The sequence below is a fragment of the Fringilla coelebs genome (genome assembly GCF_963513975.1).
Source record: "Fringilla coelebs genome assembly, chromosome: 11".
In the NCBI taxonomy this organism is placed as follows: Eukaryota; Metazoa; Chordata; class Aves; order Passeriformes; family Fringillidae; genus Fringilla; species Fringilla coelebs.
In genome coordinates, this window is record NC_140037.1 from 8,841,121 (window position 1) to 8,983,018 (window position 141,898).

The window sequence follows — 141,898 nt, forward strand, 5'->3', positions numbered from 1 at the left end:
TAGGGCAAGAATTCCTCTCCTAATTGAATCAGACTGTAATTAGCTGCATTTCCAGTAGGTTGTTTGTGTGCAATCACACCTTTGCAGGTGTTTGCTGGTCCAGGTTATTTTACCAGGCTAAATGCTGCTTTACAGTTCAGTAGCCCATCCAGGGTGACTGTGGTTTATAAATGCTTTCTAAACCAGCAACAGCTGACCTGTAAAAAAACAACACAGCTGTTCATTCCTCCCCCATTCTTACCTTTTCATTGATCCCTGTTTTCTTTCAGCTCAGAGATGTGTGCTCATCCCTGGATGTGCACAGATGGCTCCAGAGGGTGGCATTGCAGCTGTACTTTCCTATTTACACATCATTGTGGAAGCTCCAGGGTGTGCTGGACACTGGTTCTGTACTGCAGAGCCCTCCCTGCTTTTGAGAGCACAAATGGATCCTCCAGGGCAGGAGGTCACAGTCTTCCCTCCCTTTTCCCCAGCCAGTATTTTATGCCCTTTTTTGCCCCTAATTTGGCTTCTTAACCGTTTGGGGAGGAGCAGCAGTGCAGAGGCACAAGGGAATTGTGGTGTGAATTGGGAATGGGCCCAGGGAGAGGGTGAGTCCAAACCAACACCTGGGAGTGATGGGGCAGGGAGCCTGCCCTGGGAAAAACATCCTTGGCTGAGAAGATCTGGGAATGGGGCAGGGCAGAGAAGATCCCAGCTCAGCTGCTGAGCCCTGGAGCCCTTTCTACCACCCCTCACCCAGAGGCACCTGCAGCAGGAGCAGGGCCTCTCCAGCAGCTCTCCACTGAGGGTGCACCTCCCACCAGACACGGGGGAAGAGCTTTGCTCCCACTGCTGGGGCTGCATTGAGCATCTGGGAGAGGCAGGAAAGGAAGAGGGGCTGGCCTGGCCACTCACACTTAGAAGTGTTCACAGTAATCAGAAATGAAGGTAATTGGAAGAGGGCTGAAGCTCATTAGAGGATTGGGCAGGGGTTTTGTCAAGTAGTGCACTGTAACTAGAGGAGGAAATTCCACAGTGACCCCCGTGCTGAGTCAAGTGTGGCCCCAAGCAGGTATTGCAAGTCCCACAGGTGCTCCCACGTGCTGGTACCATTCAGAGATGCTGCACTGATCGACTCTAACAATGTGTAATGTTTTTCCCTTAGGGTTAAAAACCCTAAGGGTAAACAAATGACCCTCCTTTTGGAGGCAAGGGATATAAATAAACACTGAAGGTCAAGGTGTACCCAAGGATTCTTGAAGGAAAGAGACACCTTTGACAAGATGATAACTTTACCTGCTTCACAGCAGATGCTTCAGTGCCATGAATCCTGCTGTGACAGCCTGAGGAAAGCAGAGAACAGCAGTTCTTGTGTGCTGCCAAGCATCATTAGCAACAACGGGCGTATCTAAGACAGCTCCATCAATGGAGAAAAAATGTTGAGAAAATTATAATTACATTCCTTTAAAGCCCCTCTTCCAGTAGCCTCACAGCACAACCTGTGCTCTTCTGCTTAGCTAAGACAGCTAATTACCCAGAGCTGCAGCCAGAAGCACAGACATGTTTCTCTAGAGCACAAGCAGCTTACAGTCTAATTTTCCAGAAGTGTCTTAGGGCAGATTAGTTTCATGCCTGTTGCAGGCAGCTTTAGCAGGACATCTTGGGAGAGAAAAGAACCAGCTCCTACATTTCCCAACTGGACAGGACCATTTTCAATGTTCTGCTATTTTCTGGGTCAGGACTTTGCTAACATCCTGGTTGGCAGAGCAACTTGTCCTTAGCCAGGAAAACGGGTGGTTACAGCTTTAACAGAGCCAGTTCCTTCTCCAAGCCACCCTCTTTCTCTTCACATGGTGTTTTTCTTCTAGAGGTTGTTCTGCCTTACAGGAGTGACAGGGTTTATTTGAGAAGATAACCCCGTGTTCCTCTCCCCCCTGGAGCCTGAATGTTTTGCTGTCACAGCAGATGGAGGTGACACAGGAGCTCAGGACAGGCCATGGGAGGGGTGTCTGCAGCCCCACACGGGCTGGGCAGAGCAGCCTGCTAGAACTGGGCCAGCAGCAACAGACAATATTTCTGTTCTGCTTCGTCTCTGACTCCAAATCTGTCAGCATGCAAGCAAAGTTTGATTTTTGAGAGTGGTAATTCTAGCATCAGGTCTGCTTAGCAACTGCTTCATCTTCCGGTGTTTTGTGGACAACCACCACCACCAGGGTGTTGATCTGATCAGTTAAAGGAGTTTCTAAATGGTTTTGAATTTGTCCAGTGAACTTCATAGACTCAACAGTCAGCAAACTGTATGCCTATGGTCAGTTGGTACAATATCCTCGTTCTCCTGAAATCACAATTTGTTTCCCTTGTGTGCAGCTTGAAAGTAAAAAAGAAATTTAGTATTTAAAAACCAAGCCCCTTCACCCTTCCTTCAGCTCAGCTAAATGACAAAGCAGATTCAGGCACAAAAGTACTGTGACACTCCTTTAACCACATTTGTCTCTCAGTGAACACTTCTTTCCTTCGCCTTTGAAGGTACTAAAAATTATACCAGTTGTCTTTACAACTTTTCTTCTCTCTGATATTTAAACAGCCTGTTACAACTGTAAAAAGAAGCTCTATATTAGCTGGATTATGTATTTACTTTGTTGTCTTTATATCCAATACAAGAACAATTATGTAGCAGCCCATAGATCCTATTACTTGTAAAGCAACCTCCCCAGAATTGAAGCCATGATCCAGAATACATTATGGTGTTGTGTCATCAGGCCAGACTTAACCTGGGTTAAAGCAACCCAACCAAAAGCACTTTTCAGTGGTTGAGTTGAGCTCTAAATAAGCCCACTTCCTTTCTTTTATTTTCTATTTTTTTTTTAGGTTTCCTTTTTCCACTAGACAAGTTCTCAGGCATCCCCTTTTATACTAAAAAAGGCTATTTTTTTCCCCCTAAACCATGTCAACACTCCAGTTTGCCATAAAGAGACCACATCAAGTGTTGCTTACACCAGCACCAAAAAAACCAGATCTGGTACACAATGAAGGACTTTACAAGAAGGTCTCAAAGACAAGAGTTCTTTGCAACTCTCTGTTTATTAAAAATATATGTCTCCTTGGAAGAAACACTGTTAACCAACTACTGTTGTCATGATTGATTCAGTACTGTCAGCTATGCCATGGAGTACATCATCTTTTTCTCCACGTGACTCGATAGAGGGAGACAGGCTATTAGGAAAAAACAGAAAAAAGAAAAAAGACAAAAAAAGATAGGAATGTGTGACTAGCACCTTAAGGACTTTTGTTTCACTTACTCCACTTCTTAAGGGACCGACATTTATAGCAGCTGGAGCAGGCCCAGCGGGGCAGGGGCCGGATGCCCAGCAGGAATCCATTGCCAAAGTTCTGTGTGCTCCTTTAGGGTCGGTCCCAGCGACAGCAGAATCCTTCTGCCCTCCACTGTGCTCACAGCTGTGGCTCCTGCAGAGCCCCATCCTGACCCCAGAGCTGCCTGGTGCCTGCAAGGCTCCTTGGGATGCAGGATGGGCAAAGGAGGCTCCTCGCCAGGCAGCACAGGGACAGTGTCACAGCAGCTGTGGCTCAGCTGGCAGCCTGTGTGCCAGGCACTGACTGACACACTGAGAGCCATCACCCTGGGGAGAGGGACCACAGCTTGTCCCTGCCAAACAGAGGCAGGAGGAGACTTACCTGGGCATGCTTGGACAGCGACCTCCTGTGCTGTGGGGTGGCACTGTGTGAGAACAGCATCCACCGGCTCTTGATAAGGTGGAAGCACTCGGAGCTGAACTCTGAGTACCCAGCACACACTCCTCAAAGGCCACGTGAGTGTCCCCAGCTCCACACAAGGGTCTGGAGCCACACTCAAGCACAGAAGCCAAAGTGTCCTCAAAGACAGACATGTCTCAGCTTAGGGCCAAGTGTCTTGGTGTCTCTCCTGAAAAATGCCCGTGCTCAGGGCATGGGGCAGCTCTGCACCCTCTGCCCCTCAGCTGCCAGCTGGGGCACCACTTCAGGGCTTTGGGGTGGCTTGGGGGAGGCAGCAGAACCCAGCTCCAGCCACAGATTCACACAGAGATGGCAGAGACACAGCCAGGCAAGGTGGCCACGCAGTCACCTCTGCTGGAGGGAGGGCCCCTCCCGGGAGAGCCAGCCCTGGCACCTGCACACAGCAGGGCCGGGAACTCGGCAGGGAGCAGGGAACAGAGAAGGGTTTAATTCTGTCACTGATCTAGAAAATGCGAGTGTCCATCCAAGGCACAGCTGGGGGCTTTTCCTGCCAGTGGCTAATGCAGAAGGGAATGCCAGTGTGCTGCCACAAGCCAGAATGGGTCATTCCACCTGCACCCACAGGTACAGGGCCAGTCCAACATCCCAGGATTTTCACAGCAACACAGGACAGTGAGTACATTTGTTCCATGTGGCCAGTAAAGTATTTCTTAACTAAACACCACAGATCTAGATTCTATTTACAATAGAGCCAGCTTAAAAAATAAGTTAAAAAACTGGATTTTATACCCATTCAGTTCATCATTGACAAGAGAAAAATGGAATAATAATAATAATAATAATAATAATAATAATAATAATAATAGTAGTTAAAAAAGCCAACACAACAACACAATATGGTTTTGGTTTAAAATCAGCTTAAAAAAATAGAACCAAAAGGAAACCTCTCATGCAAACACATAAGGTGGTGTGTAAAACAATGTGCAATTTAATATGTAGCATCATCCATTCTCTTGCTCCGCAGCCTCCTGCTCAGTCTCTGTCTCCCAGCCTCTCGCAGGCCAGCTGCTGCTCCTTGCTCTGGTCCCTCCTGCACAGGCAGTACCAGTCTCTGGCCTGTCTCAGACCCAGGGGGGCTGCAGGGAACTGGCCTGGATGGGAGAAGTTTCCAAAGCACCTGGTACCGTTTTGAGCTCTTCCTGCCCAAGTGGACTCCCTACGCCGAGTGCTTGGGACAGAGGAACTGAAAGAACCTTGCAATAATACAACACCTTTCCAGAGAGGTCCCTCAGATTTCCTAGTCCACATACATATATATATATAATATATATATAATATCTCTCCTCTATATTATATATAAATTACATATACAGATAAATAAAATGCTTTCTGCTGCCCATCTGTCGCACTGTTCAGAGCTGCTAGATGGTCACACTTGGAAAAATGCCCCTGGAGCTCTGATACCAGCTCATGTGTTCAGAGTCCATTGTTTCACTTGTTTTCTTACATTAGTCCTTAGCCACCTCCTCCCATCTTGATTCTTTGTTTAGTTAATAATAATAATAATAATATAATAATAATAATAATAAAAAAACGACCTTGAATGGGTTCTTGTCTGTCTCTACTGGAGCAGTGGGAAGGTCCATGCAGGAATGGTGGGAACAGTCACGTGATGAATGATATGAGTTCATCCCAACAAAAGAAACAGGACTAGAAAACTCAATTTTGCGACGATCTAAAAAAGGGAGCAGGAATAGTTTTCATATCCCTCCCCCTCGGGGCAGAGGGCTCGGATGGGTGGGACTTCAGAGATCTTCTGCTCACAGGGAAGCAGGTGGGAGACATCTTCAGAGCTTCTCTGGGGACGGGACCCAGATGTAGTGCCCGGACTGGTCCTCAATGATCTGTTTGATTTTGCTGTAAATTTCTTCAAGAGAGTCTCCTTGTACGATGGCTGGAAGAGGAGAGAACAAGCAAGACCCTGAGCCCCAGGCAGCAGTGCCACGAGTTAGGGAGAGCCCTCCTGCTGCCCCAGAGGGCCGGAGGACACAGCCTGCAGGGACTGAACCAGGCGGTGTCACAGGAGCTGCCCTGGGCCCAGTGACACAGAGGGTTAAAGCAGCACCTCGGTGGGGATTAGCCAGTGCTGATCCCAGCTGGCAGAGCTCCTGGCTGTGTGCAGGGCTGGCTGGGCTCTCCACACCAGGCTGCTAATCAGCTTTGCAGGCTGTGTCAGGCACTGGCACTGCCACTGACCAGAGCCAGGGAAGGCAGGGCTGGGGCAGCTTGAGGTGCCAGCTTTGTCCCTTCCCTCTCGTTTTCCCTCTGGCTGGCTGCTGAGGGCTCCTCCTGTTTGCCTCCTGCGCTGCAGGGTGCGAACACAGAGCTCTCAGGCTGGGAAAGGCTCCCAGCAGCACCCCCTGTCCTGTCCTGAACTCCACTGTGCTGCTTACATCACAGCAAGATGCTCAAGAAGGGCCAAAGCTTTCTGGTAATCCAGCCTGCCTCTGTAAGCCAGCCAGGACCATCCTCCAGCATCTCTGCTCTCTCATTCTAAGTTGTTGGCACAGAACCTGTGGCAGTGACCATCTCTCTGCCCACTACCCAGTTCTTTCAACACATTTCAGCCAACAGCATTCCTTTTTCACAGGTCAACATCAAACTTGCCCTCCAAGTGCACAGTGGCATGTTGAGGGCTTGCAAAACTGTGGCTTGTCTTCCTGGAAAAACAGCCAGCAACTCTGGAGCCCAGGATAGGAGGTCTGGGGAAGGCTCATCGTGTTTGTACCCCATTATTTGGCCAGCTGAAATAAATTTTTGGAAAACATCCTGCTTGGGGTTTTTCCCAGTAGCTGTTAGGTGGGTAATGCACAGTTTGGCAACATTATCATTCCTCAGCTTCAGAAGAAACAGCTATTGCACTGGAAAAAGGATGGAAGACCAGTTCCTCTGCCTCTTCACCTGCCTGTGGTTTTCCAGAATTAATCATGTTACAAACAGTAGTTCCTTAATGCACAAGGATGCCTGTGACATGAGCAGTTCATCTCAGCAGGCACAAAGTGTCAGCAACCCCTGACTGGCTCTTGAGCAAAGACTACTTAGGAAGCAAGCCAAACTTCCAGTCTTTTTGGGTAGATGTTTCGTAATAACTCAGGACTGTCTCCACCATTTAGGTCACTAATTTTTTATCTTTCCTCCTTAGAAACTTCTCTTTTCTCTTTTTGAAAATGCTCCCCTTTTCTCCCATGCAGGGAGTTTATTTCCCGTAGACTTGTAGCACTCTGAAACCCTGTGCTTACCCTGCTCGGGGATTTTTAGATTTTTATTATTGTTGAAGTTGGCGATAAGCTTTCACAAACTCAGAAAATCCTGCCTGACAACTTGTCTCCTCCTCTATGACTGGTTCACTCCTATCCACTGATCTTGGAGCAGTCCCCTTGCAGAGCCCTCCTGGCAAAGTGCCATTTCTTTCCTGCTTTGATGAAGCTGGACGTTTTCCCATGACCCTGCAGTAGGACAGTGCTGGTAGAGAGGTCACAGCTGCTGGATGGAAAAATGAAGTAAATCAGATACAACCCTGCTCAGAACACTCACCTGTAAAATATTCTCCAAACTCTTGCTCCAGTTTCATGGCTTTGTCAAAGACCTTGTTGGCCTGTTCATACGTCTGTCTCCGGTTCATTTCCCTGCCACACACAAAAAATAAGAAACTTTTTAGTTCTTTTTCTTAGCAATGAACAGAAGCAAAAATAGCTCATAGAGCCAGGGTGCCTGGGAATCCTCTGCTCACAGGAATGGAAGCTGTGCAGAACCCAGCTCCCAAAGGCAGCTCCCTTCCCCACAGACTCCAGGCTGCCTTGGCACTTCATCTCAACTTCCACCAGTTCCTCCCACTGCCACCTACCCCACCCCCTGCACCACAGCATGGAAGGGAATTCAAACTCCGACAATCCCTTAAACTTGTGAGACTGCTGCTGCTTGCCTAGGGTCTCTCATCTTCATAAAACATAGAAATAAGCAATTTGACCCCTTCTGACTTGAGAAGGGCTTTTCCCAGGCCCCTTGGTGCCAGCAGAATTTCTTCTGATCTCAGGGTCACTCTCAAGCTGTTGACTCTCCTCACAGATAATGCTCTCTGCTGCTGCTGCTCAGAAGAGTTGCAAGCTCAGCTCTCACATTCTTTCCAGCCTGCTCTACCCAGGGCCAGGAGCAGCAGGACAAGCAGCTGGAGAGGCAAAGAACACGGTGCTGCACTTACATGAGGGCTTCGATGGATTTAGGTTTGATGAAAATGGCAATGGGATAAAGTTGTGCTTGTCGCAACCTCTTGATAGCATTGCCAGACACATCCAGGATGCAGTGCTTCCCCTGGAAAGGAGACAAGCAGGATCAGACCTACCCACACAGTCTACTCTGTGTGGGAAACAGCTTGCTCATACAGATGTGCTTGAAAAGGGAGGAGCCACAGAAACGAGCCTCACTCCTGAGACACAAGCCAGCTCCCAATGGCCTCACATTCCTGCTTGCTCAGGGCAGGACAGCAACAAGGCTAAGGGACTGAGCCTTTGTCTGGGCATGTGAAACTATTTACAAGCCCTGGGTAGCTCCAGGACTCCTCCAGAGGAATGCTGCTGCTTTGAGGGCACCCAGGTATCTCCATCCTGTGAGCTCCTGAGCACAAGGGTGCCAGGCTTTTGGGTGGAGTTTGGATGACAGAGGTACCACGCCGAGGTAGAGTAACACATCTGAGAAAAGCAGCCACGTGGCTTGGCAGGACTCTGGAGGGAGGAGAGGATCATGCTGTGTTTGCTTAATTTGGTTACAGCCCTTCACTAACACCAGGGGGAAGGAGGGGAGCTGCTGACCATGTGTGGGTTCGGGCTGGATGTGTCCCAGCGCCAGGAATGGCACCTGGCACTCACCCGCTCTGCCACCGCCCGCACGGACTGGATGCTGGTGCCATAGAGATTGTCATTGAACTGCCCAGCCTCTATGAACTTGTTGTCCTGGATGTCTTTCTCCATCTGCTCCCGGGACACCACAAAGTGGTAGTCCTGGCCGTCCACCTCGTTCTCGCGCCGAGGCCTTGTGGTGTCTGGAGGAGAGTGGGAAGCGAGAGTGAGCCCAGAGTGACACCACAAACCAGGAGGGACAAACCCACCTGTGCTGCCAGCCCCCTCCCCACGCCATGGACAAGACCCTGCAAGGAGCAGAGCCACCCCTCTCCCCTCCCTCCAGCAAGGGCCCTGAGCTGGGACTTACGGGGCACGCAGGAACCAAACTTGTGTGGGAATTCAGAGATGAGGTCGTCATTAATTCTGTCCTTTGTTGGGCCCAGGATGATCACTGGCCTCGCATAGTGAACTGCAAACAAGAGCCACAACTTGAGCCCCACCTGTGCTGCAGGCAGCTGACCCTACTGCCACTTACAGCATCGACCTGCCCTCTCCCTGGTGGCAGTGGGTGCTCTTGCTCCCATGGGCACCCAAAGTTGCTTCCTCTGTTGGAGTTTATCTCCTCCTGGTCACGGTCAACATGTCCTTCCCATCTGACCCAAACCAACTGCATGGCCCCAGGGAAGGTTCTGCAGGTCTCCAGGGTCGTGGATCAGCAAAGCTGCTCCCTTGCTTGGGCAGGAGCCAGGCAACCAGGACAGCTGGGAGAGGATGTCAGGGAGCTGGGGGAGTGATGGGAGCCTAAGGGTCAGATCCAGCTCCTGGCAAGGCCAGACCACTGAGGCTGGGACTATTCAGCCTGCAAAAGGATCTGCAGGGTAGAGCATCTCGAGCAGGGTTAAAGGCTGCAGGCTGTGGCTGGGGATGGGCTGCTCTGCTCTGCAGCAGGGACCCCGTCTGAGGCAGGAAGGGATAATCTTGTCCTCAGCTAAGGACCAAAGCTCAGCTCAGTTTTAGCTCTGGATCTCTCCCTTGGCCTTGCAGCCCACAGCACAAATCTTTTCTGACTAAAACTGGGCAGTGGAGGCCGTGCACACCTGGCTCCCCTGCTGCATGCAACACACAGGACTCTTCTTGCATCCATGCACTGCCCTGCTGCTGTGGCAGGAGGGGAGGGCACACAGGACGCCCTGGCTGTGCTGGGGACACAGGTGGCCTCACTGGAGAGGGCACGGGGCAGTTCAGCTCAGGACTTACTTTCTTGCCGCGTCACTGGCTCGTACGACAGGATGGTGTCCTCTTGTCCTTCTGCAACAGAGCCAGGGGGATGGAGGTGAGCACTTGCAGCAGCTCTCCAGCCCCTCTGCAGCTCTGAGGAGCTGGCTCCTGCCCCTTCAGCCTCCCACAGCTCTGGGGACACTCCAGGCTGTCCCCTTCACTCCACCCACGGATGTGAAGCATGACGGGCATGCAGCTATGTGCCCTCGAGCCACTTTAATTATTCATGTCCCAGCTCTGGGTCAAGCCTCCTCTTTCCCTCCCCCACCGCTGCAGGCTCCCAGCCCACTGGGATGTTGTGTCCTCCCTGCAGGTATTTAGAGGACCTTCTGGGGACAAAGGGAGCATCTACTGCAGCTGGATCCCACACTCTTGTACAGGCTTGGGCTCCAGGAGCCATCTATGCTACAGGCCTGGCCTCTGGCCATTGCTGCCTGAGGATGGGGGATCACCATGGACTGGGAACCCACCACTCTGCCCTGGAGCAGAGCTGTGCAGCCAGGAGAGAGCAGTGAAGCAGGCAGGCTCATTCCTGCTGCCAGCCCTGGCTCCGAGGAGGGAGCTGGCCGCAGCATCTCAGTGTCACCAGCAGGAAGGACCAGCCTCCGAACAGAACCACCACTGGGACAAGACAGGATGGACGTGCCCAGACATGCACACTCACACAGGGACACACACACACAGGTACAGGGGGTGGGAGAGCAGGTGCACACACACTTACTGGAACTGCTCTCGCTGTCACTGGTGTTTGATGTCACGCCCTCTGCAAAGCAACCAGAGAGATCCCCTTCAGAAGGAGGCTGGGCAGGAGGCACGGGGGCACCCAGCTGTCACCCAGCACTACTGGCCAAGGGCAGGACAGCGCTGGCTCCCCAAAAACCTGCAGCCCAGCACCCACTGGGACGAGTCTGTGCCACGTGGGCAAGGGCGGCATCGTTCACCCTTGGCTGGGAGCCCGGGGACATGCAGGGGATGCCTCCAGGAGACGACAGAGGCCAGGAGGGCCTGCCTGGCAGGTGTGAAGGCTTCCCAGGCCGAGGGAAGGTGGAGTGCACAGGGGGTGCTGGCAGGGGAGCAGGCGCAGCATGCACACAGCGGGCAGGGGGAGCACGGCTGTGCTGGCACAGGGATGGGGACAGGGAATCCACTACCTCTGGGGATGGGGCTGGGACGCACAGAGACAAGACAGTGACAGAATGGGACAGAGTTTGGGGCTTTGCTTGCTCAGGCTGATCCTAGTGCTGCGACCACCCCACAGAGGCTTGCTGGCCGCCGCCTGCCCCAGTCAGGCTCTGCACTGGCTGGGGGTGCGGAGCTTGGCAGGGAACTCATGGCCCAGCTGAGAAGCCCATGGGGCTCCTCTTATTATTCTGCATATGTGGTTACCCAGAGAAAGGTGGGAACACCTCAAAATGTTGTCACCCTCCCCGTTCAGAGCAGGCCCACCATGGTCACCTCCCACCCACACTGGAAGTGGCTCTGAGTGCTAAAGCACCAACCAACCCAGAGAGAGCAGGAAGAAGAGGATGAGGAGGTGCGGCAGGCACTTAGGGCATGGCCAACACCCCCAGGCAAGCTCCCCCACCCCGTCCCACGTGCAGCAGTGGCACCTCAAGCCCCGCAGCCTCTGGCAGGGGAGCAGCACCCGAACCCGGGCTCCTCCTGCCCTGCAGCCAGGGAAGCACAGCTGCCCCGGCCAGAGCCCAGCCAGCCACGCCCCAGGCACCGCCAGCCACAGAGAGGGAACAATGTGCATCGGAATTCAACTTACTCAGGTTCTTTGCTCCATAATAATCGTCACTTAACCCAGGGAAGTCCTGATTTCACAGACAGCAAGAAGGGGGAGAGGGGGAGAGAAGACAGTGCAGGAAAGGGGAGTCAGAGGGATGGGGGAGACAGAGCCAGACCAGCATTAGTGACAGGAGTGCAGAACGGCCCAGAGCTGCAACTGCAAGTGAGGTTAAATATCTTCAGAGCTGACACCATCAGCCCGCTGCCAACATCTTGCCTTGTCTGGCTGGACCCCCTCCGCCCCCCAAGCTCACCCTCTCTGCCAAAGAGCCCCCAGGAGCCACCCTGGGCCTGGGGAGGGCAGGGCAGCCACAGCAGCACCAGCTGGCAGCAAGCAGTTGCAGCCCTGAGCTGCTGGCACAGGGGCTGAAGTGTTTCTCCTCGTGGAGTGTACTGGCAGGGCACAGTGGCTCCGTGCCTCCCCAGCACAGCCTGGCCACTCTGGGGCCAGGCACAGCACACAGTCCTGTAACACCTGGCAGGAGGACACGTTTTTCCCCAGCTGTGTGTGTCAGCTGCCCCACACCACAATGCTTGCACAGGCTGTGGAAACGTGAGGCAGAGACCTCCCCACTGAAAGCTGGGATGGACAGGGGCAGAGCACAGGGAGGGAGCTGGCTGTGTGTCTGTGACACAGGCAGGTAGAGAGTGGCCTGCCCCATCCCCATGCTGTGTCATCTCACTGCAGGGCAGCCAAAAGCAAGGCCCAGGTTCAGCACGGATCTCACTGGAGCCCAGCCATGTGCAGGCACTTCTAGAGACAGGCAGACACACAGACAACCTTCAGCACAGCCAGAGGCTTGTGCTGTCTGCTAAAATCACTGGAAGCTGGCACCAGCCTGCCATGGGCAGCACAGGGATGCAGGGAGCCCTTGGAGCAGCCCAGCAGTAACTCCTGGCTCTGTATGACACCCAGGACAGCCCCAGAGGGGAGGGGATGTGCTTGCTGTGCTGGCACTGGGACACAGACACAGCTCTGCCTTGCACACTGCCCCTTTCCAGAGGTGTGGGCAGTGCCAGCTGGATGCTTGCCCAAGGAGTGGATGCAGCCCAGCACTCAGAGGAGGGCTGGGTTTGGTGAGCAGCTCCAGCGCTGCCCACATCAGGATTTAGGGCAGCAAGATAAACACCCTGCCTTTACTGGGAGTCCCAGGGTGGTGAGAGCTGTGGACCCCCAACATCTGTAGCCAACTACCAAAGATGTGCCTCTGTTGTGGGTGAGCAGCAGGGTCACGGCTTCCCTGTGTCCACAGGGCTTAACCTGCTGGAAGAGCTCTCCAGCAGGAATGTGAAGCTCTAAGTCACTTCTAGGGAAGATGGGGCTGGGACTTCCCCAGGCCCTGAGCCCTGGCAGGGAGAGGAGAAGCTCTGCAGAAGGCAGCCAGCCCCTCACTTGGAGGGAAGCAGGCAGAGGGAGGGAGCAGAGCCTGCAGCAAAGGGGGGAGAGCAGGGGGAGGCAGAGCAGGGAGTTGGGTGGGTGTAAAGTTGGATGAAAAGATGAAGACATTGAACATGAGAGAAAGGAAGAGAGTGCCAGACTGCAGCTGTTGCTTTCATTTCAAGCTCCAGTTTCTCCCTAGCTGCTGGCATGACTGTGGAGCACAGACCTGAATACAGGCAGGTGCCAGGACCCCTGGCTATGGAAATGAGCTGAATCTCTTCCCTCAGGGCAGGGAAGCTGAGGGGTGCAGGCTTGCCCTCTCTGGCCAGCTGCTACTTACGTTCCTGTCCGCTGCTCTCCTGGGCCAGGTTCTCTTTGCTCTTGTAAAATGGGAACTTTCGAGAGAGGCGAAAACTCTTTTTACGTTTCGTTTTGATCGACTGAAGAACACGGAGGTGGAAGGAGGACAGAAAAAACAATGGTGTTTAACACACGTGGGGAAAATTAAAATGGAGAGACAATGAGGAGCTGTGTCAGGGCAGTCACCCTCAAATGAAATCATGGAGATTACGTGAGAACTGTAATGCAGGAAAAAAATTAGCCATGGAGAAAAACATGTGGTAGGGATGCTGGGAAGCTGATGGGGCAGTCAGTAGCTCTGCAGGGGTAGCCAGGCTGTTCTTCCTCTCTTGTTGGCCTGTTAGGCACTGCTTGTGAGGTGTGAGGGCAGCTACCTTGAGGCAGCTCCAAGCCATGAGCTCTGCCACCCCATCACTCCAAACATGGGTCCTTCCCAGTGCTTTCACACCATCCTGGGCTGCTCTGCTCAATCACTGCATATTCACAGAGTGTTTGTGCCAAGCAGATGTGGGCCTGGGGCAAATCCAGTCACACAGCTCTTTGCCTTGGGATTGGTTTGAGCTGCTCCACAAGGAGCTTTTGCTGCTGGGACTCATCCTGCCCTCACTAGTTACCAGTTCCAGGTGCCCCACTGAGCCCCAGATCAGCACTTACCCTGTTGGACTCAATCATGCCAGTCCTGGCGTGGAACTTCACTGTTTTCAACCGTGCTCTCTCTTTCTTTTCCACCCTGATCAGGAGAGAAAGAGATGCTAGTCCCATGCATGTGTGCCCTCCACACTGCCCACGTGGCTCCTCAGGCAGCCAAAGGCACCCTTGGGTGGTGGCCCCATGGGCAAATGGAAGCTCCTTCCAAGGGAGGGTCAGATGTGGAGCTGCATGCCAAGGCTCTGGCCCAGGCCAGTGTCTGCAGCAGCAGGAGAGGAGCCAAGCCAGCCTTCCCAACAGGGATGGAGGACAGACTCAAGGCTGGCTTTGCAGACCTGAAGACAGCAGCAGCAGCTCCTCTGCTCTCTGTGACTTCCCACCTCACAGTGGGACCTGGCTACAGAGCTGGGCAGTCTGACAGAGGACACAAGGAGCAGCCCTTGCTGCTGTGACTCTGCCCTCACACAGAGACCCAGACTGGCTGACACCAACTCCCCACACCCACAGGGACCAGAGAGGGGGCTGACCATTCCCCTCTTCACCTAGAGTCTCCCCCAGCTTTGGAGAACCTGCCTAGGGAGACCTGCACACAGCCCCAGCTTGCAACCAAGCTGCCCTGCAGGCTGCACAGGGTCAGGTGGACTGGGACCACAAGGAGATCCCAGCCTGAGCAGGGCCCCGAGGGCTGCAGGGCTTGCAGAGCCTGGGGAAATCCTGGGCTCACCAAGTGTGACAGCTCCTGCTGAGGGACACTCACCTCTTCTTGCTGGGGATGACCCCGATCTGCTCGCTCTCGCCGTGGGCTGTGACGAGCCTGGCCTGCCACCACTCGTCATCGGAGGCGTTGATGACGTGCAGGATGTCCCCGTAGGAGAAGCTGAGCCCCTGGCTGGGCAAGCAGCTGTCCCTGGTCCGGTCATAGTCAAACAGGGCCCTGAAGAGGAGCAGAGAGCAGCAAGGCCCTCTCTGAGCATGGCCAGGCAGCGAGGGCAGCAGCAGTGCCACCCTCCTGGGGCACTGCCACCTTCACACCTTATAAAGTTTAACCCAAGCCCTGCCAAGGTGCTGCCAGCCACCTGCACACCCCTCAGCTGGCAGGCTCAGCACAAACCCTGAGGAGTGCAATGCAGGAACAAGAGTGACTGAGAGAGAGACTCGACTGAGAGAACTCACTGCTGACTTCAGCTGCAGGATGCACACGAGCCACATCGAAAGTGTCTGTGGTTAGTGAGCAGGCCAGGCCCACAGTAGCAGCCTGAGGAAGGGCTGCTCTCCACCATCCCTGTGGCTGTGGGGCCAGGGAATGGGATGGGGAACATCAGACCCCACTGCTGGCAGGTGGTTGCACAGGCAGAGACCACCACATCACTGAGCACAGCCTTTATTTATGTACAGAACCTGTGAATGAGGAATACATCTCAGAGTATATATATCTGCTTCCACAACTGATCCTTTTCATAGCCCTAAACACCTCCCCTGAGAACAGTTTATTGAGTTTAAAATTATCTTCAAAATGAAACTAACCAGCGATAGAAAAGACTTTGTTTTTTTACTAGAGGAGCTCTAATGCTTTTCCTGCACTCCTATATCACACATAGCACCGCAGCCTGTACCCATAAGATGCTCTCAGAGGCTTCACCTGCAACTTGTTCTACTAATGTCAGATCACACAAACTGTGTCTGCTTTGATGCATCAACTTGCAAAAAGACAAAGAAAGGAACAAGTCACTAAAAGTACTGGCAGCAAAACCTCTGTATTTGCTCCTGGGGACACTGGCCCCCAGTCCAGCATGAGCCCAGGCACTGCAAACACTGGTTTGCTGCTGGTTTAATTGTGGCCCTGATAAACCTTCTGCAAGCAGGCGAGACATTCTCTGTTCTGCTCATTACCCCCTTTCACTGTGGGGACTCCAAAGGGGGTCTAAAAGCACACTGTAAGTGGAAGGGCTGTGGGATAACTTGGCATGTCCCTGTGGAGCAGCAGAGCCTGGAGGGCACTTCTGCAGGGGAGTGCTGGGCTATGAAACCTTTCAGGGCACTTGGGGCTGGGTCTTGAATGGGAAAAAGAAGGGCTGCCCCATGGGGAGGGCTCTTTGGGACAAGACCCAATGTGTCCTATGCATCCAGATACCTTCAGCCACCAGATCTGTTCTCCTTGCCCAGCTTGCTCAGGGCTGGGCTAGCTCCTGTGCTGCAGGGCAGCGTGGCTGGAGCTGGCAGCAGAGCACCCAAAGGGTGCTTTGGCCGGAGGTAATCAAGCCTTGCAGGCAGCTCCAGGCCAGAAGATAAGGCTGCATGTGGTTGACAGGCCGCTGTGAGGTCAGTGCCACTGGCCAAGGCCCTGGGGAACTGGTCAGGCAGGTTCCCAAAGGCAGGCAGGCTGTGAGGAGCCCTGCCCACTCTGCGCAGCCTGGCCTGCAGAGCCCATGCTCCTCCCTGCCCACTCCATGCAGCCTGCCCTGCAGAGTGCACAGGGACCGTGCTCCTCCAGCAGCAGCCACCAGCACCCCAGGACAGGCAGAGCAAGATCTCTGCAGGGGCAGGGCACCTGCAGAGCCAGCACAGGAGGCCCTGGCACCCCAAGGCACAGTGCTCCAGGACACTGGCCCCTGGCTGTGCTGGCATGCAGCACTCCCGTGGCTCGGTGCCCCTCGGGGCGCAGGGGCAGACGGCAGCTCTGCTCTGTCCCCAGGCCAGCTCCCGGCACTGACAGCCAGGAGAGCAGATGGCTTGGCTGGAGGGCAGGGAAGCAGTGCCAAGGACTCCCATGGCTTCCTCCTGGTGCCCAGGCACAATGCCTGCCTGACCTCCATCCCCACCCAGCACGGCCCCAGCGCTGGCAGACTTTGCCCTGCGGCAGTGCAGGGAGGTGACAGGCAGGATGTGAACCTGCCTTGCCCCTGCCTGTGCTGCACGAAGCTCCAGCACCCCCAAATCAGCTCCAGCAGGCACTGGGGGGTGCCCAGCTCCAGCCCTGCCACAGCACAAAGGCTGCAATGCAGCCACACAGGGCTGACTCAAGCAGCTGGGTAGCAAGTCCTGTAATTGATGTCCTGTCCACAGCACAGCAGCTCAGCTGGTTTCGGGAAAACTGTGCTTGAAACTACCCCGCCCAGAAGGGCTGGGGCAGCCTGGGCACCCGGCAGCTCTTCCAAGCACGTCTGCAGGGTGTGTGTCAAACAGAGTGCTGTGATGGGCCAAACTGGGGAAGAGCTCTCCCCTGGGATCACCCTCTCAGCAAGGCACAGCCCAGCTCCACCTGGGTATGTGTGAGGGACACAGTGCTGTGGAGGCCTCCAAAGCCCCACGGGGGGATGCACCAAGAATTAAGAAATGCTACGAGTAGCGTGGAGGCAACAGGCAGTTCTCTGGTACACAGGAGTTCTCTGGTACACAGGAATACTTTGATACATGAGCACCTTTCTAGGCAGAAAACAGGCTCAACTGAAGCTGGACCCAGCCTAAACCCTCCTCCACACGTGAGGGTGTCCACAGGACAGCAGGGGAGTGAGGGCAGGACTAACAAGATGATGTTTATTCAACACTGCACCCAGCTTGTCGCACACTCCCAGGAAGCTCTGAGATGCTAAATCAAGCAAGATGCCTGCAGAGACTTGTGGGAAGGTGTGAACTGCAGAAACCCAGAGCTGCAGCTCTCCCCTCCTGCCATACCAGGCTTGCAACATATCCACCATGCCTGAAGTCCCCCTGCATGGAGCAGCCATGCAGTGGGAGATGCAGGCTGAGGCTCATGCAGCCTTGGCCTTTGCCATCCTTCTCACAGGGAAGGAGAAGAAGCCTCCCTTGCTCCTGCCAGCCTCACCTGCAACAGGCTGCGCAGGGTGAGGATTTACAGGATTATTTTAATTACCAAGTTAAAATTACTCATTAGCGCTCATCCCACTGGCGCTGTGGCAGGCAGGAGGTGGCAGGAGGCAGGCAGGGATTGTCCTGTCCACACAAGACTTGCAGCACTTTGAGCTGCATGGCTGTTTAACCCCTGCCTGCCTGTCCTGCACCTGGCTCCAGACCAAAAGTGCTCTGAGGGCTCAGAGCAATAATCCTCCTAAGAGCTCATCTCCCATCCAGCCAGATCCTGCCACAGGAACGGCAGGACGAGACAAGGAGAAGCCTGTTAGCTGGTTCGAGGAGAGTGCCCTGAAAGCTGCCACGAGCTGCCTGGGGCAGAAGCAGAGCTGGATGCCCACCATTTCCCTGTTTTCCTCAGTGTGTTGGGCTGGCCAGCAGCCACCCAGGCTCTGCAGAGACCACTGCTTTCCAAACTGGAGCAGTCCTTGGGAGAGGCATGCGAGCACCCCGCCTCGACAAGCCAGCGCACAAGCCCCGCTCTCCCTGCAGCGGCACCCTTCAGGCTTTGTGACGCATCCACGGCACTCACCCCCCTGGCCCCCGACACACCGAGCTCCGAGGCACCGCAGAGCCCAGGCGGAGCTGTGACCACCCCCTGCCGATGTGCCCGTCCCTGCCGGGAGCGGGCGGGGCCTTACCGGACATAGAGCGATCTCTTCTCGCTGGTGCGGAGCGAGCCCGAGCCCGAGCTCATGCTGCTGTTCATCATCTGCTCCCGCAGGTCGTGGATCTTGGACTCGAAGCGGCTGTACTCTGCGGGGACAGGGCTGCTCAGTGCAGGCACAGCTGACCCCGGGCTCATCCCCACAAGGCATCTTGTCCACCAGCCTGTCTCTGCACACAAAGCTGAAGAGGTCACAGAACTCTGCAGGGGTCCAGGCAGCGCACCTGGAGCAGGCAGGGCTCCAGCTGCTCCCAACCCCACCACAGCTTCCCACACAGCAGCTCAGGCAACGGCTGCTGTGACCTCCGCTGCTGCTGTGCTGCAGCTCCTTGAGGGAATGGCTGGGCAGGACTTGGCAAGCTGCTGACCTACAGAGCAGTTCAAAACATGGAGAGAGGAGAGCAAGAGCCCCTCCAGGAGACCACTGCCCAGCAGCTGGAGCAGTGAGACACAACCACAGCCACTGGGGGAGTCCCCAGCTACCGCTCTGCTGGCAGCAATGACCTTCTCCTCAGCAGGAACGGGGAAAGGGAGGCAAAACACAAAGTCCCTGCCCTCGGAAGGGGAGCAGGGAGGAGGAATTCACCTTTTGCTTCTACATCCCAGCGGCAGAGACGTGCAGGAAGAGCTGGGGAACCCTCCAGAAGACACCAGCACCTTCCTGCCAGGTGGCAGGGCAGGAGCAGGCGCCAGCCCGGCACCGGCGCGGCAGCAGCCCGACCTTCAGCCCTCAGCCGGGTGTAAAGGTCGGGCTGACACGCAGGGGTGGAGGCACCGGGCCTCCCTACCCAGGGCTGAATGAGGAAAGTGCAACTGCAGCTCCAGGAAAGCTGCTGGCACGGCCACAGCCCACACTGCCAGACCTTGCCTCACATCCCTCATTTTGTTCCTTGGGCACGTCCTACAATAACAGGTGAGAGAGGACCAGGCTCATCTGTGCTGTAAGACTTGCCTAGGAAGTCTTGTCCACGACCCAGTGGTTTAGATGTGGCTTGGGCTTTAATTTTGGGGAGGGAGCATGGCAGCTCAGCTGTCAAGGCAAGTGCTGGCTGCAGAGCAGGGCCACAGCTGTGCTGGGTCTGTGGAGCCACCTCACATGGGGAGAGCAGCAATATTGCTCAGAAATGCTCTGTGGGCTTTGTTTGGGAGCCAGCCCCTCTCCCATGGACTGTCAGTGCAGACAAAAGCAGGGCTGGGGTTAGGGGATGATGCAGCTGCAGCTCAGCATTTCCTGACTCTCCAGCCCTACAGCCTGGGTATCCCCCTGCTACACCCACTTGCCAGATACATTTTTACTTAAGGATTGGGAAAGAAAAGGCAATACACACAAAAACTGCCAAATGGCACACAAACTCCATGCAAAGCCCCTTCTCCTGCCATGCAACATCCAGAGTTGCTGCAACACCAGCCAGGGTCAGTTGCTTCATGTGGAAACCATGAGAGCCCCTGGCTGCCCCATGCCAAGGGGCACCCACTGCCTCACCTGCCTTCCTGCTGGCAGAGGGAAACACAGATGCAGCGAGGCATGGACAGCGCTTATTTCACAAGAAGACTGAATTCTGCCACCAAAGCAGCACCAGGGTTTTACTGTGCTCCCAGCAGAGGGAAGTGAGCTTCATCCCACTCCACATCTCTTGACCCACACAGCTCATTCTGCCCTACAATACCCATAAGCTCTTGAATCCCAGAGGAGGATCTGTCAGAAGTGGGAACAGCTGCTTTTTAAACCCTCTTTGGTACAGAAGGGCTGTTTTTCCCCAGAAAGCACCACTACAGCCCTTGTCCCCAGCCGGGTCATGGCAAACCCTGCTGGGGCACAGACTCCCTGCACACCCCACAGTGAGGGGACCACTGCTGCTACACAGACTCCCCCTGCAACACTCTTCTCCACAACAAGTGTGGAGGATGCACTGCCTGGGATTGGGCAGGAAACACAAGGCAAAAGGAGATTTCTCCACCCAGCATCAGGGTGGGGGTGTTGGAAGGGCAACCTGTGGGTGCCACTGCCCTGCCAGAAATGGCATGTGCATCCCCTGGCAAGCAGCCCAAAGTTCTCAAATGCCCCCATTTCAGCTGGGGCACTCCATGTAAAGGGCCTTTCCTAGTTTTGCTGGAGTGGCCACACTGCTTGGAGGGGTGGGCAAAGCCCACTAACATGACAAGAAGCACAAACCAGGCTGGCAGCAGCAAACTGAAGGACACAGGGGCTGCTCTGGCTTTAACCCTCAGAGAGCAAACACAGTCCTGCCCTAGGAAGTGTCTGCAAGGAGCCCCCAACCCACATTTGCTCCAGCTGAGGGAGGACAGAGAGTGGAGGAGCAGCCAGCCCCAAAACAAACCCACTGCCTCCCTTCCAGAGCAAGGGAGACAAGGTTACCCCAGGATGGAGCACAGGGTACTACCAGCTGCCATGGGCACCCTTTAAATGCACATTGGAACAGTCTGAAACAATTACTAGCAGATCACCCCCAGCAAGGAGCGCTCCTGCCTTTGCTCCCTAACTTAGGGCCACCTTGGCTCTGCACCTTGGCTCTGGAAGACCTCCTGTGCAGCTGAAACTCTCCCAGGGTGCAGCAGGGAGGTGAGCCAGGGCTGATTCCCACAATGCTCAACACGTTCAGGACATGCTTATCAACGCTGCAAAGTATGTAACAGGTGAGCTGGCACCTCTTGCCCTGAGTGCCATGGCACTGTGCGCCAGGATGTTTGCTCTTCTCACTCAACAGCTCGATAAAAACACCCCTGCACCCTCCCACTGCTTTTCCCTTTCCAGGGTGTGGGTGTTCCTAGAGCTGGGCCTGATTCTGTCCCCTGGGGTGAGCTCCATGCTGAGTGGAATCCTGAAAGTGCACATGCTACAGACCACTACCAACAGGCAGGGATCACCTGCCTGCCCCAAGGATCCCAGAAGCAGCACACGTGTGTGACACACCTGCAAACACACCCAGCAGAACCAACAAAGCCCTGGGTCTGCAGCTGGGCACCAGGAGACAGCACAAAGGAAAGACGCTGGCAGACAGGGGAAAGCAACTCCTGAGTACACACAAAGCCCTGTATCCAAACACTTCTGCCAGGCCAGGCCAACAGCAGAGCCCAGAAATGCTCAGTCACAGGTTTCAGCCCAGCCACTTGCAAAAACTACTGACAGCTTTTAGCACCCTGACCCCAGACACCTTCTCTCTGCACAGACCTAGGAAAGCAGAAGGAAGCACAGCCACAGGGAAAACTCAGAAGCTTTTATAACTCATTGCACACCCCTGGAACTCCCCTTTGAACAGACTGACTCAGAGAAAGGCCATAATGTGACTTCTTGTATTTTCAGGTGAGGAATTCAAAGCTTTGGTGCATGGAGTGTGAGGAGGGGGAATTGCTAAATCCAAGTGCTGGTGATAGCAGCAGGCAAAGGTCAGGGGGGGAAGTGCTCAGAGGGAACAGACCTCACAAAAACTCTGAGGAACCATCACTCCCCCTCCTCAACAGCAGGCAGCAGTGGTCAAAGGTGCTGGTGCTCAGAAGAAAGGTTAGAAAGGGGAGCTGCTGTCCTGCCTTTCTTGGTTTGGTCTTTGCTTCTTTTCCCTCCTGTGTCTGGCAGGACAAAACAGGGAGGGCCCCTCATCCCCTGAGACCTGCACAAACAGCCTCTCTGCCCCCCTGGAGCCCCAGCGAGGTCAGGCACCGAGCACACTGTGCTCATCCAGCAGCCCAAGGCAAGCCCTGCCCATGCTCAGGTACGAGAGACCGGTGCCATCCTCCACCTCTGCTAGCGGAGAAGAACTTCTCAAATCCCCTTTCCACCAGCATCTCCTCCTTTGGCATCCTACAATCCAGCTCTCCTTGTCTTCCCACATGACAAACATTTGAGAGCACACGGCCCATTGAGTGGGCCCATCCTCACCCACACTGGGGGCTCACACCCACCAGGGACATCTTTCTCCATGATATTTCTCCCAGCCTTTCAAGCCTCTGGAGCTCTGAGGGCAACTTCCAAGTTACAACAGCCTGTACTCCACAGCCACAACACTGCCTCCCAGGATGGCAGCAGCCCCTGTGCTGGGTGCTGCTGCCCACACGTGCCAGGAACCATCATGGATGTGGAAAGTCACCAGCTACAACACACTGACATTTCCGCCTCGGTCTAAGGGGGTTTCAAAACATTTTGTCCAGTTTGACATTTAAGAATCACTCTTGGTTGGTGTCTTTGCCAAATCTCAAGTGGCAAAGGGAGCCAGAAATACGAGAACATTAAGCGCTTCCTGGAAAGAAAGAAAGAAAGAAAGAAAAAGCCAAAACAAACAAACCCCACACCCACAGCAGAGCCCTGAGCAGCACCAATGACTCCGCACCCCAAAGGCTCTGCCGTGGGATGGAGGAACAGCGGACACCGGGACCAGCGGGACCTCGCCCAGCGATGCCACAGGAGGCACGCGATGAAGGGCATGCCTAGGGGGGTCATCGGCCTCCTTGGAGGGGACTAGAGCAGCTGGTGGGGAAAGCCGGTGGGGCCCAGGGGAGACGCGTTTTCCAGCGGACGGGAACGGCGGCATCCCGGCACGTGCACGGTGCGGCCCCGGGCACGGCCGCGGCCCCGGGATGAGCCCGGCCCCCGCGGGCCGCCGGGAACCCTCCCAGCGCTCGCCCTCCCAGCCCACGGGCCAGGCTCCAGCGCTACCGCCCAGCGAAGCTCTGTGCGGGCAGCTGCCCGCTCCCTGCCCGCTGCCCCCGGCGGCACCGCCAGCCCCGGCCGCTGCCAGGGAATCGGAACCCAGCGCTAACGAAAGGCTGGGGCGGCGCCGCAGGTGGGATGCTCAGAGAGGGGACGAGCCCCATTTCAGCAGCGACGCCCCGGTTCCAGCCCCGCCCGCAGCGGGGTCGCCCTCCGGGACCTCTGAGGTCTCCCGACCACGGGGTCCCTCCCGCAAGGCCCGTGGGACCCCACGGAGCCGGGCCTCGCGGCGACGCCCTCCAGCAAGCAGAGCTCTTCCCCCTCCCCCGAAGACGACCCCGGCCCGTGGAGCCCCCCGCGGCCCCGCTGCCGGTGGGGTCCCGGCGGGGCTGCCCGGCGCTCACCTGCAGGCGGGGCGGCCGCGGCCCCGCACCCGCCCGGCCCGCACACAAAGCCGCGCAGGCACGACCGGCGGGACGGCGCGGCCCCGCCCCCCTCCGCGCCGGCCAATCGGCACCCGCCCCGCCCTCGGGCCACGCCCCCAGCGGCGCCGCGCCCGCAGCCCCCCGCCCCGGCCTCCCGACCGCGCGCCGGCCATGCCCCGCCCCACATCTGCATATCACAACCACCTCATCTGCATAGCCACACCCCTCATCTGCATGTCCCGCTCCCGACCGCGATCTCCCGTGGCCGTACCTTCGGGCCGGTACTGCGCGATGATGGTCACCGTCTGCCCCGCCCGCTTCAGCGCCGCCGCCGCCTGCTCGTGAGTAGCGTTGCGAAGGTTCACGCCGTTCACCTGCCGGGACAGAGCGGCCCCGCTGAACCAGACCCATGGGGCACGAACCTCGGGGGTCTGCCCTGCGCCTCGGCCCCGCTGCCCAGCCCCTGTACCGGTACCCACGGCACTCGCGGTACTCTCAGAACCGCATCACTCTGCCACTGCACCCCCAGTACCACGCCCGATACCGGCACTTCCAGCACCGGCATCCCCGGTACCTGCCCCCGGCCAGCCCCCCCCGCCGCAGGCACCTCGGGGCTGTGCCAGCGCACCGGCACCCGAGATGAATCCCCCAGAACCGTGCCCACCCGGGTCTTGGGATGCCATGGAGGGGCAGTGGGTGCCCCACAACTCACCGAAAGGATACGGTCCCCCCTCCGCAGCTCCCCGCTGAGGTCAGCAGGGCCTCCAGCCAGGATGAAGGACACAAAGATCCCCTCGCCATCTTCCCCCCCAACAATGTTGAAGCCCAGGCCGGTGGAGCCTTTGTGCAGGATGATTTTCCGGGGCTCCCTGGAAGGACACATAGGGAACAGGGAGACATCAAGGTGAGGAGCAGCAGAGCTGGTGACAGGCTCTCCTGTGCCCAGGCCTCGTGGCACATTGGTGGGGCTGGAGTCACCCGAGTGCAGCTGGTGTGACTCAGCCCTCAGCACTGTGGAGACTGATAAAGAGTCTGAAGAGGTGGCAGGTGGAGTGACATGAGACACAGCATGGACAGAGACAGAGCATCCACTGTGAAATGACACACAGAAACACTGAAATGCATGGTGGCCTCAGATGCCATGAGCCAGGAGGGTGGGATCAAACCCCTCCACAGCACGGTAAGTGTGCCTACAGCCCCATGCACCCCTCCAGTGCCACAGACCCTGCACAGCTCAACAGAAGTCCTTCGTTTTTTGATGACTTAATTCTATCCCAGCTCAAACAAAAGGCAGGCAAAAGCAGAAAGACAGCCTGGCATCACAAAACTCCTGTGTCAGTTCTTGTCTGGGAGAAAAAACCAATGCGAGGGGAACCATGGCAGCTCCCAGCTCAAGCTCTGACTGAAATAAGGAATAAATGATGCCAGACAATTAGCACAGGCTGATGGTGATTGTCAGCTAACATGATATTGGAGAGCATCAGAGCATCCACTGTGGCTGGATCCTGGGCACTTCCTTGGGTACCACAAGGACCAAAGGCCTTAGATGGAGCTCAGCAGCCTGATCAACCACTCACCTGCCAGGTATCAGAAGGAAATCTCTGGGCTGTGTTAGGAGAGATGCTGGAGCCCAGGCATGGCACTGAGTGAGGCACCCTAAAATGCTGGCAGACTTGTGCTGAGAGAACCCTGGGGCACTGGGGTGGGGGGCTGGAACACACCAGAACCAGGAAATCAGGAAAACCATGGAGATGCTCAGTCAAAAGATGCTCAACCCCAAGTCCTCAAGATGTTACCAGCGCTTGGCTTAGGGACAGTTGTGAGGGGGCAGGGAGGGCTGCAGCCATCAGTCCCAATGCAGCAAAGCTGTGCCTAGGGCTAGAGTTCTCTCAGGGGAAGAAATAGGTCAGGTTTCTGGGTCTGCAAACCCTGCCTCCAACCAGGAGATGAACTTGCTCTGCCCACTGGGTTTTGCTGCTGCCCAAGCAGCGTGCAGGAAGCACATCCTCAACTCAGCATCCTCAGCACCTGTGAGGACCAGACTGTTTGGTGGAAGGTAAAGTGACCCTACAAGAATGAAGGGAGGAAATGAAGCCCCAGCCAGGTACATCAAGGTTTCAGTCCTGACGTACACTCTTGGCTTCCATCCTCCTCACAGGAGGCGTGACACAGATCCTCCAGGCAGATCCCATGCTGAATGTCAGTGTTAACACTGGGACCTCGGCACAGGGCTGCTGAGGGGACCCTGTGGGGCTGTGCTGGGTTTGGGTTGCTGTGGTGGAAAACATATTCTTTGGTTCCCAGCCCTAGTGCTGCAGGACATGAGGGTCACTGGAGCCACATCCACATCTAAGCAGCATCTGTGCCTGTGGGAGGGGGAGACGCTGGATACTGGGCCTCTGCTTTTCCTGAGGAATGGCTGGCAAGAGCCTCATGAGAGACGGCTTCTTTTTCAGGGCAGCTGCTGCCTTTCCCCACACCAGTGAGTTGCATTTGGACCACACTGGTCCCAGTGCACAATCTTGGTACCAGCAGACCTGCAGCAATGGAGCTGTCCTGGGAGGTCAGCAATGCACAGGAGGCTTTCAGCACTGTCCTGGGAAGCACGAGCCAAGTGCTGAGCCCCCCGCAGGCTGTGGATCTGCTGGGTAGCAGGGGGCTGTGTCTGGGCGCACTGGCCCAGTTGTGCCAGCCTGTCCGCAGTGGGGCCTTCCACAAGGCAGCACCATCCTCTAGTGGCCACCAGCACGTGCTGCATCAGGGCCACCTCTGAGCCATCGCTGTGCCACTGTCACTGCCAAGCCACCACTGAAGCACTGCCAAGCCATCGCTGTGCCACTGTCACTGGCAAGCCACTGCTGAGCCACTGCTGAGTCATCACTGTGCCATGGCCACTGCCAAGCCACCACTGAACCACTGCCGAGCTATTGCTGTGCCATTGTCACTGCCAAGCCACTGCTGAGCCACTGGAGAGCCCTGATCATACCACTGTCACTGCCAAGCCACAACGAAGCCACTGCTGGGCCATCACCATGGCACTGCCACTGCCAAGCCATTGCTGAGCCCTCACTGTGCCATTGCCACTGGCTAAGCCTAAGCTGGGTTGCTCGTTCTGCTCTCTAATCCACAAATGGCACATGCAAGAAGGGACACCCTGTTGCGACCAGGGTCTCTGGTGTGTTTGCCAAATATTGTGACTCAGCCCCTTCTGTAGTGCACTGTAATGGCAGACAGCACTGCTCCTGCCTATGGCATCATCCCCCTGTGCCCTGACAGCACAGAAGTTGCTACACCTGCTGAGGATGCAGTGCCAGAAACAGGCTCCAGAACTGGCACTGTTGGTGCCAAGACCAGTGGGAGAGGTGGGTGAGGGTGGGAGACAGTGCTGCACAGGTCATGGTGTGCAGGGACACCCAGCTGTGGCTGAGCACCAGGAGGTGAGAAAGCCCCATGACAAAGATGAGTGCAGACACTCTCCAGGAGGATGGCAGACCTGGCAGCAGATAGCAAGTCAGGGTCTCCCACTCCATCATCCACCACTCAGCTGCAGAATAGGAGAATCCTGCACAAAGCTACTGCATCTTCCACTGTAGGCACACTCCCAAAACTAGCCTGCAAACTTGCTCCAAACAGCAGAGCCAGCCCTAAGCCTAAGTCGAGTGCTGGTCCTTATTAATCAGCCTAAGCCCTACAGTCCTGGCCCTGGGGATAGCACATTCAGAGCTCTGGCCCCAAGGCTGTGACAAGAAGAGGGGAAGCTGTAAGAATCAGCTAGTAGAACAGGACTTTCCAGGTCTCTCTTTCCCACCCCAGCTTGAAGCTTTGGAGAAGTTTTATACTGCATTTAGGCTCAGAGCAATGTTTATTTCCTGGCTTCAGGAAACAAACCTGTTCATGCAGCATAAAAGATTCTGCTGGGGCAAAGGGGGCTGTGCCAGTGCCGCGCAGGAGGCTGTCAGACCAGGGGCTGGCAGTCATGGGAATTACACCTAAGTGCAGGTGGTTTGGGCTGCCAGTCTCAGGGAACATGGGAGGGACCCCACTTGTTTGCAAGGCTGTGCTCCCCCTGGCCCTTCACCCCTGTCACAGCTCCACCTGGGGACATCCTGGCCACCTGTGGCACTGCTGGATGGCACTATCAGGGCAGGGAACACCTTGTATTGCAGCTATTGTGAAATAAGCAAGAAAATGAAGCTGAAATGCAGTTGTAAAACTTGTGAAAGAGTAGGAGCGGGAATGGAGAGGGAGTGAATGCAGCAAAGCAGAGATTGACGCAGCAGGGCTGGTCTCAGGGGGTGAGCACAGAGCTCATTATGGGGAACGTGATCAGGCATTGCACCATGCACCTCCAAATGGCCTTTTGAGGCTCTGCACTGGCAGTGGGGATGACATCAAGCCACCAGAGGGAAAGTGAGGGAATGAGAAGGAGCCTGATAGGGATGCTCCTGCCTGGTGCTCACCTGGTGAAGTCATCGTCTCCGATCATGTGCCGAGGGATAGGCGAGTACCGCGACGGAGTCACCTGGGGAGGGATGGGATAGGCAGGCTTGCTCTCAACGCTGCCCAGGTAGCCCAGACTGGAGTTATGGCTTATGTGGTTGTCAGCCAAGGCTGAGAAGGCTGCAGGGGAGGAGAAGGTTATCAGGAGCAGAAATGCATACACAATGAGGACACGGAGACCAGCCCAGCCCTGCTCCCCAGCCCAGCACGCTGAGGTGTCCCCAGCCAGGGCCAGCGGCGTACGTACTGCTGGCGTAGTCGGGGGGCGCGTACATGTCGTTGAGGTGGATGTTGCCAGGCTTGGCCACCTTCAGGTACACCATGTCAGAGGTGTTCTTCAGGGCGGCCACTGCCTCCTCGTGCCGCACGTCCTGCAGGTTTGTGTTGTTCACCTGACAGAGGGAAAGGGCTGGGTGACACGGCTGAGCAGGAGGGCAAGGAGCAGGGCAGCCCTGCAGGAGTGGTTTTCCATAGGGGAGGTGCCACAGCAGCTCCAGAGGCATTGGCCCACCTGCCTGCAGCCATTACTGTGCCTGCCCTCCCACAGCAACATCCCAGCAGGAGCCCCAGGGAAGAGGGATGAAGCTGCTGACAGGATGGGTGCTGGGGTTCAGGATCAACACTGCATTGCAGTGGAACCTGTTCAGCTTCTCCTCACAGCTGACTGTGGCCACGGGGCTTACCGCAAGGAGCCGGTCCCCGATCTGCAGGCGCCCATCCTTCTGGGCAGCACCTCCCTCGATGATCTTGGTGATGTAGATGCTGTTGTCCCCAGGGATGTGCTGGTTCCCGATGCCCCCTGCAATGCTGAACCCCAGGCCTGAGGGAGAGTGAGAATTCAGGTGAGGGACAGGCAGATAGACAGACAGACAGAGACCACAGCCCCTGTGCCTCACTGGGCTTCACACCCTGGCCAAACCCAGCAGGCAATAGGCCACCCCAGCCTGGCCACTGCGCACAGCACAGTGGGTCTGTCCCATACCCCATGTCCCACAGCCTTCCCCACTGCTCAGCCACCCTGCAGCATCCTGCACTGCGGCAGTGCCACCCTGCATCCCACATCCCCATGAGGCTGCCCTGCATCTCATGACATCTCACACTGAGGGTCACCCTACACTGTCCTGTGGGGCAGGGGGGCACCCTGGCCAAGCAAGCAGGGGGAGGGGCTCACCTTTGGGGCCCTTCATGAGGTTAACCTCCATGATGGTCTCTGGCGGGGGCTGCCGGCGGCGCACCACGAGCCGCACCACGGGGCCTGCTTCCTTCAGGGCCTCCACAGCTTTGCTGTGCACCACCTCAGAGACGTCCACGTCGTTCACCCGCAGCACGCAGTCGTTCACCCTGTGGGCACAGGATGGCCCTGAGCATCCCTAGGGAATGACCACCCATGCCACCCTCCTCTGGTCACCCTCTGCTACCCTCCCCCAGCCACCAAATGAGAGTTGCTCAAGCTGGCAGATCACGCCCTGCTGGGGTGAGAAAGGGGTCCCTCCCAAAGCAGGGGAGAGTGGAGCTGGTCCCTATAGTGCAACCCTGATGGAGAGGGGAGATGAGAAGGAAGGCTGGATCCCTGCCCTGGGCAGGATGGGAGCAGGAGCCTGATACAGGGAGGGGAGGACGGGTGGCTACAGACAGGAGGCTAGTGGTGAGCGATGGTGGACAACCCTGTCCTGAGGGGATCTGGCTGCGGGAAAGAGACATATGGAGGCCAAGGACCATACTGGGAAAAGGGGTTAGGCCTAGAGGGTCCATGCGGAGATCCTGGGTGATACCCTGGCTGCTCCCCCAGCTCTGTACTCACCCTAGGCGGCCATCCATGGCTGCTGCTCCCCCAGGGATGATCTTGGTGATGAAGATGCCCGGGTCATCTGGAACATGGGGGTTGTCGATGCCTCCTGCTATGCTGAAGCCGAGGCCGGAGTTCCCCTGTGGGAAATCAAACGCTGTGCCTTTCCCCCATGGGCACCTGCTTGCTGCCAGCCCTCCTGAAACGGTTCCCCCCAGCCGTGGGACTGCCTGGGGAGCAGGAGCCCTTACAGCAGCTATCCCACCCCAGGGTGCCTGGCTCAGGGGGCACAGGGATGCTGGCTGGAGGAGAAGCTGGCGTTCCTCAGTGCTCGGTGCAGCAGCGTGGAGCACTGAACAGATGGAGGGAGAGTGGGAACCTCCCTCAGCACCGCGTCTCCACGGAGAGACGAAGGCAGGCGGGGAGCTGGGGGAAGAGGAGGTGGTCCTTGGCGGAGAAAACCTCCCCTTGCTGGCTGCTCCCCAGGAGGAGACACCGATGCCGCAGCCTGCACAGAGCAGCGGGGATTGTGCCAGTCACCAGCATCCCACTCCTGCCCCTCTGCACCCTGGGATGTAGCCCTGGCACAAAGCCCAGCTGGGGACCAGCAACGCTGATGACAAAATTTACAGGTTTGCGTGGAGGTGGCTATCAGGATGGAGTGGGCTCTCCAGTTGTCTCCTTTTCCTCACAGACATGCTTGGAGCATCACTTGAGCTTCTCCTGCCGAATTATGCCTGGGGGGATGCAGGGACCACAGCTCATCTCCAGGCCATTCCCCCAGCATCTCAGGATTGAGTGGCTGTGGCCCTGTGCCACCTCTCCCACTTGCAGGATCCTCATTAGTGACACACTCACAGGCACTGCTTCCAGATCTATGCTTGATGCAAGTGGACAATTCCTGCCTTTTTTGCTCTGCCTTGAAAATCAGATGGCTTCTTGCCTTGTTTTCTCATGTGGAAGAGCTGACACTTACTCACAGACAGTTGTGCCTGCCTCTCTCGTACACGAGTGGGCTCAGGCCAAGCTCTCCTGGCTGCCCATGGCCCCCGTGCTCAGTGGGGGATGAGGGGGTGCTCTGCTCTTCCAGGGGACCTGTGGCTGAGAGGGCCACACTAGAACTCCATCCCCCCAGGATAATTTAGCACCAACAGCCAGCTGGGGCTTGCACTTCTCCCCAGCAATTTTGCCCCAGCATCAGCTCCTGCAGTGATGCAGAGCTGGCTTTGTGACACTCGTGACACAGCACCAGGAGCCACCAATGCCTGTCACTGTGCAGCGCTCCGGATGCTCCCTGGCCAGCTGGGATTTGGCTGGCATGTGACACAGAGGCATTCAACAGTAAAGGATCTAGGCTACTCTCTTTCCTCTGTGCTGGGTTCTGATTACCCTGTGCCTAGCTCAAAAAAGCTCTTTACTGTCACAGAGACCAAGCCAGGCTGCAGCAAGGGAGGTGAGCTTGCAAAATCATCTCCAGCCATTAGTTGTGCCTGTCTATGGAAGGTCCTTGGTTAGCTACAAAATCTGGAAATTATCTGGGAGGTGTTAATTTTTATTCTGATAAACCTCAAAAAGGAGTTCAAGGGATTTCTTAGCTGACATCAGGGTTGATGCCCTGATGCCAGGGCAGTTCCTGCTGTGGACACATGTGGTGGGTAAACTCAAAGCCACATCCCTCTGCAGATTGTGTTTCTGCTATTATTGCCCCCAAAATGTTGCTGCATTTTTGCTTGTCCTTACAACAAAGACAAGGATTAATAACAGCGACTGACAAGCCATTTTGGGGTACACTGAGGTCAATTCTGGAAGCCAAACACCCCAGCAAGGGGACAGTCTCCCCTGCAGGCACCAGGGTGCTTCTCCTGCATTAAGACAGGATTGTTGGATCCCACCAGGGACCAGGTGAAGGACTTGGGTATGGTCCATGCTAGCCCAGGCTGCTAAGCAGTGAGATTCCCTCATGGTTTCTTGCTGTTGGAGAATTAATTGCTGCTTGGGGCTTTGAAATGAGGGCATCAGTGAGTGTTGCCTCTCTGTGTGGTCCTGCCAGCTCTTTCCCTGTTCCCACTATGGGCTGAGGACAGAGGATGCTCTGAATCCCTGAGACAAGGCTTTTGCCCGTGACTTGGGCCCGGAGCAAGAAGCACTTAGCCCAAAAAGGAAGGAACCTCTGGGCTGATTTCGTCAGGCACGCCGGGGAAGCAGTGGGTGAGGCGGCAGCCCCAGATAACCTTCCGTCCACCCACCTCTGTGATGCAGAGCCAAGGGAAGGAGGGAGATGACTAAAGGCAGAGAGGAACAGAATAATGAGCGCTGCGTCTTCCCCTGCAATGCCGGCCACGCGGCGAGGCTGAGCCGCCCGGCATGGCAGCGTGGGGGAGGCAAGGTGTGCTGTGGGGAGGCAAGGTGTGCTGTGGAGAGAGTAGGCAGCCTCCCACCACAGCCATTCCCAGCCTGCAGGGCTGTGTCTGTCACTCAGAGTAAACCCTGGGCCAACTTTTCCCGCTCCCTCTCTGTCCCTCCTCCCCTGCTCTTCCTGGGCAACAGAAAGCCCTTTGTGCCGTGTGTGGTGCTGGCTTGCCCCTGGATAAACCCCACACATGGGGAGAGCTGATTCTAGCTACGGCTGGTGTGGCACATGCCATCACCTCTGTGTTGCCAACAAAGAAAAGGCTTGAGCAGGAGCTTCCTCCATTGTGGTTATTTTCACTAAATAACCTGTTCTTGCAGCCTAGCGTCCCAAGGCTCTGTGCCCTAGAGTGACAGGGAGCCTGGTGGCAGGGTGGCTTTGGTGGCTGTGACCACCTGTGTCTGCACAAGCAGAGCTCCCCACACCTCTGTTTTCTGAAAAAGGCAATAACAAAGAGCCCCCCTATCTTGTGCACTGATGAGTTTGTGGGGGTGAGGGTGTGAAAGAGGGAGGCAAGGGAGAAGCCATCCTCCCTCCCTTCTGGAGGGGTGTGCAGGTGGAGAGGGGAGCAGCAAGCCCGCCCTGGTGGGAGCCAGGCTGGCAAAGCAGGTGTAACACCCCTGAAAGCCTCCAGAGAGAGCAGGGAGCAGAGACCAAGCTCTCCCCATGGGCTGTGCAGGGATGCGTGGGGGGCCAGCTGTGCCGGGGGTGGGCGAGGGGGAGGAAGCTGCTGGTGGGTGGGTGAGGAGTACTTACCCTTTCCAAGACAATCTCTTCGTACTTGAACATCCCATCACTGCCATTCATCTGGAGAGAGGGAGACAGCATGTTACGACTCTCTGCTGCTCCTGGGGGAATTTGTTTTTCCTCTCTGGTAGCTGAACATGAAGAATCCAACCTAAAAGCTGCACCATCACCGCTGAAAAAGCCTTAAATGCAACTGCTTGAGCCTGCCCTGCAATTAGACCATGTGCTGCTTTTCTCTCTGGGCATGAGCCAAAGCCCACTGACTTTAATGCACTTCTGTGCAAAGCCTTTATTCTCCCAGCTCATTTCTCCAGCCATGAAAAGGAACACAACCGAAGGCACAAAAAGAAATAACACCTTTGTTACGCAGCATATAATTAACCTCAGGAATTCACTGCTTGAGGAAGAGAAGAGAGGGGGTCGGTCCATTTAAAGGGAAAAAATGTCTGTACATAATAACATAATAAACACCTTTAGCAGCTTATATTTTTTAAATCTTTTCGTAGCATGACTGTATTAACAGGAAATTCAGGATAATTTATTCTACGAAATTAGTTGGGTGCAAAGGCAACAAGGTGTGAGAGAGTGGGGCACAGTAAGAGGTGAAAACATTGTGATGCCCTTATGTACAAAAATGGTGTAGCCTGTCTCAGTGCTGTACACCACACTGATCCCCACGCTTAAAAGTCTCCCATACCCCAAGTATCAAAGCAGAGCTCTTGGAAACATAATGAATAGAAAAAAAAAGGGATGCAATTGTAGGCTGTAAAATGGTAAAAGTAGACTCAAAAAAAAAAAAAAATCCATTCTCCATATAATCAACAGTGCACACAAAAAATGTTGCAGTTTCACTCCAGACCATCAGGATCAGGCCAGAAACAGCTGCCAAGGTCCAAAATTTAGCAAGATTTGGAATGCAATTGGCTACTGAAACCTCCAACACTAAACAGCAACAGTTTCAAAGAAAACTGAGTTGGAAGGGACCTCAAGAGGGTCATGGAATCCAACTGCTGGCCCTGCACAGTCCTCCCAACAATCCCACCATGTGCCTGAGAGGGTTGTCCAAATGCTCCTGGAGCCCTGACAGCCCTGGGGCTGTGACCAATCCCTGCGGAGCCTGTTCAGTGCCCCACCATCCTCTGTGTGAAAAACCTTGTCCTAATGTCCAACCTAAACCTGCCTGACACAGCTTTATGCCCTTCCCTCAGGTCCCATCACTGAGCACCTGAGAGAAGAGATCAGTGTCTGCTCCTCTGATTGCCCTCATGGGGAGGCTGCAGACTGGTGAGCTCTGTCTTCAGTCTCCTCCAGGCTGAATAAGCCAAGTCACCTCACCCTTTCCTCATGTGGTCTCCTCTAGATCCTTCACAACCCTTGCAGCCTCCTTTGGATGCTCTCTAGCAGCTTTATATCCTTTTATTGTGGTCCCGGGACTGGAGGTGAGGCTGCCCCAGTGGGAGCAGAGCCAGACAATCCTCCCTTGCCCATCAGCTGATGCTGTGCCTGCTGCACCCCAGGCCAAGGCTGGCCTTTTTGGCTACCAGGGCTGTTGGCTCACATTTCTTTTGGAGGGGATTGAGCTCAACCTCACAATTTGAGTCATTCTGGGGAACAAGGGATGGGACAGGGGTAGTTCTGTATGACAAGGCAGAGGCAGTGGAACCTGCACTCAGCAGGCAAACACCTCTCTCACTGTGCAGTCCTGCCTGTGCCTGTGCCTCTGGACAACATGCAGGGTTCCTCATCTGGATTTTACAACCACCATTAACTGATGGCTCATAGAGCATATGGAGCCACTTGCTGTATATGCTCTGTATCCCAAACTGGAGTTGACATGCCTTTGGTTGGACACAGTTCTCCTCAGGAGGCACCAGCATGCTGGCTGTGTCCTGCTTTCCTAGCTCCTTTCTATCTGCCCCTGCAGAGGCACAGCCCTGCCATGCTCCACACCCCCAGAGTGCTGGGTCATTCCATGGAGGGGACAGCAACCATCATTTATGCTAAAGCCATCATCTCACACCACAGAAAAAAAACCCAGCAAGGCTGGGTAAGGCTCTTTTGATAGGTAGGAAGAGGAAAGAGGAGTTGTTCTAGGTGGTAACAATCAGGGGCCCAGGCAGAGGAGCAGTGCTTCAGGACAGGATCTGGGATAGGGCTGTGCCACCTGTGACACACATTCCCCCTCATCCCCAGCCCTGGGATGCCAAAGCAATCCCACACCCCGCACTGCACCTCAAGGATGAGGTTGGGCAAAGAGATGGGAACGAGGGTCCAGGGAACACAGGCTGAGTGTGTTATCCCTCCTTGGATGTGCCCTGTGCCTGGTGCCTCTCAGCCACAGGAAGATTGCAGGGGACAGTTCAGGGTTTAGACATCAGATACTCCAATAGTAGGATGCTCAGATCCTCCCAGTGCATTGGGAAGGGCTTTGGCCAGCTCTTATAGGAGGATCTTGCAGCAGAAAAGCACCAGAAGTGGTGGGGTTAACCCACAGCAGGATCCCTGCCAGCCTCAGAGGGTCGGGGACACATGGTCAGTGCCACCTTCTGCCACAGTGCTGCCCTGTGCTGTGCTCCTGTGGGCAAAGGGGCATTGCTTCCCCTGCCACAGGTTCCCCCTGTGGCATGGGCTACCTTTTCCTCCTCTCATCCTCCCACAATGACTAATCCTAAGTGCAGCCAGCTCGCTGGCCCGTGCCACCCTCAGAGCCTCCCTCAGCACAGCCGCCATGCCATGCCATGCCATGCCATGCCATGCCATGCCATGCCATGCCATGCCATGCCATGCCATGCCATGCCATGCCATGCCATGCCATGCCATGCCATGCCATCCCTCTCTGCAGTTGCAATCCCGATGCGTGGGGCTCAGCATCACCTCTCCCCGGCTTTCCAGCAACTCAGATTCCTGGCCCCCTTTGCTACTACACACATTGTCCTCTCTGCTTTGGCATTCAGCACAGTTGCCACACAGCCAGCCATATGCACACCCACGGCCTCAGGGAACAGCGTACACATCCCTCCAGGATGGGGATCTGCAGAAAGCTCTGACAATCTGTGAGCCGTGCTGAGAGCCAGCGCGGAGCGGCCGCTGCCAGCGGCACCGGGCTGCACCGAGAGCCCAGCACAGAGCCCGGGCTGCACCGAGAGCCCTGCACAGACCCTGCCACACACCCGGGCTGCACCGAGAGCCCAGCACAGAGCCCGGGCTGCACCGAGAGCCCAGCACAGACCCTGCCACACACCCGGGCTGCACCGAGAGCCCTGCACAGAGCCCGGGCTGCACCGAGAGCCCTGCACAGACCCTGCCACACACCCGGGCTGCACCGAGAGCCCAGCACAGAGCCCGGGCTGCACCGAGAGCCCAGCACAGACCCTGCCACACACCCGGGCTGCACCGAGAGCCCTGCACAGAGCCCGGGCTGCACCGAGAGCCCCGCACAGACCCTGCCACACACCCGGGCTGCACCGAGAGCCCAGCACAGAGCTCGGGCTGCACCGAGAGCCCCGCACAGAGCCCGGGCTGCACCGAGAGCCCAGCACAGAGCCCGGGCTGCACCGAGAGCCCTGCACAGAGCCCGGGCTGCACCGAGAGCCCCGCACAGAGCCCGCTGCCACACAGCCTGATGCTGCCAGGGAGCTGAGTTGGGATAGCCCCGCTCCCCAAACCCCGGGCTGCCAATGCTGAGCAGTGCTCTGCACTGCTCCCAGAGAACCAGTGGTGTAGGTGCTTGCTTGATGCGGTGTCTGCCAGGGTCAGCCAGGCCTGATCATGAAGTTTTAGCTCTGATAATGTTTTCAAAATTCATGCAATTGGAATGCCAGTTAATTGTATAAGGAAGCCAAATGAAGGACTTAATATATACCACGTAACCAAGGGAACAAGCCAACAAAGCGAACGTTCCAGCGTTGGAAAATCAAATACCAGTCACTCACTGACGGCAAAAACCTCCCCATGATACCACCAGAGCTGCCAGGACCTGGCTCTGCCACAGACTGATCCCCCTGTCCTTTGCCAGTGCCCTGTGCTCCTCCCCAGATCCTGTTTGAGGCCATCTCCAGAGGGAAGATGCCTGGGTGAGAAGATGCACCACACCCTGCTCTCCTCGTGTAACACCTGCAGAACTGGCAGCAGTGTCAGGGGCCAATTAGCTGTTCCTAGCATATCCTGATCCTAAGCATCACCTGGTTTCTCATGGAAAAGAGTATGGGTATTTTTTTCCAGGCTCTCCCCATGCAACAAGCCTACCTGAGGGCTCAGAAAGAGGTACCTTTGCTGGCCCTCTCCTCTGCTGAGCAGGAGGGAAATAGTTACCAATGACGGCATTTAGCTCATCAACAGAAGGCTGCAGAGCGAACACTCATCTGATAAACAGAAGAGCACACACCTTCTAGAGCTACTGCAAGCTGTCTGCAGGCTCTGCCGGCCAACACCGCCACAGCCCACGTGGAACACCCCTTGGAATTTGCTGGAGAGTAAGGATTTGAGGTGGGTTTTTTGGGTTGGGGGGTGGTTGGCTGTTATTTGTGGGTTTGCTTGTTTGCTTGTTTTTTAAATAAAAAAAAGCCTGATTCATAAGGCAAAGATCAGGTTCCTCAAATGCAACCCAGATAGGCAACCAGGCTGCAAGAGCAAATACCCTGCAGGAAGGATAACACCGCTCACAGGCCCTTTAGGGGCAAGGTCCTGCCCATATCCTGTGCTCAGGATGTGAGCACTGGGACCTGCTGGTGGAGCAGCTGTTTATTGAGATAATGGAGGGGGTCTGAAGACTACAGAGCCAGCCCCTGATTGTGCCAGCCAGCCCTGGGCGTGGAGGGCACCTGGCAATGCCCCACAGCTGCCCCAGCATGGGGAAAGGGGAGCAGCCCCGTGCCAGGGCAGTGGGTGCAATGGGCACCTCCCTGCTGGCACGGGCATCACCAGTGCTGGCACAGGAGAGCTCTCCCTGCCTGCATATGGCAGGGGGCCCAGGGAAAATAGGTCAAGAGCTGCCTCCCTTCACCTCTCTGTGTCCATGTGTCCTGCAGCAGCACTGAGACCTACTGACTCGCCTCCAGCTACCCCCTGGCCTCAGCCCCCTCGTGCAGTGCCCACGGTGCTGGCCTCATGCACAGAGTGGACAAATGCCCTGTCTGTGGTCAGCCTTTTGCCAGAGCACCAACCTGCTGAGCTTGGGCAGAGTGAAGGGTTTGCAGCCTGACAGCCCCAGCAACAGCTGGGAGGACGGCACAGGCATGCTGCCTGCAGGAGCTGGCACTGGGATGTGCCCCAGGCAGCACTTGGACCAAGGTGTGAGGGACTCACTGGCTGAGATCAGGTCTGGAAAGCACTTGTCTTCCTCACACCTGGCTTTTAAGCAACTGAAGGTGATTGCACCTCACTGCTGGGCAATGAGGCACCAAATAGGTTTCAAGGACCCAGACTCTGAAACCATCAACTACTCGAGGACTTTGGAGTGACTTTCCCTCCTCATTTTGGAACTGTTCAGCAGCAAGAAGTTTTAGGTTCAGAGAGGCAGCTCTGAAATGTGGAGACCTCATCTGCCACGGAAACTCTGTTTCAAATCTTTCATCTCCCTATTATGGACATGCTGGGCAAAATACACCAAGATGTGAAACTGTGAGTATGGGTGGCACCCTCCAGTACTCCCCTTAAAATCATTAAGGGATGATTTTAATACTGCAAGCATTTTATAACGGGTTATTTGGGTTTTTACACGCTGGGGATGCTGGGCTCTGCTCAAGCCGTGCACTGAGCCCCAGCCATCCCAGTGCTGCAGTCCCCAACTTAGTGTGCTGCTGGTGCTACATGCTCCTGGGGATGGAAGTGGGTGGATGGGGACATTGAAATGCAGAACAGACTTCTTGATAAACAGTCAGGGCCAAATCAAGCCCAACAGCCAGTCCAATGCAATCAATGGAACTAGAACAGGAAGGAACTAGACTACTTCCATCTGTTTATCATTAAGGAAAGCAATGAATAGTTAAGTAATTAAAGACTGGAAGATGTGACTTTAACCCTTCCAAATACATACTGTACCAATGGGCTCTAGATTTTGGGTTTGTAAAAAAACCTCATGTTTACAGATTTGGCATTTTGGTGTTTGCAGCAAGCTCCTGGTGTGGCTCCTTTGCTGACCTGGGAAACTGCTGAGGTTTTGGGCAGTTGTTTTCTCTGAAGCCTGAGGAATCCAGCACCCCAGAGAAGGAAAAGATGGAGCAAGTTTCCTGGTATAATGTGAAGTAGGAGGCAAGAGGGTTTCCAGGCTGGATGCTGAGAGGAATCAAACTGAGCTGTCTCTCCTTCTCTGGGCAGCCAGAGGTGACAAACACCAGATCACACCCAGCAGAGCATAGCTACAACCTGGTGGCCTTTTTGACCCCCGCAGGACAGTTGCTCCCAGCATGTTCTGCTGAATTTGGATGGATGGGATCAGTGACTGTCACACCCAGCATGGCATCTATCTGGGGTGCAGAGCACTCCCTGAAACCCAGCTGAAGTGCAGGGAGAAGGGGTGGACAGGGCTATGGAGGTGGAGGGAGAGGGAGGGATGTGAAGTTCATGAGCTGGAGCGCAGGGAAGCAGCCAGGAGGGCAGGAGTGCACTGAAGTGGAAGGAGTGATTGCTGCCCCGCATGAGGGCTCCCAGAAGTTCCTGGCCTCTGCAGGGCTCAGGAACCTGTCTGGCGTGACAGAGCCTGTCCTTGGTCCCTGGGCTCACCTCTCATTGCCCTTGGGCCCACGGGCAGGGAGGAAGGATGGGCATGGATGGAGTGTGGCAAAGGATGCAGTGCTGGTGCCTGCAATGATGAGCGGGCAATGTTCCTCCAGAGGTGTGACATTTTGTACTGAGGGAGGGTACAAAATGGATGTGAAAGCAGACTTTCCATCCAGGAATTCCTCCCTGCCCTGTCCTGCCCTGCCCTGCACACAGCACACTTCTCACTTGCTCTGGTCCAGCATGATGGTGGTCCCTTCGCTCCAGGAGACACTGCCCTTTTCCCAGTTCCCCGTAGAACAGCCAGAAGAGTGCAGACTGGAAGCTGCAACATGGCACTGCCCTGCAAGGTGCCCAGCACAGTGACAGAACCTCCAACCCACAATCCCCCTGCCATGCCATGTGTTTGGGGAAGGTAACCTTTGGGGACAGCTGCTCCCCTCTGCCACATTCATACAAGGCTGCTGGACCCAGGATGAGCACACTGAGAGATGCATTACTGGCTTCCTCCCCAGTGTCAGGTGGCTTTAATTCAGGTTTAATTAAACCATACAGCCAGGGTTGGAAAGGTCTCAGCCAGGCCTTCCTTCTTTTCTGTAGCTCTTCTCAACCAGCCTGGTGCAGCTCTGACGTGCACTGACCCCACCACAGGCTGTGGGCTGAGACCTGCAGTTTTCTGCAGGGGAAATTCAACCCCCAGAAGTCACCTGTGGCCCACTACCCTGACTCCAAAGATGGACCCACCCCAGCTCTGAGTCCTGGCACTGCTCCACTGCTGTGGAAGGCAGCTGCAGTTTGATGCATCAGAAGCAAACCTGATGCAAAGCACCCAGCCCTGGCAAGCTGTTAGCTGGGCTCCTTTGGGCAAAGAAGGGAAGCACCCCACAAGCACAGAGCCAGTGGTGCTGGACAGAAACCCATGCTGGCCACCCTGTTCCCTTCATCTGCCCAGCAGGAATGAGTTACAAGTGTTCTGGGGACAGATGCAGGATGTAAACCCTGTCTGCAACAAACTGAGGAGGATTGTCTTATACTACATCAGGAGTGCCAAATGCTCCGTGGCTGCAAACACACTCACCAAGCACTGCTCAGCTGCTGGCAGCCTTCAGTGGGAGAGGAGCAGCACCTGGTGTGCCCTGCTGCCCTGAGGATTGGTGAGGGAGATGCCAGCAAGCACACAGAGAGCCTTGCTCCCCTCCTGAGGGGCCAGGGCTGCCTAAGAAGGCCGAGGCAGTGCAGGAAGGTAAAGCATGCTCCAGCAGAGCCTCTCAACCCCCCTGCATGGGAGGTAGAGGAAATGGCTGTATGATTAACCCTGAGCACAACCAGCCTGGATCACCAGCTCCTCTGCTGAGGCCTTTTGCCTTGTACCTCCCTGTGCAGGAGTCCCCAGTCTCCTGCTGCTGGCCTCGGTTCAGTGCAGTGTCACCCAGCCCCAGAAAGGTTTGGGAATGGGGTGAGCTGTGGGGACATGGCGTGGGTATCAGGATCTTCCGCTGATAGCAGGGCCTCCTTGAGCTGGAAAAGTCTTTCCTGCATTGCTGAGCAGGGAAAATGCAGCACTTGATCAAAGGAAGCAAAACGAAACTGGGAGACTTACAGAGAGCCCTTGTTCCAGCGAGTCTGTATTCACGATAATGGGAGCGGGGTTGGCCTGTGAGGAGACAAAAGTGGGATGTCACCAAGCTGAGCAATGGACCCAGCCCTTATGGTGCACTGCCTCTCCCCTGGCCATGCCATCACAGACCCTCCAGGCCAGGCAGCAGAGAGAGATTCGGGAAGGGCTCTGTTTGTGCCTCCTCCAGGTGTCCAACAGCCCTGGGACAGGAGCAGGGCCACAGCATGGCTCGGGGCATCAGTCCCTCCTCAGGGCTGGTGTGTCCCAAACAGCCCATGGCCTTGGCTGCTGGGAGGGAGATAAGGAAGACTGGAAATTCTCTCAGGCTTGTGTCAGACTCCCAAAATTTACATGAAATTCACACTAGAGAGGGGTTAGGAGATATAAGGAGTTGGGAAAGAAGCCTTTCTGAGGGAGGAATTTACTGCCAGCACACCAGGCCTTCAAGCACCTTCCAATAGCTGCTGTTCCTCCTAAGCACAGGGCCACCATTCCCTGACAGCATTTGGTCCCTTAACCTCATTACTCCTGCGCTCGGCAGCCTCGGCCCATCCTGCACAGCAGCACACGCATCCTCCTGTCCTGAAGGGCTCCCCGAGAACCTCTCTCCGGGTCCCTCCTGGGCTGCCTCTGCCCTCGGCTCGCTGCACACGGCAGGGCAGACACAGCGGAGGGCAGCCGGGCAGGCACGGAGGGAAGGAGGGAGGGCGGAGAAAGCGATGGGCGAAGGTGCAGCGCCCTAGGCCGCGGGGCGGGTGAGGCCAGGGGACGGGCCGGCTGGAGATTAGGGACGGCCGAAGGAGGGACAGGACAGGACGGCCAGAACGATGGAGCGGCCGGAGGAGAGACGGGACGGGACGGGACGGGACGGGACGGGACGGGACGGGACGGGACGGGACGGGACGGTCGGAGGAACCGGGGTGGGACGGCCAGCGATCAGGGACGAGGGCGGCCGGAGAGGACCGAGGGCGGCCGGCCGGAGGCACGGGACGGGACGGGAGGCCGGAGGAGGAGGAGAAGGAGGAGAAGAGGAGGGCCGGGCCGGGCCGGTGGGCCGGGGCGCGGCCGGTGAGGGCCCCGGGCCCCGGCGGGTCCCGCCCCCGGAGCTGTCCAGCACCGCCGCTGCTGAAGGCGCGGGGCTCGGCGGAGCCTCCCTGGGCGTGAGGGAGGAGCGGCCGAAAGCGAGAGGCAGAATCCCGAGGCTGAGATTCCTCGCCGGCACACAGCGGAGCTGTGCGAAGCCCGGAAGGTCAGCGGTGGGTTGGAACTCGCTTCATCACCGCCGGGCTCGTGAGGAGAACAGCAGCCGGAGTGAGACAGCGGGGAGACAGGAACCACCGGGGGAGGAGGAGTGAGCCCGCCTTGGGGCATCACGAACACCAGCCAGGCAAGGTGTGGGCTAGCGAAACAACTACCAGCGACCATTGTCTGCCCATTAACAGGGGTGTTGGACCACCCGGGCCAACAGCCTCTGAGTCTGTGATATCGTCACAGGAGCCAGTTGCCTCCTCATCGCCCTTGTCTGGGTTTGCCGGTCCCTGACTGAGAGCAGCCTGTGAATGCCACACCAGCGTCCCCCCATACCCCTGCACAGCAGTCCCCACCGTGTCCTGTTTTAGTTGACCTTATTTCTAGACTATTCACTCTCCTCAATTAGTGGATGAGAGTTAAGGACCAACCAGACTGTGGTTTAAATCCTGCCCTGGAAGGTTCTACTCTCATATGGATGGAGCAGGAGGTAGTTAATTAGATTTATTCAGATGCTTTCTGATCTTTCCTGCAGCTGTAACTATTGGTTACAAAACCATAGTTTTTATGGCAATTAATTCTCTAACTCAGGCAAATATGACCACTTCCAAGCACTCCTGCCAAACCCCTCCCCCACACAAAAGAGAATCACAATTTTCAGGTCCAGCGTCCTGGGATCTCCAAGTCCCAGAAGCAATGTTAAACTGGGAATATCCCCTCTCTGGCAGTACACAGTCCTTGTATTTAATCCAGATAATTTGAGAGATAGAATATATTAAACCTGGCAGTAGCTTTTATTAGTCCCCAGTGCAATTCTAGGAAGGGATTCCACATTTCAAGGCAGAAAAGAAGCACTTCTACTGCCAGCAATTAACAACCGGTAACACATCAAGGTTTGAACATCCAGATGCCAGCTCTTATTAGATGAGTTTCCAGGAAGGATGCAGAAGAGGCAGCCTAAGTGGATGTAGCCCATCATGTGCCCCATGATTTATAAAAAGAATTCAACTCCACAAATGATGCTTTGGATCCCTCCCAGGGAGAAGTGCTCTATATAATAATGTTATAGAGGCTTTTGCAGGTCCAGTCTGAGTCCTCCACTGAGCCCCACTGCACTCTTTGTTGAATTAATAATAGCCCAAAAATCACACATCACATTGCCTCTCACACAGTGGTGAGCCCTAAGGACATATTTTGTTTAGCCTGCTCCCTGTGCACCGAGCATCCTTTGCAGCCATTCCACACTAGTGATTTTTTACATCTCAGAATACTGCTAGGAGCACAATTTCCCACTCAGGCTCCAGATGGGACCCGGGAGATACTGAATGTGAGTCGCTGCTCTAAAACAAAGTCACACATGGTCAGGAGGAACTCAGACCAGGAAATCCCCACTTGCTTCCTGCAGCCAGCTATTCCACTACTACAAGAAAGGTGTTTGGGCATTAGTTCTGACTTCCACTTGCAAATATTTCAATATTTGCACTTTGCCTGTCCTACTGAAGAGACAGATAAGACCTAAGACGCAGAAATAAGCAGAGCACCTGAAAAGAAAAAGCTTCTGCCTCCCTCCAGCAGTCAGGCAGAGGTACTGAGCAGATCTGCTAGCCAGGGGAGGAGAGAGACAGTCATAATTTTTTGCTGGGCAGCAGGAACATGCTGGTGAATTAACCATGCCCTCAATTCTATAGGGATGGGTAAGTAATTTATGCCCTAAGGAGCAGGGGTTTGCTGCATGCAGGGACGAGAGGGAACAGGGCTGTGCATTCAGATCACATTCAATGGGGGCTGTCAGATCTCTCCCATCTAAACCCCTTCATCACAATATTATTTACCAAGCCCTGTTTGTGCTGGGCGGGGGGTTACAAATAGAAAGAGAAGAGGTCCAAGTCCCACAATGCTCACTGCATGGCAGCAGGATCACCAAAGTCCAGCAGAGCTGGAGGTGCCCTGAGCTCTCTCCATCCATCAAGCAGAGGCCCTTGGTCTCAGGGGATGGAGGCTGCAGGGACTCAAGGAGGACCTTGGGGAGTGAGGAGGGCACTGCACAGATGCAGAGAGATTGATCTGGGCACAAAGCCAACGTGGCAGAGGACAGCTGTTGAGAAAATCTGGGCAGCAACAGGAGTCAAGGGGAACCACGGTGAAGGGGGATGAAGTTTGAAGGTCAGGATTCAAGAGCTCTCTGGTCTCACAGGGGCTGAGAGAAGCAGAGCCTTGCATTCATTGAGCTCTGCACAGCAGTCCTAGTGGCAGCCACAGCCCAGGAGCTGACACAGGGAGCAGCAATCTGCCCCAGGCAGCCCCCAGAGAGCAGACCTTGGGAGAGCATCTTGCCTGTCTGGGGCAGCTGCCTCAGTGGTTGAAGCCAGAAGAGGCTGTAGGTCTGTGTGCAGGGCAGAAGGGATGTCCCCTCCTCTACAGGCAGGAGCAATAGCACTGCAACACATGCAGGGAGCAGCCAGGCAGGCCAGCAGTCTCAGAAAAAATCTCAGGTACCGGATGTGGCTTTCCAGAACCCCCCTTAGATATTCCCTTTGGGTAGTAGATATTCCCTTTGATCTGAAAAGGACTGCTGCTATTTGCGCTCCACTTGGGCCGTGGCAGCCCAGTGACACTAACACAGTCACCTGGGAGCACCAAAGCCCCAGACATCTACAGGTACCACCCCTCACCTCAGTTTCTACTGCTGTCATCTTCTGGCACAAAGGCAGGAATTGCAAAACATGATGATTTTCCAAAACTTCCAAGCAAAAGAAAAGCTGCAATTACATGCAAATGGAGGTTCACTAGCCTGCTGCTGAGGATTGGGTCCTGCCCATTTCCCCAAGGACTGCTCTCAGGGCTGGCACAGAGGAGATGGGCAGGGAGACTCTGAACGGAAAGTTCAAGATGATGTCTCCAGAAGTGAGATCCCAAAACTTCTCCAGCTTCACATCCTCCACAGAACCGGCATGGGGCCAGCCCACAAGAGGTCAGAAGATAAGTACCTGCTGGAGGCAAAATACATGTGCTACACATGTCCCAGGACAAGGGCAACTATATGTGTTTATATGTGTTTATAAATGTGATCACATATAAACACATTTCTGTCTTAACCAGCAACAGGAATAACAGCAGCCTCCAGAGATGGCAAATGGCAGGCCAAAACCACAGAGCTGCTCTCTGCAGGAGGGTGCAGTGTCCCATGTGTGATGCAAGAAGGAATGTGCTGCTTGAGACACTGGGCTAATGCATGAGAAGCAAAGCATTAATTTAACTCCTTGATTTCCCCAGACTGGATAAGAGTGAAAATTCAATCTGTCTTTTAATATCCTTTGTTTCATATCATCTGAGGTATAATAGCAGCACTCAGAAGGAAATGGCTCTGAAGATAAGTGAAATTTCATCTTTACATCCCTTTAAAAGCTCTCAGGAGCAGAGGTCACAAGTGGGGAAATGCCCAACAGAATTATCTAATCAGGGCTGACACTGAGCTGCTTGTAGTCCAGCTCCATCTGCTTTGATTTTTTTTTAAAGGGTGTTAAAGCATGGAGAAAGCTGTGCATTTCCAGCTTGGAAAGCAGCTTCTCTGTGGCAGGACCCAGCCGTGTCAAATTCGGGCTGTGAACAAGCAGGTACAGGCTCAGAGATGCTGAGGGTGCTACAGGCAGTGGGGTCAGCTGCAGGATGCCCAGACACCAACAGGATCCTGCTGCTGTGGGGAGCAGGTTTGCACCAAGCTGCTGAATCAATTTCACAGGAAGGAGCTCAGGTCCTGCCTGCACAGCACACACGGAGAGCCCCTGCTCAGCCACTCACCCTGATGAGCACTGACACGCTCATCTGCTTTGTGCCAGGCTTGCTGCCCTGTGCCCAGATGCTGCTCTTCCCAACGTTGGGCTCCTTCCTGCACCAAGCCAGAGCCCAACACACAGCTCCCACTGCACCTGAGAGGACACAGCTCCTCCACAGCAACCTGAACTTGTGGTCAAGGCCAGACAGAAACCCACTCTTGAGGTTCCCTGAGGCAAGGAGGGAGTGTGTCTCGGCTCTGCTCTTGCTGGAGAGCAGGTGTGTAGAGCACAGAGGTGCTGGCATCTTCCCTCCAGGTTGTTCCTGGCCCCCCACAGACCCCCTTGGTTTTCACCTGGCTGTGCCCAGAGAAGCCACCTCACAGTTCTCCTGTTAGGAGGCAATGCATGGCATATCCCTTCCCAGACCGAAGTCTGCTTCCAGCTGGCCCATGAGATGTAGGGCTTTTCTGACATCTCAAGAACAAATTCATGCTTTGGCCTAACCCTTCCATTCCCAAGGGCAGAGGTGCTACACTGCTGCCAGCAGTGTGGCACATCCTCACAGATCTCTGTGTTCATCTCTCTTTGCCTTCCTGGGCTTTACATGGTGGCCAGAGCTGAGGTTGCTTGGAAGCATCAACAGAGATGGAGACCTCTGAGGGAGACTTGATCCTGCAGGGTTCCCACAGGCTGGGACAGGGAAAGGCAGCAAACAAAAACAGGATGGAAACTTTTGGAGGCTGAAGAAGTTCTTTGGACAGAGATTAATTACCCTTCCATTTAACTGGGCTGAATAAAGGAACTCCCTCTACACTTTTTCTCACCTACTGCAAGAGCAACCTGTTGGCTGACATGGTTTGGGCAGAAGGAGGACATGACCCAACAAGCGTGCCTGCATGAAGGGGAGTGACAGTCTGAGCCTGGCCCCTGCCCTCCTGCACAGCTCAAAACATGGCATCAGAGATGTAGGGAAGGATGCTGGGGCTGACTCTGGAGCTTGCAGGTGCCCGCACCCGCTGTGCCAGTCCCATCCAGCCAGGTGCCAGCTGCTGTCTGTGCTCGGCTCCCAGCCAGCCTGGTGGCCTGCAAGCAAGAACAGCCCTTCTCTCCAGGTTGCTCTGGGAGATGTCTGAGCTGGGCTGCTCAGGTGGCACCCCAGAGCTGAGCAGGCTCTGGGGCCATGGCAGCACAGCCCCTGACCCATGGCTGCACCTGGGCACCGGCTCAAAGCACCGCGGCCAGCCGGAAACACGGAACACGGGACTTGAAAGGTCCCTGGTCACAAGGAGCTTTGGCAAAGCCACTAAAGTGCCCCAAGTGTAATGTGAACACAAGCAGCTACTGAAGGTTTAACCTTTGTTTTGGTGCCTTTTTTTTTTTTTTTTTTTAAGATTAGCTTAAATAGGGACTGGAAAAAGCCTTTACTCGGTAGCACAGGAAGAAAGCTTCCCAAAGAGAAGCTCTGTCGAATATAAGTTTCCATTTAGAAACCATTAAGGCCAGGGTGTTCAAACTTGAAAGTTAGACATCCTGTTCCAGGCTCAGCCCACTAAAATAAGTGACCCAATTTGCAGAGCTTCTGGACTTCAGTAGCTTCTCTTTGACCTGGTGGTACCAAATAAAATTTACTTGATTCCTTTTTACACAGGAAGAGTTGTTATTATCTGAAAGAGTCACATGCTTTTATCTTCCTCTTAGACAAATACATATGTACAGGGGGAAAAAAAGAGAATAAGGAACTGAGTTAAAATAAAGATTTCTTTAGTTCCTGGGATTCAAATATCCTAATTTCTTCTTTTCAGTAAGTTTCAGTGCACACCCAGTTAACAAGTGTTAAGAAACCTGTTTCTGTGGAAAAAAAAGCAAACCAAGATCCATCAACAGAGATTCAAGAAAAATTCTAGTTAATACAAAGGTGACAAAAAGGTATCCAGGGCCTGGTCCAGGGTGCTCTGAAGCACTACATGTTCCCAAAAATAATTACACCCTCGGAGCAGCTCTTCTGCAAGCCCCATCAAGCGAGCTCTGCAAGTTAAACTGCAAAGTTCATTCCAAATTCAGGTATTCTGAACTTGTTAAACACTGTATTAAAAGTTTTCATCTCTAAGTCTCTGATACATGCTCACAGCACATTGCTGGATTTGCAACGAGGGCCCTTGAGGACTCCCTACATCATCCCATCTTTGCATGTGTTAAAACCAGCTGTGAGCATTAACACAGCCCACTGCACCCACAGTGCTGGCACAACCTCACAGCAGGGCTTACACCCATCCCTGAATCACAGCTGCCAGGCTGAGCCCCGGGCTCACTGTCCCTCCTGCCTGCACGTGAGGTTTGCAGGGGCAGAGCCCCCTCATCCCCCACACAAGCAGTGCAGGACCTGCCTTCCCCTGGCACCCAGAGCCCACGGTCCCCTTGCAGAGCATCCTGCACCGGGCTGTGCACAGCGGGGCCGGCACATCAGCACGGCCCTGATTACTCCTGATTAGTCTTAATGACTTCCCCTCTCTAAATGAGCATTCACAGCTCTGGAAGGAACGGAAGCTTCTCTCCTCCCATAATAGCACACGACGTGCCGAGGGGCTTACCCGAACAAGGCAACTCTCCAGGAACAGTGACAGCTTCTGCTTCGCTGCCTCCTCCCACCCTCCCCTGCACCAGGGTACCCGGGCTGGGCCTCTGGTACAGCTGTCCCCTGGCTTTCCCTCTCATGCAACCCCTTGTGGGATCCACACCCTGAGGATGGCCAGCAGATCCCTGCTGAATGCCTAGCACTGGTCAGGACTGGGCTCAGGCAGGTTCCAGTGGTGCTGGAAGAGCTGGTGGAAAGCCCAGCCATGGGGGCACGGGACATCCTTCCAACAGGAATGACAGCAGTGCTGTCACAGTGGAGGCTGATGGGCTTCCTGCTGCCTCCAGCTTCTTCACCAGGAGCAACTTCCTCCACACTGCACACACCCCTGCTGAAACATGCCTGTGCTTGGCCCTGCATGCCTCACCAGTGCACTCTCCTCCTCCTCCTCCTCCAGCAGGGTGGCAGGGCCACATCCTCCCGTTTCTGGCAGGTACTTTGCTCTTCTTCCACATGTTGCATTGATGGGGTCTCTCCCACCTATGTGGCTTCAGACACCGCCTCTAGAGCAGCAGCTACATCTCTAGCACAGCCAGTTCAGAACACCAGCTCCAGCACCTCTCCCTGTGCTGTCCCAGGCTCCCTCCAGCAGTTCAGGACCCCAAACCCAGCAGCCAGGCACAGCTCTGGGGCTGCAGTCTGCACATTCTGCACATCTGGGCTGGCTGGCAGGCAGCAGTCGGTAATCCAGCTGGAGAGGAGCTAAGCTCAGTCCTTCAACTCACTTCTCTAATTCCAGCATTATCCCTTACTGTATTAAAGGGATGAGTCAGAAAAGCCAACAAGCACAAGTGTACAGCCCCCGTCCAAGGGACTCACGTGCCCGAAAAAAGGGGGAAAGCCTCACAGGTGAATAGATAAACTAAGGAGAAAAATGTCCTCAGCTGTTAACTCCTAAATGAATTCAACATGTTTTGTGAAGGAGCACTCAGAACATCTGACCCTCCTCAGTCCAGGGGATGGGTGACAGCAGGACACGGGATGCTCCGGGGCGGGTGAGGAGAACCAGCTCACTCAGCATCTGTGTGTCAAGGTTTTCCCAGGAGAGGCACAGGGAAGGGGTATGAGTTTAAAAAAAAAACATTATCTAGGCCTTGATTTCATCTGAGGGGCAGGAAAGGAACATCAAAAGCAAGGGAAAAATCAGCTTCTTCCCAGGGGGCAAGGGGCTGAGGGTGGGTGCGAGGCTGGGTGTGAGGCTGGGCTTCGGGGAAGCAGAGCAGCTCAGCACCTGGTTTTAGCAACTCAGCTGGGTGATGACGGCAGGATCACCAGATGGAGATGCCCAAGAAACAAGCTGAGAGGTGAGATCAGATGGAGGGGGATATATTAGGAACAGACACGCAGATTTACACATCGTGAGTGAGGAGGTGACAAACAGGTCTGTGGAAGGGGACTCAAACTCTCACGAGGGAGTGGAGTGTGATGAGGAATGAGGGAGAGGGAAGACTCTCTGGGACTCCGGCTGGCAGGGGGACATGCTGGAAGAGATGCTGGAGGTGGAGGGAGGACAGGGGGACCACCAGTGACCAGAGAGCAGGGGCTGAGCAGATGGATGGGGCCAGGAACAGACAAGCACTGTGTTCAGCCATGGAGCCAGACGCAAAGGACAAGTTTCACTACAGTTGCATCTACATTTAGGTTGCCAAAAATACCTTTCACAGATTGGCTGTCTTTAATTAAAAGGATGTCTCCTGTGCTCCTGGCACGATACAGAACTCATCCTGCCACGTGGGGCTCTGTGTGGAAGCTCTGCAGGGGGGACTTTCCCATGGGACAGCTCCTCTTTGCCTGCATCCTTCCACATCCTGCCAGTGCTGGGCAGCTCAGGCAGTGGTGCTTCCCTGAAATGCCCCTCCACAGCACAGGCACAGAGAAAAGAAGGAAAACTTCACCCCCTTCCTGTTTTGGCTTCTCTCCTTCCCTCCAAACACGGAGAACGCCTTCCTCCTCTCTCCTCCTCCACGTTTCAGTGCAAAGATTTAGCTAATTTCTTCTATGAATAGCACGGGAGTAGCCATAGCAACATCACCCTGCCAACCTCACCACCTCCACTGCCTCCATGTCCCCGGCACCCTGTTCCTCTCACCCTCCCTCGCACCTCCCCAGGGAACATCTGGGGCTTCAGCCATTTCCCACAAACCAACCTGTATCTGGCTTCCTGCCTGCCCCCCTGGTGCTCTCCCTCCTTCCTTCCAGCCATACCTGCTCATCACTCAGAAACCTGGTCTGAACCCCCACGGCTTCTCCAAGGCTCCTCCCTCCCTCTGCCACCCCTGCCCCAGGAGACAGGAGCCCCAAGTCCAGCATCATCTGAAGGCTCAGCAAAGGCTGGTGCTTTGGTCAAGATGTGCTGTCCTGTGCCCACCTACTGCAGTTAACAGCCCAGGGCATGGGAGGAACTCAACAAGCAACGTTCGTGCATCAAAAACCACCCCTGAAAATCGGTGAAACACTCATTGCTGAGGGCAGGGAAGATCTGTCCCACTCCTCCACCTGCCTGGCCATGTAACACTTCTGCCAGGGGTGGAGGCCACACAAGCCTGGCATGCTCTGGGCATTTTCAGGTGGTCAATGTCTCATTGCAATGACCACCCCAAGAGGGAGAAAGGTACCACAGAAAGGGGGGCAGCAGGACTTCGCATTCCTGGCCAAGCAGGGCCAGCAAACCTGGGGCAGCCCTGAGGGCAGAGGGCACTTCCTCACCACATGCCAGAGAACTGCACTGCCCTGGGCCCCTGCCCCAGCCCATGGCCCAGAAATGCACCCAAAATGCACATGAAAATGCTGGTGACACCCTTGAGACCCTCATGAGGGGGTCTCACTACGGTCACTGTGCCTGGCACCAGAGTCTTTAGAGTGAGCTGAGACCCAGGGCTGGACATTCCCTGTGGGAGGGAAAGGTGCTGCTTCTGGACCTTCAGCTCATGGAGCAGGGCTGGAGAAGGGGCTTGGGCATGGGCAGGCAGTTGAGCACCCCTCTCCTGAGAGGCTGTGGGTGTCACTGTGCAGGGGAGAGGAGGGGTTTGAGCAGTCTGCTCCTCTAGTGCTGCACATCAGGGATGCTTCCCTGGATCACACTGCTGTTCCTCCCCCAAAGCCAGAGTCCTGCTGTCACCCCAGTCTGGCAGGGGAGGAACTGAGTTCCCCACTAGCGAGCAAAGGGGGACAAGGAGGGCACAGGGCCAACGAGAGGGATAGTGATAATGGAGGACAGCAATGACATCAAGTGCAGGGACCGGGAACTAATGAGCAGGGAACAGGGATAGATAAGGGAAAAGAAATGAGAGACATCTCGGGGGGAGAAGAAAAGCAAAGCAAAAAAGATGTGAGATACCTAGACCTCTGAGATATCCTCCCTCCCTCTGGTGAGGATTAGGGATTCTCAGTTACTGGCATTGCCTGAGCAAGCTAAAATGTGTCCTAGAGAAGGGGAGAGGCAGGAGGAGAGAACAGACGGGGGCTGGAAGTGGGAGGAGGTGCAGGTTGACGTTGGGACCGTGCTGTGTGTTGGGCAGCACGTGTGGGCACGTCTCACATGCCGTGGAGCTGCACACGGCTGTGTGAGTATGCCATGATGTCAGAGAACATACAGCACCATATGCAACTGTGAGCACGTTTCTGATGTCAGAGCACTAGCACACGCTTCTCTGCTTGCATGAAGAAGCAAGGGGAGGAAAAACGCTTAAATGAGAGCTGGTGAAGCTTCCCAGGAGGGTAACAGATCCCTGCTTACCCGGGAAAGCCTCCTGGCCTGTGCACCCCTTCCCACCTCAGCTGCTGGAAGTGCTTTCAGGGACAGTGAGCTCATTTAAAGGGGCAGCCCTGAAAAATGGCAGCCCTGCCTCCAGCCAAGGCTCTCCTGGAAACAGAGGCAGCCTGTAAAGGAGATTGTTTTGCATCTGCAACCTCCAGCCAAATCTACCCAGAGCCCAGCACCTCCTGGCCTCCCAGAGCCAACTGGACCTGCTTGCCTGGGCACAAGCCATGCCAAGATGTTTCCATGTTACCACCTTTTGTCCCTCTGCCCACCACTGGGCTGGGAGGATCATGGATTCCTCGGGGCTCAGGCACCCTTGGATCAGGAGGAGAGCGTTGCTGAGGCGTTTGCTGCAGGCTTTACTCACGGCATACATTTGCTCCACACCAGGGAGCGGCTGCCTGCTCTGATACAGGCAGTGCACACACCACACACGTCATATTCTACATGCAGACCCTGCTATGCTCACACAGCCTCAAACACTGGCATCCTCTGTTGCTTGCAATGCCGTGAGGAGCTTTTGATTTTCTGGGGTTTTTTTTTGTTTTTGTTTTTTTTTTTTGCACGTTCAGAAAGGCAAAGGCAGAGCAGAGATTCCCAACGCAGACTTTCCGAGCAGCCCAAGCTCCATGGCAGCACCACAAAGAGACAATGATTTCTCTTCCACCATTGCAAAAACATGAAAGGCTCCCCTGCCCAGCCTGCCACGGCAGCAATGCAGCTGGCATCACTTCCTTCTCACACTGCTTGCAATCGTCTTACCAGGAATACTGGGCCGGACCTTTCATGCAAGCAGGAGCAGAAAGGAGGGAGCAAACATGCTTCGATTTTCTGCTCCCCGAGCTTGCTGCTTGGGATGGAGGGAAGGAAAGAGATAGTGGAGGAAAGATGGAAGAATGCTTGCCAGGAATCGGCAGGCGAGAGAGAACTGAGGCTGATTTTGATACAAAGAGTGGCAGAGAAAGAGAGAGAAAGCAGGACCAGGCTCATAGGAAGGTGGCTGGAGTTTTTGGTGCCTTCTGTAAATATAATCTGAGCTATCAGCTATGAATCTAATTATTTCAACCAGAGCTACAGACAGACAGTAATGAAGAAAAAACAGAGGAAGGGAAGAAGAGGGTTGTGTTTGCCGAGAGCAGAGGAGGAGAGAATTCCCATTGATTCCCGTGTGTCTGCCTGCTACAGCATCTTGAAATAATAATTAGAAGGATCAATAAGAAATCATGTGAGGTTTGAAGATAATGAATGAAAGAAGCAGAAGAAGCAAACTGAAATGCCTTTCTCTCAAGCAGGGTAAATTGTTTTTCAGGCAGGGTCTAGCCTCCATTTTAATGCTTTGCAAAAAGATCCAACCATTTTCTAAGCTGGCTTGTGGGTTCAAAACAAGACTGGTCTCTCAATTTAGGGGAGAGAGACACAGCCCGAGAATGGGTCCTGGAGAACACTAATAAAATGAATGTGTGGGAAGAAATGGAGGCAGTGAAATGGGGCAGAATGCACACAGCACGCCAGCGACCAGAGCAGGGTTACGTAATAATCTCGGGGAGCAGGGACGTAGCAGCAGAGCGAGGAAACCACAACTCAATGGAGAGTGGGTGACAGTTTGGGAGCGCTGGCAAGCAACACCGCGAACCCACGAGGCTGCCCAGCGGGCAGCACGCACCATGCCTGCTAAACACAGCCTGATGGGATGCCCTTGATGCTGCCAGGGCTTCAGGCATCGGCATCGCAAGCAGCGAGCACCTCAGGTGGGGCGTCCAAAACACACCAACGCCCGACGACCACCTGGCGCCAAGCAAGATCCACTTGGCCCCGTTCGGCCCTGGGTAGGCTGCTCCAGTGCCGGGCTCCCACGCCGGGCAGGACCGCAGCAGCCAGCCCGAACAACGGCAACGCCAACCCGACCGACTCCGACGGCCGACCGGAGCGACGATGACGGCCAGCCGCAACGACGCCGGTAGCCAGCCCCGGCAGCGCCAGCATCCACGCCGGCTGCTCGCGACGCCCCCGGGGTGATGCTGCAGCGAGCCAGGAACCCGCCAGGAACCCCGCGTTACCCCGACAGCCGCCCGCCCCGTCGCGTCCCGCACCGGGGAGCCGCTGCCCGGGGCTGGCCCGTACCTGCTCGTACCAGTCGCGGCCCGAACACGTGCACTCGGGCCACCAGCCCGGGCCGCTCCCGTTCACCTTGGCCGCGCTCTTCCCCGGCGCCGGCGGCGGCGGCTTCAGCGCGGCGGGGTCGCGGGCGGGGGGCCCCAGCTTGGCCTTGCCGCGGGCGGCGGGCGCGGCCCCCCCGGGTGCGGGCAGGGTCTGCGAGCCGTAGCCGCCGTAGCCGTACTGCTCGTGCTGCCACTCGCCGTAGGAGGGGGGGTCCATGCGCCGCAGGGCCGCCATCCGCGTTACCTCGTAGCACTCGGGGCACTTGCAGCAGTGATGGTGCTTGTGCATCGCTGCCCTCACACCATAGAGCCGGCAGGGAGGGAGGGAGGGAGGCGGCGCGGAGGGGCGGAGGGAGGTAGGGAGGAGGGAGGGAGGGATGCCAAGGGGGCGGCAGCGGCCCCCGCCCCGCGCAAGGCGCGCCTGCCGCCTCTTCGCCCGCTCGGCGCCCCCGGCCCCGTGGGAGGAGGAGGAGGAAGAGGAAGGGAGGGGGATGGTGTTACAGCGCGGTGATCTCCGCGGGGGCGCGCCGCGGCATCGTCCGCAACGCCACTCAGTGCCGGGGCTGCTCCCGGCGCGGGGCGCGGGGCAGCAGCTCCGAGGCGCTCCGCTGCATGGGCCGGCTCAGCCCGGTCCGGTCCGGCTCGGCTCGATGCGGGACCGCGGCACCTGCGGCAGCGCGGAGCATCCCTCGCCCCCCCTCCCCCGCAGCGGCCAATCCGCGCCGGCGGAACCTCCGCGCTCCGCCCCGGCGGCGGGGGCGCCGCTCAGCTCCGCGCTCAGCCCCGCGCCCGGGCAGACCCGGGCAGACCCGGCCGCGCCGCCCCCGCCGCCCCCGCGCAGGCGGCATCAGAAGGAGCAGAATCCTGCGCTCCTCACGCATCACCTTGCGGCTGCCCTCAGCCGTCTCCCGGCGCACCGGCAGCCCCTGTGCAGCGCCGGCCGCTCGTCCAGCCCCGCCAGCTTTGTGATCGACGCCAAGAGGGGCTCACTTTGCTCCGGCTGTGGTTCGCACTGGAGTAGGAAATAATCTTTCCAGATCTGAACTGGTCGCTAGGCTGGTAGCAGCACCTCTGTTGCATCTCTGTATCAGTTCTCACCTCGCTTTTTTGGAAATGTTACCACATGTGCTCCATCCAGAACAGCACCCTGGGGATGCTGCCACTGCCCCGTGAGCCACAGGTGCTTTAAGGCTGTAGAAACCCCAAGGGCCTTTGCTGGGCCTTCCACCTACTGCCGTCAGGGGATGGCAAAAGCAGAGCAGAAATGCCTGCTGCTCCCAGCGCAGCTCCGCAGTCCTTCACATCTTTCACAGAAGTGCAGGACTGGAAGTTCAGAAGAGCCATCCAGACAAATTGATGGGGAGAGAGAGAAAAACCATTACAAAACCCCACATCTGACCATTGAGAACCTGAACCCGGCCTCTTAATGCTCAAAAATACTAGGGTGGATGAAAAACTATTTTAAAGAAATGGTACATAAATATGTAGAATGGTAGATAAATACGTAGAAGAGCAATGAACTGTGCACTGTGTACACAAGCAGGAGGGGGCCACAAGCTGAGCCACAAGATAGGGTGGTGCAACACCTCAATTCAGGTTCCAAGGTCTGCAAGGCTCCTCCTGGCCTCCTGCAGCTGCTGTAATATGGCCCTGGGCATGAGCAGGGCCGTGGGAGGAGGAAGTGCATGATGGTTGGTCAGATAAATGCCCCTGCCCACTCCCTGTTCCTTTAGCTCTTTAAACTGCAGTACAGAATTACTTCTGCACTTCACCTCTGCACAAAGAGGTGCTCCTGAAGCGCTTGCTCCTAAGCAGTCAAGTGAAATGGTTGCTTCTGGGTGAAGGGGCGGGGGCAGAAGACACCCCATAATCAGGATTGGTACCCCTAAGTACCATGTTCCCCACTGCACAGTGCAGCACCTGTCCTCTCCAGCACTGCCTGCACTTCACTGTCTCTAGGCTGCTCAGATCACCTCAATCACAAGGTGGCTTAATGCCACAGAACGCTGGAGTGGCTCAGACACTGAGATTTCCCTGCTGCAGGCTCAGGACAGTCATAATGTCCCTGGACAAGCAAGTCTAGAGCACCTGTCCTCCCCACGGTGACCTCAAGCAGTCGAGCACAGCAGTGCTGCTGAGCCCTCAGGAACAGCTCCACAGGTGAGGCTCACCCTGCTGCTCCCCTGGGCTCTCTCTGGACAGAGACCAGCCCCAGGGGCACTGTGGCACTGACCCAAAGACATGCACCAAGATGAAGCCAGTGGCTGCACACAAGACAGTGTTTCCAGCGCAGAGCTCAGTGCCACAGGACACTGCAGACCCCAGGAGCTCACAGGGCAGGGCAGTGTGGGGTGCCTGCAAGCTTGTTGAGAATTAATCAATGAAAAACTGTGTTTGAGTGCATGGCAGGAAAGTGTGCAGTGCTGGCTTTAAGAGAGGGCTTTACACTTCAGGTTTTAAGAAATTAGGATTATCTCCACATCTTCTACCTCATCCTCACACCATAGGGCCAGCAGGGAGGGAGGGAGGGAGGTGACCATCCTTGTCCCATCAGATGGGAATAACAGGAGGGACTGGGGCCAGACTGAAGCTGAGATAGAGGATTGCTGCACCAAAGTAGAGAAAAAAGCCTTGTAAAAAAGGGCAGGTGTCCAGTGTCTCCCTCATGAGAGCAAAGGACATGAATTCCTTGTTGGCTCTGCAGCCATTGGCACCTCTGAGATAACTTCATCAACGAGATGTGCTGAGTACCTGGGCGTAGCTAATTACTGCTCCACCCCAGCTGCAAACCTCCTTCCCAGTGTGCTTCCCACCCTGGCACGGCATGGTTAGGTTCCAGGGACCCTGCAGTGGCCCCTCCACTGCCAGGGCCTTCCCCAAAGCCATCTTTGGGCCAAGGTCAGGCAGGAGCCCCAGGCTGCAAGAGGCTGACTTGGGTGGCAGGAGAGCACCAGGGAACTGCACAAGCAGAGTTTGTCACCCCAGCTGCTCACACCTGCCCTGCCCCAGACACATCCCTGTCACTCTTCACTCTGTCCTGGGATGGGGGCAGGCAAGGACATGGGCATTCACTCAAGGAGGAAGTGCAGAAGCAAAGGACAAGAACTGTTAGGGATAAATGCTTTAATAAGGAGCTGAGTGAACAATAAAGAAAAGCATTTAATTTGATTTTTTTTCCCCTCACTTTTTTTTTTTCTTTTTTGGGTGCATCCTCCATTAGGAAGGTGTCTGGTCCTCTCTATGCTCAGTCTCTGCAGCCTTCACAGCCATTCATGCAATGGGCATCCCCACATGGGAAACACCCTCACTGCCAGCCCTGGAGGGTCAGAATTACAGCTTCCACCCCACACCACTTCCCCCAGCTCTCTTATCTGTTAGTGCCTCACTGCCAGTCGCAAACAGAGAGGTTTTGAGACTCAGCTGCCACAGCTCTTTACAGTCCTTCCTTACCTGCTTGCACCTCCCCTCCCCAATCCCCATATTTCCCATTTTAGCTGCCATGAGAGTTGTTTCATTCCTGTGCATTTGTAGTGAACTGCATGTGCCACTTGCTAACCCCAATTAAAAGGTAAGAAAGCAATCCATGGCTGCTGCTGCCTGCTTGCAACGTTCCCTAATGCTGGACAGGACTTGGGATACCTAATCAAGCTCAAGAGGAGGCCAGGGCTGGTTGGCCAGGGGCATCCCCATTCTGTACTTCTCCAGCTTGTTTCAGTGAGTGGTGGCATTTTGGGAACTGGAGGTGGCTCTGCTGGGAGACCAACTGAAGTGGGCACCTGCACTGGGGGCCCAGGCCTGTGTCTGGCAGGGCAGGCACAATGCCCAGCACTTTGAGGCAGCTGTGGGCATCTTGCTGCAGTAATGTGAGCTTTGAGCAGGGCTAAAGGAGATGGGAGCTGATTTCCAGGCAGTTGCCTTCATGGAGGGAAGTGATTCAAGAGCACTCTCATTCTCTACCCTCTTCCTACCGGTATTCTCCCCATCTTATTTAAATTCTGGTTTGGCAGCTGCTCTTTTTACAGGTGCTAATTTCAGCAAAGTGTCAAGAAATCCCCGGAGATGATGCTATTTACAAGGACAGAGATGCACAGAGATGCACAGAGCTAGGTTTTGTCTGGTGTCACCGCATTTCAGCCCCTGCTGCCGCTGCCTTCCTCTCGCATCAAGTCCTGCGGGAAGAGGAAGGCAAGTGTGAGGCACCAGGCACTGGGGGTTTGCTGTACCTACAGCCCTTCCAGCATGGGGGATGTTTGCTGTACCTACAGCCCTTCCAGGAGCAGGGGATGGGAGGATGGAGCAGGCTGAAGGCAGCCAGTACTTGCAGAAACAGCAGTCACGTGAGGGCTTGACTGTCACCCAAGAGGAGCTGGGTCCTGCCAGGGGAACTGAAGCCACGGGTTTGCTCTGGGCCTGGCTGCAGACAGGGAGTCTTTGTAATGTCAGGAGGAAGGGGAGGACAGTTTTGCATGGGGGAGGTACCTTTTTCCATCACAATCACCTGCAAAAAGACACCCAACACATGCAGCCCAGGGAAATATATCTGGGTGGGCAGGCTAGGAGGAGATGAGCAGCAAAGAGAGGGACCTGCTGAACTTGGCTCAGTCTGACAGTCAGTTCCTTGGCACTAACACAGACCCCACCCAGCAGGAATTTGCCATTGCTGGGTCTGGGGCTTCTCAATTGGAACTTGAAGAGGTGCTCTGCAGAGCTGACTGCACAGCTACTGTGGGCAAACAGGGCTGGAGGCTCCTGTGAGCACTGGAGGGTTTGTGCAGTCACAGCTGAGTGGGAAGAGGCAGGATAAGAAACATCTCACTCCATGGCTGTTCCTTCCTGCCACCAGCAGCAATTCACACTGGGAAAAGTGCAGCTGGGATAATAATAACCAGCCATACCAAGGGACCAATAGCTCTCAGCACTCTCAGGGCAGATGCCCAACAAATTATTCTCCTCCAGGGCAAAACCATTTTTATTTTATTAATGATCCCTGATACATTGCCCAGTTGCTGCATCCTTGCTTGTGGCAGCAATGGCACGGGAGTCTTTAATAGACACCAATGGCTGGTTTCTGCAACTCACATCATGAACAGCTAAATGTCTTCCACGGCTGTTCTGGGGGAGGGGAGAGGAGTGATGGGGACCTGAAGCAGGTCCTTACAGTGGGGCTCAGGCTCCCTGCCTGTAAAGGAGAGCCTGGAGGCGTTATTTAATAACAGTCAAATGCAGCAGGCTGTATGGAATTGCTGACAGCCTCACAATGCCCACAGCTGCTCTCCCCATCCCTGGCAGGGATGCTCCTGCCCTGTGCTGGAGCACTCGAGGCATGGGCTGGCTGCGGGCTGCCTTGATGCCCTTCCCTCCGCAGCAGGGGGAGCCTCGCTGCTGCGAGGGCACGGCAATTACAGCGCTGGGTCAACTACCCACAGCCCGGGGGTGCCCACTGCTGTGTGTGCCCCATTCCCTTTAGAAAATGACAGAGCAGAGGGAGGGTTTGACACTCTGACCAGGGCACAACTTCACCGCTCCACACCAGGGTCACAGCAAGGTGTTTTGAAATCTCACTGTCTTTAAGAGAATCGGTTGCTATTTTTTTAGTCCTGCACCTTGATGCCTAGTGTGACACCACCAGAAATCCTGTTTCCCTGCATCCTTCACTAGTCCCAAGCTGCCCCTGGGTTTGGTCACATACATCAGCCTTAGTGGGAGCCAAACACAGCCTGCCTGGGCTGTACAAGCCTGCGGAGATCTCCTGGCTGCCTCTGCCTAAGCTGAAATGACCTTGGGGACACAAAGCCCCACGGGCTGACTCTCAGGGCTCCTCACCAGGAGCCATCCCTGCAGGAACAGGCACTCTCCTTGGAGTGGGTCAACACGTGGCTCTGAAAGGGAGGCAAGGGCTCAGCAGCACTCTGCCCACACCTGGGGCTGCCCGGGCACCACAGACCTGCCCAGAGGGACCTTTCTCCATCCAGGGCCCAGAGATGTCCCTTCCTCGAGTATTCCCACCCTGCTTGGGGAACAAGAAGGGGAACTCCGTGGCGAACACGCATTCCCCGTTTCCCGTGGCCAGCCCTGCTCCAATCTGCCCCTTCCAGATGGAGCAAAGCCCATTCTGCACCTCCCACCGCCCACAGCCAGTGACTCACAGGGATGCTGCTGCCTCACCCGGGCAGTGCTGCCCCAGAACACACTTCCCGGCAGGGAAACCTGCCCAGCCGTGGGGAGACAAACCGGTGCCGGTGTCCCCTGGAGCCACGGGCACCCGCGGGGCACGGGAGGAGCGCGCCTGGCTGGCCCGGCGCTGCCCCTTTAAGGGAGGAAGAGCCGCTCGCAAATTTGTGAATGGCTGTCCCCGCCCCCGCCGCGCGCGCCGCCCGCCCGGCCAATCAGCGCGCGTGCCGCAGGCTCGCGGCCCGCGCACGGGGCCCTCTTAAAGGCGCAGCTCCGCCACCCGCCCGTCCCCACACGGCCGCTTCGGAAGCCCCGAGGTGACCTTCAGAGCGGGTCGCAGGCGCGGGATGAGGAGCCGCTCCTGAGGACAGGCACAGCCCTGCCTTCCTCAAGAGCGACACGCTAGCAACACAAGCCCTGGGGGGTGGTGTGCTGAGGTGATGTGCCAGCTTCCCTCGCCCTGAGTGCAGGGCTTGGACAGGGATGGTCAGGCCGCAGGGCCCGGACACCCACACTGGCCAGAGCACACGGCTGGGCTGAGTTCCCCCCAAGGCCATGGACTGCCAAGGGAGGGAGGGAGAGCAGGCGGCTGGGAGAGCTGTTTCATCACCCCACTCTGTTCTAGGCCAGATCAGGAAGGTAGGAGCGCTCCCACAGCAGCAGAGCACTAAAGCTTACGAAATCTTCCTGCAGAAACACCCCACGAGACTCAGCTGTGCAAAACCTACCCCTGCACAGAGGGGAAACAGCTGTGCAGTATGTGCCAAGGGGGAAGGTAGAACAGTGGGATTGCAATAAACCCAGCTCCAGGTGCAGCCTGGTCCGCCCCTGCACTGCAGCGCAGGGCCCCCTCCTTGCTCTGCCACTGCTCCTCCCTCAGTCTGCTCTAGGCCAGGCTGTGAAATGATCTGGTCTAAAAATACCCCTTCAAGGGGGGGACAGCCTGGCAGGACACTGCCGTGTTTCCTGGACACGTGCAGGTGGGAAGCTGGTGGTGAGGCTGGGGAAGCAGTGTTGGCCAGGCAGGATGGTCTCCATGCCAGTGCTTTGGGCACAGACATTGGTGTACCTGAGCAGTGCCAGCCCCTACAGCTATCCAGGCCACAGACTGCAGGAGGCCTTTGCCTCAGCCTCAGTGCTTGGAATAATTTTTAGGTGCGATGGCAGCGAGACTCCTACAAGGTGCTTTGTGCCTGCAGGCTGCAGGGCTCTGGCAGGTGCTGCCCTGGGGTGAATCCTTGCTCCCTGCAACAGGGCAGGGACTGGCTTGAAATGCAGCCACTGCTGCAGCCACGCACGGTTTAACCCTCCCAGAGCAGGCAGAGCAAGGCAGGAGGAGCCAGCACACAGCAGAGAGCACCTTTCCAAGGGCTCACGCTTGGATTCACAAGAGGGATGCTTTCCAAACCCACACTCATTTACTGTCCTCCCCCTGCACTTCCCCTAGCCCCTACCAATGCTGAGGATAATACATCTCTCAACACAGCTTGATACTGATCCTCCAAATCCTATAGACCATAAACCTTCATGAGCAGTTATCATGGCTGCTTTATTTATAACAGTGCCAGTACTGCCTCTGCCACCAGAATCCTGATCTCTGTCCAGCCTGATGCCATTAAGATGCAGTGACGTTCCCCCAGCTCCAGCACTCCAGACAGAAAGCAGCTGGCCTGCTAGGCTCTGCCTTCAAGCTTGGTTTGTTTCTATAAAAATGGTGAGGAGAGCTCGTTTGTTTTGCAGAAATGCACCGGGGGCATTTGTCCTCACCCTCCTGAGGTGCTGGGGTTGCAATGTGGAGGGGTGGAGGAGAGGGTGGCACATCCCATGCTCTAGTTCCACGTTTCCTGAGCCCCTGGTGGGTCTGTGCTACTGGAGACAGGCTCCAGCACTTTGCTTTGGTTGCAGCAGGAATATGGTCAACCACCTAACAAGGCAGAGCAGGGAAGGAGGAACCTGGTGCTGCTCTGTGGACCCTGCATCAGCACATTTGGGAAACTTGATGAGCAGAGTAGAGACCCAGCAGAGGCAGTGCAGGACCTCACAGCTCCTGGCCAAGACACCGATGGGTCTGGCCCCTGATCAGTCCCCATGCTGCTGGAGATGCCTGTGAATGGTCTTGGTTCTTGATTTCAGAGCTACACATGGAGTGTGAATCTCATCAGTGTGCAAGTTCTCCAGCAGCTGTGCTCCCTTGGGGACAGGCAGATGCAGACACTACATGGAGGCAAAGCTGAAGCACTGATCTGCAGGGAGGATGGATGGATGGATGGATGGATGGATGGATGGATGGATGGATGGATGGATGGATGGATGGATGGATGGATGGATGGATGGCTCTGGAGCATGGCTCCCTGTTGGACACTCCCCAGAGCCTCCCCCTCACTGTTCCTTTTCTGCCATTGCATGGGGAGAGCTGCATGCACTCACATCATCAATATACCTTCAAAACAGTGACAATGACTTGGGTGAATGGAGACACCACATCCATCAAGATTTTCCTATGCTGCACAGCCAGAAACACCTTGTGTCTGCAAGGATCTTCCTTTTGCTGCTGGTTTTAGACAAAAAGTCCCCAAGTAGAGTAGGAATAGGTGACCATGCATGAGATTTTGGTTTGACAGCCTGGTGGCTCTGCTGATTTCTTCATCCTTTGCTGAAGCTGGATATTGAGCTGGGAGAACTGAAGTCTAAGCATGTCCATCTCTCCAGCAGGAATAGCAAGAGCCTCTAGTAAAGCTGAGGCCATTCAACCCCAAAATGTCCACTGAAGTGACAGCTCTTACTGACACAGCCCTTGCTGACCCCCTCTTTGAGCAGCAGCATCCATGGGACACAGGCTGCCCAGCTGGGTGTCCCTGCTGTGCAGGGCTGATGTGTGGCTCAATCTGTGTGTGCTACTACAGACAGACACCCTCTTGAGTTCAGCACTTTGGCTTCTGAGCCTGTGTCTGCAATGTCAAAACACAAAATCGCTGGAGAGCATCTGAATGCCCTGAAGCAACCTCTGGGCACAAAGTGGCTCAGGTGACACTGGGCAACAGCCTCTGGGCTGGGGGTTGCTGCTTTTCTTCTCTGCTTCTCCTAAAAGAAACATGCTCTCCCTTTTGCATCCCCCTTTTGGGGATGCAATGGGGAGGGAAGAGTTCCCCCAGGAGCTGGTTGCTTCTGTGGTCCCACTGCTTGAGCATTAGCTGCTTCCTGGGATTTTGGGGTTGCAGGGCCGATGCTGATGAGCTCAGGTCGAGATAAAGCAGTGGCCTGGTAAAGTCCGGCCTGCAGCAATGGCTTCAGCTGCCTGCCCAGTCAGCCCACAGAGAGGGCATGGGGTGCTGGGGACAGCAGGGCACATGCAACCGAGCAACCTGACAGGGGCTTCTCGCTGGGGCTGCATTCACTGTCAGACGTTCGCCCACACCAGAGATCTGCTTCATCTCCCTGACGCTCCATGCAACAGCAAACAGCTCCGTGGTGCTTCCCCTCTGCTGTATGTCACAGAGAAAATGGAGAGCGGTGAGGCTGCAGCCAAGGCAGGGGAGCAGGGAGCTCACAGCCGACATCTCTGCAGCTGCAGTATCTGCCACACGCCCATCCCGTCCTGACCCTCCGCTCCCGCCAGGCAAAGGTGCACAGCACGGGAACGCCCTTCGGTCCGGCCAAAGGCACACTGGGAAAGAGGAAAAAACACTTGAGAGAAGGACCGGAGAAGCAGACAGCCGGTCGCCACGCTGGCGGCTCAGCTTGCCTTTCTCTGCCAAATGCCCCAGGGAGCTCCATGGACCTGTCCGGCACTTGGGCCGTGGGCTATGGGGCAGAAGGACGCATTTTCTTCCGTTCTTCCGCAGCAGGTGCAGCATTGAGGGCTCCTAACACCCTGACCGGGCGTTTCTGCCGGAGCTGTGTCCTCCCTGGGACGCAGGGAGGGGCACCGGGGCATCTCTGGCCTCAGCCCCGGAGGGCTGAAGCGCAGAGCTCCGCTCTCACGCTGCGGGGCGCTCAGAGGCTCCGCACACAGCCGGAGCCTGCCGGAGCAGCAGTGACCCCTGCCAGCGAGCTCTCCTATTCACCGGCGATTGCGGGCACGCATGGAGTGCCTGTCCTCTGAGGCAGCCTCCTCGCACTCTCCATCATATCAGGACCTGCTGTTGCTCCGTGTCAGCTGTCAGGCTGAGGCAGGGCAGAGCTGTGAGCCGAGGAACGCCTCGGCAGGCGGGAGGGATGCTCGGGCAGGCGGGGGCGGAGGGGCGGCCCCGCACTGGCGCGGTGACAGGGATGGAGTCACAGCGGCTGCGGAGCCGCGCTGGGGAGCGGGAGAGGGTGGCAGGGGAAGAGCAGCGCTTCCTCGCAGGCGCAAAGCTCTGCTCATCAGCGGCATTGTTCCTCTTTCATTTATCTTTACAGCTGGCTGCTCCCTGCACAGAGGATGAAAGCGGCGTTTACGGAGAGCAGCAGCCTCCTTGGCAGCCTGGGAGCACAGGCGAGTGACACCGGCCACAGGAGCGTCCTCCTGAGTCTTCCCACAGCTCATGAGCCCTGAGCAGCCCTGCTGAGGCAACCACAGGGCTCGGGAAAAGGCTGAAATGAAGGATTCAGCAAATAAAACCCCACAAGCCCCAGAACTCAGGCAGGGTTTTGCCTCTATTAGCCTCAACAGGGCTTTTTATCTGGCAAAGTCCCTTTGCTCTTGCCCCGTTGAGAGCTGAATATCCACTTTGTCATGGAGAGATGGTTTCAACCCACTAAGCCTCAACAGGAAGCACATGTTGTTGCTGTATTTACCGGCACCTCTTCCTTTGTAGCAGCCATTTGCACGCTGCAGGGCTCTTCAGAGCACACCCATATCCTTGCCAGCAGGCAGAAATTTCCTGTTCCTGGAAGCATTTGTGTGGAGAGGCAATCTCTTTGACATGCATCTTCCTGGCTGAAGCAGGTCATGGTAGCTTTTGCTCTGTTAATATTGCCATGGAGAGCTGTGGGCAGGGGAGAGGACAAAGCCAGGGCAACGGGAAACTTACTTACATTGATGGATGCAGTAAGAGAATTGCACTTACTTCAGGTAGGAAAAGCCAGTTCATTGTGTTGCCTTTCATCAGTGGCAGGGTGTCCACTAGAGCTCTCATTCCTGGGCTGATGGCACCAGGGTGGCAGCTGGTGCTCCCCTGCCCTAGCATTAACTATCATTAACTTATAAAAGCTTCCCTGGTTCCTCCAAATGCCACTGGCCAGCTCAGGTATTTTTCTGAAACCTGCTTTGGAAATGCCTGTGGCATAAAAAGCACACACTGGAGGCTGAAAAGCAGTAAGTCCCCATGGAGCAGGGCAGGAGCTGGGTGTGTAGGTGTTGTGCAGCCCTGGTGCTGTCCTGCATGCTGTTGCTGTTGAGAACTGACATGGGATTTGATGCTGGCAGGAGCTGAGGTGTCCTCAGTGCCTTCATGCAGGAGTGAAGGAGGAGAAACAGGGCCTGTGCTGTGGTCCAGCAGCACAGCCTGCCCCAGGCACCTGATCCTGTCTCCTGGGGAACTGCTGGAAATGCTTCCCTCTGTCAGGGCAAGGCTTGTATTCAGCAGTGAAGGTGACATCCAGGGAAAGGCTCACCACTGTGATGAAGAACTCTGCATCCCAGCACAGGGGCTGCTGCAGAGCAGCTCTGCTCGAGCCTGCAGCTCTCCAGCACTGCTTGGCTCCAGTTTTCAAGAAAGCTGCTGGGTTTCTGCAGAAAGCCAAGTTTCAGGCAGGACTACAGGCATGGCAATACCTGGCACTGAACACTACCATCTTCACAGCTTTTCACCTCCAGCTCCCTGCTCTGCCTGCAGCCATGCTGTGAAATGACCATCCTCTGGGATGAAGGAGGTTGCAGATGAGAGCCCTGCCAGAGTGCAGTGCTCCCAGAATCCCAGTCTGCCCACCCAGGTCCCCATTGTTCCTCCATCTCAGGGCAGTGACCCCCTGCTCAGGGCTGGCAGCTGCAGCCCCTGCAAATGGGTGACCCCTAAAGCTCCAGCATCTGGCGCCAAGGACTGCCCCATGCTGACACAGGCTAGGAAAGAAGGAGGGTGAAAAGAATGACAGGAATTATTTCAGGTCTGGAACAACCTGCCTCAACAGCGAGCGAGTGAAGAAGCCAATCTGTTTAGTTTATCTAAGGGAAAGTTAAGAGGGAACTTAGATGCATCTATAAATACCTACATGTTGGGAACATTCTGATTGCCAAGGTCCTTCATCCTAGCAAACAAAGGCAGCAAAATTTCCTTGGTGCTGGGAGCTAAACCAAGAGAAATACAGGCTAACAGTAAAATACAGAATTTTAATGTGAAGGATAAATAATCATCAGGCCAGCCAGGCCAGGGACAGAGCAGATTCCCCATTGCATGAAGCCTTAAAATCAAAACTAGGTGTCTGCTGCTAAAGGAGACATTGCAACTCAGCCAGACATTTGGGGCTGGATGCAAGAGCTGCTGTACTTCATGGCCTGGGACAGTTAGGAAGAAAATCCCTTAAAATCACAACAGAATCTGTTCCCAATTGCTCAGGCTCTCAACCCCTCATGGGTGTTGCCCTGTGATTCCCCTGTGGTGGTGTTTCCCACCCACTGGCAAATGGAAATCAGCAGCCAAGCTCATCTTCTTGTCATATTCAGAAAACCACTGTCTCGCCCTTCAAAAACTGCTAAAGATATGGTGAATGATTGAAAATGTAGAGAGAAACAAGAGAAAAGGAGAAATTAAACAGTAAGAGAAAAAAAATGGGGTGTTACCCATTTTATTGCAGTCCAGAAAAAGAAGGGAAACATTTAAAAAAGGACAGAAGAGAGGCAGTGCAATTTTTGTATTTAAAATATTTTGGAAGAATACTTAGACTTAGCAAACAAGCATCATTTCAAACTTTGCCAAGAAAAACAACATTTTCATATAATTTTAAATCTGTGGTGAGCTCCATTCTTCCTGGCCACTTCATCCTTCCCAAAAGTGCATTTTGCCCTTCACTCATCCCTAAAACTCCCCTCAAATGCGTAGCCCAAAGGATTTTCTTGCACCAGGCGGAGGCTGAGCTTTACGATGCACATCCAAATAAATGGTGTTTCCAAGTAAATAAGACAGCAGAGAAAAGCTCCCGGGAAGCTGAGGAACGGACCTGCCATTTAAGAGCTCGGAGAAAAAAATATGGAAATCTGCAACGTGGGAGCGTGCCAGCGCCGGGGGCGAGAGGGACGGGCCTGGGAGGATTTCCAGCTCCACGCAGCCTCGTTATTCCTGCGCCACATCCACCTGCCCTCCCAGCCCTGAGGGCTGGCACAAGTGCTAAGGCAAGGGGATGATTTCAGTGCTGTCCAGCCCCTGGCACAAGCGACTGCTCGATTTTCTGATGTGAGCATCAGCAGAACAGGCAGGAGGACACGCCGCCAGCCCCAGGGGAGGGACACGCCGCACCCGCGGTGCTGAGAGCGCGTGGCTCCGGCGCTGTCCCCTCAGTGCCAGGCAGGGCGGGAGGCGGCGTGGGGCGCACGGAGGCTCACCTGGGGCAGGGTGCTGTGAGAGCTGAGCACCAGGCTGCAGACACTGGCTGGTGCCTCCGTCCGCCGTGCTGTCACCCGCACCAGCCGGGGCGCCGTCCCCGCAGCGCTGTCCCCTGTGGCCAGCCTCTGCTCACGGTCCCAGGAGCAGCCCTGAAACGACACAAGTGGGGGGACACGTGGGTAGGCCAGGCCAGCTGCCTCCAGGCTCTCCACTGCTTCTGGAAGGGCCAAAAGGAGCTTTTCCCCATGCAAGGGGAATGGTGCCTTTGATGGGCATCCCCCCTCTCATATCAGCCTGCCCGGCACTGGCCCCAGCGTCAGCAGGGTCACTGCAAGCAATGGTGGAGGTTTGCTGGGCCCTGACTCTGGGACTGTGCCATTGCTGGGTTGCATTTCATGTTTCAGCAACACAAGACATCTCAAACACATTTTTTGGGGGAAAGGAGATATTTGATGGTGTCAGTGGCTTGGGCTGTGTTCAGTGCCAGGAAGCCCTGCAACTGGATTGCTTTTTTCATCCCCCTTATAGACAGGGCACAGTGGAAGGAGCAGGGGCATCGTTCACACTACTTGTGCAAGGCCCACAGTTGCTTCCCTGCTTGTTTCCACACTGACTTTTCAATGTCCTTGTTCAATCTTGGGGATTCATAGACTGGCCTGGCCACAGACACTGGTGGCTATTGCCAGCAGAGTTTCACTGTTGGGTGGATCAAGGCTACAGCACACCCAAAAAAACCAAAGCAGGATCCCACTGCTTATGGCATAACAGCATTAAAAATTTGTTCTTAAACACATACTAGAGTTGCAGGTTTGACTTTAACTAGAGGGACTGACAATGTGAAGGGGGTCAAGAAAAAATGGGACTATAGCAGTTCCTGAATCAGAGGAACACAAATATCTCCTGCAGTGCTTGTGGGCTGTTTTGTCCTCCTTGTTCTTGATCCCCAAACTCCTTTAAAGTTCTTCCTTAGATGATATCATTCAGCTCCATCTTTGCTGTGTGACACTTAAATCTGGAGTACCCCCAGGTATATGATGGGAAGCCAGTTCAATCTCTGAGGCAGAAAATGGTGTTTATCTGATAGGGTTATTTCACTGAAAGGAGGAATCCCTGAAATTTTGCATCTGCACAAGTGTATCCCTAGATTAGGGGGATCCTACAGCATCCCATGGCAGGGCAGTGAGTGGGGGATGGAGGCAGTAAGTGGGGGATGGAAAGAAGGCCTGCAAAGACACGAGGCAATTTTATTTACCTTGTTGCCTTTGAGATAACTGAGACCCTACTGCTCAATTCCTGCCTCTCCACCTGGTGCTGTATCTTTTAGAACGCTGTTGAAAATTGAAGAGAATGCAAATAAGAGAGACACAAGTTATCTGAAAGCTGGGGAAAAATCCTGAAAAGGGAAACTTGAAAGACTCAACCTACTTCACTTATCAAAAGTGGCTGGATCAGAGAGCTGAAACGCCTCCATGGGAGACAGTGTCAGACAGGAGCAAATAATCCAGCTGCAACTGCAGAGCAGGAGCCAGAGCTGGAGCTGTTCACATTACCAGTAATTCAATTAACACTTGTGAACCAGAGAGGTTGCCTCATTAATGAGACAAGCTATCACAGAGAGTATGTGGAAACAGCCTGGATGTGATCTGGGCAAGGGGTGGTGGCCAGCAGCCCGTGTTCCCCTTGAGTCCCTCTCGGCACAGGAATGTGCAGGGTCTGGCCCTGCAGCACCACGAGGGTGGCTCTTACCTCAGGCAGGTTTTGGGGCTCTCTGGGTGTGGCTGTGGAGCTGGGCTCACTGCCCCCAAGCTGCTGCCTGGCTGTGCCATGATGTGCGTGCGGGCTCGGCGACTGCTCGGGTGCAGAGCGCAGCGTGAAATCGTAGAATTCATGGATATCTGCAAAACAGCAGGAGAAACATCCTCAGGACTGGGGACAGCCTGATGCCTGACAGCAGCCTCTGTGGGGTGCAGCACCTGTGACCTCCACTCTGTCCCCAGGGTCTGAGCCCTCTGTGAGAGGGCTCTGCTGGCCCCCTGTGCTTGCTGTGTTGCCCCCCACACCCCTGTGCAAGGCAGGAGGTGTAGTGGGGTGCCTGGCTCACCGTGCAGTGCCCATGGCTCTGGAAGGCATGGGATTGTCCACAGAGCAGTGACCACACAGGCCACAGGGACTAAGAGCAAACTCTGCTCAGCAGCATCAATCCAGCACCCAGCCCATCCTGCTCTCCTCCAGGCTGTGCCAGCCCCAGGCATGGTCCCCTGTCCCTGCTGCTCTGACAAGCCTCCTGCACCAGGCAGCCCCTGCCTGCCTGCCCTGACACTGATGGGCTATTCCTTCCCCATCACAGCCCCCCATCACCCTGTGGAGGGGCTCCCTTCCCAGGGGGACAGGCAGAGAAGCCACAGGGCATTCAAACAGCTCTGCTAACCCCAGCTCCCTCCCTGATATCTCCCCTCTTCCACCTGCACACTGCCTCAACAGGTATCAAGCACCCTCATTCTGGGCTCCAAGGACCTGAGTCTGCTGCTGTAAACCACAGTGGCTCTAGAGAGAGGCATGAAAATGGGGTATGCCAGCCCTCACTGCTCCAGAGACAGTTATAGGGTGAAAGTGGGACCTGAGAGCAGCTGCCCAGGTATAGCTCCAGAGGTGGGAGCCCAGACCCTCTTCTAGCCCAGCCAGGAGGATTTTACCCTCTCCAGGTCACACACAGAGGATTTCAGGGAGCAGAAGGGCTGCAGTGGGCTCTGCTCCTCCCTAAGGAAGCTCCCACTGCTGCACACTCAGGCAGCTGCTGGCCTCTGGCAGCCCCCTGTTATCTCCAGAGCCAGCACCTCCAGAGTGGTCAATATATCCACTGCAGAAGTGTTTTAATTTCAGAAAGGAAACTACATCAAAAGTGAGAACTTGTTTTTATGAAGAAACTGAAAGGGGTAACAAAAACTTGTGGGAGGCTCTGAGCCTGTTCAGAGAGACCCACTGGGACATCAGAATGGACATGGAGTGTCTGGCTGGAGGATACCGTAAAGGCAAAAGGGAGGAAAGCAAGGCTTGACTGCAGAGGAAAAGAAGCTATTGAAAATGAGAAGACATTCATCTAAGCTGCTGAAGCTGCATCTAAATGAGAAAACCAGAATGGAGTGTAAATGCTGTCAGGTTAAAGGTAAAGCTCCAAGAGGTCAGCCAAAAGAGTTTGGTAAACGCCTTCCAAAAGCCATAAAAAAAGTCGTAAATCCCTTCAAGCACCTGGGAAACAGGAAGCCTGGCAGAGTCTGCAGGGCCAAAAAGTCAAGGCAGCATAAATGAGCACTTGAAGCAGGAAAAGACACAACAGAAACCTGAGATTATTTTCTGTACCTGCATCTGCTGTGGAGGAAGTGGAGAGCTCCACTTCTGTGAGCAACTGGAGGGGCAAACTGTGGCTCTCAGCTGGAGGGGGATGTGGCCACTCCCGTGGCACTCCCTGGGAGCTCCTGGATGAAGCACCTGCACTTGCCCTCCAGTCTGTGATTTCTCACCTGAAACTATGCCACAGCCTGGCATCACGAGGTATTAAACACCCACATCACAAAGATTTCAACAGGAAATCTGGTGAGCATTGGCAGTGCAAGCAGGGACACGCTGGCCACTGCCTGAGGCTGGTCCCTGGCTGCAGCAGGATGCTCTGCCTAAGCAGGGACACAGCAGCTGGAAATTTGTCTTACAGGTTCATCAGTGAAGGCCTGAGAGAGGAGGGTCTGCTAAGCAGTAATAAGATCAAGTGAGGAGGGTATGCTGTTCTTAGTGCTGAAAAATACAGCTTGACCAAACTGTCAGACCACACCACGATGACAGGCAAGACATGCTCCCTGACTGGAGCTGGGAGCAGCAAGGATGTGCACTCTGATGGAAGTGAGAGTCAGGAGTGGTGAGAAGAAGAAATGAAAGAGCTGCTCACACCTTTTTCAGCACAAAGCATATTTTGCTGACTAATAATCTAAAAAATGCACATGAGGGACAGTCAATCACTTTATACTATAAAAGGCCAGTCACACTTTTGCACAGTGAGGACTTCTATCATACCTCCCTAAGCTGTGTGAAGATCCTTCCCTTGAGTGGGGACACCCCTCAAGGTCACTCCTCGAGGCTGAGTCAAAGAGATTTGCCCTCAGTCATTGGTATGGATGAGTGACATCAATCTCTACTTAGTAGTTGTTTAGCTAGCTTTAATATAGCTTCAAAAACAGTGCACTACACTAGTAGTTATAGCTATCCATATTGTTTACTAAGTAATTCTGATTAAGCTCTTTTTTTACTCTAATCCTTATCATAATAAATTTAAACAAATAATTTAATATATTTATATAAATACATTAGGTTTATCATCCTTAATCCTGTGAGACAAAGTTGTATAAAGGCTCAGTTACACCTATATAATCCTTTAGACATACACCCTTGACAAAGTCTGAGGCTAAATTGGATCCAGCTGCACCCAGGCTCCTCTTTGAGGATGAGTTTAGAAAGGAAGGGTGTCCTTTCTTCACCTCGTGACTCAACAGGAGGAGTTTTATAATAAACTCTGTCTGAAGCTCCCACTCTGCCCATGACACCAGGGCTGCTTTCACACAGCAGGGCTGCACGCCCAGGCACAATTCCCCATCCTCTTTCCCGGTGCTTAACCACGTGCTCATGCACTGCAGCAGCACATCCCTGGTGCAGATGGGACAAGAGCAGCTTCAACTCCCATCTTCCCGCTCCCAGGGGCTGCCTGGTCTGCTGAGCTCCCAGCTGTAGGGGCAAAGCTGATACAAATCTCAGCTGCTGGCAGAGCAGCTGGGTGCCCAAGGGCAGCCCAGCCAGGCTCTGTGACTGCCCCAGTGCAGGGAGCACCGTGCCACTGCCTGGCATCACTGCCACTTTTGGAGCTGCTGTTTTGTGCTGCCAGGCTCTGTCCTGTGCCCTGAGAGACATGTGGCAGCTGGCAACGATGGGAGGAGTGGGAGTCCCCAGATGTACCCACTGCACCTGGGGCACCCCTTCCACAGCCCCCAGGCTGCTGGCAGGCCCTGAAATCCTCCCAAACCAGACATGAGGTCGCAGCAAGCCCTCACTTCACAGCCAGAGAAACTGGACTTTGTTTTCGTGCTAAACCATCTCTCCCTCTGGTTATAAAAATAATAATTGCGTAACAGGATAGCAGCAGCTTCTGGCTGCATGGATTACGCTGGGAACACACAAAACTTTGCAAGAATGAAAACAGGATTTGAAGGGCTCCATTGTGGGGGTGTGCTGCTGCCGGCACCCCTGTTTGTCACCCATCTGCTGCAGGAACACAGCCTTGGGCAACCCAGCTGGCAAGGAGCCTGAAGGGCAGGAAACTTGTCCCCTGAAGCAGCCACTCTCCACCTCCAAAACCCTCAGCCCAGTTTAGGTGCTTGCCAGAAGAGAGAATTGTTGCTGGCACCAGGGATTAGAGGAGTTTCAGGATTGGTGGACAGGGTTCAGGCAGCAAAGGACAGAAGTACATTTTAGGACACATGCACTTGGCATTAAGATAATATAAATATATGCTGGTTTCTCTCATTTCTTATGAGCATCACAAATTGCACACAAGTCTGCCTCACCTGTGCACTTTAAGAGCAGCACTACCTGAAAAGCCTCCATAAGAGGACATTGTGGTAGCATAAGATGAAGCTGCATGTTCTGTCTCACAGCCCAGTTTCTGTGTGATGACAGGCAAATCCATTCTGGATCTAATAAGGAAAAGTAACTCAAGATTTACAGAGATTAGAATTTTTAGAACCATTTTTTCCTGGGGTTCACACGTCGAATAAATGCCATTAAATATTTCTATAGCATCAGCATCTATGCACTAAAGCAGTGCCCTTGTGCCAGCCAGCACATGCACTTCCAGAAAATGACATTTCTTCCCCAATGTGTGCACTGTCACCAGCTGCAACACCGCAGATTTACCCCAAGCAGAAACCTCAGCCCTGCAGCTGACCCACTGCCATTCACACCCATGGCTGCCACAGCTGATCTTTTCCAAGCAAGCTCCAAGTTTCCATCCTTGCTATGGGCAAATCTGCAAGAGGAGGAGTCCTCAGGGTTGGGAAGCCTCCAGATTCCTCCAGTTTTCCACGCTGGCTCCTGCAGCCACCCGGTGAAGCCATTACACCATCCCCAGCTGTGCTGTTAGCAAGCAGGTCTTGCTGGGGTTTTGCATCCAGGGAAGCACTGCCTGCCCCTCCTTCTGCCTTCACCACATCAGGATGCGCACGAGGAAACTTTTGTGGGGTAAAATGAGCTGCAGGGGAGGATTGGGAGCCCAAGCAGCTGACAGGACCTACAGAGGTCTGCAGTGACCGGTGCTCAGGCACAGGAGAAAAGCTGAGTCCCTGAGGATTTTCGGGAGGAGCTCGGCCCCTTGGGCTGCTGGCAGTTGGGACAGCTGGACACACACAAACCCTGCCTGTCCAGCTTCTCCCACTGCAAAGGGCACAACGGCCCCTTTCAGCCCCGGCTCTGGGAAGGAAAGGTCAGGGAGCTGCTTTTGTGTGCAAGCCCCATCCTCCCCAGCAGCACAAGAGACCAAGCACCTCCCAGAGGGGCTCTACCGAGCAAAGGCAAAGTGGGGTCACCATAGCCCCAGCCCAGGCTCCTGGAGCACCCCTCTGCTGGGCTGTTTCCTTGCAAGTCACGCACTTGGCTCCACAGCCTCAGACACGGAGAGAGGGGCCAGGAGAAGGGAGCCAGCACAGCCTGTTTTCCCTCTGCACAGCCAAGGAATTTCTTTTGTGCGGAGCAGGGTTTGGCACATTCCAGCGCAGAGCAGCTCCCGCAGCGCCCGGCCGTGCCGAGCCAGCCGTGGCACCGCCGGCACAGGAGCTGTCCTGGCACGGGCAGCGTGCCCCCGGCACACGGACAGGGAGGTGGTCACAAGGGTTTAAAGGGCTGGGCCGGGCTCAGAGGAGTCTGGCAGAACATGGTGCATGTGCAGAGCAGTGCTGGGTATGATCGCAGTGACTGACCCATCCAGCACAACACTGAAGCATCCAGGACACAACAGAGGCTGGGGATTCTGGAGACCCCAAACCAACTTATTCTTAAAAAAAAAGCACACAGAAAGTCATATCCGTAGCATTTTTCACGTGGACTAACTCGGCAAACTCCATGTTGTTTGGCACTGCTGGTAGCTCTACTATGGCCTGAGGCATTTTGATGCTCAAACTTCAACCAGCCAGTGTGTGCTCTAGGAGAGCATTATCTGCAGGAGCAGGCAGCCTGAGGACAGGGATGGACCATGCTCACACATTCATCTTCCCCAGGGGCTGAAAAAAGCAGGGCTGTGTTGCTGAAAGGCTGCAAGAGGAGAGACCTCTGTAGGTTAAAGCCTCTCCAGAGCCAGAAGCTTCTGACATGGTGTGGGGCAATGAGATGGGAGCTCTGCACTGAGCAGTGTCTGTGCTCTCCTGCAAATCCTCCTCCCACACCGAGCCAGCCCTGTGACTCGGAGCAGACTTCAGACAGAGACACAGTGGCCCACTGGGAAAAGGAGGGGTGAAAATAAAAATGAAAATAGAAATGTTCCATCACCCTTGCAGTACTGTTACTGTGCTCCAGTGGGTATGGATGTGGACACGAAGCAACCCAGTGTGTGCCAGCTGTGTGTGGCCACAGTGAGCACACAGCCAGACACAATGTCCATGCTGGGACAGAGACATTCACAAGCCCACACTCCAAGGGGAAGCAGCAGGGGGGGGAGATGGGGGGGGGGGGGGGGGGCGGAAGTAATTAATGCAAATTCCTAGTTTAGGTAAACACATCTAGAGAAAGGCTCGCTCTGGCACGGGGAATTAATATCCTGTTAAACCAGTTGAAAAGGTCACCAGTAAACAAGAGACACTCCCAACACTCCCTCGTGCCAGGGCTGATAGGACACCAAGACAAACGGCTGAGAGCAGGGACGCTGCAGCATCCGCCTGCCAGCCTGCAGCTGTAGCCAGCTCGTGTTCTCTGCAGCCACACTCTCTCCACAGCACTTCTGCTCTAACAGCAGCAGCCCTGGGCCTTGGGAAAGCTGCTTTGCTGCCTTCACACAGCCCCAAGGAGGACTGGCCAGCACACAAAAGCAGCCAGGGGTGTTGGGCTAATGTCAGGTTGGTCAAGGTCACAGCCCTGCTGGGGATCCTTGCCTCCAGGCTGGGGATCATTTAGAGAGCAGGTTGTATAAATTAAGAGATAAGAAAGGAGATGCACACTGGCTCCTTCAGTATGGGGGCCCACCTGCCCTGGGGAGTGCACCCTTGGGCACATGCCTCTGCTGCTGCTGGCACAGACATTCCAGCACAAGACCTTTAAATGGACATGCTGGGACTGAAAGTCTCCAGGTGATGCTCCAACAGCAAGAGAGAAAAAAGGATAGAATAAAATTACTCAGGACACAGCATTCGACTTCTTCTTCAATGGAAAACCTCAAGCACAGAGGAGCTGCTGGCAACTCATCTCTGCAGGCACAGAAGTGGAACTCATGCTGCAGAGGGTGTGAAGAAAAGGTGAGAGCTGCCAAGAGAACAGCGAGGGGGAGCACCAGGGCTGAGACAGCCTTGGGTCAAAATGCACTGAGAGTGAGCCACAGAGCACATGTGGAGCTCTGCACCCTGGGCCTGGGTCTTCTTCTAAGAGTGCAGAGCCTCTGGAATGCTTTCCCTTCCTTCCCACCACAGAAACTCAGCTTTTTTCCCAGGAGATCCAGGAACAGAAACCACCAGGTCTGCATGCATTTCCCAAGGCCCACAGTGAACCGAACTTGAGGAGAATAGCAAGATAGTTATGTGTCTTGCACAGAGAAGCTGCTTAGTCCAGAAAGACTTCAGCTGCATTTGTCTCAGTCCACATGGAGAACTTTATACAGTGCTCAAAATGCCATTTTCTGGTGTCCAGCCCCAAGATAAGCCTTGCTGTTAAGTCGTGTGTGAAATGGAACTGCGGGAACAGTGTGTTCTCACAAGTGCTGGTGGGTCTAAGCACAAGAAAGGACAGAGTGCCCCAAAGGAGCTTGGGTACATGTGGGTTCTCTCTTAAAGACAGAAAAATCTAGTTTTCCTTCCTGGACACACCTGGGCTGCCCTGCACAGAGAGTGCTTGCAGCAGGGCAGGATCCTTTAGCAGGTGCTGGATAGATGAGGCGTGGACTGATCAAGAAGGTGTTGCCCCTTGTCTTCAATCAGACTGAGGAATGCTGTTCTCTACAAACACCCAGTGATTGCAGCCCTGGTTTCTCCTGCCTAAGCCCTGGAGGGGAAAGACAGCCCAGCTCCCTGGCATTGCATGCCATGTGTTTCCACAGAATGCACTGGTCAGTGCCAGGCACCAGCGTGGGATCAGGCTCCCAGGAAACCCCACCAAACACAAGGACTGCAAGGGAGGGGCTTACCCAGCAGAGCCTGGAAGAGTTCACTTTGGAAGATGTGCGAAACTTTTCCAATGGAAGCTTTTAACTCCTGCTCCTCCGGGGACCGCAGGGTGCTTTGGTATCTGGTCAGAATTTCCACTGCCCGTTCAGTGTCTGTGGAGATGACACAGGAGGAACAAGGCATTGTTAACATTGTTGGATGCTAAGGGAAGGCTTGGCTTCAGCCTGGGATAATGCCTCAAGCTGCCTTCCAGTCTGGATTTTTAAAAGTCAGACAGCCACAAAAGCATCCTTCCTTACACACACCTGGGAAAGCTAACCCTGCTGAGAGCCACTGAGGGCCCACAGCAGAGACCTGGGCAGGGACTGGAGGACAGGCAGCTCTGCCACCAACCCCGAAAATCAGGGGCTAAAGTCAGATTGACTCAATTCTGAACCCTGTGGCACTGGGCAGCCCGAACACTTCTGCCACCTCCCAGGCACAGGAGCTGGACACATTCTGGTTGCACAGGGCTATGAATACTACTGCAGGAACTGCAGCCTCCCACACAGGGCCAGATGGCTGCAGCAAAGCTGAGCGTAGGCCCATTCACGTAGTGCAAACAGCTCAGCTACAGGAGTGGCAAAACTTGGGCTGCTACAGGGTGAAGAATAAGAATTGCTCAAAGCAGTAAGCAGCCGTGGGTCAGCAGGAGACAAGTGAGAAAGGAACATGATGCCTTGGGGTCAGAGGAGATGCTGGTGAGGAGGGGAGCTAGAAGCTGCCATGAAGCAACATTTTGGTTAATGAGTGGGCTAGACATAGCTATGAGAAAACCCTGGACCTAAAATAGTGGAGCTGTGATCTCTCTGCCTGGACACTTCACACTTCTCTGGTCAGAGAGCCAGAGCTGCCAATGCAGCCTCGACCTCAGATGTGACCCATGTCTCAGGCAGGTGGTGAGCTCCTGTGGACCTTCAGACCATCCCTGCTCCATCAGTAGATGTTTCCCTTTGTCACCCAGGCAGACTGCAGACAAAGAGTGTCTGTGTGAGAAGGCAGGGAAGCTGTCCCGCCACTGCTGGAGACTCATCTTTTAAGCCAGGAACTCATGCAGAAAGGATGACCCTGCTCATCACAGGGCTCTTGAGAATTCAGGTCATCAAACAAGGGGGCCTGTGTCTGCTCGGGTACGTGCCACCTGGTGTCCCAGCTCGCCCAGCCTTCCAGCTTCTCCTCGGCTGAAAGGGAAAGAGGGTCCTCCCGCCTGTGTCACCAGCCCACACTGACTCATCGTTGGAGCAGAACAGGGAAAGGAGTCTGGAGAAGCGTGAACAGCTCTGACTTGGAGCTGGACTCCACACTTGCTCCAGGAAAAGCAGGGACTTCCCTGAGCTTTATGGCAATCCTAACCCTGTGCTATTACTAAGAGCTTCCTTTTCTGCAAGATAAAACAGTGGCTTCAGACACTGCCCAGCATACCGTGAGCAGGGCTGAGATGTCACTGCCTGGTCATTCCTGACCTTATCAGCAGAACTAAAGAAGCTCGTGGAGAGCTGGGGCCACCACCCCAGGACACAAAGACTGTGAACCTGGTGTAAACTTCCCACAGCAGCCCAGGCTGCGTAGCAAGAGCGGCAGGCGCCGCGCTGACCCCTGTGCTGCCGGCCACCCGTACCGGGTGACAGCCAGCTGCAGCAGGGCACTGCTGGCTCCCGACCTGGGCAAGTGCTGTGCACCCAGCGTGGCAGGGAGACCACAGGACCCTTCCTACAGCTCCCAAGAAATAGCACATGGTGTCCAGGGCCCATCTCCACGTGCCTCAAGGTGCATGCAAGTCCCACGTACAGGAAATCCCTTCTGGCAGAGCCCAAACCCCCATGGCCGCTCTCCTCCCCGCAGCACGCAAGGGACCTGCAAGCAGAGCATCCCACGGCCACCCACTCTGAGCCACGGCAGCACAACGTGTCCACAGCCCGAGAAGGGCGTGGAGCGAGAGCGCCCAGACCTCGGGTCTTAACCCCTGGCTCGCACGGCCGCCCGTGGTGGGGAGGGAGGGCGGGAGGTGCCCGGCAGGAGCGCGGAGCACCGGGCGCGGTCCCGGCGCCGGGGCAGACACTTGTTGAGCGCGGGGCCGCGGTGGCCCGGCGCGGCGGGCAGGGCCGGGCAGTGCGCTCCTTACCTTCCCGGCGGATCATCGCTCCGCCGTGGCCGACGGCCGCTCCGCTCCGTGCCAGCCCGCGAGCGGCCGAGCCGCCGCCCGCCCCGCCCCGCCCCGCCCGAGCCGGCCGGGAGCCGCCCCCCGGCCGCGGGCACCGCCTCCGGGAGCGCCCCGCCACCGCCGCTCCGAGCCCGCCGGGCCGCCTCGGGCTGCGCCCCGGGAGCCGCGCCCCGCTCGGCCTCCCCTCGCTGCCCCTCGGAGGGCCCGGCCGGTTCCCCGCGCCGGCAGTAGGTGGCACGGAGGCGCCGCGGAGCGAGCCAGCCCCGGGCCGGTACCGTCCGGGCTGCGCCGGCTCCTTCTCCGGGCCGGCAGCGCCGCCGGCAGGGAAAGGTGCGGAAGGCAGGACGCAGGCGTGCCCGCCGCACCCCTTCGGACTCTGTCTGCCGCTCTTCCGCTTTATTGACATAAATAGACAGCAACAAGTCAAACTGACACGGTACCCCCTCTCCCTGTTCAAGGCCCTGCTGCAACGTGACCCCTGCCGAGTCCCCCCGCTCCCTCTGCTGCCCTGGAGCAGCAGCAGGAGCGTGAGCGCGGTCCTGCCAGTCCCTGACACCCACCACCCCAGCCCTGTTCCTTCTCTTTCCCGAGCACCAGGCATTAACTGCTGCACGGAGTGCCAGGACCCTGTCCCGTGAAGATGAAGCCAGCAGCAGTAGGGACAGGATTTGTGTCCAGGATGGGAGGGTGAGGAGCTCAGCTTTCCCTCTGTCTTTTGAAAAGCCACTCCACATCCCCCTTCCTATTCCTCAAGCCATGGGACAATAATCCTTTAGATTATTAAGGGCAGCCCCCAGGGGAACAGCCCTTAAACCAGGTGTCCCATCCCTGGCTGCAGAGCTGCTGACAACAGCCAGAGACAGCCCTTCCCCTGCACCAAAGAGCCACCCAAATCCCTGCTCCTGTCCAAACCCCAATGGAGAGGTCTCAGCTCCAGCACTGCTGCATAAATATTCTGCCCCCAGGCCACCCTGCAAAGCTTTAGTTCCTCGCTGCTAGTGGGCAATGAGAACTCAGTTCCAAGTCTTTTCAGCTGAGGGCAGCTGTGCACCATAAAAGGAGCCAGGAAGGCCACGGAAGAAGGCAGGTTCGGAGGAAAGGAGCCTCGAGGCTGGTCTGAGGAGTGCTCCCCGCTTGAGCTGTGCAGGGCTCTGGCTGCCCTTCCCCAGAGCTGACACGGGCGTCACTCTTGCATCAAGCTGTTGATCTTTGTGAGCAGCACATCCGTCTCAGACTCTGAGGAGACAGAGAAAAAGCAGCATTGTGGGCAGTCACTATCCCGCAGGCGGAGTAGCCTGAAAAGCAGGTTTGAGGATATTCGGGAAATGTGGGATTTCCTAGTGCAGTCCTACAGGGCTGCTTGTTAACGGCAGGACAGGAGGAACTCCCTGGGCTGGGATTCCCTTCCCTCCCCCAGCCATCCCAAACCACTCCGTCACGTTTGGCTGGGGAAAGCTTCCTGCCTGTCAGGGAGAGTCCCAGAGGTAGAGCCTGGCTCCAAGGGAGGGAAGCTCCCGTTCCGTGTGCACTCACCCGCTGGCTGCCTCCTGTGGGAACATTTCCTAGGAGATGGAATAGGATCGATGTTAGCATGCAAGTCTGGTCTCACCGTGCCCTCCCCGGAGCTGCCAGCTGGAGGCTCTGGGGCCCCGCAGTCCCAGAGGGAGCTGCTCTCAGTGCCTGCAGCACTGGGAAAAGGGAGCAGGATCAGGAGCCCCAGCCTCAGCCCACCAAGCCCTGGGGTGCAGAGTGGGTTAACAAGTGTGAACTAAGAATTCCAGCAGCTTGAGGCAGGGTCAAGGCAGACTTTTAGCTGCAGCTTGGAGATGAAAAGTAGCCCCCAGACACTTCTGTCGTATTCAACCAGACAGGAGAGCACACCCCCAGGATCTGAGTCCAGAGAGGGGTGGCAGCAGATTTGGGTCTCACCAGCCACCCAGGGCACACTACAACCTCCCCCAACAGAGCTACCTCGGGAGGGGGAAAGGGATCAAACCTACTTCATCAGGACAAAGGCCCAGATGATGATAAGGAAGGAAACGCAGTCTACAACGATCCAGATCATGAAGTATGTGCTGCTGGGCTGCAAGACAATGAGACAAGCCACTGAACACCAGCTAGGGGCGGTGTGCTGCAGCACAGCCCTGCCTGCTGTGCCACCAGTCCCATCTACAGGGTCGCATGCTCCCATGCCAGTACAGCAGTGAGCAGAAGTCACCCTTCAGGCAGCTGCACAGGGGTGCTGCAGAAAGGGACCCACAAGTGCCTGGGACACAGGGCTGTGGGGCAGGGATGGAGGGGTCACTTACCAGCAGCCAGATGGGGTGTTTCATCTCCTTCAGCACCTGGCAGGCGTTGGTGGTGACAGAGCTCACCCCTGAACACCACAGCACGGAGAAGAGCCAGGGCTGGTTCACCACGTACAAGTTGACAGAGATGTTGTCCTGGCGGTACTGCCTGTGTGGGGACAGCTGTGGTAAAAGTAGCAGACAGCAGGGTGCCACCACGCTCTGCACAGCCAGAAGGGGCTGTACATTTGGGATATGATCCAGCATTTGCAGTCACATGGAGCAACTGTCTGGAGATGCAGACCCAGGGCAGATTTGCTGGCAGGGCAGAGGACTGCAGCCAGCTCCATCCTCTGCACCAGCCCTGCCTGATAAGGACACTTGTTCACAAGGCACACTCCCAGCTCTTCTCAGAAGCACACCAGTACTCAGCACCCTCACCTCTGCTGGCCCCTGGGACAGTCCCCAGACCCCCACAGCTCCCAGGAACTTGGACAAAGCGTTCTCACCTGATCTCCTCAGAGCTCATGTCCTGGTAGGGCAGATTGACATGCAGTACCGGCTCCTTCTCATTCTCAACCCTCTTCCGGCCATAGATGTGCTGGACACCTGGGGCCTGCTGTTTGACATCTTCCCTGAACCCATCTGGAAGCCAGAGGACCTAGGGAAGGGCCAGAGAGCATGTGCAGAGGAGAGTTGCTCCAGAGAGTTTGCTCTCTTCCAGTATTCCCTCACAGGTCCAGGCTCACATAGCCTGCTTAGACAGCTGCTTCCTGCCCCCCTGTCTCCACACTCAGCACTTCCATGAGGATCTCAGCCAGGACAGTCTCCTAAGAGCTTGCCCCAGCCAAGAAATAAGTACAGGTCCCACTGAAGGGAGAAAGCAGTTCCAGCCTAGGAAATCTGCAACAGTTAAGTCCTTTCTGGGTCTTTGAACGGCTCAAGAAGCGAATCCATTTATCCCCAGCTCTGCACAAGAATGCACCTTGGATCACCACTATAGTAGAAGTCTTTTCTATGTCCCCTCCTGCTCTGCATTCCCAAAAGGCCAAGCAACATGATTTGAGTGCTGATTTGTCCCCTGAGGGCAGCACATATCCTGTGCTGCAGGGGTTGGATGAAACATAAAGGGAGCACAGGAGGGTGCAGCAGGAGTCCAAGAGCTGCAGGGAGAGCTGTGGTGGAGTGTGGGGAGGTGAAAGCCTCAGCATTGTACTCCTGCTCTTGCTGGCAGCATTGGTCTCCTCCCTAGCCTGAGTCATTGTTTACACACCAGGGTGGCCAGTACTGGGAAACCAAAGTATTTGGAGGGGTCTGAAGTATTTGGAGGGGTTTGAAGCTGTAGGCATTAAACCCTAATTATTGGTAACTTTTCCCAGCTAGAGAACCTCACAGGTGAACAGGGCTGCCCAGCAGGGATCACATATGGGGTGTATGGGGTGTCAGGGATGGTCAGTGTGGCTGGCAGGGCACCTCCCACCACGGCAGGGGTGTGACAGCAGGGCCTGGCAGGGGTGGGGTGGTGACCAGCTCACCTGCTCCAGCGGGATGCCTGACTGTAAAATCACTCCCAGGGTGACATTGACAAAGTTCTGGTAGTCACTGTGGTTCTCAGGCCGAAGGTCAAACATGATGGAGAGGTTGCTGTGCTTGGCTGCCTCTAGAGCCTGTTCCAGGGACGGAATCTTCTGTTCAGCTGCCTCCTGGCGATCACCAGGAGAAAGACTCTGCACAGTGGGAAACGGCTTCCGCTGCAAGGGTGAGAGGGGGGCAGTCAGCTTCCACATCCCAAACTGGTACCTGTCTCTCTCAGTTTCCTACACTGGCCTCTCCATGTGCTCTCCAGTGCAGACAGGCACAGGGAACCTCCCCATGCACATGCATGGGCACCTGTACCCTTCTCCCCACTAACAACAGAATTCAAGCAGATCCAATGCCTGTGGGCATTCAAAGGTGCTCAGCAGTAGTTAGTCACCTTTTGGGAAGAGCCTGGCCACAGCTGCCTTCAAGCCCAGGCAGGCTGAGTAGCTCAGAGCAAATATGAGACATCCCCTCTCAAAGCAGCCTCCTCCATGACTCAGCTGAGGAGTCAGAACAAACCCCAGGTTGGGGCATAACTGCACCCAAGGGATTTGTGCATGCTTCTGCATCCTGTCCAGGTGTCTGCTAGGACCAGGAAAGGCTCAGGAGCCCCAGGGCAGGGCTAATGCTTCAACCAAAAATGCACCCATTCCACACCAGCCACCCTAAGGACCTTCCTGACCTCCAGAAACCAGCTGCCAGCATCCAGCTGCTGGAGGTCTGTCCAGTTGAAGGCAGTGCTGTTCAGGGCAGCCCTCTCAGGGAACACAGCCTGCACGTTGGTGGTCCTGGTGAGTTCCTCGTCGTGCATGAGGAATGGGACCCCATCAGCACTGGCAAAGGAGCACAGAGGAAAGTGTTGTAAGCTGTTTGTCTCCTACCCTGCCCTGGCATTTCTAACCCCTCACAACCACCTGCCAGAGTTACCCCCATCCTTATTCTACTTGTGGCCCTTTACACAAAAATGTGCACCTAGAGACCAAGCCACCAACCAAGTAGTTCCTTGCTCTCTGAAAGGGCTGTCCCAATAACAGGATTACATGAGATGAACTGGAGCCAAGGTCTGTTTTCCAAGCAGTACCCCTCCCCTGATGGAGCCTCCCTCCCCAGAAGGCAATCTGCATGGGGAGGACAGAAACCCAGTACCTCTCCCAGATCATTGGGACACCAAGCTGGAGCCTGTCCCATACTGGGAAGGTGGGAGTGGCGGAGCCCTTTGAACAGGGCTGCCTGCAAATGCAGGCTCCAAATCAGTCCTCCAGGTGTCTTCCAGAATGCCGCCTGTGAGAGGTGACATCCCAGGATACACAACCCCCTTCCTCCTTCTGAGCCCCTTTACCTCACCATGACGTCTGTCTCAAAGACTTCCACATCACAGTTCGCTGCCTTGTGCAGTGACATGAGGGTGTTCTCAGGGGCCAGCTGGAAAAAGGAATGGTGTTAGTGCAGGGAGCATGGGCAGCATGGGGCAGGGGCAGGCACTCATCCTGCCTGGATGCACCCAGCAGCTTGGCTGGGCTCTAGGGCAGCCACAATGAGCCTGGGGTGACCTGGGCATGGTGGGGGGTGGAAAAGGACTGGGGGTAGACAGCCAAAGCCTGCCTTGTCCCTGCTCCCTGGCCCACACTACACAGCCAGGCTTTCTGCTGGGAGTTGCATGCTCCTGGCCCAGCAGTGCTCAGGCAGCAGCCCTGTACTGCAGCTGCTGCATTCCCTTCTCACCGTGTGCTCACCCAGCCTCCAAGCCTGAGCTGCCCTGGCTGCTGTGGGGATACCACTGTTCTGGGCTGGACACAACTTGTGGCCACAAGGATCTGTGCTCCACAGACAGGCACAGCCTGGCTTTTCCTAGTGGAGCAGCCTGCCCATCCACCCTCACCACTGCCAGGGTGCTGGTCACTTACCATGGGTGCTCCTCGATGGCCAACTAGGGCTGGCTTGGGGGGCAGCTGGTTCTCCTCCATGATGCAAGGGGAGGTGATTCCCAAAGGAGCCAGGTATAGTGCAATCATTGCTGCACAGTACAGAAGCAGCACAAACACCCTGAGACCTGCAGGCACAGACAGAACTTAGAGGGGATGAGGTACAGAGGAAGTATTTTGTAGGTCACTAGGAATAAGCCAAGGCTGTTTCACCTGGCATCAACCTGCGTTGACCTAGGCTAAACCTTGCACCCTCAGGAACACTGTGAATTTATTCCTGGCCCTTGCCCAACTCAGCACTTCTGCAGCACTCTGCCACCTGCAGCCCTCCTTCAGCTGCAAAGCAGGGAAGGCTGAAGCTGCAACAAGGGCTGGTCATGAGAAACCACCAAGAGCAGGCATTACTGCCACACTGGAGACCTGTTCCCACTACTGCCCTGCTGCTCCCTGAGCACCACTCTGCCACCAGTGCTGCTCAGCTGGGTGGCAGGACACAGGGCACCAGCCAAGGGGACAGGTGGAGAGCTCGGAGGGGGTTACCTGTGTTGCGGGTGCGGTAGATGAAGCTGGCCAGGGGCCAGGCAAGGAGTGTCATTCCCCCCACAGCTCCAATGTGCAGGAAGGGACCTGTTGCCTGGGGAGGCAAAAACCCACAGGTGTCAGCCAGCACCAGTGGCTGTTCCCAAACATACATGCCCTAATGCCAGGGATCTGCCCCTGCAGCCAGTACTGCTGGAAGATCCACAGGACTGGGAGGGAGGGACAGGCTCTTGGGGGACAGAACAGACTCCCTGCTCTGGTCCAGCCACCATTCATCAGTCTGGTGGCAGCTGCTCCAGGCAGGACTGCAGGGGCAGAAGGAGCACCTTGCCTGGCCAGGCAGTGGAAGTCAAGGGCAGGGAATTAACCCCCAGTGCACACAGCCATGCTGGGGGCTTCAGTCAGCACCCCTGAGCTCAAGCCCACAGGTCAGGCTCTGGGTACAGCAGGGGAGTCCGTGCTATGGAGATGACTCACCTGCAGGGAGATCCGTGCACTTTTCCACTCCTCTGCCCACTTTATTCCCAGCCCTGTGAAGGCTGCAGCCACCACCAGGGCAGTCAGGATCAGCAGGATCTGTGGGGCACACACAGGGCAGTTAGGGGAGCACACAGCATCTTGCAGGCCAGGCAGAGTCCTCCTCATCCCTTCCTTATGAACCCTTGCAAGCCCTGATACCCCACTTTCCCCATCTGGGTTAGCAGCTGAGCTCTGCACTCCATGCTTTGAGCACTGGGAATATTCCCATCCCAGAGACATGTGGCTAAGGAACTGACAGCTGCAGCCCCGGTCAGCAGGGACACACAGCCACTCCGTGGGGTCACAGCAGCCATACACAGCCCCAGCAGGCTGCTCCCAGCTTCTGAAGGTGCAAGGGCAGCCAGGGCTGGCACCATCTCCCCGCACCTCCAGTCTCTTACCTTGTGCACCCAGTGTAGCTTCAAGGGCTGGCCGCAGAGCTGCAAGCACAAAGCGAGGACCTGCAAGGGCAAGGAGCTGTCAGCCTGGGCTGTGCCCCACACCTCACCCCTCACAGGGCACGGGAGTCAGCTGCAGAAGCTCAGGCACCCTGGCACAGGCAGGGGCTCTGCCCGTGCTCAGGCTGACCCGGCTCCAGATGCTGCAGGCTCCTCCCAGCTCAGGCAGCCTGTGCTCAGCACAGCCCCATTCCCCCAGCCCAGTGGGGTCAGGAGGGCTCACCAGCAGCACAGACGAGTAGCTGATCAGCACAGCCGTAGCTATGAGCAGGACCAGGGACCAGTCTAGCCACAGCTTCCTCTGCCTGAAGATGAATCTGCCAGCAAAGGGGAAGGTCAGAGGAGCGGGGGTGAGGTGGGGAACAAGGCTGGATGTAGAGCCTACTCACTCGTTGAAGTTGTGGAAATCATTGAGGATGATGATAGCGAAGTAGAGCCACACCAGGGTGAAGAGGAAGACGCAGAAGAGGAAAAGGAACCAGCTGCAGTCATACTGGAAGCCAGAGATGAGAGTTATACACGTACCCTCATGGCACCTGGCCCCCAGGGAGGTTGCTGAGACCCCTGGGTATCACCCAGCCAGCAGCAGGGAGCACAGGGGCTCACAGCAGGCAATGGCCCGGGGGTCCAGGCACTCAGCTGTGCCATGGACAGGGACCAGAGCCACCCTGGCTGGCTCTTTTGGCTGGACCCATGCTACAGAAAGATGGATCAGCATGTCCCACAACAAACTAAAAATTGCCTCTGCCAGGCTGGGGAGGATGGCCCCTGTGGCAAAACTGCCTCCTTTCCCATGCAGCACTCCATGGGAACAGGCTGGGACTTTGGAAATAGAAGGGGCGGGGAGGCAGGTCCCATTCCCTTCTAGCTGCATGATCTGTGAGCTGGGCAGAGAGCAATGCAGGGCCTCAGAATTGCCCTTGTACTGATGAGTCTGCAGGCTGGGTCCAGCTTCATTGCCCACAGCCACTAGTGCCACGTGTGTGGGGGAGGTGAGGGGTGCCACAGGTGCCAGAGGGACACCTAGCAACCCAGACTTATTTTTACATTCCAGGCAAGACAGGACAAGCCACAGCAGAGCCACACCCATGGGAGTCGGAGACCTCAGAGGATCCCAGGGCCTCGCCACTCCCAGGTTACAAATTGCTGGGGACACCCTCCTGGTGGGGCCACACCCAGCCCAGGAACTGTGTCTCCCACGTGCCTGGCCAGGTGCCCCGGGACCGGCTTGCCAGCTCAGCCCTAGGGCTGTGCTCTGCCCCAGGCACGTGCGAGCCCCACTGCAGAGCACACTAATGCTGCTCTACCCTTCCTGTCACCCAGCAGGAGCACAGCTCACCCTCTCACTGCTCCAGGCCAGGGCAGCTCCCGGACAGTGAGGGTGCCAGGTAGCACCCCAGCTTTCCTGGCGCTCAGCCCTGGCAAGCAGGAGCAGCAGCAAGAGGTCAGCAGCTCAGTGTGTGGGCTGAGCACGCCAGCCAGAGCCCTTTCCCACCCCAGCCAGCACTCTGAGACTCCCACAAAGGGGCTGGCAAGCCCCAGCTCAGCATCACTCAGGTATCACCTTGGTGGTTCTCAGGCCCTTCCTCTTCTCCTTCTTGGCAGTGATCCACTGGCAGCTGTAGGGGCAGAGCAGGCAGGTGGCACAGGTAGAGCAGCAACCAGGGGGGTCTGCCATAGCAGCAGACTGTCCCAGAGCCAAGGTCAGGTGTCCTGTGGGGGATACACACAGTGTGTTGGCACAGACCTCCCAGCACACTGCCCCCACCCCGTGGGGATGGAGCACTGAAGCATTTTGTGTCCAGGTACCCTGGCAGGTGGCCCAGAGTGCTGGGACATAGTGGGGCTGCTGCTGGTTGTGTCCCCAGGCAAGGCATGGTGCCAGGGAAAGAAGCAGCTCAGGGTGCAGCCCAACCTGTTCAGCAGGCTGTGCTGGGACCCTTCGCCCAACAAGCTGGAACAAGCCTGGAGCTGGCAGGGAGCAGGGCCTACTCCCCAGCCCAGGGTTCAGCACTCTGCCTGGGAGCCAGGACCACTGTGCAGGCTCCAGGGGCAAGCAGCCTAGCCAGCTTGACAGCACCCCTACACTCAGGCTGCCCCACCTGCAAGGACTGTCCAGTGCCATGCCATGGCCTGGGAGGTTCCTGTTCTGATCCCTAGGTCCAGGTCCTTGCTGCTGCAGCACCATCCTGGCAGCCTCTGAGCCCAACCTGCACACCAAGGAATCCCAAGTGTGGCTGGAGGAGCTGCAGCTGAGCAGGCTCTGGGTGGCTTTGGTCCAAGTGCTTGTGGGGGAGCCCATTTCTACAGTCACAGAGATCCAGGCTGAGGGCAGGGCCACCGCTTAGCTCCCAAGGCTGGCAAGGTGTCAGAGCCAGGATGCTTTGCTGCGATCCCCAGATTCCTGGTGCTTGGCTGGAAGAAGCAGGGAGCCCAAAACAAGATCTTCCTCGATCCATCCAGAGAAATCCCATCTTTACTATATTGCTTGTGCTGCTCTGGAGCTGCTCCTCCTCACCCCAACCTCCCCAACAGGCCAGGCTCACTATGCAACACTATCACCCTGCAGATTAAGCCTGGTTCTCATTTCACTGTGACCACTGAGCCAGGCATGAGAGCCAGCTCACCACATCCTCCCAGCCACATCCTCTCAAATGCTGGAGTGCCTCACAGAGCTGTGTCCCATTCCAGTCTGGGCTGTGGAGAGAGGGAGCAGAGCTAGCCCACTCCTCCCTGGCCCAGCCAGCCAGACCACAGCAGCTCTGCCATGCCCTAGCTGTGGCCAAGGTCAGCCTGGTGTGCCCCTGGAACAGGGCACCAGCCCAGCAAGGTGATGACCTTGCTCCTAAATACCACCCCATGGGGGTCTCCAGGGCCAGGGTGCAGAGCCTGCCCCAGCACCCACACAGAGCACAGGGTCACACACAGGCAGACAGCAGCCCAAGAGCAGGACCCCATCCCTGGCCAGGCAGCTTCTGCAGGCTGGGGGATGTCTGGGGGCTGCCATCAGCAGATCCAGCCAGCCAAGGCACAGAGGATGATGAGCAGCAAAACAGAGCCCCACATCTGCTGCCCCCTCCACCTTCTAGGCACCAGATCAGCAGCTGTGACCTGCTCAGTGATGGCACTAAGAGAGTCAGCCTTAACACAAGCACAGGCAGCCATAGGTCCATTTTTTCCCTTCCTGATGCCCAGGGGCTCTGGCTGCAGGCTCATATTCCTGCTGTCACCAGAAGCAGAGTCACCACTTCCACCAGGGACCAGTGGGCTCAGCTAGCCTTCACTTGGAGACACCCTGTCCCCTGTCACTGCTCACATGGGCAGAGTACTGGTGTCAGCAGCTCCTGGCAGGCTCCCACACAGGGTACACAGTACAGGAGGAGTGGCTGTGGGCACCAGCTGCAACTCAGCTGCTCCAAGGGACTGCCGCTGCCAAGACTGGAGCTTGGCAGAGAGTGGCACAGGACTGGTCATAGATCTGCCCCAATGGTGCTGTCTGGAGGGAAAATGCCACCCTGTTCTCCAGCTCAGAGTGCAACTGCAGCAGCAGCGGTTATGGCACAACACCCCTTCACAGGGCACACATCCCAGACAGAGCAGGAACAGGCACACAACAGACCCTGCTCAGCTTCTACTCCAGCTCCATTGGGAGACCAGCTGAGTGGGAGCTGGGGCTCCATCACGGCTGGAAGGACCCTTCTTTAGCTCCCATCCAACAACGCCCACTGCACACTCAGTCCTTGCGTGCGAGGCACAGGAAACCTGAAGGGCTGACAAACCCATTGCCACAGTCACCGACACGGCAGCGCATGCTGGTAGCCTCACAAGTACCTCTATGCTGGCACAGGACAACCTGGTGCCCATATGCAGATCGAGATTCCCTTGTCCTGGAGGAGCGAGCTGAGCCAGCCCAGGCTGTGTGCCACCGGGCAGGTCGGCAGGAGCTGGTGCCTAACCCCGCTGCTCCCTTTCCTCGTAGGATGGAGGACAGAACACGGGCTCAGTACGGACCATAGGGTGACCCCAAAATATCAAGAGCAGCACAGCCTGGCCCAGATCCCCCACTCTCAGTCTCATGCCCGGGCAGCCAGTCCTGCACTCTCCAGAGCGTGGGAACAACACAGGCAACCCCCTGCCTTCCCCCCTCAGCTTGCCGGGACGATCACCCCCTCCCCGTGCCGCCCTGCCAGCCCAGGACAGCATCCCCAGGGCCGGGGCAGCCGCCCCGGGACCAAGTACCTGCTCCCCGCGGATGTCGGGCTCCCGCAGCCGGGCCAGGTGAGCGCGGGGCTGGGCTCTCCCGAGCCCATGCGTGCCAGCACTCGGCTCCCGCTGCGCTCACACCCTCCTGGGTGTGCCCGGGCCCGGCAGGTCCGCACAGGCCGGCAGAGGCGGGCAGACTGCGAGCCGAGCGGAGCGGGGGGCCGGGCTGGGGTCAGGGCGGGCCCCGAGGCAGGCGCGGGGAGAGGGGGAAGGGGCCCCGGGGCCGTCACGCGTCGCAGCGCAGAGGAGTTTGCAGGCAGGCCACGTCCAGGCAGACCGAGACTCCAGGGAGAGCTCCCGGGAGATGGAGGCAGAGCTTCGTGCATCGCCGCGCCTTTGAGAGAGGGGCTGCGGGAGCCCCTCGGACAAAAGGGGACTTTTCTCTTCCCGGCAGAGGAAGCCTGAACAGACACAGCCCAGGTCACCACGGACGCACCGGGGCACGCTTTGAAGGCAAAAGCACAGAAGCAAAAGTGCTTTTTTTGCCTTGAGCCGAGAGAAACCCTTCCGAATGAGTGCATCTAAACTTTGCTAAAGCAGCAGATGAAAAGAGGCTCCAGACAGGCCTGATGCCACCTGGAGATGGATGGGCTGATGCCTTCCATCTTCCCCCTCCCTCCCTGTGGCACAGCACAGCTGTGTCCCCCCAACCCTCCGCTCCAGCTCTCGGCTCCTTGTGAGCCAGGATGCAGGATGGGCACTCAGACTCCTCTGCGTCACTGAATTGATCCATCATTGCCTGTGATCTCAGGGGACCCCTCTGATCTTCTGCCACTTGCAAAGGACCTGAGAAAGCTGATTTACAGGGAGGTGATGGCATTCTGCAGTGACACAGCAACTGCCAATTTAGGCAGAAGCCTCAGCGCTGGCTGATCCTGTTCCACACCGCTGTTAACAGCTTCGGCACAACTCCTTGGGCAGCTCAATGGAATGTGCTGATTAAGGCCTTATCAGTGGAGGGTCTGGGGCACCGCAGGAGGGTTTGTGCAGGAACACCCATTGCTCTGCACCCAAAGGAGTAAGCTGAAAGCATTGCAATGGCCAGGAATATCCCCCAGACAAGCAAGCAGCCCTGCACACCCAGATTTTGTCAGATGTGAGCAGTTTGGCAGTGAGGTTCTCCTCCCGCATCCGTGTGTGCTGCTGACTCTGGCACAGAGCAGTCGCACTGCTACACGAGGAGCAAAGCTGTGGGCACGAGCTGTCCCAGGGGATCTGCGCCCCAGAAAAGTCCCTAGGATGGAGAGCCCGTTTTATGGGGGAGAAGGCTGGCTGTCAGGGATTGGATTGCAGGTTTTGAGGACATGAATTAGTGAGCACTGAAAGTGAGGTGAAGGATGACTCAAGCCAAGAATCACCTTAGGGCAGCATGTAGGGGAAACCCGAGCATGAATAAAGAGACCAAGGAGGTACTGGAGGAGAGGAGGTTGCAGCAGAGCTCCGGGAGATCAAAAAGTTGTGGATTTTAGTGGTGACAAAGCTTATGGAAGAGGCACCTCGGGCAGACAGAGCAGTGGGACAGGCGGCTCCCCGGGGCTCTGGTCCCCGTCTGACCGCGCCGGCATGGAGCGCATTTCTCGGGGGAGCCGAGCCGCTGCCGAGGGAGCCCCGGCCCGGGCACCGCCGGACGCGCCTGCAGCGCCGCCTCTGCCCACGCGAGGGCGGCAGCGCGGGGCCTCTCGCCCGGCACGGGGCTGAGGGGACGGGAGCGGCGCCGGGGCCGAGCGGAGCCGTGTCCTAATCCCCCACGGGAGGCAGCCCTGCTGGGCCCGGGTAGCGGCCTCGCAGCGCTGCCTGTGAGGGCCGGGAGCCGTGCTGCCTCCTGCCAGAGCCGCGCGGGCACTGCCGCTGCCTGGCCGCCAGACGGCGACCTCGGCCCGCGCTGCTGCTGCGGGAGTGCCTCAGGCTCGGCCTGTGCCAAAGGGCAGAGCTGAGGCCGGAGGGGTGACCCAAAGGACAGGGCAGAGCCGGGGGTGTGGCCCAAAGGACAGGGCTGTGACCCGAGGGACAGGGCAGAGCCGGGGGTGTGCCCACAAATGCCACCCAAAGAACAGGGCTGTGACCCGAGGGACAGGGCAGAGCCGGGGGTGTGCCCACAAATGCCACCCAAAGGACAGGGCTGTGACCCGAGGGACAGGGCAGAGCCGGGGGTGTGCCCACAAATGCCACCCAAAGGACAGGGCTGTGACCCGAGGGACAGGGCAGAGCCGGGGGTGTGCCCACAAATGCCACCCAAAGGACAGGGCTGTGACCCGAGGGACAGGGCAGAGCCGAGGGTGTGGCCCAAAGGACAGGGCTGTGACCCGAGGGACACGGCTGAGCCGGGGGTGTGCCCACAAATGCCCCCCAAAGGACCGGAGGTGTGACCCAAGGGACAGGGCTGAGCCGGGGGTGTGACCCGAGGGACAGGGCTGAGCCGGGGGTGTGACCCAAGGGACAGGGCTGAGCCGGGGGTGTGCCCCACAAATGCCACCCAAAGGACCGGGGGTGTGACCCAAGGGACAGGGCTGAGCCGGGGGTGTGACCACAAATGCCACCCAAAGGACAGGGCTGAACCGGGGGTGTGATCCTATGGACAGAACTGAGTTTCTGGGTGTGACCCAAAGGACAGAGCCGAGCTCAGATTTGATACCCAGAGGACGGAGTTCAGCTCAGGGCCGTGACACCAAAGCCAGCAGACTGACATAAACACAGGCATCATCAACATCCCTGCCAGCTGAGACTGATCTCCAGGAGCCAAGTCACAGATGAACAGTTAAAGCTAACAACCAGAGTGTGTAATCAAGCTGGTTTAGCTCTACCTGTCTCAATATGAAGTCAGAGGCATCAGAATTAGTTGGGAAAAAGAAAATTATGTTCCTGTCCACACAGTTGGATGAGCTCAGGTACAACATCAAGTGTTGCATTGATGTAAATACAGTTTGTGTCCTGCCTTCACTTGAGAAAGTTAATCTGTAAGTGTTCTTTTAGATTATGGCAGAGTGATAAAAACACAGAGAGGAATGGTCTGAATAAGCAGAGAAAGTTATGTTGGTGTATTACAGTGCAGATGAAGTTATCTCCCTGGACTCTAAACTTGATGGGTAGAACAGGTATTTTCAGCACATGTGAATGACTTAACAGCTTCCTGTTAGGTTCCTGTTTGTCCACTGAGCTGGTCACAAACTAGTTTTTTCAGGAAAAAAAAGGCAAGCCATTATTTCAGTTACTTCTGTTTTTTGCTATACTGCACGCAGTCTACAAGAAATGCTCCTTTTAAAGATGGAATGTTTTAGGGAATGTTTTCCCTTCAGGTAATCTCCTATAGGACCCAGGATCAGGAACAAAAGGAGAAGGCAATACAGGTTTGTGAAACATTATTTCACACTCTTTCAGCTTGTAATAGACAACAAAAACTCAAGAGTTTCACCATTTCTCTGCTTTTAACACTTAAAAAGCCAGTGACACAGACTGTGCTTCCACCTCAGCTAGTAGCAGACCTACATAAACTGATAGACCAAGGCAATGATCTCCATCATGAATCTCAAGTCAATCTGCAGTAATATAGATTTTGCTACATATTAAAGCTGTCCTCCATAAGCACTTTAAGAAATTAAGTTGTTTGAAAGAACTAATCACACAATAAACTGCCTGCTTAAGGGGAGAGTGTATGATCATGGCAGTAGTCTCATTTTTTTCCCTAAAGGCCAGAGGCTTATAAAGTATTAAAGTCTGTGGTGAGCAAGCTTTGAATCAGATTTTTTTTCCCCTCCAGAAGTGGGCTTAGTTAAGGAGATCAGGAATACAGATTGTGAGAGTATTATTCATCTTGAGGAAAAAACCTCTGTGGATGACTGTACTTATTTCAGCTCTTATCATGGAGTTTGTATGATACAAGGCACATCACTTGACCCAAACTTTTCATGGGTGGTCCTTAAAGGTTTAATTTCCTGTGTACTTGAAAACAGCATGGGGCAGATTTTCAGGAGTGCTAATCACTAACTGTTGTAATTGAGATGAGTGATAGGAGCCTTGAGGATCAAATGCTAAGGAGTGTTAAGAGTTCAAGCCACAGGGTAACAGCAGATCTCAGCTTGGGTACTGCACCAGTGCAGTGTTTAGCCCCACTGTTTTGGTAGGAATCCAACACCTCTCAAGGGTTTATGGAGATTTATTAAGGGACAGAGAACACAAGACCACAGTAGGTCATAGAACAGCCTGAGTTGGAAGTGAACTTAAAGACCATCCAGATCCAACCCTCCTGCCAGGGGCAGGGACACCTTCCACTAGACCAGGTTGCTCAGAGCCCCATCTACCCTGACAAGTTCTTCCAGGGATGGGGCAGCCACAGCTTTTCTGGGCAACCTGCCAGTGCCTCACCACCCTCACCCTCAGGAAATTCTTCCTGACATCTAATCTAAACCTGCTGTCTTTCACCCTGGTCCAGGCACTCCAGGATCTTGTGAAAAGCCCCTCTCCATGTTTCTTGTGGGCTCCGTTCAGGTACTGGAAAACCACAATAAGGTCACTCAGATGGCTTTTCTAGGCTGAACAGTCCCAATTCTCTCAGCCTTTCCTCCTGGGAGAGGTGTTCCATCCCTCAGATCAACCTGGTGGCCTCCTCTGGACTCGCTCCAACAGCTCCGTGTCCTTCCTGTGCTGAGGACCCCAGAGCTGGGGGCAGCACTGCAGGTGGGGTCTGACCAGAGTGGAGCAGAGGGGCAGAACCCCCTCCCTCCCTCCCTCCCCTGCTGCCCACAGGGCTTTTGCTGCAGCCCAGGACACACTTGGCTTTCTGGGCTGTGAGTGCACATGGCTGGGTCCTGTCCAGCCTCTCATCCTTCTTGTCTTATCCTTCAGGATAAGCAACAGTTAAAATGTTCAATAAATTTTATACTACAAAATATAGTTCAGAAATAATTTTTAGGCACAGTGTCATGTTATATCTAAAGAGAAAAAAAATAATTCAAACAGGCAACTCTTGCTTTCATTAAAAGAAAAAAAATCAGTTATCAGAGTCTGATAGTTCTAACTTATAACATATGCCATGATTCATTCATGATTTCAAGGACCAAAAGATTTGGTTTTGTTCACATGCAGTTCTTTCTTTTTGGAACTTGAACTAGTTTAAGATCTGAAGATGTTTATAATTTGTCATTTCCTAATTGCCTAATTGCATACTTAACTGAAGTCACAGAATAACAAACTTGGCAAACCTTAAGTATTAAATTTAGGATGCAGCAGAAGGCATGCTCACAGGCTATACTCACATGCAATTTTGCATCTTAACTGCATATCTTTGTGTTTGGTGTAATCTATACAAAGGAAGTCAACTAATTTAATTATAGCACAACTGTTTTTTCTGGTAAGTCCATTTCCTTTATATGGATAATTAACTTTACTGGAAGTTAAATTGTAGGCATAAATTACTGAATGTGGCAACACTGATATTCTGTAGATCTGGTTTCACCTGCTCTGCATGGAAAAGCACTTGACTAGTGGCCTATATTATTTTCTGATCAATATTTGTGGGTTTTTTCCAGTAAAAAATATAATATTTACTCTATCAATAAAACAGCTTATATGGCACTTACTGCCATTGCTCTACTACAAAACCATTTGTAGTTAGGGTTTTTAATGCTTGCTTACTTACTAACTTTTAAGACATACCATTATTTTTGCACTGGGACATGCTTTTACTGTGGAGTGTTTGCTCCTGCCACACATCTAATTTCTGCTCAGAGTTATAGTTACTGTAGAACAGCATTTCCCTCCCTTTCAGCATGTAAAAGCAGCTGCAAGATCACTGTGTTAGGTCATGCTGTGGAACACAAAATTGATTTGTTGCTTGAGCTGCCTTCCTCTCCTTATGGTTTCAGAAGCCTTCCATGAAGTCATTACCACTCTGATGTTACTGTGAAGCCACAAACTTTGTTACAGCTTTAGTGGGGACTCAGCAGCTGTCTGATAGAATAAAACCCTGCAGCAGCATTTGTGTCAAAAGTGAGCTGAAGTCCTCGAGAAAGAGTTCAGCTCTCAAGCTATAAGGAGGACCTATTAGGATACAGCCCAAGCTACAGAATACCTTCATTACATCGCATTAAAGTATTGCCACAGACCCTGGTGGAGGTCAGCCTTGGCCCAAGAAGTGTTCCTTCAGATCCCCTACGAGCCTTACCACTTATGGGGTTCCATCCTCTCTGCAAATCCAGGCACAGAGCACAAAACCCTCTTGCACACTTATTTTACTACCACTTTCTCATTCTCAGCAAGCCCATTTGAAGGTAGGTAACAGTTCTGTGAGTCACAATGTGCTGCAGTCATTAATACTCCCACTGTACTTGCAGTGCTACTGCGCTTTTTCCCTTAATACCCATAAGCTGTTGTTATTAGACAGCTTTGCAGAGCTATTAGAGCCTGTCCTGCAGCCTTTAGAGAAACAATTAATTATATTGGATGCTTCCATAAAAGCCAACTCCTCACACATGTAGCTACGTTCTCTGCTTTATAGTAACTGCCAACAACTAAATTAAAACTAAAACTGACAAAAAACTCCAAAAGCAACCACAAAAAGAAGCCCCCAGATAAAGAAAAGGCCCAAAACAGCCCCACTTACCAGGCAGCAGGAGCTCCTTGTTTCACACTCTCCAGCATATGGAAGCAACAGCTGTTTGCCATTGCCAAATTTATAGGAGCAGCCTCCAGAAGTGTGCTAAGGGTGGGTTTATATAAGGGCCCTGGCTAGGGAGTGGCCAGCAATGTGGTGGAGTTGTGGGATTTGTATGGCCTTAGGTGGCTGCTGGTGTAGCTGTGTCATATGCAGTCAATATGTACTGTTGCTAAAAGAGAGGTAGCTCTTATTTATAAAGCTAACATTTTGGGTCTAGAATACTTAGTTACATGCTATTTATCTACATAAAGTATCATTTCCTTGCTGGTTTTGTTTATGATTTATTGTCTTGTGCCTGCTTAAGGTCTTTTCTAGCTGTAAGTATCTTTAGTTACAAGCTCTTCTGATTTATTTAATGTAGGTAAAATGTTGCAGTTCTTAAAGAAGAAAGGCTTTAGTATTGTCTAACATGCATTTTCCTACTTAACTGTTATAGATGCCTACTGTGAGTTTCTGTAATTGCTCTCTTTTAGCTATGACCATGTGAATTTTCTTTTGACCCTTTAACTAGTGCAAAGGGTTGTGGGGGACTTCTGGTGAGTGGTCTGCATTTATGTTATTTGTATTTGTATTTTCTCAGAGCTACTGTGTAATCAGTATCTCTGGGGCTTAGCTTTTGGCTGTCCCAGATGTGCAGTATTTCTGGTCAAAATACTTATTTTGAGGGGCAAAGGTGTCTGCCTCAGGCAGCTGAAGGGGTCTGTGCTGTTTTGAGGATAGCATTTTCAAGTTTAACCTTTTACGGTTTGTACCCTCTGAAAATTACACTGCAAGAGATCTTTGCTGCTTTTTTAGGTGTAAAGGTTGACAGCATGGAGAGGCTTGACATTGTGTCTGGGTTCTTCTGATGAAGAGTTACCGCTAGAAAATACAGTATAAAGCTGGTTGTTTTTTTTTTTTTTTTTTTGTAGCTGGTTTTCTGGAATCCCACCAGCTTGTTCCTGTAAAGTTTTAATTAATTGTTTGGAATAATGATAGAATAATTGTATCATGCTTCTAGGTAGTTTTGCTTTTGAGTCAGTCAGAGTTTCAGCTATTCAGATGTTATTAAGACCAGTTAAATAGTAACTGTGGAGGTAGTGTACTTAAAACAGCATGTGTGTGTCTTTAGTCCTTTTTTTCCCCAGCTTCATTATAATTCAAATTCATGCAGTTACAGCTTGTGCTCTTAAAAAATGTGCCAACTGCTTTCCCTCACAATGTAGCTTGCGATAAAATACCCTTTTATGCTTTTTTTCCAAGTTGTTTTTGGATTTTGCTCCAAAACCCAAGGAAGTATTTGATCCTGTGTCCAGAACAGAATGTCTTTTGTATTAGGAAATAAAACCAGACTTGTAGTTCTTGTCTCCTGTGTTGCAGCACACATGCACTAATACTCCCTGAGCACCTGTAGGCATCACTGTGTAGTGCTTTCTGGGTTAGGCACTTAGAGATCTAAGGGCTGTTTCTGGAGCTTACCTTACCTGAAGAAGGTGCTTGAGTGCCCAGAATTTCTGTTCTTCTTTAGCAGAACTGGGCTGGTCCGTGCCTTATGAGGGTGTGATGGGTTTGGAGTTGGTGAAGCTGATGCAGAGGGTGATCTCCCTTCTTGATCATTGCAGGGTGATGCTGAAATGAGAGGGTTTGTTGCCCAAAATCCTGAACTCCAGCACTGTGAGGAGAAGAAGCACACCTGGGAAAAAAAGTGTTACACAGCAAGCCCTGAGAGGACCTTCAATGGCTGAAATGGTTGTTGAGATGAAAAATGCCACTCATAAATGTGCAGCTGTCGCTGAAGGTACCACCACAGCTTGTACCTCATTGCATTGGAGCTGTAGGATATGTGCAGCTATGGGAGGAAGGTGATTGTTGCCTCAGGTACTTGCACTTGCTTGCCTGTCAGGTGCAGTTACTGACAGATGGCTGTGAGGAGCTGAGAATATGCCTGGCTCAGCATGGAGGGCTTGTCTTGGCACTTGGGCTGTTTTGTCACTGTCAGGCTTTGTTTGTGAGTTCTGCAGGGTTATACAGAACTAGAGCGAGTACTTGAGACAGCCCTTACATGTGAGGTCTGGCAGGGAAGGAAGCAACATGCTGGTTGGCAAAACAAATAAAAAAATGGTAGGGAGAACAGAGGGCAATACATTCAGGGTGAATCTGAAATGAACAAACCCCAACAGGGATGCAGCAGTGGTTAAGGTTTGCTGGGAGGTTTAATTGTGTGATAAGATATCAGGAACAAAACTGCAAAGCTTATATTGATGTTGTTGGAACCTTGTGACCATATGGAGTTGTGTGGCACTGGTGTGTTGGGGATGTTTGCCAAGGATGTTGTAACTTCTCAGATCCAGGCTCTTGGCTAATGAACATATAGTCAGCAGTTTAGAAGGATTTAATTAAGTAATAATGGATGTTTCACTACTTTGTGTGCATGATGTAGGTGTTTTATATTATGTTAAATTCTGAATGAGTCTCCCTGGGTGTTAGTCACTTGGTAAACAGAGCTAGGTTATGTGACCATTAATATTTCTGTGAATATTCTAATTATTTTTTTTCTGAAGGTTTTTTTCTGTTGTGTGAAGCCTAGATAAGTGTTGTGTTTGCTGTTTCTGTAAAACACATGTAAACACATGACAAAACAAACACCCCCAGCAAATGCCAAAACACAAACACAGAAAACCCAAACTTACTCTAAATCTGTTGTGACTTAAGTAGAGGTGGCAGGTAACAGCCTGACTGCAAATACTAAATTAGGTAATTCTGTCATTTCAGGAATGTGGCTGCATTCAGTCACAGAGGGATGAAGCATTTGGGGTAGCTCCTAAATGCCAGGGGACTGGTAACCCAGATGGTTCTTTCTGGCTCTTTAATTTCCTACCCCAATGTCTTGTGTTGCTGAAGTTCCAGGGCTGTCCTTTCCTGTTCCCTTTAGATAAGTGCCTGTTATCCCTTTTATAGGCCATGGGGAATCCTTGAGCAGTGCAGGTGGGATTGTTGAGAACAAAGGTAGGTTTGTTTTGGTATAAGAGCACTGGCCACTCCTGGTGGTGTTCCAGGTCAAGGGACTGTTTTTGCCAACGTGTGGTGGCAGTGAATGCAATAAACTTCTCTTGCTGCCTCTTGAAGTGTGTGGTGTGGATCCTGTGGGGATCCCTTGTGCAGCAGGCACCTCACATCTGTTAGGTAGCTGTTTTTGACTTTTGTGAATGAAGCTGTGTATGTGCTTGAGAGCCAGGGCCCTAAAACGCCCTGACATCTGCCTCCTAAATTGTATTCTGAGTGTATAGGAAGAAACTCATCTGAGATTAAATGGAATGTGAAATGATGTTTAGCTGGGAAGAATATGGATTTACTGCTGGTGATCAGAACAGTTTCTGATAATAAAAATAAAGCATTGTGTTGAGGAAACTTAAACAGATACTTAATGGTGTTTCTATAATCAATGTGAAACATGCAAATGAGGTTGCCAGATGGCAGAAGAGAAACTCGTAGATTCTAGCAAAATAAATAACACTTCTTGCAGTGAAAGTCAACAATGAACAGGAATACTTATAATGCATTCTCTTACAGTAATAGGATATTCATGATCAAATAGTAGACTCCAGCCTAACCTGTCACTACCAGAGGGAGGGGCCAACATCTCAAGTATTGAAAGAATTTTTTTTCTTGGGTTATTTAATTTTTCAATTCATCATTAGGCAATAAAATCAATTACTCAAGCCCCTGTTTGAAGGAAGTTTTAACCTGAGACCACTCTACTTGAATAGAAGCCCTCAAAACAAGCACAAGTACAAAATTTCAGACATATGTAGCTAGAAAGAAGTATAAGTAATCTTGGAAACCTGCCAGGGTCTTAAAAACCAGACCAAGACACTTATTCAGCATCAAAAGGCAGATCATACCGATGGCTTTGAGAAAGCATTTGCTCTTAATGATGAAGTGAAGATTTTCTTATCCAGAACTTCTATACTTCAAGGAGCAGCATGCATTATTGCTTGTATTATTACTTGATTGCACTTGCCTGGAAATTACCAGGATGAAACCATTTAAATTCCTACACACTAAGCAGTATATTTACTCATCTCAGTTTTTAATCTGTTAAGAAACTCAGTATTTAAAATTAAAACCAATCCTATATATAGTTAATTTTTTCCCCACACAATCTGTGATAGGCTGCTGTAGCTTTTTTTGAAAGAAGTATGGCTGAGTAATTGCAGAGGTATTTGGTAGTTTTCTCACACAAGTTTAAAAGTCTTCCTTTACCTTCCTGTGCCATCCCTGGGTGTGGATGTGTTGTGCCCCTGGAGGCAGCAGGCTGGGCCTGGGGGTATAGGCACTGCTAACCTCTGATATCTGTGTGTCCCAGCTGATGCTGCTGGAGAAACAAAAGGCTGAAACTGTTCTCCAAAATGCTGGAGTGGCCTTCATGCAGGAAAGAGAAGGCTCCTGGAGAAAAGTGTAAGGATGAGATAGTCTGACTGGCACCCCAGGGCTGGGGAGGCAGAGAAGGAGCTCTGAGCCAAACTCAGAGCACAGGACAGCCCTTGCTGCAGGCTCGGATGGATTCTTGTGCAGTCCAGCTGTAGCTGATTGTGTGCTCCTGGGTACTCTGAGCATTTGTTAGCAACTCTGAGAGAGGCAATCTCTTTTGATTCATGGAGCATCATCACGCTGGGGATCTAACTCATGATTCTTGAAAATAATCATGGTGCCTTAAGATTGAAGAGTTTCAATGAAAGGATCTCGGAACTGGAAATAGGTTTTGTGGTAGGGAGCTGTTGTGTTGAAGACCTGGCAATTTTTGCCTGAAGATCAGGCAGTTTTTCTCTTCTGGAGTCTGGTGTCTTAATGCCAATTCAGTGTGTGGTTCTTCCTGAGAGCTGAAGCAAGATGATCTTTAAGGTCTCCTACAACCCAAACTGTTCTATGATAAAGAATTCAGGTGAGATAAGCCTCAGCAACATGTAATTAAACTAGACTGCAGGCAATCCCTGGGGGCTACAGGGGCCTGCCTGGGAGCATAAGCTACTGCTGGTGCTATGTCCATATGGGGCTGCAGTGCCAGGGGGTGGCTTTTTGGGAAGAATGATAGTGGCAGGTGCAGCCAAGGGCCCTGCTGCAGTGGGCAGATGGTCATGATTCACTTCAGCACTTGAAGTAACTGTTCAGGATGCAGGCATTATCTGGGATTTATGTGCCAGCAAATGACCAAGCATCTGATCTTTGAATCTGTTTAAACACCTAAAGATAAGAGAAAATGCACTTAAGAACAATATGAATTTCTTAGTCACTGAAAGCAATGAGATCAGCACCTTTTGGTATCTTAGTCTAATCGCTGGGCTCTGCTTCTCACACGGTACTGTGTTCCTTCCCCATGATCACTCTTTTATCATGGCTCTTCTTCATTATGTTCTCCTTGTCGAGTGTTGTCATTCTTTTTTTTCCCTCTCACGGCCCTGATGTGAGCATGAAAATCCAGATGAGCCAGAAACAGGTGTCAGCTGAATGTTGCAGAGTGCCAGTCTAGCTCGGCACTGCAGCACTCTGTAAGTGCTGAGCCCTTGGCAGTGTGCAGCCTCCTCTTCTGCATGTGCTGTGACAGGCACCTGTGCTGCTGGTGGTGACTGGGCACTCAGAGAGAGCAGGAGCTGCTGGTTCAGCAGGAGGAACCCAGATTACACAAAAACTGTGAGAGTATAAAAGCCAAGGGATTCCTTTGCTCAGGCTGTCTCCCTGGAAGCACCAGCTCGAGCTGGATTTGCGTTGCTGTGCTGTGAGTCAGCGAGGAATCCTGTGTGAGTGTGGGGTGTCCAGGGACACCACTGGGTCACTGGAGCTTCCACTGCAAAGGGGCTTCAGTCCAAGCAGGGACAGTCTGGGGTGGTGACACTGTGACCCCAGGAGTGGCACCTGAAGTTTCCCTAACATCTGGGAAATGTGAGGACACAGGGCCAGAAATGGAAGCTGGCAGGTGTGCTGTCTTGAGGGTAGCTGAGTTTTCCTGTTTTGCTCCTCCTTAGCTGTCTCTTCCATTTCCTGGTTCCTGTAGGCAGCACGTCCCCAGGAGCAGGGCTTTGTACCTGGGCTGTTTGCCTTTGGGTGAGCAGAGGTCCTTAAGATCATTTACTGTTCCCTAAAGTGCAGATAAGTGCTAGCACTGCTTTCATACTGAAAATACATGTGTTATGCAACAAGTATCATTGTTTTCTGTATAAATATGACAGTGTGGAGGTTAAGAATACCTCTCATGTCCCTAAGTTCCCAGTATATTCCTTGAGCCTACAATGTAGGCAAGCCACCCATGCATGAGTTTTCCTGCAATGAACCCCATTCCTGGAGCATGTGCTCTACCTGCTGCTCACAGAATCATGTATGTGAATTATTAATGATATAAATTGCTTTGAAACTAGCTGAGCTGAGCCATGAACCCAGGGCAACATTTGCTGTGTTATTCCAGGGTCAGGACTTCGGGGTGAAATACACTGTGTGTTAATGTGGTGATAGTGTAAAGATCAAAAGTACCTGCAATATCCTGGAGTTCATAAACAGGCAGCAGCAGAAATGTAATAAAAAGGAAAAGGAGCAGGCCCTACTTGGGGGCTGTTTCTCTCCTTGGATTTGCTGTCAGGTTTGTGATGAAGCACCAGGGCTGGAACTGTTTTGCTAGAGACATCAGGCCTGTCTGAGATCCCCACTGTTTTATTTCACTTTTTTTGATCGTTTACTTGATTTGCCTCTTAACCTTGCACATTACACCTGCTATTATGCACATTTGCTAAACTGCTGTTCAATTTACCCCAAGTGCAAGATGTTTTATGTTGAAATTGTTCAGCTCAACTCCTGTGTTGTTTCTTAGCTTTCATCAGGGCAAGTTGCTCTCCGGCTTGCAGTGGGGAGCCAGATTCAGAGCAGTATTGATGTGTTTTTCCCTGTTTGCAAGGCAGGGGAGACACAGCCAGGCATTTTAACCTCTCTTCTCTGAAGACATTGTAAAATATAAATAGACAATCTTCAAACACCACTGGTGAGTGTATCTTGGGAGTTTCTGAATGTATTATTCTTTCAGGAGTCTCTCGAGTAAATCGTTGAATAAATTGCATTCTTACACTGTGGTATTGGACTGTTGAATAAAACAACATAACTACGTGCTGCTTTGATATTTTTATTAGTATTAGCAGGAGATTTGGGAGCATTTACTTATTTGTACTTTATTGTATGTTTGTGCTACACCATGCTGTGCTAATTCAAAAATCCCAAAGTGAGTAAAAACATAATGTATTACTTTTTGCTAGAAGTGTCATTGTATTAGGCACTGGACTAATCCCACCTGAGATGCTGAGTGGCTCTGAGTCATGAAATTAAAATGGAAATTTCATGAAAGGTGCTGAATTTACAGAACTCGTTACAGTGTTTGCAACCCATCATTTATAAGCCAGCCTTTTTTTCCCTCTTGAAACATATGGATGACAAATGGAGAGGTTTTCTTCAGCTCTTCCAACAACCAGTGATTAAATTTACAGAACTCCTTTTACATTTCGCAGCTCTAGCTGATATAATAAAACATTTTATCACTGACTGGGTGGTCCCCATGGTACTGAGCTGTATGACAGTTTTCAGCATCAGGCCAGCTGTTGTTTTTATTTCAGACTAAATCTTCCAAAGATGAATAGCACGTGAAATTAACAGTTTCTTGCCAGGGAAGTTTGGAAAGTTGTGTAGGTTTTTGTTTTTGTCCTAGAGCAAATCTATAACTTGGAGTAGCTAGCCTGAGAACATGGTGATGGATTATCATGTTTGATCACAGCTCTGCATTGGGAAGCCTGACATGATAGGGAATGTGCCTTCCCTGAAAGAGCTGCTGCACTGGATGAGGAGGGATTTCAAGTGTGCATTTTATTTGTGTTTGAAATGTTGTTCTTCAGAGTTTGTTGTTACCAGGAAGCATCTTCTGGCAGTTCAAGATACAACTCAGGATAAACAAATTCTGTCCTATTAATATTTTTTTTTCTCTAAATAAATTCTTGCTAATGAAAACCTTCCCCACCTCACTGTCACATGCAAGGATGGAGTTTTTGAAGTGAGTGTCTAGAGGCTGGGGACAGTGTGGCATGGCCTAGCGTGCAGCAGGATGTGTTCTCATGCCACAAACCCAGAGATTCTTCAGGGAATGGCTGAGTCAGGAGCTGCTCACACGACACAGCAGGGAAATGGCACTTCCTGGACAGTGCAGGGGAGACAGACATTCTTGCCCTTGTTTATCCTAGCCTTTCTACTTGTATAAATTCTACTTAATGAAAAACTGGAGTGGAGAGTGGCTGGGTGAGGAGGTCAGAGCAGGGGCAGCTGTGTAGCATCTTCTGCAAGCAGTTAGCCTGTGCTCTGCTGCTTCCAAGTGCTTTGCTCTAGTGGGTGAGCAGTCAGGTTCCTGACCCTCAGGGCACCTGAGATCCAGCATGCCCTGTCATGCTGGGTAGTCACACTGGGGGGACAGTCATGCTGGAGGCTAGAGCTGCTCCTTCTTAAAGCCTTGCAGGCACTCCTGAACAAGCTCTGCTTCTCACAGGGTTTAATACCAACAACTGGCTATTAAGCAATTCTCTGCCTCGGGCTTAGAGCTCCATCTGGATGTGAGCTTGGCAGAAACTTTGTGTCTCGGAGGATCTGGTTTCATGAAAAGTAGCAGCTCCTTGCTGCGTCTGCTTCTTTCCCTGCCTAGAGAAGCTGAGAAGGACGAGACTCTTGACTCTTTATTCAAGGAGCTGGTGTCAATTTTAATTTTTTACTTGCTCAGTTCTTAAGTTAATAGCAGCAACCATGTGACCTCACAATGCGATGTTCACAGTCAGATCTTTTTCTTATTGAAACCTGTTGTAAAACTGGGGACATGGATTATTCCTCAAATCAAGGAATTCCTTAGATTGACCCTGTGCTTTGAGCTGGCCATGTGCATAACTCCATTATTTAGCATGATATGTGCCTGAGGGAAACATTTCAAAAGCTTAGAGCCCAGGATGCTTAACAGCTCCTTATACATATGGAAATTCCCAGAGTGATGTCCTGAACAGGATAGTGAGGTCTGGGTGCATTTATCAATAACAAAGTTTCTTTATTTAATGTGAAGTGGCTGCAGCTGCAGTCCCTCAAGTGAGGTATTTCCTCTACACTGTACACAAGGGTAATGAACCCTTAATTTTAACAGGTACAGAGAAAGATGACCAAGGGAATGAATTGCCTGTTTCATGAGCGACTGGAAAAGCCTGGCCTGTAGAACTTGCCAAAAAAGGTGAGGAGTATAGTTGCTTTCTTTGGTACAGCAAGGAGTTAAGTACCAGAGAGAAGGGAAAAAGTCACACTAGAAGACAGCATTTCCACAAGTACAAGTGGGTACAAATAAATGAGGCATGGTTAAATCAGTTAAAAATCAGCCTAAAAATAGATTGCTCCAAGAAGGTCTGTAAAAGTCTTCTACTAAAGGCAAAGGAGGCACAAGTGTTAACTGCCTTTGAGATGGTGTTTGGACAGTTCATGAACAGGAGGGTATGATATGGTGCCTGCAGTGGTGGGGGCTCATTCTCAAGGGCTGGGAAATTCTGCAGCTCTTTATTGTGATAGCCAGTGTCTGGTGGAGATATTTAAGCTGAAATGTTCTCTCTTGGTCTTTGAATCAGAACTGAATTAAACTCCTCAGTGGAGACTGAGAGAAAAATGTGAAAATATAAGTGCCTTGCAAATGCTTCAGTTACTATTAAAACAGGCAGCAAAAGATTGTCAGCCACATCTGGCAACAGCAACTGTGGGGGATGCTAAGATCTGTCCCATTGCCAGTAATTTTTTTGAAATACCAACACAGAATAGCACTACTTACTAAAACTGCGTAATTCCTCTCCCTTTAAGCACAGCTGAAACCAACTGAGGAGTTGCTTTGGGAACAGTAAGTCTTGTTGTGTGGTGTCCCTTTCCAAAGTCTTGGCAGGAGACACGCAGATCCTGGGATGCTGCCCAGGCTCACACCAGCACCACAGCGAGGGGCTGTGAAGGAAGGGGATGGCAGTGACCTGGCCAGGTGTGTTTATTGCAGCCTGGACACCACTCTGCTGCCATTGATTGCTCGTGGGCTCTGATATTGGAGACGGCCTCTAAGTGAGGTGTTGTCCCCCAAATTTAATGGTTGGGTGTTGAGATGATCCCATAAAAGCTTTGGCTCTAGTGCATGCAGGAAAGGAAGGCCTGCAGTGTTCATGGATGCTGGGTAGAAATCAGCTCAATGTGCACAGAGGCCAAGGTGTCCCCAGCTCTGGATTGAAGTGGCTGATTCTGGGCTGGCTGTGGCTGATGATGTTTTCTCAGGGCAGTCTAAGGGTGAAAACACCAGTGGCTTCTGACCAGTGTAGCTGTGCTCTCCAAAAACATGGCTTTCTGCAGGGAGAGATGAAATCTTGGAAATTTTAGCTTGCATCAGCCAGGATGAGGAAACTGCACCTCCTTAAGAGAGATTTTTGGGTGCTCCTTACACATGCATCTGTGTGTGACATTTAGACAAATAAGCACTTGCAGGGGGCATCCTTCACTGGGAATTTCCAGGTTGTTTCTACAGGAGACACCTTTTAGCCATATTTGCTGCTAACTGATTCTTTGGAAGACAAAGACTCTCAGTCCTAGCCCAGATCTCTGACTTTCCTTATACAACAAAAATCAAGCAGGGACAGAGGTGCTTGAAGATGTCAAGTGGGAAGTAATTTAAAAGTGAAAGGGAAGCATTGCTCTACGAGCTAGCAAACCTTATAAAGGATTCTCCTTGCTGATGACAAAAATCATTTGGCCTGATCCCATGGTCTCAAGTGGAGAAGCAGCTTCATCCTGAAGTGACTTGCTGTGCTTAAGTTCAGTTTAGTCTGTAGGTGTGCTGGCAGGAGTGCAGGAGCATTGGGAGATGGCTGTGGGATGCAGCACAGGACCTCAATTACCCAGCAGAAGTTGGCGAGGACTTGGTGCTTAAGATAGCTCCTGGTTACTCTGATAAAAAGGCAACTACAAAGACCTTGGCTGGGTTAGGCTCCTAATTAAAGTGGGGGTTTTGCAGTGGGAAGAAATATTATCAATGTAAAAAGTTAAAAAGCATTCCTCTGGTTCCAGCAGTGACTTCTGCAGAGTGTGGACACCAGGAATGAGCCTCACAGAATGTGCTGCATGGTATTAGAGGAGAGCATCTTTCATCTCCTGGTTGTGCTGACTTTGGGAGATGAGTTATTTATTTTTTAATGAAAGACTTAGATATATTTTAAATCTTCTTATGGATGCATTTTTGATTCAATGACTTAATTCTATAAAGCTAGCAATCAAGGGCATGTGTGGTTTTTATAGCTGGACATTGCTGGTTTGTATAGCTGAAGTGCATCTCAGCCATTAGTTGCTTTTAAAACTGCAGGTCCTACTTTATTAATGAACTGGTTTTGATCTGCAAACATGCAGGTTCTCTGATTACAGTCCTATCTTCAAGACTGCTGTTTAAAAAAAATTAAATGCCAAAGCACCATCATGAAACCTGTTCCAACAAACACAGAATGAATAGGGATAATGTCTTGATGAATAAAATTTTGCTACCAGAGAAGAATGGGAAGACCCTTGTCTAAATATCACCTTTAAACAGGCACACTGTGGGAGTCTAATGTTGTAACTCTCCAGATGTTGTGCAAAACAACTTTATGTATCTGTTAGGAAAAAAAATAGGGAAATAACAAGAAACAAAAATTATGCACCACAACTGCAGGATTTGTGAACAGAACTTTAGGTAGAAATGGATGGATTCTTTTGGATTGTTGCCACCTGTGTAAATGAAAATTTGAAAAACCTGTTAATGAAAGATGTGTGATTTTTGGCCTGAAAGTTGACAGACTAAGGTAATAGCTTAAATGTGAGTGGAAAGAATATTTTCATGGGGTTTGTGTGAGACAGGGTGTTTCAGAAGCTTTGAGCTGCTGAACAAAGGGCTGGATTCATTTAGTTAAATAGATCCTGATGCTTTGGGCTGCCAGGTATGAGCTGTTGCATGGTGCTCTGTCATAGCTCCCAGTAATGATTCACCCCATGGGCAGTGGATGGGGGTTTTTCCAACTGTTACTGGATATCTTCTGATTTAATAAAACAGCTTCAGTAGCAGCATAATGTGGTGGTTTTTGATCAGTGCACTGGAGGGTTTTTATTGCTTAAACAGATTAAGATACTGTACTACAGGGCTGCTAAAACCAGCAGTTCTGCCTTAACTCTAAGCTTGCATAAATTGCATGTCTCTGGTCCTCTGTCTTCGTGGGAGCACTATTTCAACATAGCTGGTAGTGGTTAAAACCATTGCTTGTGTCAAAGGAAATGGGATCAACAAATGAAGTGAAAAACATGTCTTTCCTTCTAGCTCATTTGGATTGTGCCATGTGGGACCATATGTCACTTGACCTTTATTTCCTTCGGCTAAATAGGATCAGTATTAATGAAAACAAGTTCAGAAAATAGATCAGATTGCAACACAGCTTTGGTTAAAAAAAATCAACAAGCTTCTTGTTTCATCTCTGAAGCATTTCTGTAATTGTATCTGTACATTTTGGAATACCTTCTTTTATATGGCCACATTTTTCTGCTTCATGTACATGGAAATTTGAGGTTATAGGTGCATCAAGAAATGCTCTGTTAAGTAACTTGAATTTTATGTGGGCAAAGGGGTTGAGCAGTGCCCTATGTTTAAAATCCATGTTTTAGATTATTCAAGATATTTCTATTATGGGATTCTGTAGTTCAAACACAAGTTCTAGAGCTCCCAACAGTTCCATAACTGAGTATACAAGTTGCCGACTGCCCAAAGCCACAAATGTGAAATGTGATGGAGCTGTGGCTTATCTCCTGAACTGTAAGTATAGTAGCAAAATAGGCAGATTTTCCTGGGTTTAGAAGTTGCACGGTTTTTTGAAACTACAATGCTTCTTTTCTGAATGTTTTTAGCCTACTTCATTCCACTTTTCTATCAAAGTGATCCTTGTCATAAAAGAAAACTCCAAACCCTGATGCTGTATTAATGATTTAAGACTCCAGAAGGGATGGCCTAGCTCTGAACTCTGAAATAGCTGGATAAGTTCTGCCAATCACTTTTGCCTAGTAGGAAAAAGTCTTTACCTGGAGAGAAATCTTGTGATTTTCAGTCAGGGGAAATAGTGTATAAAACAAAATGGTGTAATCCCACAGACACATCTGCAGAGGCTGCATTGCCTCTGGATGTGCTCTTTCCTGTCCATAAAAAGCTGCTGTGGAATTTTTCACCTGTTCTTTGGAGTGCTGTTGAGGCCAGAACAATCATACTGTTTCTGGGGGGCAGAGTCCATCTTTTGAACGCTGTGTATGAGTGTCATTATCTGTCTTTAATATCCCACTGAATTGCTGAGTTGTAGGTAATTATGTTCATAGGATGGAAGCTGCCACCAGTCATAAATACCTGCTGTTTTGGTGAAATGGATAATGCAAGTTTTTATGCAAAACAAAGATCTCAGAGATTTGTGTGATGCTTATGGGTTGCTCCTAAACTGGTGGGAAGCAATGGAAATGTCAACAGAACTGTAATTAGTGGCATTGCCTTGTCTCACCACTTGTCAGGTTAGAGTACAAAAAGGTGAAACTCACTTGTCACCTGCCTTGCTGAAAATGTGCTGCCTTTCAAAAAGCAAAATGATTCACAGCACAGTCTGATCTGATCTGGAAGAGTGGTGATGTACAGCAGGAAGTCCAGCTGGAGGCTGGTGACTCATGGTACACCCAGGGACCAGTGATGGGACCAGGAGTGCTCTTCATTCCTCACCTGGATAACATCAGAGTGATCCCTGGGCAAAGTTTTGCAAAGGGGACAAAGCTGAGAGGAGTGATTGGTGCACCAGGTGGTTTCACTGCCATTCAGAGGGACTGGGCCAGGCTGAGGAATGGGCTGACAGGAATCTCATGAAATTCAACGAGGGAAAATGCAAAGTCCTGCAGCTGGGCAGGAGTAACCCCATGTACCAGCACCATCTGGAAAGCAGCTTTGCAGATGAAAGACACATCCTGGTGGATGCCAAGCTGACAGTGAGCAAGCAATTGTGGGAAAGAAGGCCAGCAGCCTCCTGAGCTGCTTTGGGAAGGGCATTGAGAGCACACCAAAGGAGGTGACCCTTCCTGTTTGCTCAGCCCTGGTGAGTTTGCATCTGGAGCACTGTGTCCAGGACTGGGCTCTCCAGTACAAGAGACACACACTGGTGTGAGTCCAGCGCAGAGCCAGGGAGGTGAAGGGGTTGAAGCATCTTACACACTGGGAGAGAGAGCTGGGACTACTCAGCCTGCAAAAGAGGGGGCTTGGAAGGCTTTACCCATGTGCATGATGAATGCCTGATGGTGGGAGAAGTAAAGATGATGGAGGCAGACTCTTCTCATTGGTGTTCAGTGAGGCAATAAACACAGGGCAATAAGCAATGAAACAAGAAGCAGTAAACACAAATTGAAATATAGGATATTAAACGTTAGTTTTTTTTTTTTCCTCTGGGAATGATTGAACAGTTGTGGTGATTACTCAAAGAGGCTGTTGAATGACCATTCTTGGAGCGATTCAAAATTAACCTGAACAAAGTGATCCATCTACTCTGTCTGCTCTGTGCAGAGGATCCAGAGGTACCTCAGCCATTCTGTGATTCTGCCTGGATACAGCCATGTGCCTAAACCCTGCTGTGAAAGGTAGCAATTGAGTAGGTGCACTAACAGCCTGAATAATCCTCTGTTACTGTGAGTAATCATCTCTCCTGCGATTTACAAACAGCCCTTTATGTTCTTGAGTGACATTAGTCTATTATCCTATTGTTAATCACTCCATTTGTTAGGAAGAGACAAAACTTTAGATAAAAGTTACTTCATTGGTTCCCAGTTAATGAGCATTGCAATTGGAGTCCTAGCAGAAGGGAACATAGCTTTGTTGTACACAATTGCAGTGACCATGTGAAATAAGAATTTCATGATTTGAGCATGACCTGGAGGGAGCTGTGCCTGAAACCTGACCCCTTTGAGTTAGTGTGTGAATGATTGCTGAAATTGTATTTATTCTCTGTGATCTGCAGTGTTTTCCCCTTGGTGCCTGCAGTCTGTTAAAGAGCCTGAAGAGCAGCAAGCACTTGTGCACTAATAGGTTATTTCTTATTAAATTAAGCTCAAGCGTTGCAGGAGCGCTAGACTAGAAGAGATCTCTTGGATTACTGAGTTTTAGACCTTCTGCAGTGGTTCACAACTGTTCTGCAAAGCTGCTTGGTAGAAGGTGTGTGTTGCTGTGGAGGAACTCTGGTCCTTTGGCACTTCCCCCTCACCTGTCTGGGGAACTCTGCAACTGTTCAGCTAAATCTGGTTAGTTTGTATTCATACAGTTTCTTCTATGCTGGACATGATCAGAACACTTAACCACTACAATTCCTCGAGCTTGTTCCCTAATAAATGTAGAGGGGGGACTGTATTGGATTTCCATGGCAAGATTTGCCAAAATGAGCAGTTTAATGTTTGCAGTTCCAGGAAGGCTCTTGTGGGAGAGCTGTACAAAGGTTGCCTTCGATCCCTGTTCCATGGTCTTAATATCTTCTGACTTTCAGCATTTTGCTGTGGCTGGGCTAGTGCCCCTGTCATTTCTGTATTCAGGTTAAGGCCAGGTTGGGTGGGGCCTTGAACAACCTGATCTAGGGGAAGGTGTCCTGCCCAAGGCAGGGGGGTTGGAACTGGATGATTTTTCAGGTCCCTTCCAACCCAGGCTGTTCTATGATTCAATGATTTACTCAGCAGTGTGAAGTAAATTAAAATTCAGGTCTCACTATTCATTTGTTGACTTCTGATCTTTATTTTAAGTGAGTCAAGAGCACAAACCCCAAAAATCTTCTTGGTCTTAAATGTCAGGTTTGAATACAGTAATTCAGTTAGTATTTAAGTGTGTTAGAAGCTTAGTTATTTGTTCTCTGCATTATGTAGGAGAGACATGGAAGTAAAACATCTGACTCTATTCACTGCTCAGGCACTCATAGTCATCTGTGAGTTATTAATTTCATCTAGAAATTGCCTTCTCAATTGAACTTTTTAAAATAATGCTAATGAGATTGGTTTTACTGTGTGTTAATATCATTACAGATTTGAAAATTGGGCCCAAACTTTCTTTTTATTTTCCCCCCTTTAAAAAGGACCCTTCCATTTCTTTCAAGTGAGGTGCATTGCCACCATCTAAATTACACTGGCTTTTAATTATTATTTTTTAATATCATGGCTTGATGAAAAAGGGCCTTCTAATGCAAAAAAGAAATAGGAAATGCATCAGATGTATGTTTCTAATATGCTCAGAAGTTTTTAGAGAGTCTGTAAGGTTACCTAGTTTGTATATTGTAAGCAAATGCATATACTCACCTTTTTTGGTAGAATAGATTTTATCTGAACTTAGCAAAGAAAAGGCTCAAATAACTAAAAACTCAGTGAACAAAAGTAGCTTTCCACTTAGCTGAGTTCTGGCAGCTGAGTCTCTCCCTGTACGTTTTTACAGCTGGGTGGCAGCATTTCTGCAGCAATTCATTTATATCTAAATGAACTGCTCAAAGATTTTTATTTGGATGGATCAGATGTTACGTGCTTTGTTCTTCTCAGCTGTGATGATCCTTTTTACAGCAATATAAAACTCACCAAATATTAGTTACTTGTCTGTGATAGTGAGTCCTAATGAGGCTGCTCTGGATATGAGTAGGTGCAAGGTTTTACAAAATGAGAGGAATTTATAAAGCAGCATGGCAGGGACTCATCTGACCATTCTGTCTCCTGCTGCTTGGGGTACTCCCTTGCATTCACAGTCTGTGTTCAGGATTCCAGCTCAAACACCAGGTTGCTTCATTTATTCACACCTCTAAAGATCAGTTCAAACAGACTGCCTCAATGGTCTGAACTGATATAATTTCCTCAATGCATTTTCCATTTATGTATGCCACTGCTCACCTACATTGGTAAATGAAATCTTAATGGTCATGCTGAATTTTACAAGTTTAAACTTTAGACCACTGGATTTTATTATTATTTGCATCAGAAGGAAAAATTCCCCACCATCATATTTACTTCATTGTGAAATTACCATAGGGCAATCACATATCTTTTTTACATGCCTTAAGCTTTTATGCCCCTCATTGTAAAGTTTGCTTTTCCAGGTTATTCTTATATCTGTTCTTTGAATTCGTTCCTGTGTTATTCTGCCCTTTGTGCAACTCATTTTCTGAAAGGATGTGGTTTTCCAGCAATGTCTTACTAGGGTTATACACATAATTACTGCCATTACCCAGATTTTAACAGTTATTCTGCATTTTATGAAGGGTGCTCCAGACATGCCCTGAGGTCAGTCTGAGCAAGTTACTGTGTCTGTCTGCTGTAATCCTGCCACCACTACCTGGAACTTGGCTGTGTTAAAGTAGGTTTAGATGGATTCTGTCTAGTCTGTTGGCAATTCACATGGTCCTGTATCTTTTATTACCTGTCTTAATTTTTACAGTACTGAACTTTGTGTTAGCTGCCAACTTTATTAGCAAAGATTTTATATTGCTCATAAAAATATTCTGCAGCACTTGGTCAAGCCTGTTCCAGTGCCCACCCATCCTCTGGGTGAAGAAGCTGAAGCCCTGGCTCTGGCACCTGTCCTGTAACCATTTTTTGACTTGGCAGATTGTATTACCTTTTCAAACCCCTTCCCTTTGACTGGGAGGAGTGATGAAAAGGTTACCTGCACTCCAGAGTCATTTACTGCTGCTCCCAGAGCTCTGTAATCCTCCTTGATACCTCTCAGACTGTGTCTGGTGCCAACATTATATGGAATTAAATCTAACAGTTTGAAAAAATTCAAGTATATGTCAAGATAGCTTGATCTACCAGATGAGTGATCTTGTCAGATGTACAGGTTTGTTTGAGAAGGCTTAGAAAGGCGTGGAAAGATTATGAAACCATGTTGACTGTCATTAATTACATTTTCACTTCTAATTCTTTTTTGTTATAAGATTCACAGTAACTGTTCTGTAGACTAATATGTTATACAGACTGTAACTCCATGGGTGTCCTTGCCAGTTTTACATCTTAAAACTACCCAGGGAGTCCTTCAAACCTTGTGAAATCCAACAGTTTATTGGATTTATTAAACACTGGAATTTCACAGAATCACAGAATATGCTGGGTTGGAAAGGACTCACCAAGAACAATGAGGCCAGCTGCTGGCCCTGCACAGGACACCCCACAGTGCCACCCTGTGCCCCAGAGCATTGTCCAAAGGCTCCGTGAGCTCTGTCAGGAGCTGCTGTGAGCTCTGCCCTGGGGAGCCTGTTCCAGTGCCCCAGCACCCTCTGGGGAAAGAACCTGTCCCTAAATACACAGCTAAACCTGTCCTGACACAGCTTCAGCCATTCCCTAGGTCCTGTGATGGGTCAGCACAGAGAGGGATCAGGGTCTGCCCCTCCTCATCAGCAGGCTGTAACTGCAATGAGTCTGTGCTCAGTCTCCTCCGGGCTGGACAGACCAAGTGACCTCAAATGTTCCTCACAAGGCTTCCCTTCACCATCCTTGTGGCCTCCTTTGGATGCTCTCTGATGCATTAATGTCTTTTTTGTAATGTGGCACCCCAAACTGCCCCAGCACTCGAGGTGAGGCCACCCCAGTGAGGACAGAGCAGGACAGTCCCCCCTTGCCTGTGCCTGGTGCACCCCAGGATGTGGATGTCCCTCCTGGCTGCCAGGGCACGGCTGACTCATATTCAATTTAGAAGCCTTCTCTGTTTATCTGAGTGGAGCTTTACAGATTCAAATCTTTTGGATGTGCCAGTTGGAAAATGCAGAGTTCAAATGGGTTCCTTCCTTTTCCTCCTTCTGTCACAGACAATAATCTTTGTATTTTGTGTGTGACAGGCAGGCACAAATGTCTGCTTAAAAAAAAGAGTCCACAGCTATCTACTGTACTTTTCCTTAGTCTATATACTTGTTTAGGATTTTATCCAACTGCATTTATTTATTTGACAATAATCTGTCTTACTTTCATTTTGTTCTCACTATATTTTAAAATGCTTCATTTCCCTTAAATGCACCAGTTTTATTTTCTCTCACCATATTGGCTATTGATGTCTTATTGGTTTGCTTTTATTTCCTTCCTTTTAAATCCCTCTATTGATCACACATCTTTGAACTCCTAATTCTTGTTTGGCACTGCTAGTTTTCCTGTTCCATTATACTTAATGGGTTTTATGTTTGCTTTGCCATTTTAACATCCTCTGGCAGAAAGATTGAGTTGCCAGTTTCTCTCTTTACATTATTGTGTTCATGGCTTTCTAACCCATTTACTATTTTTGTTATGTCTTTTTATGGTAAATAAATGACTATTAATGCACTGCAGAAAAATACTGACTATCCACAACAAAACTGCTCAGCTGTCCTCAAAAAAAAAAAAATTCTCTTGCACACAGGCATATGATTTATTTTTTCTTTTACTAATCCAGCAGGCTAGGATTGTGCTTTCAATTAAAATGGCTTAGCTGAAGTAATTAGGATTTGTTGCTGTCAGCATGGATAAACTTGATAAAGAAAGAGACTAAATTATCTCACAGGGTTTTGTCTTGACTGTTTTTGTTAGCAAGTCTAGATAAATAGCTTGGAGCCATTATTGCTGAAAAGCCAGTAAGTGGCTTCAAGTAACAGCTGAGTGCTGGCACCATTTGTACAATATTTGATATGCTACAGAACACTCTCTTCTCTGGGATACAGTGGTCATCCAATGGCCTGTGGCTCAAGACAGGATACTTTGAATAACTGCTGACTTAAATGTCTTAGAGTGAACCTTTTGCTCTGTTCCCACACTGTGAATATGATTCTTTCTGTCTTGACAAGCTGAAATTTCTGTTGCCTTTTCTTCTGCCAGGCTGGCTGCTCAGGGATGCCCTCTGCTCCAGCTGCTTGCCAGTCACTCCACTGCAGAGCAGCTTTTCCTCTGGGAAATGGGTCACTCCTTTAATTCTCCTGACTGCAGCAAGGTGCTGGGCAGTCCCACCTGCAGGGCTTGCTGTGTCCAGAAATGCACCTGTGAGCGTGCTGGGACCCCACACCAGGGCACTGGGGGTTTCCCTGGGTGGGCTGTGTGTGGTGTCATGGATCTGTGGGTAAGTTCATGGCATTGCATCAGGGAGATGCCTGGCACAGATTTGGAAAGGTGATGGGGGCCCTGGTGGACTCAGGAGTGGCAGCCAGTTGGTGTGGAATGGGCAGGAGAGTCCCATGGGAGCACTGAGCATTGTGGCCAGACTGTGTTTGCAGAACAGAGAGTGTGGAATAACTGCTCAGGGCTTGATGTCCATGCCATGTGCATTTCAGATTATGTGGGGTTTTTTGGTTGGTTTTTTTTTTTTTTTTTTAACTTCTGATTAGCTCTAGCTTGGGTTTGTGATGCAGCTGGAGGGAATTTCTAGGCCACGTGCAGCTGGAAGAGATTCAGTTTCCATGCTCTGAGACGCTGCACTGTGCATCAGAGCACTCTGGAGAGGGGTGTTGGTGAGGTTCAGTGCAGAAGTGCACTCCTGTGTCCAATGAAGCACAAAGGTGTTCCCAGTAAAGCTCCTTGGCACTGCTGCAGTGTGCATGATAACCAGGACTAATTTCTCAGGCTACAGTAGATATCTTTAGTACCTCTGCATGGCAATTACTGTGAAGTACTGAGACTACTCTGAAGCTTTTTCTGTCAATTCCTAGTTAAATTGGAGCTTATATTTATTTTTTTTGTAATTTTATTGCTATTTGAGTTCATGAAACCAAATTGCGGGAACATAACATATCTGGTTGTTGGATGAAAGTTCCCCCAGTTTGTATTCTAAACTCACAGTAATTAATCTGCTTAAAACCATATAAGTATCTTGTACATATGATATCCTCAGGCCTACTCCTATGCAGCATCACATCCACCATTCTTTTATAATACACCTTAGCTCCCAGCTAAGGAATGCATTATTCACAGGCAGAGTAATTGTATGAGTATATAACTGGGGATTCAATGGATCCTTTACACAAATGTTATTTCTTGTTTCCTTTTCAGTAGCAAATGAGTTCTTGCCTTCAGAAATATGTGAGAACTGCAAGAGGCAGGCAGTGGTAATAGTGCAATAAATTGGCCTTAGAGTTCTCAATCCAAGACTGGCTCATGCTTATAGCTCACCATCAGAGCTGCCATCCTGCTGTAAATGTGAGATCTGGGCTCTGGGCATGTGCTGGATCAGCCTGAAGTGGCTGCCAGACACTCCCAGCCCCTTTCTCCCTCACCCTCCTCAACAGGGCAGGGGGAAAGAGGATGGAGCAGCTCATGGGTCAAGGTAAAGACAGGGAGGTCACTCACCAGTTACTGTAGTACCAATTGTTATTTCTGCTTCTTCTTTGAGGGAAGTGGTGGGATAGATCTGGAATATTTTGCTGAAGAATTGTTGGCTGAAACTGTCAATATTCTCAATGGTTTGCGAATGTTTAAAATTGACTACATCACATAATCCTAACCCAAATATGAAAAATCCAAAATCTTTTATTGAATAGAAAACTTCTTATCCATAAATTAAAGGGCTTGAATGAAGTCCAAAGAAAGACTGTTCATCCATAAATAACAGGGCACATGACTGGTGCTTCCTGCACCCTTGATGCAAGGGAGACTCTTCCTGAGGACAGGGCTCTGAATCAGTGATGCTCTTTTGCCTTTCTGAGTTTCTCAGCCAGGGACTTCTGAAAATATTTTACTGATAAATATTTTTCTTGTTTAAACTTTTTGTCCTGTTTTTGGTGGTACAGCTTTCACAGCTGTCACAGGCTCTTTATGCACTGACTTCTATTATGAGATATCTCACAGTGAAGTCTTGGAGATACCACTGGGCAAACCCAGTTCTCAAACTGAGCACTTCAGTTTAGTGGGACATGCACTTTATCTCTTCAACTTTCCAAACTTCTCTCAAGTTTCAGGCTGCTACAGGATGTCCTTGCATCTCTATATCAGTACTTTCAAAGAATTAAAAAGCAAGTAGGAGGTCCTCTTGCTGACAATTTAAAAACCAGGGCGGTAAATTTTATTTTAGTAAAGTGGTTACAAAACTAGAATAAATTTACTGGGGAAAAAAAGCATCAAACAAAAGCAGCTGTTCTGCAGAGAACATGCCTGTCATTAAGCTGTTACCTCACATTGTGTTTCTCTGCAGTGCCTTCTGGCAGCATCTCAGTCCTCTGCTTTTGGGGCTCTTTAAAATGTATTCTGCTCTGGTACCCCTCTCTAATTGCACTTGAACTTATCAGGATGCTGGTGAGCACTAATGAGTCTTCAAAGAAGTATGCAGGGACTTTCACTTCCCTTTTGTTCATGCTAATTAAGTTAGGGAAATTTTATATTGTGCCTTGATTAATTCTGGGAATTTGTAAGAATGCAAATGAACATTGTTTATCTGGGGCTGAGTTATCTTTTGATATGCAAACACACTTTGATATGCTGATTTTCATTAACACTATTACCTTCCTCTTTGGGAAGGACTTTGAATTCCAATTCCAATTCTATCCAGCTCCTCTCTGCACAGAAGCTGTGACTTCTGCTACTCATGTCTTATAATTGGATACAAATAATTCCGTAGTGTAGAAGTTATCTGAACAAATTTCTTGTTAGTCTAGCAATATCAGGAATTTAATCTTGTTTTCTCTAAGTCAAATTGTGTCTATACTAGTTAAACAGGTGACCAATGTGGCTCTGGATTCTTCCACAGCTATCACAGTCCCAGGGTATACAGAGATGACCTGCATTCTGCAGGCCTTGATCATGGCTGATTTTACTCTATTATGCTTAAATCTAAACATTTTTTAGGGGAATCCTTGAGTAAAATAGTCTAGATACCTATAAAAGTGAATAAACAGTTTTATAAATGCTATATTTAGCATAGATTTTTTTTTTCATGAACTCTTGGGAGCTCCTAAGGGATCTGTTAACTGTTTTTTTTGAACAGATAAGACAGAATTTATATATGAAAAATACGCAGTCAATTTCTTTGTAGCTTCTTTGCATTTGCCTGGTGCTTCTCACTGAAAACACATATGGAGGGCTGTTCATGATGCTATTTTTATTCTTGGTTTGTCTCTTAGTATATGTTGAGTGTTCTATTATAGAGCACAGTGCTAGATAATGTGTTCAAGTGTTGTGGATATAATAAAGAAGGATCCCCTAAAGCTTTTGCTTTCTAATTATATTCTGGTTTAGCCCACAATGTGTCCAGACATCTCTTCCTTATTCTGAAAGACACCCTAAACATTAGAAAGTGCCAAGCAAATTAAAGCACCCCATCTAAGTAAACAACCACATGGCAGAGTCCATATGTTCTAAAATTAAGCATATCTATGTTTAAAACAATATATTAATTCTGCTGCTAGAAAGGGAAATCAAACCAATTCCCTTGTGTGGAAAGAATCATGTTGCATTTTGAATGACTATTAGCATAATAATCACTTCTTGTGATATTTTTCAATTTAGTCTTTTTGAAGCAAACCCTGGAAGAGTATTTGTTCTAAAATAATTGTATCACAGACTTTAAATGCAAGCTGCTTTTAGTGATGCTGATGTACCTTTTAAGCTGCCTCAAGTTAATGCTCTGCCCCCAAATGAACTCTGCATTTTGCATGAGAAAGTGAAATCCAAGCTTTGTGTGCTTTGGAGGTGACTGGCTGCAGATTATGCTCCAGGACATGTGTGATTCCCCAGACATCCTTCCCTGCTGCCCTTCAGTCCTGCTGCTCTATGGCTTTGCTGGCCCCAGGCAGGGTTTCCTGCACTTATAGGGAGCAAAACTGCTGAGCCAGGGACCCAAGGCAGAGGCTGAGTCTCCTTGTGCCTCTGGGGCTTTGTGACAAGGCTCACAAAGTGATGTCACTCACTGTGTGTGTTCCAAGGAAGGTGCTGCAGATCTTTTAAGAATTAGGGCTTATTTACATCTGAGATGTGGAGATTTCCCAATGAAACCTCAATTATTGCAACTCAAGGCAGTGAGAGCTACAAATTTGAGCAATTATTTTGGCCATTTTTGGGGTTAGGAAGGATGTTACATTTGGATTTAGTTTATTCTCATTCTTTAGGAAAGCAATTTTCTGTCTGTAGGACATATGAATCCACTGAAGAGCAAGGCAAGTTTGGTCAGAACAGCTGATGCCAGTGAACAAGATGTGTGTTTTGGGTTTAGTAAAAACCTGCCCAGTGCTCTTAAAAAATCTAAACATGTACCTGCCTGTAAGCCTTAGCAAAATCTATGGAGAAATATTTAGTGAAGATTTTTTTTTTTGACAAGTTCTATTGCTGCAACTTCGATGAACAGAATCTACCTTTCACAAGCACGTGTTTCAGTGCCCTGCTGCCCCTTGCCCTGCCTTGTGTTAATATTCAACTTTTAGCTAGGAAAAGTCTTGAAAGGCTTCAGTTTCTCAAAACACATAAACCCTTGAAGTAAAATACCATATAGATCTACTTGCCTGACTCAGTGCAAAGTGTTCTCATCCTGAGCTGAGTCTCTGTTGTCACACAGCTGGCCAAGGTCAGGCAGCAGTGACTGTGGGGCCAAGGTCTCTCCTCTGGTCCCTTTCAGCTCCAGTAGGAAATCTGGCATTCTGAGCAGACCCAGCTGCTGGGCACAAACCTAAGCAGCAGAGCAGTGGTTTGTGCTGGGATAGTAGGATTCAGAGAAGTGGCTAACTAAAATCTCATGGAAATGGGGAAATAATGGTGGTGTGGTTAGTCCTCTGATGGCACTTAACCCCCCAGACTGAGAGCTCTGTTCCTGGTCCTGAGCTGCTGATATATTTGTGTATTGTGTTTGTGTGGCCAGGTTTTTTGGTAGTGGGGGAGTTACAGGGGTGGCTCCTGTGAGAAGCTGCTGGAAGTTTCCCGTGTCCCATTCTCCCATTTTTCTGTGTTCTGCTCTGTGTATTAATCCAGGGCAAGTGAGGAATAACCCACAGGTGGGTTACTGAGTCTTACTTTTGTGAGTAACTCCTGCCTTCCCAAGACTTTGGAAAGGAGTTGAAGGTTCTGTGCTTGGCAGGGGGCAAACAGGAAAACATCTGCTCTGCTCTTTCAAATAGATGATGCTGTCATGAAAAATGCCATTACAGAAATGTTGGTCACACTCTGACACATCTCCCTTCAGAACTGTCTAAGTTTCTGTGATAATGACTCACAAAGAGTGCTTCATGGCTACATGTTTGTAATTCAAGTATACCTTCTGAAACGAGATTGTTTCTGCAAACAAAGTCCTTCTTAGAGTGTTAAGGCATCATCTGTAAATTGACAGATTCACTGAGCTGGCAAAGCTCTCACAGAGAGCAGCACAGAGGCACCCCGGTGTTCATCTTGCACCCAGTCACTTCAATCATGCTGGTGTAAACCCCAAGAATTGCTTGAAATAATGTGGAGCTGTTATTCAAAAAGCAATTCTTGCTACAACCAAATACCTCTCAAAATTATTCTTTTGCAAAGCAATAGCATAACATGAAACAAGGAGTGCTCACTGGAAAGCAATGAACTTTTGATGTCAGTTTATTTTGAGCAAGCATTTCAGCTTCTGCCTAAGTATGTATAAAATGATAGATTGTTTACTTCTGTTTGACATACTGTATTTTTCATTTTAAGTTTGCTTTGTAGCACAATGTTGTAAATGCAATGAATGACTCAGTCAACCTATACTTCCTAAAAGCTTTTTAGCATATTTAATCATTGTCTGTTTGGAGGTAGCACAATTTATGTGCTAAAATGCTTGTGTTGTGATATAAATTATGCTAAGAGGAAAAGTACAGTGGTTGAAGCAATCAGACTAAAAGTTGATCTGTGTAGTGAGTGCTCTGGAGAAAGTAAAAAACCATTTGTTTGTGGAATATTTATGTGATCATATCAAAAAGATCCCTTCCCTTCTTGCTGAGAGCAGCCAGCAGTGCACTTGACTTCATTACTCACAAGTAATTTTCCAAGTTCCCAGCAGAGATGATCAACACCGAAGTCCAGCTCTGTTTCCACCACCTTTTCTTCCTGTGTATTTTGTTTCTTAGTTAAAAGCAAGGCACATTCAGTGGTAAGAGTGGGGATTAACACTTAAAGCCAGGCATGCAGAGCTGGCTTTGAGCCTGAGCAGGAGGAGAGTCAAGGATGCAGAGGTGCTCCTGGCTCTGCCTCTGCTCTGGTGAGAGTGAGTGACTCTGGCCACTCTTTTTCTTCCCCATGTCTTAAGCTGCTGCAGCAAAGTGAGTACACAGTTACTGTGTGAGTAAAAGCCTCTGAGGACTGGGTTCTTTTGCCTTGTGTTCCTGTTATCTCCTATAAAATGTGCCGGGAATCAGAATTTAATCTAAGATATCTCTTGTGTCTTCATCTACTTATTCCTTAATTGGTCTAGCCTGCCAACTGGATGCTCAGCCATGCTGGCAGCTTTTTTGACAAGCATGATTATCCACCCAGGATTAGACAGAAATGGCCAAATAATTTAATAGAATTTGCTGATTAGCCACCTGCTTATCGTGGCTTTCCTCACAATTGAAATTACTGTGCTGCTGGTGGTAATATACAAACTTCTGTGGAATAGTGAAGATGACTGCCAGAACTGCTTAGATTTGGTCTGCTGTGCTGTAGACAACAGCACTGAACTAAAAAAAAAAAAAAAGCTTAATGAGTAGCACATATATGGTATTTTGCCACATAATGTTTACTACATGTTTATCTTCAGCTGAATTATGTCAGTGAAATTTGAGGTGAAGAGAAAGAAATTCTGAATTCAGCCCCAGTTCTAAAGCCAGTGTGGGTGCTTCTGGGTTTGAATGAGTAATCTCTCTTGGTGTCAAGAATTTATGTAGTTATGGAGGAAAAGACCTGTGTGGTCAAACACAGGGTTATAATAAGCAGTGTTCTAGCCTCATTTTCTTCTAGTTTATCCCAAAACAATCCTTAAGCATAATCATCCAAAAGTGTTTGTACACTTGTAAAAGTCTTTTGTATACTCTACAGTGAGTAAAGAAACAGATTTTCTTTTCTATTATGTGCAAGAAAGTTAAGTGTTGAAGGAAATAGTTGGTTATGATAGTGAGTCTACCTAATGGGGTTATTTTAAAAAATGTTGAGATGATTGAGAAGGAGATAAGTGATACCACTTACACTTTTACATCAGAGAATTCAGGTGAGATGAAGATTTGCTAGAAGTGGCAGGCTGTAATGGGTGCAAGGAAAATCACATTTGGTTGCACCACATCCCACATTTATTGGGTAAAGTGCAGGAGAGAAGTGTTTGTTCATCCCTTCTCTGATGGGGCTGAAGGGGTGCACTGATGTTTGGCTGGTTTGGGTTGGATTTTCTTGTTCAATTCTGAATCTCTTCCTAGAGCTTTTCTGTAGGTTTGTCAGAGCAGTCAATGGCTTTAAAAGTCTGTGGTGTCTCCCTGTGCCTTAGGGAGCCAAAGTGAGTTTTTTTGTTGTTAGTACCTCCTGTCTGCATTCAGGAACCGATGCTGTTATCTCCAAAATCAAATCAAGAGATTGCATTTGCTTTCAAGGAAGCAGAATATGGTTCTGTTTTGTTTGATTTTTAGTAATACACAATGTCTGAAGCTAAATGCATGTGAAGCGTCTTCACACAGGCAAATGAGATTCAAATCCAGATTGCACTGCAAAACTGGCCAGCTTTGATTAGGAGATGAAATACAGGTAAATCTCTTTTGGCTTCCCCTGAAAACTGGAATTACTGTTCCCTACTTAAAAGGCATCAGCTGAAGAGCAAGTGGAACAAAAGAATTGTTATTCCTGTCTAAAATAGAGAATTATTGTCAGGCTTTTCTTATCATCATGAGAATCTCTTTTACAGAACAGTACAGCTGTCTAGATGATACATTTAGATCTCCTGCTGAGTTTTTTTAATGGAGAGAATTACTTCCTTTTTCCATTATCAACTTTTCTTTTTACAGACAATATTTGTTTTGTTTTTGCTTTTTTTCTGTCTTGCAGATGTTAATCATTTAATTCTGACCTCACTTAATCCGTTTCTACACAATATTGAGTAGATTTGGTCTCAGTTTACAGCTGAGATAAAAACTCATTGTTTCTTTGGGTAAGAATGAGTGTGTTGGGATCTGTAATAGAGCCTATTGAAAAATCTGAATGCAGAACCAGCCATTAAAGCAGCTGCAAAATTCATTCACCCTAATCTGGGAGAAGACCTGTCAGAGACTTCAGTTGTCACTGAACTTGTTTGAATCACATCAGAGTCAGAAGCCTCTCTGACTGAGTGCTGTGACTGACTGTGAGACAGAACTGCTGCTGCTGAACCTCTTTCTGTAACTTGGAAACAAAGCAGAAACAGAACCAGCCCACAACTGCACTTTGTTTACTGAGCAAAACTTATTTTTGATATTTTAAGTGAACACCTTGTTACTGGGGTTTGGCTTAACTTAGTGAGCTGTAATTGGGCTCCTCAGGGAATTGATGTTCTACATGTTGAGTGATAAAAATGTTTTCAGAGAGCTTTTATGCCAGCACTGAAACTTAAATAGTTTATTCAGTCCTGGAAACAGGAGGGAACCACTGACACATGCAGTCATGTTCTCTGGAGCAATATTTCACAGGAAAGCAAGAGCTTCCACTGACTTTTATATGTGAAGTAGTTTAAATGTTGAAGAACTACAACAGTGTCTGCAAAACCTGCTTTTTAACTTTATCCAGTTTCACAGAAGGGAGCACTGCCAACTGTCCCCACTGTGTGAAGTTTGGTTGAAAAGAAAATATTCTGTTAGTTTCCATAAGAGCCCAAAACAGTTTCTGAAAACGTGCCTGTCTTCCCTGTTCAGAGAGAGGATTCATTGCTATTGACTCTGCTCCTGATGGGGCTAAAAATCATTTCTCAAAGCCTTTGTGAGTTGCCTTTGGACCCTGGAACTGCTGTTTGAGGCCCAGCATTGCAGACAAAATTACATTTTCCTCTAATTTTTCCTCTGTCTCAGTGTTTGGTCCCCAGGTTTAGTTCTTGTGCCTTATTCCCTACAGATAGAATTTAAAAATTGGCATTAGTGTGAGCCAAGGACATTGATAGCCCATGTTGTAGATTAGCCAAGTCTTGCCTCCTCTGCTTATAAATTTTGAAAAGATTTTGACCAATAGAGAATATCTGATCCTCTCAAAAGCCGTAAATGCAAGATATTGTGGAGTTTTCATTACCTTTTAGGAATTATGAGCAACATATGATGATTTTGTTTCTGAAACCTTGCCTGATGATCCCTTGCAAACTGAGGTTCTTAGATACTCACACTGCAATTCTGTGCCAGTTTCATCTTTTCTCACACTACTGCCAAATTTTTCTTGATCTTAAGAAGTCCCTTAAAATCTGGCAACATATTTTCTTTGTTCCTGTTTCTGAGCTTAAACCAAGCTCAGAAAGGTATTTTTTTTTTAATTATGGTCCTGGCATTAATCTTTAAAAATTAATTGTTAAGGACTGGTTTAACCTGAACATGATTTTTTCCTCCTTGCTTCTTCACATGAAGCTCTGCTAAGGCAAACTCTTCTTGTAACAAACATCCCATGGTGGAGGATAAGAGAGCATGTACAGGAATCATTACAGAATATATACAGAATATATACAGAATATACCCAAACCTGTCAGCTTAGTCATGCTACAGTGCAATTCTTGGAAGGGAAAAAAAACCTGAATGACTTGTGATTTTTTTTTTTTCCTTAAGTGCATCTGAGTTTGAGTGTTTTTGTGGTGTAGTTTCAGGTCAGGTGTCAGCATAACACCATGAAGTCTCCAATGCAATATGAGTTAAAATGATGTCTAGATCAGACCTGGAGGTCTCTGCATTGGTAGATGAGCAGGTTCAGAAAAATCTGCATATCTGTGAAGGTTTCTGAGTATATCTTAGTGTAATTGTTCTGGTTTTAGTTCTGAGGTGGTAAATTCAAGTTTTTTAAATCAGTTCTGGAAAATAGATTTTCCCCAGGAATTTCATGTGAGTTAATGAATCATGCTATAAAAGCAAGGTTGGAGTTCAAATCCTATGTTAAAGCAACATAATAAGGGGAATTTTGTTATAACTGTAAACTCTTGGTAGGTGGTTTTACCTTAGGGCAGAAAGTCAAAACTGAACTGAGATTACTGATATTTGTTTGCTACAAAGTGGCTTTAACAAAAATGCTCCAAACCAAAGGACAGCAAAGTAATTTTGTAGAATGAGTGGTTTCATTCACTTACTCTAAAGCCTGTTTTAGGCTACTCTTGTATGTTTTGGTTTTTTATGCCATCTGAAATTTTACAGACATGTTTTCCCCCAGTTGCCAGTTTTACCCCATCCTTTGGACTTGCTGTTGGACCCTGGGAGCAGAGCAGTGGCACCATGGGCCAGCAGCTGTGGCTAAGGCTCCTGCAGAATTTCCTCTCTGCTTCACTTCCCAGTGGATTTGCACATTTTTCTCAGCTCTGAATTGAATTTCCTCCCCATCATCATAACTTGTCTGCAGAGGATGACAATGTTCAAGTGGACTTGAAAAGCAAAAGGAAACACCTCCTTTTACTGCCTTCCAAGCTTGTATTACCCTGATGTCACTTGAAGTGTTCACACCTCTGAATAAAATTTTGATGGATATCTTTGTATCACCAACTTAACGACTTCATATTAGGTCATTAGTCTTCAGGTCTTGACAGGACTGTGAATATATTTTACAGTTCTCATTTGTGCTGAGGTCTCAGGGGTCCCAGGTAATGTCCACAGAAATAAATAAAAAAAGACTTCTGTTAATTGTTCCTGTTGCATTTGGATTCCTACACTGGAGGATACAAAGATTTTGTAGGCCTCAGGATTTCTCATTTTTAGGATTTTTTGATATAGATAAAAGCAAGGTTCCCCTATCTCTGCACTCTGTCTCTAGTAACAGTCAGGAGCAGTTTTTGAAGGAAGGACATGAGAAGAACTGTTGGAGCAATAAAAGAAGAGCTTCCCCCAGAGGATTTGGTTTCCTCCTTCCATCTGTAAGAAGCTGAATAAAGACTTGAAGCAGGAGAATTTATACTCTTCAAAGTTTTAAATCTTGACTAAAAATAATTTTTTTCTTGTTAAGCTGGTGATAATTTGCCCTCCACTCTTTCCCTGCTGTTAATTAAATCCTCTTCATCTGTCAACAATAGGATGTGAGGTTTTTCTTAGTATCCCATATAAATGGTTAATTCTGTTTATTTTATACAATGTCCTAAATTCTGCAGCATCATTTGCATTTATATCTCACTTGTTTTGTTTATGTCTACTTTTCTTCCTCTTTTTTTTGGCTATGTATTTTTAATAAGCACATTTTTTATACCTTTTTAGTTTATATTTACAGAGCATAGCATATCACAACATGTTTCATGCAATCTGTCTCTGCTTCTGCTGAAGAACAGCTACTGATTTGATGAGAAGCCAGCACTTTAAAGGTGGGTGATAAAGTTGGGCTCTTAAATCTATATATAAATGGGGTTTAGATGTACTTTTTATAGGTTGTCTAGTTTCTAAGATACTTGCACTATTCTGTTGGTTTAGTGGTAGCTCTTGATATATGGAAGTTGAAGTTCTTCCTTCATCTTGTGGGGCTCAATCTAGAACATCAGAACAAAAATTCCTGCCCTTGTTTTCCACATGGCTCTGCTTGAGAACACAACATGGGGCATTCTCACAAGCAAGGGACAGCTTGCAGCTCAGTCTGTGCCAGTGCAACAGCTCTTCTTCATGGGCATGGCTGGTGAGTTAGTGTCCTGCAAGGAAAAGGTAATTATGTGCTGCTTTGTATTCTCAGGAACTGATCTGTAAGAGTGAACTGGATCCCCTGTGTGTGTCAAGGCCCCATTTCACTGATAAATCCAATGAAAGCTGACCAAGGTATGATCCAGACTTGTTTTTGCTCATTTTTATGCCTTAGAGGATGCTGATGGGAACCCAGTGGTGGAAGTGAGAAGAAGCAAACAGTGCATAACTGAGTGTTCTGCCCACTGTGGTGTCCAGCAGGAGTTCCCTGCTCTCTGTCTGCCAGGATGCTGCTCCTCTTTGCAGAGACCATCTCCTGGGAGATGCTCGAGCCATGGGCACGTGCTGCTCATCTCTGTTCCTCCTCCCTGCTGTCTGCAGACCCCTCCTGTGTAGCACTTGCTGCCTGTGCTGCCAGCTAGCAAGCAGCTGCCTGGGGATGGGCCAGTTTTCACATTACTGCAGCCTATTATATATTCTGTGTGGGTTCCACTCTGCACCTGCAGTGTCACAGAGTCATGGAATAGTTTGGGTTGGAAGGGATCTTCAAATGTCCCTAGTGCACATCAAAGAGGAGGCTTTTTGGTTTCATGTAAATTGAATAGTGTATGGATTCAGACTTAAAAAATAGGTTTTATTTAATCACATAAGAACTGACCACACAAAATTGAACTGAGGGTTGGTCTAGCTCAATATCCCGTGTTTATTTGATGGCAGACAAAAAAAGATGTTTGGGAAAGGCTGTAAAAATGGGGCAATGGTGTAGTGGGACATCCTCAAAGATGCCTTCCCTGTCCCTAGGGATTTGTGGTACTTTAATGGATGGAGTCTTTCTATTTAATTGGTGGGGAATTTGGTGAGGTGCCACCCACAGAAGTTCAAGGACTGTGCTTAACGGGGAACCCCATCATTGAGACTGATTGTGTGTACATTGATATTCTGGCACTGGTGTTTCCTACCATCAAAGAAGACCCTGTCTGATCAAACAAGGTGTGGTGGCTTCACTTACACCAAATTGATTTCTGTCTCAGGAAACCTTGACTCATGTTTTTCAGCTTGTTCAGAACACATGCATTGTTACTTTCTTTTATCTTACATGCCATGCAATTAAAAAAGTGTGGACTTTTCTAAAGGAGGAAAAAGTTGATCAGAAAAGCCTGTTGAACAGAGAGTGCTGTTACAAGGCAGAAAACGATGCTCTGATCATGTTTTGACTTTTTTTTTACATTTGGACACCAAATTTAACAACCTCTTGACTTTTTCTTCTTAATCAAGAACACTTTTTTTTTTTGTTCAATTAAAAGAGTGTCTTGGAGCTACATGGCTTCAGAAAGGTCATGTTGTGGAGCCTTATGCAGAACAACTGTCAGTTGATTCTCCATTCATTAACTCTGCAGAAGGAGGTTTTTCTTTTAAGATGAGAAAGAAGTCACTGGCACTAAGTTGTTTCTCTTGTCTTCTGATTCCAAATTTTTTTTGCCCACAGTATGCAGCTTGTAGTATTTTCTACATGCAATCTCTGTGATATGTTCTTTTTTTTTTTTTCTTTTTTTTTCTTGTGTTGTCTGCCAGAAAAGCTTTTCAGTTTCTCCTTTAGTCCAAGCTCCTTCAGGAGTTCATGTGCCCATCTGGGTCAGCCCTAGGCAATGCATTTGTTGTTTCAGGAGCAGCAGTCCCACCCTGCTTGCCTTCCCCTGGCCAGATTCCCTGGAGATGTTGGGTGATGCTGGGTAATTTGTGCTCCTGCCTGAGATAGAATCCTGGTGATGCAAGGGAGACTCAGGAATTTGTTGCCTCAGAGCTCCAGGAGCTGTTCTTTAACCAGCTGTCTGTGGTATTTTAATTTAGGGCTCAGCCCTATTCAATCCCAGATATGAGGTCTTTTAAGAAATACTTATTTTCTTTGAATATGTCTTTGGATATGCTTTGAAAATTAGGATGTCTAATTTAAATGCATGGAAGCTTTTAGATTTGGGAGGGTGAACAAAGGACAAATATTTAGCCTACAGCCTTTTCACTAGCAGATTTAAAAAAAAATATTTGCTAGGTTTTCTACAGGATTGTGAAACATGGCTTTTCCTTTTAACCTCTATTGGTCAGGATTTTTTAATGATTAGATTAATTCACTTGAGAATTTTATAACATGGCAAATTAATGTATGACTAGAACATTCAGTTATCAAATTTAACTCTCCCAGAGAATTAATGAGCAAAGGTCTCAGCAGAGCTACAAATCTGTTTATTTTTGCAAGGTAATAGGAAGAACAGTCAATATTTTTGCTGTGCTTGTGCAATTTTGATTAGCAGCTTTCAGATGTGGATTACCTGGACTTGACAATAATAGTTTCTGCCTTTTGCCAAGTTTTTGCCCAGGTTAATTTGGCTCTACTTCTGTTATCCAAAGCAAATGGAAATTTTAAATACAGAACATGTCAGAGATCAAATCACTGGGAAACCTGTAATTTTACATGAAGGAAAACCTGTTGTGACAAAAATCATCAGTAAAATGAGATAATATGGGTAAAATGGTGCCAATATGTAAAATAACAGTATTTACTAAAATGTAATGGGTTGATATCCTTGGCTTGATTTCAAATATTTTTCATAATATTGCCCTTGATTCATTGCAATGAGGCTATATTTGACTGGGCTGTACATGTTTTTTATCACATTTATTTACCACTTCTGGCAGCCAAAGATATCAGTGACATTTAACTGACATAGGTAAATCAAGGAGAAATATATCCCTTCCAAGCAAATGTACATTGTATTTAGCAGAGATAAAATCCTCTGTAAGTGTGAATTTTTTCTTCCACTGTATTTGCCCCAGAGCTTTGATGCAGCTCCTGGTAAACTTACAGGTATGGCCTGATGGACCACTGTGGAGTAGCAGGTTTGATTTTCTGATTTATTCTGTTTTCTCACTCTTCTCATTCTCTGCTGTGGGATTGTGTGGGGCTGAGTTTCAGAATGGGGTTAAACCATGAGACCAGTGCACAGGGATCCAGGAATTCTTGTTCTTCCAATCCAGGGAGCACCTGGAGCCAGAGGAACACCTGCCCTGCCTCCTGTGAGTCCTCCTTTGCCCTGAAGCACAGTGAGGAAAGGGGCATGACCTCAACTTTGGGGAGGATCTCTCACCCCCTGTTCTACCCATGGCACATAATGGCCCTTTAAACATCCATTTCACTGACTGACATTTTCTTCCAAAACCCAGAACATTTCTGACTCATTGTAGTCCCTACTACAAGCTCAGTTTGCTAACTTTGTGCAAAAAAAGTAGGAAACTTGGTATCTACTGCAAATTACTTACCCTGGAATGTCATACAGTGTGTAGTGACATGAATTAATCTCTTAATATGCTCTGCAGTGCTGAAAAATGCTTCAGATGTCTGAATATAGCATTGCAGCAAGTTCTGATGACAAAAACATATTGCTCTTCTCATATTTAATCTATTACTTGCTCTGTGACAGAAGGTTGCTTTTTCAAGCTGTGAATCTTCCTGGTCTGGAAGATACAAAAATAAGACTTTTACTGGTCTCCAAGACCTGCCAATAAATCAATAATAACTGGATTTTTTTTCTTGATACATTTGATCAATGAAGTGAAAAAATTCACTAAAGTTTCTGTTTAGAATAAATCATCTTTTCAAAAGCCTGATAATTCACTAAGTTTCTGTTAAGAATAAACCATCTTTCCAAAAGCCTGTCCTTTCTGATGAGAAGATATTTTATCCTATGAGATTTTTCTGTGTAAGTGCAGTCCAAGTGCTCTCAATCAATTGCAGTATTTTTCTAATTTAATAGATGATTGCTGGGTCAATGTCACATTTGTAACCATTGCCTGAAGATGTTTTTTCCTCTTGTCATCAGAGGAAGACATTAACTTCATAATATTTACATGGTTTAATATTTTAATTTTTCTTATAGTAACGCTGGACATTTTACTCCAGAAAAAACTGGGAATGTTGTTTTCATTTCTGAGTGTGGAGGTCAGGACTAGAATTGATCAAGTGTTTGGAAATTCTGTGCCAATTGCTACAGTATGCCTCGGGGTTTTTTGTTTGTTCCAGCACTCTCTTAGTTTTAACAAATTGGATGAGATCTTTTAGAGCATGACTGGTAGAGTAGCTCCATCTGCATTGTATCCTGAAATCCCACTGCCCTGGGAATCCTGTGCCTCCCAAACAGCTCCCCAGCAAGCACCTGTGATGCAGCACTGCCAGCTGCTCTGGTTCTGCTCTCCTGATTACAGCTTTGTTACACCCCAGCTACTCAGGGATTCTCCAGAACTTTGGGCAGCAGTGGAAAATTTCTAGCACTGCCTGGTACAGATCACTTGTGGCTTGCTGATTTGTCCTTGGAAACAGAAACTTAGATATCTGTCTTTAATGCATCCTTGCATTACTCTTCCAAATCTTGTTTTTTCCCATTTATTTATTATCTTAGTTTTATTTAAAAAAAACCCAAACCCAGAGTGTGTTTAACAATCCTTCTTAGTGTTTTGTGCTGTTAATTATTGGAAAGCAATGGTTTTTCATAAGTCTCTGGAATGTTTGTTTGTATTCTGTGGTTTTGCTGAGAAGGGTCCAACAATGCATGGCCCCAGATCCCCTGTGGGCATTCCTTGTGCCACAAAACCGTGTGAATGTGGTTTTCTGTCACAGGAAATACTTTTCCCTTTCCCTTTTCTTTTCCCTTTTCCTTTTCTTTTCCCTTTTCTTTTCCCCTTTTCCCTTTTCTTTTCCCCTTTTCCCTTTTCTTTTCCCCTTTTCCCTTTTTTTTTCCCCTTTTCCCTTTTTTCCCCCCTTTTCCCTTTTTTCCCCCCTTTTCCCTTTTTTCCCCCCTTTTCCCTTTTTTCCCCCCTTTTCCCTTTTTTCCCCCCTTTTCCCTTTTTTCCCCCCTTTTCCCTTTTTCTTTCCCTTTTCCCTTTTTCTTTCCCTTTTCCCTTTTTCTTTCCCTTTTCCCTTTTTCTTTCCCTTTTCCCTTTTTCTTTCCCTTTTCCCTTTTTCTTTCCCTTTTCCCTTTTTCTTTCCCTTTTCCCTTTCTTTTCCATTTCTGAGTGTCACCAGGCAGATGAACTTGAGCAAGTGGGACCAAACCTTCTAGCTTGGGGCAGGCTCTTGTCCTGCTGGCTCAGAGGATGGATGTGGCCTCAAATAACTTCAGTCTCTGTTTGCTATCAAGAAATCTGATTGCAGATTTGTTGTGGTCAGGAGATATGAGTGAACTTAAAGGCAGGTGAAGATGTGAAACATGTAGGCAGATGGTGTGTGAACTCTTTGTACCCCAGGCAGGGCAAAGCCATGCTTTGGAGCAGTTTAGGGTGTAGAAGAAAATCATGGCTATTCATTGCTACAAAACCAGACATTATTTGTAATTTAAACCATTTCTTCCCCTCTATTCACCAGCCATGCAAATGCCTTTGTCAGACAGAGATGCCTCAGGGATGTAGATGGACAAATAAAACCAAATGAAGAGGAACAAATATTCATGTAGCTGGAGAATTTGGGAGGTCCTGACACATAGGAAGGAGGAGGAGCAGTGTGAGGTGAAGTGGGGTTTGATCAATCCTTGCAGACAGAATCTGTTCAAGGCAGAGGAATCATCTGCAGCAGTCTGCCACCCCAGTAATTGGGTTCCTGAAAGTCTTCCAGTTAATACAAGGTGCCAGAGTGCTTTAAACTTTGGGAATTGAGTGTCCTGGTTAATTTATATTTTCTGTTTTCTGTTTCTGAGGGCTGTGGGGTCAAAGTACATTATTTTCACAGAAGGAGAGAGGGAAAAAGTAGTAAAATTAATATTCAACATACATATTCCCAGTTTGTGAGAGGAGATGATTGATGCTATGCATATGTGTGAGAGCTGGTGTCAGGAACTTGTGAATTTAAACTTAAGAGGGACAGGGCTTCATTCCAGCACATGAGTTTGTTCAGCTTTTTCCTCTGTTCTGAAGCAGTTGGGAACAGACAAAATTAGGATTAGTAAATCTCTCCTCTTTCAAATTAACAAAAAGGGATGAGAGCAGCTTCCAGTGCCCACCTCTCAAGTTTGCACTGAAAATTTAAATAGTATTGACGCATTTTTGAGAAAGCACATAGAGGAAAAATGCTTTTTCCCATTGTTTTGCTATTTAGCTTTACAACAGAGTATTTGGTTCTGTTAGTTACATGGATGGATTAGCTATTAATGCTAAAGTTTGATATTATTTATGATTAATTTATAATGAATAGAAATCTTAAAGTGTCAGCAGCTTTTAAAAAGAAACAAATGGAAAGCTAGGATTTATAAGGAGAGAGAAAATAAAGCAGAAACCCTGTGGTCTTGGTGCACCTGCATCCTGAATACTGTGCCTTGTACTGATCCCATCTCTGTAAAAAGGATATCAAAAAGAATCTGTCAACAAAACTTTTTCCTAAAGTAGAAACTAGACAATGCCTGTCAGGAACCTTATCGGCTTGGGAAATTACAAGAGAAGAGAGATCATAGCTTAATTTTCCCAAGGATTTTTCTTCTACATGGATCCATAATTTATATTCCCATTGCAGGGACTTCTCTTAGTCCCCTTAGTAGCTGTGGGTTTGTTTACCACTTACAGAACACAAGGATGAACCAGTTTGATCACACTTTAAGTCTTCCAGGTTGTCTTCCCTAAGCAATTTTCTCTGCTTCTCTTGTCCAGCCTCAGGATTCCCCTTAAAAATCAATTTCCTCTTTAGAATTTGTAACCCATTAATTCAATTCTGCTCTGTTGTATAAGCAAATCTCACCCAGGACCTTGCCTAGAAAGAGCTGAAAGGAGGATATATAGTGTTAAATTAAATATCTCATAACTAGCTAATTAAGACTTCTGAATTTGATGTGTTACTTTTACCAAATGTTAAACTCTGAAACAAGTGCTTCCATGGAAAAAAAAACATTACTTATCAGACACAGCATTTGTTACTTTACATTAAGTTTTGAATTTAATGTGATATGGGACTAATGTTTAGAAAAGTGCTTTTATTTTTTGGATTCCTCTTTTTTTGATTGCTGTCCTGCATGTGAAAATGATCTGTGTATCTTTTTACTACCAAACACTTACTAAGAGCTCAATTGCCTGTTTTATTGTTAGATCAATATAACCCCAAATATTGGTTTAAAGGCTTTTTCTACTATAAAAAAAGGGAAATCAGGATATGGAAATCTATGCAAGATCTGCAAATACAGAGGAAGTGAAGAGTGTTGGAGAGCTGTGATAGCTCTGGGGTAGGCTATAGAATCTTTTGGAGTTGTCACTGTGAGGAGCCCATCTTTGTCCCTGAGATCATGTTGGCAGCTGCCTTATGGGCTGTGGCATTGGCACCTTGCAATGACCTGAGCCTATTTGAAAGAATTCTGTCTGTAAGAGTTCTGACAAAAATCTGGGAACTCTTTTTTGGGCAGCTGAGAAAAATCGGGGAACTCTTTTGGGCAGCTGATTTCTGAGCTGCAGATTGGGCTTCAGAGAACTGGACAGCACAACAAAGCCAGTGGGAGAGTTGTAGAGCCTAAAATCTCCCAGCCTGGAGAATGCAGGAGGATGACAAGCCATGTTCTGCTGTGTGTATGCTGCAATGAGGAGCTGAGGGCTGCTCCTTCCATGAGCTGAAGCTGTGATGTGTGTGATGGGAAACTTGTCCCCATCCCCTGTAGGATGCAGCCTCCCACCTGTGCCAGGGGTGCAGAGCTCTCTGCTCTCGTGCTGCTTGTGGGGATGCTTTCATCCCTTCTCTAGGGGCTGCTTTTGTGCCTGCCCCCAGTGCAGGCAATAATGTGCTCTGACTCCATGATTCAATTGCTGAACAATTGCTTTTTTAAGCTGTTCCATATGACACTACTACTGTACTAAATTACATACTAAAGAGATACTATACTAAGGAATACTAAAGGAAAACCCGTGACTGTCTGAGACAGCCAGGACACAGCTTTGACTCAATTGGCCAAGGAAACAAAGCAACCCTCACTGGTGTCCAATAACCAAATCACTTTGGGTAAACAATCTCCATAGCACATTCCACATGTGCAAAACAACAGGAGCAGTGAATAGAGATAAGAATTGTTTTCTCTTCTTCTCTGAGCCTCTCACTGCCTTCCCCAGGAAAAACTCTGGGAGAGAAAATTCTGTCTCTCTCTGTTCAGAGACTGTGAATACCATACCTGCTCCCCTATGTCTGCCTTTGATGCAGTCCTTTGAGACCTACATTGTGTCATATTTGAGAGCAGATCCAGCCACAAAGCCTTCCTAGCTACCTGGAGTTGAGGACAGTCCATTTTCAAAGTTGTAGATATAAGATTATAGAGTTGTTTATGTGGAAAAAACCTCCCAGCTCACCAAGTCCAACCATTAACCTGGAGCTGCCAAGCCCACCACTAAACCATGAGCCTGAGGGCCACATCCACATCTCTTTTAAAGCCCTCCAGGAATGGTGACTCAACCATTTCTCTGGGCAGCCAGTGCCAGTGTTTGACAGCTCTTCTGCTGAATATGTGTCTTAGAGCAAACAAATTGCAGTTTGTGATTCATTGGCAGCAGTGATAAGAAAGGAAGAAGCAGTAATAAATTGATAAAGCAATAATAATCCTGGCTACCTCCAAAATAAGAAAAAGAAAAAATATTTTTTTCCCCCCCGTTGTTTTATTTTGTTCCATTCTTGATGCTTTTGTGTCTGGCAGTAAATTGTCACTGCAGATCACACCTCTGACTGTATTTCAGTTGTAAGAAACCTGGACCTGAAAGAAGTGTGATTATCTGGAGTAGTGGAGTGACCTGACTGCAGAATGTGATAGCACTCTTTGTTCTCACTTCTGCAGTCACACTTACTAGATTTGTGTGATGCCTTCAGCTATTACATGAACATTAAAGCCTTTTCCCACCATTTGATAACTTTCCTGATGGGCAACATGAAGGACAAGGAGAACTAGTTTTGCCCACAGGACTGCTATAAAATTTTTGGACCTTTGCTGTACTTCTACTCTCTGTGCTTGAAAAATCTTGTTTGGAGATCCCTTTGCAAAATAAAGTTACAGGCTGGGCTCTGAAGTCTGTATTACTTGCTCAGTATCCCTGCACTTGCTTTCTCCTGTTAGAGGCACATGATTCCTCTGTGTGGAAAATATTTTAGCCAAAATGATTTTCTTGACTTCATCACACTATTCCTTTAAATTTTTTTCAACCTGGAAAGAGCCGTGACTGTTTTGGTGGAAGGAATCTAGAGCTGAATCTTGGATTGAATCAGAAAGGAAGAGGAGAAAAGACTTGAAATTAGCCACAGCAAAAGACAGAAATCCATACAAAATGTTTGTACTGAGGGTAGCCCTGTCATATGCAGACATTTATATCTTTATAAATCCAAACAAATGTCTCTTACCTGAGAAAGATTTTCTATTAGTTTCTTCAGTTAACAGTGAGAGAAAGCTGAGATGTGAGAAAAGAGCTTTTAAATATAAGGCAGTTGAGCCCTGAGAACACCTCCTCTCAGGGACAAATAAGGAATATTTTCTGCTGTTCATAGGGGCCCATCCTGATAATGTGCCAGGGCTGCAAAAGGAACAACCTTATTGATTAAAGTGCAATTTTGTTGTGGTGAGCTCAAGCAAGAAGTGTCACTCTTGCAATAACAAGGTAAAGGACACAAACACAGCCTTGCTGAGGAGCACTGTGGGCACACGGGGTACATAGAGAGGTATTCAACCTTTGAAGCAAAGTGGAAAAGGGAATGAGGAAAAGAAAACCACAGGGATAAAGAAATGGGCTTAGTAACAGCAACAAGAAATATCTGGCAGTGCTTCTCTTCTGGGCAAGAAGGGGAGGAAAGTGGGGGGAGAAACCCAGTAAAATTAAGAAGCATTTAATGTTAGATTCTGTTACAGAGGGGATTGATTGACTAATCTTCCCAAATGGACACTGATAGATGAAAGTGTCTCTGGACAAACCTTAGAGGTTTTTGTGCAAAAAGGGTCTCTGACATTCCTTGTCAGGACTGTAGCAAATGGATTTCAGTGGTTTGTATTTGAAAAAATTTGGGATTATGCTTGATTGGTGGCTTCCTTTAGAGCAGTTTCGGTTCTGCAGTATTTTAGAAGATCCAAGAACTTTATATTCACCAGATTTGAAAGCAAGTTTCAAATCTGAATTCTCATGAGTTTCTCAAGAAAATGCTTTAAAGTTTTTTTTCTAAATTATTATTTTTATTTAAGGTTTATTAATCTCTAAAGGTCTTTTGCAGAAAAATTCTTTTGCTTACACAAGCTTCCCATGAAATCCTGGCAGAATTACTTCAGATTTGTCTGCTGGGGCTGTGGGTCCCTCTTGACCCCACTGTGGTCAAGGTGCAGATCCTGATGCAGTGGAATGCAGTCAGAGCTCTGGACACAGCAGGACTGGGACATGAAGGATGTCTCTGTTCCTGGGAGAGCAAAATGCTTCATTTATTTAAAAAAGCACCTACATTTTCCAGAAGATTATTACTCACAGTTTTGCTCCTGCAGGAAATAAGGCATCCTTAAGGATTTGTTCAGATTCAGAAATATTTTCAAATATCAGAATTGCTCTCAGAAAAAAGTTACCAGCTTTGTCTGGAAGGCAGTGATATTTGTCTGTATGCTTTATCTCTCTGCATTTGGCATAGCTTTGAGCTGGATATATGACTTGATTTTTAATCTTACTATTATATAAAATATTGCCTTTAAAATGGATAACTTTGCAGTAGTTCTTTCCAATCAGCACTTTGCTGGCTTTGTGCTTGTCACAGGATAACAGCTTTGTGCAAACTTATGTTGCCATAAAAAGCACCTTCCTACTGTTTTGGCCTTGCAGAGGTAGGCTGGTTTGGGCACGGTTGGTGGGAGAATCAGTGCAATAAAGGAATGGTTCAATCTGATGTAAAATCCTTGAGAAAGGTTATAAGGGGGGATGGAAGCACAAGAGGGGCTCTGTCCTGAAAATTTTCTCTGATTTGCTTTCTGAAAGGAAAAGCTCTAAATGCAAAAAATGCAGTTCCTTGTTCTCGTGAACATTTCCTTCCTTGGTAACTGTTTCCAAGCTGAATTGTTGACAAAAACCAAATCAAAACTCACTCTAGTCTTTGAAATCACTTGACAGTTTTCCCTCTCCTGTTTTAAAGTCTGTATGGGTGGATTGATTGGTCTGCTTAATGCTTTTCCTGTAGTACCTCCAGGGGCAAGAGGTCTCCTGCTGGAGTCAGTGGCCTGAACATGCAGGGGTAAAGCTCTGTCAGAGACCAGGCTCCCAGGAAAAGCAGGCTGTGCTCATTAATTCAGTGTTTGCCTCTCTCTGCTCCCCTGTGCCAGTGTACAGCAGCACCACAGGAGGTGTTGCACAAATTCCCCAGCACTGAGTGCAGGGAGATTTGTAGGGGTTTTATTTTTGCCTTGCCTGCTCCAGCTCCATCTGTGTTTCCTATTGGAGAGCTGCAGCTGTATGGATGTTTGCAGAGAATTCCTTGGCAGGCAAACCCCAGCCAGGCAAACACACTTGGGATGCAGGAATGATCCCATCTTTCTGAAATTACTTGTTTTCTTCA

At 51.1% G+C, this 141,898-nt stretch overlaps 2 protein-coding genes across 5 annotated transcripts; both read right to left on the minus strand.

Annotated features, from left to right (window-relative positions):
* Positions 1-4,684: 4,684 nt before the first annotated feature.
* Positions 4,685-80,353, minus strand: DLG3 (discs large MAGUK scaffold protein 3; the record flags this gene model as incomplete). 4 transcript variants are annotated; one of them, XM_084212758.1, is made up of 24 exons in its annotated part: positions 4,685-5,668; positions 7,309-7,400; positions 7,973-8,082; positions 8,637-8,809; positions 8,977-9,078; positions 9,867-9,917; positions 10,609-10,650; positions 13,400-13,499; positions 14,074-14,149; positions 14,825-15,001; positions 18,576-18,690; positions 23,961-24,063; positions 24,402-24,558; positions 28,150-28,309; positions 28,437-28,581; positions 28,873-29,009; positions 29,361-29,530; positions 29,991-30,115; positions 33,142-33,192; positions 41,450-41,503; positions 68,727-68,876; positions 70,474-70,622; positions 78,143-78,274; positions 80,284-80,353. In XM_084212758.1, the coding sequence occupies 24 exons, from the start codon at positions 80,297-80,299 to the stop codon at positions 5,562-5,564; spliced, it is 2,694 nt and encodes an 897-aa protein (XP_084068884.1). In that variant the 3' UTR covers positions 4,685-5,561. The 4 variants fall into 4 exon arrangements, with proteins under 4 accessions (XP_084068884.1, XP_084068885.1, XP_084068886.1 ...); XM_084212759.1 differs by lacking the exons at positions 68,727-68,876; positions 70,474-70,622; positions 78,143-78,274; positions 80,284-80,353 and adding an exon at positions 55,002-55,328; XM_084212760.1 differs by lacking the exons at positions 10,609-10,650; positions 13,400-13,499; positions 41,450-41,503; ... (2 more) ...; positions 78,143-78,274; positions 80,284-80,353 and adding exons at positions 11,659-11,704; positions 55,002-55,328.
* A 1,152-nt stretch (positions 80,354-81,505) lies between these two features.
* GDPD2 (glycerophosphodiester phosphodiesterase domain containing 2) lies at positions 81,506-89,308 on the minus strand (the record flags this gene model as incomplete). The annotated part of the gene is made up of 15 exons (XM_084213172.1): positions 81,506-81,558; positions 81,856-81,884; positions 82,323-82,405; positions 82,632-82,779; positions 83,120-83,271; positions 84,146-84,361; positions 84,874-85,024; positions 85,531-85,613; positions 86,096-86,241; positions 86,654-86,747; positions 87,131-87,229; positions 87,574-87,633; positions 87,854-87,947; positions 88,020-88,123; positions 89,195-89,308. The coding sequence occupies 15 exons, from the start codon at positions 89,306-89,308 to the stop codon at positions 81,506-81,508; spliced, it is 1,626 nt and encodes a 541-aa protein (XP_084069298.1).
* Positions 89,309-141,898: the final 52,590 nt, after the last annotated feature.